This window comes from Dioscorea cayenensis, chromosome 6 (assembly GCF_009730915.1).
Source record: "Dioscorea cayenensis subsp. rotundata cultivar TDr96_F1 chromosome 6, TDr96_F1_v2_PseudoChromosome.rev07_lg8_w22 25.fasta, whole genome shotgun sequence".
NCBI lineage: Eukaryota > Viridiplantae > Streptophyta > Magnoliopsida > Dioscoreales > Dioscoreaceae > Dioscorea > Dioscorea cayenensis.
Genome location: NC_052476.1, coordinates 20,363,253 through 20,497,444, shown reverse-complemented (window position 1 = coordinate 20,497,444; position 134,192 = coordinate 20,363,253). Strand labels below are relative to the sequence as shown.

Below are 134,192 nucleotides of genomic sequence, written 5' to 3'. Positions count from 1 at the left end.
ACTCTCGCACCACTTCCAAAAATTTGTTTCAACAAACCTTACATCCATGTTGATCAGAATTTTCCCAGAATCAGGCACCAGAACTCTATATGCCTTAGCATCAGTACAGTAGCCAATAAAGACCACTTTCATCGCTTCTATCATCTAACTTTTTGCAAATTTCAGAAAGGAGAATGAACAAAAAGCAATACAACCAAAAAAATTCTCAAGTGTGATACCCTTTGGTTTCACCCTCAAACCCATGCCTCATGTGGAGTTCTCCTCGAATCGCATAAGTTGGTGAAATATTAGAAACATAAGTCGCAGTAGTAATTGCATCAGCCTGGAATCTTCTTGGCAAATTCCCGACTTTTCAACATACTCCTTGCCTTCTCCACCAAAGTTCTATTCTTCCTCTCTGCAATGCCATTTTGCTGAGGTGTGTAAGGAGCTGTCAATTCATGCTTTATGCCTTTCTCTTGACAGAAGTCTTGAAATTCTTTTGATATGAATTCACCCCCTCTATCTGTTCTAAGGATCTTCAATTTACATCCCGATTGCCTTTCAACAAGTGACATGAATTTCTGAAAATTACTGAAGACTTCATGCTTAAATTTCAATATATACACCCAAGACATCCTAGAAAAATCATCCACAAACAGCAAGAAATATTTACCCCCTTCAATTGCTTCATTTTGCATTGGCCCACACACATCAGCATGAACCAACTGAAGCATGCTCCTAGCTCTCCATGATTTTCTAGAATTAAAAGGCAATCTAGCCAATTTTCCATACACACACTCTTCACAATGACTAACTTTCTGTATTTCAGGCAGACCCATCACCATTTCCTCTGTGCTAGCTTCTGCATACCTTGAAAATTTAAATGCCCATATCGTTTGATGCCATAACAAGGATACATCCTCTTTTCTACTAACTAGATTAACTTGCTCACAATCTAAAGAGAATTCTAAATGATATAAATTATTTATGTTTCTGTGAAGAATTAACACTGACTCACCTGCTTCATTTAATATCTTGCACCAATTCTTCTTGAATATAACTTCATAATCACAAGTTGTCAACTGCCCAATACTAATCAAATTGTGAGCCAACTGAGGAACATACTTTACATTGTGAATCAGCTTTTTAACTCCTTGCATCATAACCAGAATTGATCCTTTCCCTAACACCTCAACATCTCTATCATTGTCCAATTTCACTGTGTGCTTCACTGATTCATCCAAACTGTGAAATAAATTTTTATCACTTGTCATATGATTTGAGCATCCACTATCCAGCAACCAAAGTGAGGAAATAACTCTATCATCACCTCCACTTCATTAGTACTTGCATCATCTTGAAAATTAGAACTAGAACCCTTTTCAAAATTACTGTTTTGTGACCAACAATGAGCATGTGTGTGCCCATATCTCTTACAGTTAAAGCACTGAATATTCTGTAAACCTCCTCACTGAATCTCTGTCCACCAAACTGCCTTTGACCTCTTGAAAATCTTCCAAATGGACTTGAACTAGTTCTGCCTCTCTGCCATGTATTATTATCAGTAGGAAATTGCTGCCTTTGTTGTTGCACAACCTGCCTTTGAACACCTCCTCCTCTAGAATTATCTTCAAATCTTCCTCTACCTCTAAAAATTCTTCCCCATCCCCTCATTCTACCACCTCTTGAATTATATTGAACTACAAAACCCTCATGTTTCTCAAAAATCTGATTGAATCTTGCCTCATGAGCCTGTAAAGACCCACTCAATTCATCCAAAGTCATTGTCTTCAAATCTCTAGCTTCTTCAATAGAGGTCACATCATGCACAAATCTTGTAGATAGACTCCTCATAACCTTTAAAACTACATCAACTTCCTTTAATTCACTTCCCATACCTCTAATTTGATTCACCACTGCCAAAACACTTGTAATATAATGTTGAATTGATTCATCTTCCCTCATCTAAAGTAAATCAAATTTCTGCCTTAATGTTTGTTGTCTTACTGAAACCATCCGAGAACTCCCTTGATTTTCTTCCTTTAAATGATCCTAAGCTCCTTTTGTTGTCTCAAACCTCACCAACTTGTGAAGAATTGATTCATCAACTGCTTGTTGCAACAAGAAAAAAGCCTTTGCATCATCTTCCATCTCTTTCTCAGTTGGCTTCTTCTCTTCACTAAAACCCTCTTCTACAATTTTCCACATCCTCTAGGACATGAAAAAAGTTTTCATCCTAAAGCTCCAGTGTTCATATCCTTCTCCTTTGAAAATTGGCAGTAAGCATAAGAGATATCTGGTGTTGGTGTAGATGAAGAACTAGATGCCATATCTATTTACCTTGACACCACCTTCACACAATTAACACTTCACACACTTTCGAAACACTCTCACAAATCTTACCAAAATAAAATCACCACAAACCCTCAACAATCACTCCAAAAAACTTCTCAACATCAAACCTCACAACTGAAATACTACCTCTCAACTCACCTGCAAACTAACACCAACAACTCTCACCTCATGGCTCTGATACCACTGATAATCACTATATAGCATCTAGACTTCATGAGGAACAACTTTACTATTCATCACAAACACAAAAAAAGTTTATACAATCCAAGAAAATTCACAGAAAATGGAGAAGCTTAGCAGAAATTCAGAAAAAACTCTTACTTTAACTAACTATACAAAGAGTATTTAAATCACTGAAATTTTAGTACTCAAAACGAAATAAACTAAGTGACTCAGCTAGCCACGTGCAGCATCCTGGTGCATCTAACCGCTTCACAACCTTGCCTCGAACTAATGCACACCGTCTTGATGACCAAATCCTGGCCATTCACGAAATTCTAATCTTACAGCTGCCTCGAACTTAAAACAATCACACTGATGGACCACATCCCAACCATCCATTCCTCTCTTCACAACGGAAATAACGAGAATTCAAACACATGAAAAGACATTCTTACCCCTTAATTATTTTATATTTCCACCAGGACAACCTCTTCTCCTCAACTTTGATCCTTTCTGCAGAATGCTTCAATTAATAACAACACTAAATGCATTGATGTTTAGGAGCTACATGGAAAGGATAAGAGGAGTTTTTATCACATCTTGGTTTATTAGACGGGGATGGTGATTAGTCCAAAAAGGCTGCGATCTACCTCATGCAAGAATGAGGAGATGAAGCTTTTATTACGCAGTGCACATCATTGATGTCGTGGTGTCAAAACAGTGTTGTTGTTCTTGCGGCTGCTTGTGTACGGTGGATTCTGGTGGCCCCTGGTACTCTTATGGTACGTATAAGTCTAAAAATTTTTCTTTCCATCTTTGATGTATTTAGGATTGGGCATCCAGAGTTTGGTAAGTAGAAAACTAAGCTAAGCTAGGGCTGTTCAGATGCATTGATCTTGGAATGACATGCATGGTTTATAACATGGGTATTTCATTATGGACATTCTTGTAGCTTTTTCATAATTGAATTGGAATTTTATTGCTTCTTCGTAAAAAAAAATGAAAAAATGATAGAAAAAATAAAGGATGAGTAAAAAGGAAGAAGAAAAGAAAAAAGAGGAAAAATGAAGGATGAGTAAAAAAAAAAGAGAAAAAAAATGAAAAAAATGAAAGGATGATTGAGAAAAAAAGAAGAGGTAAAAAAAATGAAAAAAATGAAGGGTAAAAAGGAAAAAAATGAAGGAAGATAAAAAAAGAGAAGATATGAGGGATGGGTTAAAAAAAAATGAATGATGATGGATAAATTTATTGGTGCAAGGGCTATTTTGGTAATTTTTCCTTGCATGGCCTTCTTTTGAAAATTTTCTCTCATTCCACCTTGAAATCTTGACTTTCTTGGGGTAACGAGGAATTTTCCATAATTTCTCTCATTCCACCTTGAAGTCTTGGCTTTCTTGGGGTAACGAGAAATTTTCCTGATTTCTCTCATTCCACTTTGAAGTTTTAACTTTCTTGGGGTAACGAGAAATTTTCCTGATTTCTCTCATTCCACCTTGAAGTCTTGGCTTTCTTGGGGTAACGAGAAATTTTCCATAATTTCTCTCATTCCACCTTAAAGTCTTGACTTTCTTGGGGTAACGATTTCTCTCATTCCACTTTGAAGTCTTGACTTTCTTGGGGTAACAAGATATTTTCTATAAATTTCTCTCATTCCACCTTGAGGTCTTGACTTTCTTGGGGTAATTTGAAATTTTTCATAATTTCTCTAATTCCACCATGAAGTATTGACTTTATTGGGGTAATGAGAAATTTTTCATATTTTCTACATTAAAATTCTCTATGAACTCATGTTGAGGTCTTTTGACACTCACTCGGATGAAGAATTAAATTTTTAAAGAAAATCTCTTTCAAGCTCACTATGAGATCTTTGACACTCATTGGAGTAAAAAATGGAGTGAAAAGAAGAAAAAATTTCTTGAAATGAAAGGAAGAAAAAAATGAAAAAAATAAATATAAAAAGTTCACAAAAATCTCCGATCAACACCCATTAAAAAAAAAAGAGAAGAGTTGAAAAAGATTTTCTTGAAACTCACTCTGAGGTCTTTTGATACTCGTTGGAGTAAAAAGAGGTGAAATGAAAAAAAAAAGAATGAAAGAAAAAAAAATCTCTTCTTAAAATGAAAGGAAGAGTTAAAAAAAAAAAATGAAAATTTCACAAAAAAATGATGAAAAAAAAAGAATGAAAGTTTTCACAAAAAGAAGAAAAATGTCTCTCGCCAACACTCATTGAAAAAGTTGAGTTGGCAAAGATTTTCCTAAAGTCCCTATTATGAGGTCTCTTTCGAAAAAAATGAGTTTGAGATCCATTTTAAAAGCAAGTCAAAATTATCAAGTTAATGACCTAACCATGTTGAAGGTCACGACTTAAAAGAATCCAATAGTCAAGTCTCAAAAGCATTGAAGAGTCAAGACCTAAATGCCTCATGTAAGCGACAAATGCAACTCTGAAGTTTCAAGACACCAAAGAAGTCAAAGACTTGAGGAGTTTCACAAGTCAAGGAGCTAGAGATTTTACAAGCATAAAGAGTCAAAGTCTTCAGCGATAAAAGAAGCAAAAGTGACCAAGTAGGCAACTCATAAATGTACAGTGGCCGCAGCTTGAACTAAGCGATGTGTCAAGACACAAACCCACATAAAGAAAAAGAAATCGAGGAGGGCCACATTCACAGAGCCAAAAAGGGTCGTCCGACATACTTTTAGTAAAGAAGCTAAGAACACCAGCCAAGCAAAACAAAAAAAACAAAAAAGTTTGAAGAGCATGATAGAAATAGCTCTTTCTTCTTTTAAAAAAAAAAAATCTCTTGTTAAGCTCTCTTACTTTTGTATTCTTGTCTATGATCATGTGTTCACATGCATCTTTAAAATTAATAAAAAAATTATTATGTTTACTCAGTTACTTCTCATTCACACTTGTTTCTTAATCGGAGGTTCCCATGACATTGTCTGGGGTAATTAATATTAGGGGCTTACCCCTAATAGGAGTCATGAACCCGCAATCATCTGAAATATAAAAAAAAAATAAAATTTGATTTGTGATCCATGCTTTTCAACCGGTCTAATCCCAATCAAAGACCGGGGGGAAAAAAAGGAGCCCACAGTGATAACTCAATTTTTTATATGTATTTATCATTCTTATAATATTATTATTAATTTTCAATTGACATATTGAAAAAATAAGACAAATAATAATTATTATTATTATTATTATTATACTATTATTATTATTATAAAAAAATAAAAATTAGATTTTTAAAAAAATATTATCATAATTTTTTAAATTGATAAAAAGTAATTTCATCTTTTTATAAAAATTTAAACATTAAATTTTTTTTTAATAATCCCACCCTCCAGGGGTGGGATATGAGGGGTTTGAGAGATGAAACACCCCTCCAAACTTCTCTTCCTTCTCACTTTTCCAACCAAACAACCTCCACCACTCCTAACCCCCTCTCACCCTCCAAAAACCTCAAACCAAAAAGGGTTAATGATAATGCGCACACAAGCACATAATACTTCAAGGGAAAAAACAACTGATGATGCTCTTATGGATGACATATTTGCTCGAAACTTTTTGGTCGTTGCAAATCGTTTAAATTGTATAATTCTAACTTTGACAAAATTCTCGACAAACTATTGAGATTATACATTCTAAATTCATCGTCTTGTTTACTGCTGAAATCATGATTTCTTGTCCCAATTATGTATTGAGAGAACTTTTGATGTTTTGTTAATTCTAATTAAATTTTTCATATTTCAGGTTTCGCAGATTCGAACAAAGAAAGGCTTCACAAAAGTGTTCTACAATATCAAACCTTAAAGACTCATTTATAATCATACTACCATTTGAAATGAAGAGTACTAATCAAAATGTATTCTTGCTTATAAACTTGTAATTAATTTTGTATTTTCCCACAAAACCTTAATAGGTATTGTTATGGTTTGAACAATTTGAACCGAAATAACCACATTTAATATAAATATATTATATAAAATTATTATTAATTAAACCATGAACACATTTTTAATTAGTTATATATATATATATATATATATATATATGAAAGTAACTAGTGTTGTTAGTTAACATCCATTCCTTTGCTATGCAAAAGACAAAAAAAAAAAGTGTTTTTCACACATATCTATAAGAGACTTTGCACATTGCGATTTGAGAAACTCGAACTTGAGATTCCTTAAGTTCAATGATAGATGGGTATCACCGAAGAAAAATGACAGAATCAAGATGTGGTTTATCCTTATTCGTTGGATTACCTCAATTTAATAATTTTTAAAACAAAAGATATCAATTTATAAACTCATGGAGCCGCGTCTTGGTTCCGTGATAGTCACTCGTTTCCGTAAAATAGTCACTACGGAAACGAGTTTACTTGCCCCACATTTTCTAATTAGTAATTATTTTGATACTTTATGCAATTTGATTAATTTTTTATTAATAAGAAAATCTTTTTTTTTATTTTTTTATTTTTTTGTATATCTGCATATTAATATGTGATAAGAATGAATATCTTAAATTTATCCAAGCCCCCACAAGAGTGGTACATAGAAATCCACATATTCAATTCTCATTTGTTATGCATTGTTACTTTATATCCACAATCAATTAAATGGTCCAGCATGCTCCTTACTCAAAATCCCCAAATTCAAATGGACCTCTATTTTCACACTGAATCCAAATTCATTGAACTGAATTCATTCTCCCCTCATTGTCCAATGAAAACTGGGCCCATCTTAAAATTCATGTTCTCCTTCTTGTTTTCCCTTTAATTTTTTCTCATAATTATTTCAACATTAATTAATTATTAACCATTTACTTAAATCAATAATCCAAAGCTATTAACACTTGAAAATTTATTTATTTAAAAAAATGATACCAATTAATATTAAGAGTTATTCAAAGCAATTGTTTTACTCTTATGCTGAGCATATGATTATAGCCCACCACTTACAATTTGAACAAACAGTAATTTAATTAACAATTAAAACGATAAAAATAAATTCAATTATGAAGATTTTTTTTAATGAATGGAAATAAACCACAGTTTTATTATAAAAATCATAAATAAAAGTACAGTGAGCAAACAAAATAGTGAACCAAAATTAAGAAAAACAACATTAAAAAAGTGGTCCTATATCTTACCAGCAGTCCAAAGTGAGTTTGGCAGTAATAATAATAATAATATATAGAAACGATGCTGGAAATATTTTTAAGAAATAATCATCAAAATGGGTTAGCACGTTAAAACTATCTTCAAGGAAGCAAATGATAGTTGGCTTCTTAATCGGTGCTAAAAAATTTTTATTTTTATTTTTATTTTTATTTTTTTTATAGATAAATCATATTTATTAAATAGAAAAACGAACAAGTATAATCTAAACAATATCAATAAACACAAAAACAACAAAAGACAAAAAATCACCCGAGGTGAATCACACCAAACCAGAAAAAGACAAAAGAACAACAAAAAAATAAATAAGTAAATAATAAAATATAGATAAAAATCGGAGGCGAAATCCACCCTATGATATTCGAAGCTTTCTGAGACTGAAAATGAATTCAATCACTCATGCATCTGATATCGGTACTAGAGTAAGGTGTCATTATTTGACTAGAAATGATAATGAGTGAACCCGGTAAATCAAGAATTCAAATTTGACACTCAACTAATAAAAACACACACACATATATAATATATAAATATATATAAAAGAAATATTTTTTCTGGTTCCTATTTCCACACTAAATAAATTAATTAATAAATAAATAAGCGAAAATTAATATATTTTGTGTGCCTATAAGAAACCCACTCACCCGCCAAATTCTCTCTCTCTCTCGGCAGGAAAGTTTTGGAGGTGAGTTTTCTAAATTATGATCTTGATTTCAACTGTAATTGTGAAATTCAGGTCTTTTAATCTTCAATTTCAGTATCCATGTCGTTGGATTTCTATGCGTTTATGGTTTAATCTGATATATAATTTGAAACAATTGTGTTTCTTATCGAATCTTGAATCATTTGATTTTATTGTTGTTTAGGAGAAATTACTGAATAGTTTGTTTGGAATTTGATTCTTTCTTGAAATAATTCTTTCCTTTTATTTTAATTTTTCACATAATTTGTTGTGTTTGTTGTATTTTTTTTTTGCTGCAAAAAAGAGAGAATTTGATCCCTTTGGTGGTTTTGGTGACTATGCTTACTAAATGTTTGTGTATATTCCTCTTCCAAAGTTGTTGCCTGATTTTATCTATATATATTTTTTCTTGTTTTGATATGAGCTTCATTTTCAGGTATTTAAAGTGATTTGGATTTCTTAACAATGTTGAACAAACTGCTCTCAGATGCTGATGGGCAATTTAATGTTAGTTTTGGCTACCAATGCACTGTGAATGAAGGACATCCGAATAATGGTTTCGGAGATGCATCATTTGAAGGACTGGGAAAAATGAAGAAGATTACAAGAAAGAGCTCATTTTCTTTGCTAACTTGTGCTGCTGTGAGTGCTAATTGCACTCTAGCAAACACAAATATTTGCCATGGTCTTATAGGAGCAGGATTATTGCCTTGTTTGGATTCGCCGAAGACGTTCAGGAAAGTACCGTCTTCGCCATCACTATCAAGTTCAGATATATTATCATCTTCTTTGCAGTATAATGGATGCCTATCTTCTCAGAGTGATTGTTCAGAATGGAATCTGAATGCTTTAAAAGCCGACAAGTGCTCCTGCAAGAAGTCATGGTTTTCTCAATGCGAGGGAAGTGCAATTGGCTGGTGGAGCAGCTGGTGAAGATAGAGTTCAAGCCTTTTGTTCTGAAGAAAATGGATGGCTTTGTTGCGCAATATATGATGGATTCAATGGAAGAGACGCCGCTGATTTTCTAGCCGGAACTTTATATGAGAATATTGGATTGCATTTGAATGTGTTGAATTCACAGTTGAAGCATGGCATTGAGACAGATGGGTTATTTGAATATGAAGATATTGGTCTTGCTGAAGAGATGCCCTCAATTCATAGCTCTATGAATGACTTGACAATTACAAAGTGTATAAAAAAAGCGCCATTTGATTCTTACAAGGATGGTGTTCTTGATTGTCTCCAACATGCTCTTGCACAGGCTGAAAGTGATTTCCTTTACATGGTCAAGCAAGAAATGGATGATCGTCCTGATTTAGTTTCGATCGGTTCTTGTGTTCTGGTTGCGCTCCTTCATCAACAGGACCTTTTTATTCTCAGCTTAGGTGATAGCAGAGCTGTATTAGCAACAATTGGAGATGCTGAGAACTATAACAATGAAGTATTGGAAGCTATCCAACTCACTGAATGCCACTCTGTTGATAATGAAATTGAACGAATGCGAGTTATATCTGAACACCCTGATGATCCTAAAACAATTGTAAATGGAAAGGTGAAAGGAAAGTTGAAGCTAACTCGGGCATTTGGAGTAGGTTATCTGAAGAAGGTAATACGAATAAAAGATCTTTTATTTCTTCAGATTTTATTCTTTAAAATTCTACACAATCATTGCCTAATGTTTTATCGGCTGCATTTCATGTTATTTGCAGAAGAACATGAATGAAGCTCTTATGGGAATTCTTCGAGTTTCAAACCTCTCAAGCCCTCCTTATATTTCTGTTGAACCGTCACTCAAATTCCATAGAGTTTCAACCGGCGATCGCTTTGTGTTAATGGCTAGTGATGGCCTATTTGACTTTTTCAGCAATGCAGAAGCTGTAGAACTTGTTAGTTCCTTTGTCATAAGTAGTCCATTAGGTAATCCTGCGGAGTTTATAGTGGAGCAACTCGTATTAAGAGCATCTAAAAAAGCAGGTATGTGTATGAAAAGCAAAGCCCAGAGTTATTCATTCCTACTTCTACAAATGAATGCATATTCAATTACTTATTTTCGAAATTCACCATTAATGAAATTCGCTGAGTGTGATCATCATTCCTCGTACATGTAATCAAGTTATTGAGATAATCAGTAGCAAACAATTGTTCATCATTGAAATTAATGTATGACTTTATTGTAATGGCTTCAAATTAAATTATTCAACATTCCGAATGAAAATTTGATTAGCTCAGGTATCACTATTTATCTGCATAAATTCTATAAATCTAAATATCTGATATTAGATATATCAAGTAACAGAGATACATCCTTTGAGTCCCCCTGTAATTGATCAGTAACAATGCCGATACTGAAATCATAATGTGGCATGGATAACTAAAAACTACTCTGTTTCATTCTCCTTTCTTTTCAGGTTTTACTTTGGAAGAACTTATGAGGGTGCCCTCTGGAATGAGAAGAAAGTATCACGATGATGTAACAGTTATGGTGATCCTCCTAGGAGGTCAACAGAGGATGTCAACTGCATCGACATATTAAAATTTAGATGAATACTGTAACTCAGATCGACCAGGTACACTCTTTTCATATTACCAGCTTTCAATGTGAATTACATGCAAAATGTATAGCTTACAAAGATTCGATACTTTGGTATATAATTTCAATTCCTTTATTTCATTCAAAGCAAGACTGAATTACTTATTGTTAATGATATAACACTAAACCTTGATGTGTGTGTGACTGTTACATCCAAACCATGAAAAATACTGATGCATTTGCTTATCAATTAAGATTTCATCAATAGAATAAAAAGTAAAAAAATAGATCCCCTTTTGTATGGTGCTATTTTGCATGTCAGACTTTTTACCTTTCCTAAAAGCAATGTCCACTAATTTTATGCTTCATATGCAAACACATTAATAGATCCATCAACAGAGATATGAACAGTAAGTGCACAATAAGGTTCATCTTTATCTTTTTCTGCTTTTTTTGTCATGCAGAAAGTGCTTTTTTTTCTTTCCCGTCTGTGTAGATGTGCAGGTCTATATGCTCCCAAAAGTTTGAGAATTTCCTCTGAACCATTGTGTTGGGGCATATAATGTTGGGCAATGGCATTGCCTTGCTTCATATGGAAAGGTGCACAAAAAGTTAGGGTTAGTAAGTGGGTGTCTTTATTGTAGGACAGATACTACTTATGATACCAACAAACACAATAGAACTCTATTTCTTCATGTAGGGCATCCTGCAATCAAAATAGAAATACACACACACACACACACTATATTTGTGCCCTAATTCTTTGTAGTTTGTAGTAGTAGTAGTAAATTAGTAATCTCTGTAGGACACTCACCTACAAATAATATAAACCCTACACCAGTCTAGTTCAGGAATATACCCTTAGACCTGTGAACCCATCCAGTCAACTTAGTCAAAGACAAGTCAATCCTGTCAAACCAAAACTTTTCTTTCCATCTTTCTTCATATTTATTATTATTTTTAATAATTATCTTGTTGATTTATTTGCTCTCTATCAGGTTACTCACATGCCCTAGAAACAGAAACAGGAGTCACCTGACATTCAAAGGGACATATAGCTCTACTTTTTATATCATAAGGACACACAAGCTAATACAAGACATGCAGTTAACCCTCCCCTTAATCCAAGAACCCTCTCAAACTCTAACTTTTGTCCTTTTTAGCTCAGGGAATATAACCTTAAACCCATTCACTCATTTCTAGTTTTAGGACATCATTTCATTAGAGCATTCAATTAAGAAACTTAACTTAATTTCAAAACCATAACAGTTCAAAAACTAAACAAGAAAAATATAACCCAAAAAAACCAACATTTCAACCTCACATGATACTGCAAACACTTGCATTGTCTTCATCATAAACTTGGTGATATGTTTCCGGTGTCATCGCCGGAGAAGAGATCATTAGCGGCGGTGGTGGTGGTGGTTGTGCATAGTAACCACCGGAGAAAACATACCCATTGTGTTGCACTGGCATTGGATAATATGCTGCTGCACCATAACTAGCACTTGGATGCATTGTATTATAGCTCATTACATACGCCGGAGGTGGCGGCGCCGCCGCCGCTGGTGGTGGTGGTGGTGGTAAGTATATTGGCAAACTCATTCCTCCATTGCCAACACTAACTTTCTGTGCATTTTCAAGAACTCCTTGTTCTCCGGTGGCAGTGCCGGTATTGACATTGGTCTCGGGCTCTTTCTGATTCTTTTTCTTCGGTTTTGAGTTGCCGGAATCTTCGGTGTTGGTTGGTGTTTCTCCGGTGATCTTGTTGGACTTCTTTGGTGGTTTTGAAGCATCTTCATTTGTGTTTTCATTCAACTCTGTGTCTTCATTCTTGTTCTTGCTCTTGTTCTTCTTCCCACCACCACCACCACCACCACCACCATTACCACCATTCTTGTTGTTATTGTTATTGTTATTGTTGTTGTTGTTGTTGGAGTTTGGAGTAGAGTTTTGGTTGTTGTTGTTGGTGTTGTTGAGCTTGATTTGAGGCCATAACTCTGCATGTTTGCCAGTTTTGAAGAGCTTTTTTATAAGAGTTTCAGCAGAAACATTGCCAGTGACAGTGACTTTGTGTAGTTGAGAGTCTATAGTGGTTTTGTAAACACCTGCAAAACAAGCCAAGAAAACAAAACAAACACAAATGAATCAAAGATTTGAGTGTGTAAAAAAATTGTGTGTGTTTTGTTTACCATCAATGTTTTGAAGAGCTTTCTTGACTTGTTTCTTGCAACCTTCACAGTGTATTGAGACCTTCAAAATCAGAGTCTAGAAAACAAAAACACAAAGATTAAGTTTCCTTTGTTTCTTTGATCTATATATATATATGTGAAGTGAGATTTAAAGAACTAATTGAAAGCTTGAATTTTTTACCTGGTATTTGAGTGGTTCTGTTGCTTCTCCATTTGTTGGTGAAGGTGTGGTTGCCATTAGAGAAAGAGAGAGATGGGGGAAAGAGAAGGTAGAGAGAGGTAAAGAGTGAGTGAAGTTAAGGGAGTGTAGGTGAGAGGACTGTTTTCACTACTACATTTATTTATCAAGTTGGTTGGGACATGGATGGAAGGGCTAATAATTATAAGAGCCATTTCAATATTTATTATTTGGTTATGTTTTTTAGTTCATTGATTCTGTTCCTAAAATGATGGGACTGTTTGAGTTGGTGAGTTTGAGGAGAAAAGATTATGATATATATATATATATATAAATTCTAGATTTTTTTTTTTATTCCTTCTGAATTGTAAAAATGTTTATTTTAATATTTATTTAACAGCTAATATGACAAGCAATATTTTATTTTATTTTTTAACTCAAAAAAATTGAAATTTAGATCATTTAGTTTATTCATATTTATCACATATATATATATTTATTATGGAGCAACATATATCTTATTATTTATATTATTATTTTCAAAACAAAATGCTAATGCTTTGTGATGTTAGTAACTTTTTTTTTCTTAATTATTTTTTTTAAAATATAGTTGTGTGGTAGTTGATATGGCATATCTTGCCATGTCAATTTTTTTTATTTTTAATTATAATTATGTGGGAGATGATGTGGCACACTTTGCCACATGTAATAAGAAATGAATTTTTTTAAAGTTAAAAAAATTATTTAAATAAAAAATTATTATTTTAATTATGATTAAACTCAATAAACATTGATTGAAGATTTAAGTGGCATTAGTGGCTTCAAATTTCAAATTTGTTTTCTTTATGAGTTGGAGATTAATGCAACTTTGGAGATTTTTCAATTCAATTGTATCATAATCAAATGATGGCTTCTTGGTATCTTGTTTTTGGAGCTGAACCTCACAGTAATATGTAGCTTTAATTCTGTTTAAAGAGATAAGGTTGGAAATAATTAAATGAACTCCCAGTCAAACATAATAATAAGCTTCTCTTTTTTAAGAAAAAATAAATAATTTTTTCAAAATTATTAAATGAATTTTTAACTCAATTATTGGTTTTTTTTTTCCAATATGGACAAACTTTCAAAGCACAAATACACCTCATCACAATCATGCACCGGAAAAAACCAAACTTTCAATTTTTTTCCGTAATGTCGATAACTTTATTGTTGAGTTAATCAAAATATATTTTAGATGGATACATTACATACCAAATTTAGAGATTAAATATATATATATATATATAATTAATTCCATCATCATATATCCACCCTTTCACTTTGTACTCTTTTTGGATCTATTGACCAAATTGATGATAGAATTATTACTTTATGGAATCTCTGCCATTGATGATGCAGTTTAATTACAAATAGAAATTGCACATAATAATAATAATAATAATAATAATAATAAAAGACAATTGAAAGAAGTAGTACTTTTGCACAGCACAAAAGCTTGAAAAACAGACCCAAAAAAATTTTTGAAAAGTTAAAAAAATGAGGAGGGAGTTGGAAAATGGAATAGCAGAGGCAGAGAGGTAGGTGAGAGGACATTGTAAGTAATTCCTCTCTTTCTCTCTCTCTCTCTCTCTTTGTCATTTGATACCCCAAAAAGAGTTTCACATGCACCATAATTATCACCAAACTATTCAACATCAAATGTGTACTTTTGTGTTTTTGATGCATCAAGGTGACAAAAGAATAAGGGAATCAATTGGGTGAAGATTTTTATTTTATTTTATTTTATTTTCCTTCTGTTCTTTTTTTCTCTCTCAGATGATGTAAATTTCTATATTTCTTTTTATTTTTTTGAAGGAAAAAAAAAATTAATAAAAAATATACTGCATAAAGCTGTGACACCCTCTTCTACTACTCTTCAGTCCTTCCTTTTCATTAATGAGTGATTTCACCCATTTTGCATCTTCACTCACTGCAATTGGCTACCTTTTCTTTTCTTTCTCTTTCTCTACTTCTCTCTCTCTCTGTGTGTCTGTGAAATTGTAAGGACTGATGCATTAATTGCTCTTATTGGGAGTGTACATGATGAATGGTTTCCATTGCTATTGGGTCAATTTAGTCATTATTCTTGTTTTCTAAGATTATGTGTTAAAAACTCCAATATCATGTTTAATATCATGTTTATATCTTGCATCAGAGATTCAGATACTCCCTCAGCTCTGTTTTTTATCTATCAAAAATTCATTTTTTTTTTAATTTATTATTTTTTAATATTAAAAAAATATTTATTATTATTTTTTAAATTACTCTTAACAATCTATTCAACTTTTTTTGTTAAAATTAAATATGAAGATATAAATTAGAAGTAATTTTTAAAAAATAAATTAATTTTTTATAAAATTTTATGAAATAATTAAATTTTTTTGATACGTGAGATTCGATTAACCATAAAAAAAAATGATTAAATTTTTTTTTGAGAATTAAGATTCCAAAGCCTGGAAAAAGTAATGGAATACTACCTACCTTATTACGGGGTGATTGTTTTAAATATTTATTTAATAATTATAAACAATAAAGCACAAAACAAGCTAATTGCTACCATTTCTAGCACTGAAAGAAACACACAACAAAAGATGTTTGTTTTTTCATAACCAAACTATCATTCCTTTATCTAACACCAAATATCAATGATTGAACAAAAAAATAATAATAATATTATTAATTCTTGGGCATGCAACCTAAGCCTACTTAGATATATTGATTGATAATTATTAAACTTCTAAGATTAGATTGAGTTATTATATATAATTTCCAAGGTGGAGTGGCCTATAATATAGTCATATCATATAGAGTACAACACACCCATGAGATATGTTCATGGTGGAGTAAGAAGTGACTCCACTTAGCCAATGTGTTTTCTAATACACATTTGAATGATGTTGAGTGAAATGATAATAAGGTACTTGGCTTATTGCTCTTGAACCTTATATATCTAGTGGAATATGATTTGTTTTGGCATGCAGGACCCTCCCTCACATTGCAGTCACACTGAAGTGAGGTAACCCCACTCAAGGACTACTATTTGGCTGCTAACTTGTGATACTATCTTACTTTATGGACTCTGTTTTCTGTAAGACTTGTCAATCTAGTACTGCTAATATGTCTCTTCAAAATACAACAAAATAATTTTAAAAAAAAGGATTTTATATATTATACATATACTCTCTACAAAGTTAATGTATACAAACTGAATAAATCAGTTAATTTATGAAATACTAACATAATCTTTGTACATTTTCTAAAAAGACTCATTCTTAACCTTTTAATTTGTGTATCCTATCAGTTGTACTTGTGTTTTCAAAATATAATTTTATTTAGTTTATTGTTTAGTACTAGAACCCTATTTTTTTTTTTTAAAAAAAAAGAATGTGTTAAAAAAATTAAAATGTATAGTCTATGGAAATATATTTGATGTTCCATCTATTATTAAAACAGAATAGGTAATTAGCTTTTCATGAAAATATAATTGTAAATTTAAGATTTTAAAGAAGAATATATGTCACTCTTAATATTATAAATGGTAGATATCATTTGCTTATTACAAATAAAACTTAAGGAAAACACAAAGCATACTATACAAGTTCTCAACTACATAAACATCAATCATTTGTTGCACAAAAACAAACAGTCCATCTGGCTAATTCAAACTATGTCTGTTTTAAAGATGACATAATTGAACACAGAGCAGGGAAAACAATGTACCTTGTGCTGATAAGGTTCTCTGTTGATAGTGAGTTGCACTCATTTTCCATTTGCTAACATCAACCCACTTCAACACTATGAAAGCTTTCTTTTTTTGGTGGATTATTCTGTCATATAAAAGAAAAAAATATTGCAAATTGCATCAATAACATGTTATTTTCACATTCCAACAAAACCAACCACCAAGCTTCTCAAAAGATAAAGGAAGACTGGGACATGCTAGCACTTAAAATTGAATGACAAACATATCAAGATCATTACAATAGATATCTCATCTATTTATGTTTGGGCATGATATAATTGGATGTTGGTGCAAGTAGTATTAATAAGTGTGTCCCCTCAACTCCTTATTGCTAAGTCTCATAAATGTATGGGTTCCATCAAAGTTGCGGCTCCCATGATATGGAAAATTGGAAATGATCAGGCAGAGAAAAAGGATAATTACTGATGTTAATTATGCAACTGAGTTTCACTTTATGAAAGAATAATAATAGTCAAGCTCAAGCTACATCTGTTACTCACTGGAGTAACAAAGCAAACATAGTTATGCATATTCTGTCGTAGTGTGATACTAATACCATGGCCTGAAACCAAATGTTTTCAATTTATAAGCCATCTTTCTTAGCGCTATTCACTAAAAGACATAAAATACAATTGAGAATTTAAGTTACCAGGATCAACTAAGGAGAGATTTATTTGGAGTTCTCTGCAGGTGAACTTTGTGCTTCATTGGCATCATGAGTTCCAGTCCTTTTAGAATGTTCAGACGGATCCTCCATCTGCTAGAAAAAGAGAAACATTAGTTACAGCTAGAAAAAGTTCCTGTTAACATAACCCAAAATAATTAAAAAGCAACACTTAAATCTCTAACACACTTCGGTAATGATATCTTGAGTACTTGGAAGTGTAAATAAAATGAGAACGTAAGGCCAGCATATCATGCCAAATTTACAGCTGGAAAAGATAACCACCACTTCAACGATGCAAAATCAAGTGTCAAACAGTTGATAGTATGGCCATTGAATAATCAGTATTTAAAACAGAATCATAATCCACAAGCATACATCTAGAGCAACCAGAAAAATAACAAGGAACAACATGATTAACAAAACAATAGATCAGTTACCCCCAAGTTTCTTAGACTATCACTGACATCCTCTTGTTGCTTCTGAAGGGTGGTCCTGAGTTCCTTGAATCCCTAAACACAATCACAGGTTAATATATAAACAGGCATATCTCTCAAATAATGAATTAGAGGATAAGATATTACTGATCTTAGTTGATCCAATTCACTATTGAGTGACTCCTTCATTGTTTTAAGCTCCTGCACAGGATACGAAGATAAATTTCATGTACTGAATATATCTCATCACTGAAATTAGATGGATCTGTGCTGCGAAATTGCCATGAAAATTAGAAATCTTGTTTGATATGGCTAAAGAAAAGCAAAGATTGAAGAACAGGAGAAAAATCAAGTATAGCACAGACAAATACTGAAAAAAAAAGTAAAATATCTGGAAGATAATCTTGGAAAAAAATAATCTGCTACCACATATAAAGAATGACTTCTTTATCCATTCAAGAATTGTTATGCTGATCATTTCAGGAGACATTAGCTTGGGTTTTTGCAATTAATTTGAGCGAGAACTCTCAGATGGCTTTCTATTAAGATTTGACCTCTAGAACCAAAATAAAAAATCCACAACATTCATTATGATCAGCAGTAATTGCATTCATCTATAATCAACTTCTATGGGCATGCATCAATTTACACAAACTAAGAATACAAACAGGACATATATTCAACATGGTATTTACCCAATAATTTTAGTAACCAATAATCCTATTGAAATCAAAATGGTTCAATTTAGGCAGATAGATGTAAAAACCAGTAAATCAAAAGGAAATCAAATGTTGGGTTTCAGATCCTGCAACATGTTAGACAAAGAACACTTACATCTTTGTAGGTTGCAACTTGTTTATCAAGTGTTATACTCCAGTTTTTCATATCCTGAAATATTACATACAGATGTTATCAAAAAAGAAAAAAAAAAATCTCTTCTTTACCAAAAGAAGAGTGAAGAGGATCAATATAGGGAGAATGTTACATCTCTAAGCTTTTGAAGTCTGCTTAATAGCTCGGATTGCGATTCATTCAATTCCTAACAAGAAAACAGGATCCATGAATAACAAAAACCACGGCAAATTCTTAAGCAAATACACCAAAGATTAATTCAATTATCTCACTGCAAACTTCGCTCCAATCTCTTGCAGATCCTCCTTCTTCTCATCAGGACTAATCTGTGAGAATTGCACTTCAATCATAAAATCAAGAAGAAAAAAAAATCAAATCTAAAGAACAACTAAATAAAGAGGTAAGAACAATCCAGCACATTTCCACTTTCAAATCGGGGATTGAAGTTGATAAAAATCAAGAGAAACACTCATCGCACCTTGATCTCCAAACCGATCAACTTCGGATCATTCCTTTCCTCAGTGGTAAGGGCCTAAGAAACCAGATTCAGATCAAAACAAGAGCCAAAGAACTCATCAACAAGATCGGAGATGAGACATACCTGATCTGAGGATGGCAAAGCTGGGTTGGAATCCGCCATTGGAGATGGAACTCTTGGATTAGGGCTTCTTCTGCTTCGAACTGGGGAAGAGAAAATGAGGAAGAGTGGGGAGATGTTGATTTGAATTGATAATGGAGAAAATTGGCGGACTAAAAACGAATTTAACGAGAGATTTTGCGAATGAGACCCTTACTATTTCACTTGCAACCCCTTTGAAAAATGTAATAATTAAACATAAAACGCCAATGAAAACTTTAACTCATTTCCCCTAGTTCTGGAACCAAGGAATATCCTGGGTTTCCATTTCTATTAAAAGCCCCGACATGTGTCCCTCCAATCACATGAAAAAAATATAACAACATCAGCGTAGAGATCGGTCGAATATACTTGGTAAAAATTGATATTCCCTGATTTCGAGCAGGAGATGAACAATGAACTTTAGGTCGAATACAAACACAAAAGTCTTTAGTGTGTGGAAGAGAGCGCATTAAGGCATTAACGCCAAGTCAATCGAACATACTAATGTGCTGAGTCCCTTTGACTAAGCTGGTCAGTCACCATACCAGTGTGTCAAGTCTCATGATCCACAAAGACTTATCCACCTCAAAAAATAAAAATAAAAAATTACCCGTTGTTTTTATAACATTACTTGCACTATAGTAACCTAGTTGGTAGTGAAATTAAAACATTAAAAATGGAGTGAATGTGCGTTTCACTACACCCGCAGCTTGATACTGAAAAATAAAGCACTTATTTTTCACACTTGCCAATAAGTTTTCTAATATTATTTGTAGCACCATATGGGGGCCCCTTAGGTGAAGGTAAAACCTTACAGGGACTTCCTCATAATTGTCATACATAAACCAAAGAAGGATTTAAGTAATAAACTATTTAATCAAATATTATTGAAGCTTATAAATCTGCCAGAAAAACTCGCCATGATGCATCATCAACCAAAGATAATAGCCATCCAAGTACATGAAACGATCGTTAACTTGTTAGAACTCCAATATACAGCGGTTTCGTGCAGCCGATGAACCACGGCACGGTACTTTTGCTACCATACAATAATATTACATGATGAACTAAGTCGGAAAATTAAAACGAAATGCACAACAAACGCTATTCACAGTTTCCTCAGCAAACAACACTCCAAATACATTTTTTTTTTTAACTTTTCACTGTGCAATAAGGATAGTTCCTGCGCCCAATACAGCAAAATCGTTATAGTATTATCCAAGAAACAAGCCTTGCTTCAATCCATAGCAGCTCGGCCTTGCCCACGAGGCATTTTCTTCGACCCCGCTGTAACAACAAGAGAAATTTATAATCTTTCCGGAGAAAAAGAAGATGGATACATACTGTCTGTGAGTAAAAAACCAGAGAGAGCACTTACTATCTTCAACATCCTTCAACTTGTAGTAATGAGGTGCGATTTCCACCAACCAGTCTGGTTTCAATTCGATAACCTGCATTGATTTTAAATGATTCGAATATTATAAGCCATTTATGGATCATAGGAAGCACAAGCTTTGATGTTGTCACGGAATTCATTTGTGGCAAGTTACCTGGCGCATGTACTCTTTGGCAGTAAGCACGAGTTCATGATAAATGACCCATCGTGGAAGCACCTAAAAGAGAAAAAAAAAATGATGAAACCCATTAGAATCATTATCGTTTAACAATCCACACAATGTTATGATACATATATGAGTTAAAAATAGGATTAAGACAGGTTGGGTAAAATGGAGAGGAGTTAATGGAGTTATATGTGATCATAAAATAGCTCTTAGATTGAAAAGTAAGCATTATAAAATGGTAGCTAGATCAACTATGATGTGTGAGTCATAATGTTGTTTAAACAACAACACACTCAAAGTATGAGTATGGATAAGAATGTTGAGATGGATGTCAGCCGTTGGACCGATCAAGGAATGAATTTATTCGAAATAGATTGATAGTAGCACATGTAATTGACAACTTAGAGAAAGGATCTACTAAGATGGTAGGCATATGACATGTCGCAGATGCCTCTATAAGAAAATTGGAAACAGTCCAATTGGAAGGTTGTAGAAAAGAGAGATGCGGACCTAAAAACTGTTTAATAGAAACTTTGCGTAATAATTTGTCTGTGTTTGGTTTCTCTAGTTCTTTAGCCTTCAATAGAGCAACATGTAAGAAAAGAGTTCATGTAGCCAATACCAAATAGATGGGACTAACGGCTTCTTGTTGTTATTGTTATATATGAGTGATCATAAGTGTTAACAAAATTGATGCAAAGTTTGATTTACAATAATTTAATTTCTTCAAGCTCGTTCTACATAGAATAACAAGCTTTGAATTTCACATTTAAAACAAGGTATGATACACTTAGTCTTTTCCTTAATTTTACCAACCCATACCATAATATAAATAAATAAATAAAAATCACAGGTCATGCAAATGTATAACAATTTACAAAGCAACGTTAGATAGATTGTTTACCTGTGCTAGACCAGAGCTGGGGTGTATGTATACTGTTTGGGGATTTTTGACAGTTTTATATGCTCCAGTTTTCTGCAGCCTTGCTGAATGATGGAAAAAACCTGAAAGGAACTCAAGAAGGTTGAAGCTCTATAGTAAATAGAAGCAAGATCAGGCCGAAATGCACAAGAAAACATTTTCACCTGAAGTGATAGCCTTCTTTACTGCATCCAAATCATTGGGACTTGCGGTGATTTCAATCTCAACTCTTTCCAAGAGACCCTCCAGCTGGTCTCTGATATCCCTAGCCCGTTTCATACTCCGGACCTGAGATAGCACGCAGCATGAACACATACACAACAAGCGTCATCTCATGGCAGTAGACTGAAAAGAACTGTGACAACTATTAAATTCATTTTAATTTATCAAAATAGTACCTGTATGTAGTTTTCATAGCACCATTGGGTGGAGAAATTAGTTTCTTTCCATGAATTGTAGACCTGAAATGACAACATCAAACAAGTTCAGGAATTATACAGTATAAGAAGCCATCATCACTTGGTCTATAAGCAGATGTAATGTGAAAATATACAAAAATAATGAGAGAATACATTCAGTAGTGCAATATGGTCCCCAACATTTCCTGTGTGGAAATTTAGCCTTGCATTGTCTGCATGAACTTGTTTGTCCTTTGGTCGGTAGAATATTGAATTTCCCACAGACAACATTGCAGCAATTGAAATAATCTCATCAGAACATTTGTATTTGTCTGATGCAACAATCATCTTGGAAAGCATGGGATCCAAAGGAAACTCTGCCATCCTTCTCCCAACCATGGTCAATTCTCCCTTACTATTTAATGCACTAAGAGCAAATAGTAGCTCAAGGGCTTTCAGTATTGCCTCGGAGGGGGGTGGATCCATGAAATCAAAATTCACCAGGTCATGAATCCCCAGGCTCTTCAGAGTGAGTACAACATTAGCAAGGTTGGTCCTCTGTATTTCTGGTACAGTGTTATCTTCAAGGTCATGGTGATAATTATATGCTGTATACAAACGAAAGCATTTTCCAGGTCCAGTACGTCCAGACCTACCGGCTCTTTGCATTGCAGAAGCCTTTGAGATTGGATTGATCTGCAAGGACTCCATACCTGTCCTTGGATTATATGATTTTATCTTGCAGAATCCAGGGTCAACAACATATTTAATACCATCAATTGTCAGTGATGTTTCGGCTATGTTTGTCGCCAAAACAACCTTGCGAGCTCCCTCTGGTGTTGGTTCAAAGATTTTGGCCTGAAGCTCTGTTGGAAGATTAGCATAAATTGGGCATATAATAAGCTCTGCTATCTTTGTACCTAAACCCCTTGTCCGATGCTTCAGTATCTCATCAACTGTTTCTATTTCCTCCTGTCCAGTGAGAAATACAAGAATGTCACCAGGTGGTTGTGTCACGTGAATTTGAAGAACAGTGACTATGGCTGCATCAATGTAATCTGCTTCAGGCGCCTTTGTGAAATGTATATCAACAGGAAACCGCCTTCCTGGTATTTTAAAAATCGGGGCTGAGTCAAAGTAATCACTGAACTTCTCAGCATCAAGCGTTGCACTAGATATAAGCAATTTGAGATCTTTCCGGAAACGAGAAATATCCTATCAAGGGTATACAACAAGAAGTGAGACAATCTTGAATACAAATTTACAGAATACAGCTAAATATGAATCTGCCAAGGCAAACTCATCCAGATCTTTTAATCGAGAATTCAGCTTACCTTCACTAAACCAAATAAAATGTCTGTTGAGAGTGTTCTCTCATGTGCCTCATCCACCATCACAACACTAAGGATGTTAAACAAAAAGTTAAGAGACATAAAAACGAAAAATACAACTGTGATAACCAAGTGTCTCCTAAATTTGAAATCCACCTGTAACTGGCCAAGTCAGGCTCACCAAGGAATTCACGCAACAACATCCCATCTGTCATATATTTCAGAATAGTTTTCTCTGAAGTACAATCTTCAAACCGAATGGAATAGCCAACCTGCATGTCCACAACATACAGGAAGCAGATGATAATGAATGAACCATGTCATAATCAACTAGATGTGAAAAAAGAACATTTGCACAACTGCAGGTGGACAGGAAACCAAGGGGCTAAACAGACACACCTCATGACCTAGTTTCACACCCATCTCCTGTGACACTCGTGCAGCAACACTCATGGCTGCAACACGTCGTGGTTGTGTGCATCCAACCTACAATAGGTTAATAAGGTCAACAACATGCAACTGAACTCTGACTTTAGAAAAATCTGAACTAAAATCTTTTCCTTGTCACAAGTATAAGGGGCAAGAAAAATTCAGAATATAGGGCAGAATCAGGCAATTCACTAGTACTCAGAGAACAGTTTGGGAGACTCTAATCTAAAAACTACAAATATTTTTACAAAAATGTAATGTTTAAATAAATAGATGAGTAATTCATAAAAATACAAAATTCCGGAAACTTTTGGAAACCCAAATAATATATAGAGCAATTACAAAAACTTCATGAAATTCATGCAATGAAAAATAAAAAGAATTCAGGGACTATTTTTATGAACCTATGGTCACTTTTAGAAGCACATATTGCATTCAACACAGGAAAACATAGTATGGGCAGTAAAGGATGATAAGTAAAATTCACAGATTCCCATCACAAGGTTTTAAGAGACACAAAACATAGGTTCCGAAACAAACAAAGAAGTACAAAACCTTGCCAATTGTTCTTCTAGTCAGTAACTTGCGGTTCTAAGAAAAATAAAAGTATGATATCAAATTCTTCATGTAATACCTTCCCATGTTTTGTATATCCAGCTTCATGAAGGTATTGAGGTATCTGAGTAGTCTTTCCAGAGCCAGTCTCCCCAACAATTACAAGGACCTAACACAAAAGAAAAAAAATATGATTTTAACCTGTCAGAACACTAATGTTGGATATTGCCACCTAGTGGCATGTACCACAGACTACCTTATCACCATAGACAAACAAGGGCTCATCTTCCTTTACCAAAGTCCGGCATTTATCCCCTAACGGATACCCCACAACTATCATTTAATATGTCCAACATTATTGTGCACAACTTTTTTTTAATCTTATACTAATGATATGGATCAGTAAAGATCCATTGGTTTTAAACAATTATTAGCCATAGATTTTTTTCACAGCCTCAGTTTGTTGGAACAAGCATGAATAGGGCTGTACAATGCACATAAAAATTAGAACATATGGATAATAGAACCCACTATTGGTATACTCAGCACAAGCACAACTTCGAAACCGAGAGAGAACACAAAAGTCACTATTGGCTAAGTCTTTGACTTCATGTACACTACAAAAAATATAGAACAGTATAAATTGATGTTTGCCATTTTGTTCTTTTTAAAGAATAGAAGGTGAAAGGCAGTCAAAAGGGTTTTGGAGATTCTTCAAAGAACGCATGGATTACAAATCTAGATGAAAATCCAGCACTACTTATGATTGACATCCAAGCCTGTATAACTCAAGTATCAATTGTCTAAGGTTTAGCAATCTACTAGCAGAAAAACAAAATAGTGAGTAAGGGCCGCAATCTCTTCCAATCAATGATAACTCCCATTATTGCAATGCAGAAGTAATGTGAGATTCCACATGCAGCTAATTGTTTGCAATGGCCTTAGACAAGTAAACAAAATTATCCACTGAATGCTGCTCAAACATGGAATATGCAGGAAAAAAATTGAAGAATAACATGAAGGTAATATCTGGGAAATTATGGACAGACAAGAACAATTACTAGTTCCGAAAGAAAATAGAACCAAACCAGTACAAAACTATACTGACCTGATGATCATTAACAGCCTGGAGTAGTTCTTCGCGATAAGGATAGATGGGCAAGGTCTTCCTATCATCCTGAGCAAGCACGAGAGAACATCAAAATGTAACACATTTTTGCAACTCAAACTGACACTGAAACCATGGTTGTTTCTTTAAACAAAAGCAAGTAAAGCCACAAAACCCACATAAGCAATGGAAAAATTTGCAAGCCGAAAGTTGTTAAAGACGTCATACTTGAATCTTTTGAAGTGCAGATTTTGCAGCAACATCTTCAGGAGTCTCGCCATCCAATGCATCTTCATACTGCTTGAATACACATCTAAGATCAGAACAGCATTCAGGAGATAACAACCACAGCAAATGTAAGAATCAAGGGAAAAAAATGTTTTATGTCTTTCCACCTGGACACCATCCATAACAGATTCCTTGATGAAGTCAATCCCATCCTCAAAAACATACCTAAATGAATAGCCCCAAAGAAAAATGCTCCTGTTAGTAACTATCAAGAGATGAAAACGCATATGCTTGAAAAAATTAAAAAGTTTATGCTGATAAACTGTACCAAAACCCAAATCATGTTAAAAGAGACAAAAAATGTGATTACATGGAAAATAAACAGGCAAAAAACACAAAACACATCATGGTGACAGGAAAACAAAGAATAAAATAGTATGTGAAACTCACTGATAATCATCCACTGCTTGTTTTTTGTTCTTAGAGCCAAACTTTAGGGTTGCCTTACCTGCAATAACAGAAATTATTACTTTGGATTGTCCAAAATATAATACTGTTTAACAATGAGGAAAAAGACTAGGCATAGATAATACCAATTTGGTGTTCTTCCCATGCTTCTTGTTCTGCAAACGGATTCATTTTATCACCCACAGCAGAATCCCTGATTGAAGAAAGAAATTATTCAGAAACATTCTAGAAAAAATGTAAATCAATAGCATGTAACTAAATTGAGTTACATATACCATACAGACAAAGACAAAGGATATGAATGGTGCCAAAAAAAAAAAAAAGGAGAAAGAAAAAAATAAAAAAGGGGTATGTTTCTGGCAAGGTGAAGAAGACAATCACTATATCAAGTTCACTCACTTGTATCGCTGCACAGCTGCAGCAAATCTTTTCTCTTGATTTACACCCCCCTCTTGATCATATGCATCAGGCATCCTATACTGCCCTTGTTTTATCATGAGAAACAAAATGTTGTTATGATCATATAAATAAACAAAAAGGCCTTAACATGTAGAAATTCTAAAAAGATAACAATTAACAGAAACAATAATATAAAAAATAAGCGATTTACAATATCAAATCATAAGGTTTGCTTATTTACAACATAAAAAATATAGCTATACTAATCATCCACTGATGTTTAGAATTAAAAAACCCAATTATTAATTGCATAATCATATTACGAAATATTACAATTACCACTTTACTACATAAAAAATTTATTTCTAACTCAACAAAGTCCCCTGTGAATTCTGATAAAATATATATGGAAAAAAAACCTTTGGAATCAGACATGAAGTGCACGTGGCATAGTTCAGGATATACCAAAAAGAAACAATCTGAAGTCCTTTTAACACCCAATTATAGCGAGCAATACACTTTCCTTACGAACTGAGTAACAGGTGATGGAAATGATACAGAAATTAATTCCTCATCAATATAATATCAGACATACTACACAAAAATATTAAAACCATCAGAAGATCATTCCATGCAGCAGCCCCAGCTAGTGGGATGCAACAGGAAAAGAGATTATGGGGAAATTTTGCCAAAATAACAGAGTAGATATTGCTGCAAAACAAATGAACATAAAAGGAGTAATAACTATATGAACAAAGAGGAGATATTCATTACCTCATCAATATCATCAAGATTTTCTACATGCTCTTTGGCAAGCTCAAAAATTTGTTTCTTGTACCTACACACAATAAACCAACCAAACGTAAACAAATTAATCAGATGCACATAATGGAGTGTATCACCAAAATAAAATGAAGAAGAAGAATCTGAAGATATAAGAGAAGGTCGCCAAATAGGTAAAATGAAAATAAAAAAATAAATGCAACTCTCTAATTAAAAGATAAAAGTGAATGCAGTAAATCATTACCTAAACTCGCGCTCTTCTGCTTCTGTCAACTTGACACCCTCAAAGAGATACTCATGGTCTATAATATCATCCCTGGGATGGGCAAGTCATTTTAAAAATTTAGGCATTATTTAAGAAAAATCAACTGGTTAAAGAATTTGTATTGATACAAAACTGCAACATATGATGAAAGAATAATTTACAGAAAGTACACCATACCGCAGCTCCAAAAGCTTCTTCTCTCGCCTTTTCTGCAAATACATTTGTCTCGACACCACTCTGATACATCAATAAAACAAGTTATAGCCATAATTCAGGTTTGTATAAAAAAGGTTTGTACAAATAATAAGCTAAGGTGAGTTATTCACAGGAGCAACAAGTCTATTTATTGAAAAAAAGCTTACTTATTCATTAACACATATAAACCCCTGATGTGATTATTTTGGACAAACCTGAGATGCCAGGAGTATAGGGAACTTACACAAAGCAATTCTACTAGGAAGCTTGGATAAACTCAAATCAAATGTATTTCCTTTGCATGATTGTACTTTAGGTTATTACTCTTTATAAACTAATGCAAGGTGAGGGAGAATTACATTTCAAGTAAGAGAGACTCACATTTTTAGTATCCCCCAATCTAATAGGAATTAAAGAGATAAAAGGTTCAGATGGTAGTAATTTGGTATTCCAACTTGTGAACCAAACATCCAGCCAATAACTTCCATAAACATTAGGGGTGTATTCGGTCGGGACTTAGATGGTAGGTTGACATTGTTTTAAGGAGAAAACTTTTAAATAGAATTGACCCAACTTTGACTTAATTATTAATAATCAAAATAAATATCTTAAAATTAAAATTTTACCTTTTTAAGTAATAGTAGTTGTTTATTAATAGTGACAATTTTGAAAATTAATTATCAAATATATTTATTTGAAGGAAAAAATTTCGTAGAAAAAGCTGGGAGGGGTAACCTGCTGGTATTTGGTTGGAAACTTAGGGTGAACTTGGGACACCTTAAGGTAACCTAACAACCAAATATAGCATAGAGACTTGCAAAACACATCTTTTTCTTTTACATTACAAATTTAAAACAACATGTTGGCATTTGACAATTTAAAATTTTAAGTTGGCGATCTTCCAGAAGCAGAACATCTAACGCAACCATTTCTTTAAGGTGATCTAACCCCATATGGGAAAGAAACTACTAACAAACATTAAAAACTAGGCTTCATGAGCAAGAACCTTAGATCTGAAGTGTCGTCTTGCTCCATAGCTGCAGATCTTCGAATCATCTCCTCTGCAGCAGCAATAACTAACTAGTAAGTATTTATCCGAAAGCCACATAAAAACAGACATCATGAAAACCTCACCTTCCTCCTTCTTCGAAACCTTGGGTTCCATCAACTATTGAAGAAGCACAAAGACAATTAAAGAATAGTCACATCAATCAGGATCAAGATATCAACGACACGTCTTCTTAAAGAAAGGAACAAAAATGAACAAACAAATAAATTGCATGATAAGATAAAGAAAAGTTGATAGCTTCATTTGGCCACTAAACCTCTATATACATTTTTCTACTCTAAAGCGTTCAATTTTGATTAGCATTAGTGATGAACTCAACAATGCCTAATTACTTGGATAATTATGTCTCTGTTTTGAGTTTTTTTTTCGTTTTTAATTGTTTTAAATTAGTTAGTGATAAGTTTATTTGGAATAAATTATCCTTCAAATAGAATTAAAATCTTTCCATCTAGGAGTTTAGCCGCATGAGGAGGTACGTTTAATTTATTCTATTCACAGCTCAATTAGAGAGAACTATTAAATAGATTCTTGTGAGGGAGAGACTGGCATTCCTTGATAGCAAGAGACTATCCATATCTTACCTTAGTTCTGTCAGGGAAAATTCACAAGCTCTAGTCAAGGGTCTGTGAATTGGGCGGCATCAATCAGAAGGTTAAAAATATAGACATGGTAAAAGTACTTCGGTGTATGAGACTAGTTTGAAAAATAAGCAAACATTACAACCTTTAGATCCTCACCCACAAAATAAATAAATAAATAAATAAAAAGAGCATTCAATATCTACCGGAAATAATTGTATGAACCGTGAGGTGACAAACAAAGGATTCAACTTTATTAAAAAATGAAGAAGGTAAGCTGGCTCGTGATAAACTTAAAAATAGGTTATTAGATATATCTTGGTAACAAGCTAAAAAACTCCTTCCAAAATATTACAAACTAAGGAATTTGTGTGCCTAGAAGTTGGACTAATATTTTTATATTTAGACAAGGAATTATTCAAAAGCAGTAACTTGTTTTTGTCATCATTATTCTAATAGAATAGTCAATGATTCCTAAGGTAAAATCCATCTTATTCTTTGAACCATTACAATCCACTTTTGCCATTTAGACCAAGATGGTTGTGGTAATCACTAAATCAACACTGTTGAAGAACAAATTATACTTATTTTTCAACAACTAAAATGTATGTTACTTTTCTTCTAAACAGAGGATTTAGTTATATTGAACTGCCTCTAGTCTTCCACACATGTACTCATATTCTATCTTCGACCAAAGAAAGGATCAACATGATAAGTTAAAAAATAAAAATAAAATTGAACTTCATTTGTCATTGAAGTACCTTCCGAGTTCCAGCTGCATCTCTTTCTCTAATATTCCTTTCCAGTCGCTCTCTTGCTTCTTGATCACGTATTCTAGCTGCTTCTGACTGCAGAAGGCCAAAAAAATATTAATTTAGGTAAAGCAATGGTAATTGCATTTTAAGACCATCAAAATTAAAAATGATCAAGTAACATAGCATAATAATCAGCAAAAAATATCAATTTAAAGGAAAGACAACAGATAAAATATTCCTCAATCAATATAGTAAACCTTTAAAAAGACCAGGTAGTGGGGTCACCCCAGGTTACCCCAAGGCGCTGACCATACACCCCAAACTTATCCTGCTAACATTTTTTGGTAAAGTTTAATTATATAAATAACTTTCTTTATTAATTAATTAAAAAATTTATTAATATTAATTTAAAAAACAATCAATAAATTTTAAATTGCAAAACAAATATTTGTTTTGATTAGTATTAATCAAAACAAAATTTGGTGAATTCTAAAGAAAACACTTTCCTGCAAAACCATTTCAAGCTTCCAAACTTTTTAGCCCTGCCATTCTAACCTATAATGAATCATACAGTGGGTGCAAACAGGATTATCCCAACAAACTACAATCATACTCACAAGACGGTGCCCGTAAGGGCAAATTGCCATCTACATAATATCTTCGCTCGTGATTATACTACATGTGCAATGCTTCATAAGCAGATACTTTAGCTTTCTATAGTGCTTTTGAACTTTTAAACATTGATCAAACAGATAATATGCAAACCCTGTAGCATTGAGGAAAAAGTTTATTTGTCTTTACATATTATGAATTGGCACACAGTCAACTTAACTCTGACCATTCTTCTATAAAACAAGTTTCCAAGTAAAAACAACTAAAATAAATAACTTAAATGAACCACCAAATACATTATCATATAATAGTACACTTTTCAATCACAACAAAATAATTAACACAAAAATAAATAATATAAGGTACCTCACTGTCATCATCGCCATCATCGCCATCATCAACCTCAGAAGTACGGCTTCGAACTTGGCGCCCAACATCTTTGGATGTAGTCACCTAATGCATAGCATAAATCAAAAGAAAATCAAGTATCAGACAACATAGGACTGAATGACAGCTTACCATATGAAAGGGAAAGTGCTATGAAGGAAAACACCATGCCTCATCATCTTCATCATCTTGGGTTTCATTTTTCCTCCTAAAACGCTTTCTATGGGACTCTTTTTTTCCAGGCTGAGAAGCTGCAGAGGTGGCAGTTACTGAGCCAGCTCCTTCATCATCGTCATCATCAGCATCCAACAATTTGTAACTCATTTGCTTCTTTGCAAACAAAGCTGCTTCTTTTTCCTGTTTTTGGTAATCCTGGATCAAGAAGAAAACATATAAACCAAAGGATATACTTAACAATTAAAAAAAGAAAGCATCAAACTATCACAGTTTGTAATCAAAGTACCAAATTACTTTTTCAATTTTAAGAGCCTTTGACATATAACTTGGAACAGATTAATCTACCTTTTCTAAACTGATTGCAAGCATAACCATCATTACAACAGAGATTGAAATGGAGCCAAGTAGGGACTTACACTCATACCAGATTGTCTGTGAGGAACTTTAGCAAATATCTCTTCAGCAAACGACCGTGTGTCTGCTGATGAAGAAAACCCATATTCCAACAACTTGCTTAGAAGATCAGAGGGTGAAGACGATTCCTTAGCTGCAAGAACAAGCAAAATTCATTCACAAACTAACTAAAATAAACAAAGAATGGTTAGAAGAAATTCAAAATCAAACTCTTGATAATTACACAAACGGATAACATATTGCACGACAACGCTCTTGGAGTATCCCATCAGAGTCATCAGCTTATCCGAAACCCAAGTTTTCAAGTAGCTCTCGCTTGCCATTTTTGATCCTAATGCACACAAACATCAACATCTTCAAAGGAATGAACTGAAGATACGAACCCAAAAACATGAACAAAATTTTTTAAAAAAAAACACCACCAATTCTAAATTTTACGCTCTAGTCAAGAACAAATTTAAAAACACATCAACAACCACTGTTTCTAGGGTTTACAATCTCATAAAAAAAACGACTGAAATCACAACCAGAGCCATTATTTCTAGGGTTTACAATCTCATCAAGAAACGATTAAAAACACATGCACAACCACTATTTCTAGGGTTTACAATCTCATCAAACAACAATTGAAAGCACACACGCAGAACCAAACACATCCAGAACCAAAAATTCTAGGGTTTGGCCATTGAGCAAGAGGCTATCAGAGCAATACCTGGATATCAACAGAAGGATGCACGCGTCGAAGATCGAAGGAGAAGAACGGAGAGCTTTGCTTCAAGCTTGCCGGCGAGGAGAATGGGGAAAGATCGCAAGGCTGCGAATTTGGGTTGTTTATATCTAGCACCTTGCCGTGGCCTCCAACCTCGAGATCGGCTTCAAAAACACAAAAATATGAGTTGGATGAGAATTTTAAAAAAATTTTAAAATTTCAATTAATGTGTCAAACCCAAAAGAAAATGGCTTTATTTATTTATTTTGCTTGCATGCCCCTCGAATAAAAGAAAATTATTTACACCCCGCCATAAAAATAGTACCCCTGATAAATGAATCAGTAAAAATTACAAACAAACCAGGTAAAAAATCTGATGTCAATAATTAATAAAATAAGTTTTTTTTACATGTCTTATTATATATATATATATATGCTACATAAAAATAACAATTATTTATATATTAATAAAATTTGTGTATATATTTTTATTACTCATTATTATTTGCTGATCTGAAACCAATAATTAATTAAAAATCTTTTAATAATTAAACTATTTTTTACCATTATTTTTTATATTTTAAAATAAATAAAATAATAATAAACACAAAAAATCAATATACATTTTGTTAAAACTATAATTTAATTTTCGCATATTTTATTTGGATATTTTCTAATATATATATAGGCATAAAATTTTCAAAATTCACATATTTCTTGAAAATTTGAAGTTCTACAATTTATATTTGAAACTTATTGATGTTTAGCAGCAACAATCCGACCAGCGCATCTGGTGTAGTGGTATCATAGTACCCTCCCACGGTACTGACCGGGGTTCGATTCCCCGGATGCGCAAACTAGTTTGATGCTTTTTTTATTATTATTTTGATAAAGATTAAATTATTTTAAAATTGTTAGACATTTTATTTTTATTTATTTATTTTTTTTAGCTAATCAAACATCAATATCACCGGTTTTAAACGTTTCTTCAATTTTAGGAGCTCTCTCATGTTTTCAAAGAAGCGTGCAAAAAGTTTTGATGATGGTTGTAAAGTCTTTTATTTTCAACATTTTAATTTTTTTTTTTTTTAGCTAATCAAACATCAATATCACCGGTTTTAAACGTTTCTTCAATTTTAGGAGTTCTCTCATGTTTTCAAAGAAGCGTGCAAAAAGTTTTGATGATGGTTGTAAAGTCTTTTATTTTCAACAATTTCAAATTTGAGGGATTAATTGTTACTTTTATACTCATAAAAACTATGTTATTAATTGTAGAAAAAATTATATAAAATTTAATCCCTCATACTAGCCCAATTGTTAAAACATTCATTCTTCTGAGTAAGCAAAGTCCTCTGTGAGGATGTGTGGCATACCCAAAACAGATTCATGTAATAGCTTGACAGTAGTTTGTCTATTTTGTAAAAAAAATAAAAAATCAATATATCAAGATATATCATTATCATATATATATATATATATATGATGATAAAATAGATAAAAGAGAAGGGTGATGATAATAGAAAACGTCCGTAAACAAGAAAAAATTAAGAAAAAAAAGACATAGAAGAGATAAAAGACAAGGGTGTACATAAAAGACAAGTAACAGTAAAAAAACAATGATAAGAATTATACTTGCCGTGAAAAACCATATGTTGGTTGATTTAAGAAAAAAAAAATCCAGTAGGATGTTGTAAATCAGATTTGCCAGATGTGATTAAAAAATTACAAAAGATTATAATGTGATTATTATTCATAAAACCCATGATGGTGCAGAACACTAAGAAACGTCTATAAAGAACAGTAATCTATGATATAAATAAACAATCGTTAGATGGTGATCCAACAGTTATAAGAGATACGTTTATAAAGAACAGTAAGTAATCTAGGATATAAATAAACAATCGTTGGATGGTGATCCAACAGTTGTAAGAGACGTCTATAAAGAACAGTAAGTAATCTAGGATATAAATAAACAATTGTTAGATGGTGATCCAACAATTGTAAGAGAGACGTCTATAAAGAGTAAGTAATCGAGGATATAAATAAACAATCGTTAGATGATGATTCAACATTTATAAGAGAGACGTCTATAAAGAACAGTAAATAATCTAGAGACTTTCCCGGATTACCATTTCCCATGTATATGTATATATATATATATATATATATATATACCACAAGTCCCTAAACCTAAAACTCTCTCAATCCATCAATGTCCCAAAGAATCCTACATGCACTATCAAGGCTACAATCCACATCCCAACTCTCACAAATCCAAGCTCAAATCATTCGCCAAAACCTCCTTCTCAACACCACCATCTCCTCCTCCTTCATCACCACCTCCACCACCGTTCTCCGTCTCCTCTCCCCTTCCCTCCTCCTCTTCCGCCACCTCCCTCGCTACCCTCCTCACCCTTTCCTCTCCAACACTCTCCTCCACTCCCTCTCCCTTCTCCACCTCCCTCACCTTCTCCTCCTCACCTTCTCCCTCTCCCATTCCTCCTCCTTCCCTTTCCAACCATAACACTTTCCCTCTCGTCCTCAAACCTCTCGCCCACCTCCGTCTCCTCCGTCATGGCACTACTGTCCACGCCCTCACCGTCAAGACCGCGCATTCCACCGACATTTACGTTCTCAACTCCCTCCTCAATCTCTACTCATCTTGTGGCGATCTCCAGTGTTGCGAGAAGGTGTTCAACGAAATGCCAAGCCGAGAAGTTGTGGCTTGGAGCACCATGATCATGGCGTACAGAACCAACGGCAAGCTCAACCAAGCACTGATCATGTTTGAAAGGATGCAGTTTTGCTGGCGTGGCACCGAACCGGGTCACGATGGTGAACGCGCTCGCCGCTTGTGCGGCGAGCGCCGCGGTTGAAATGGGCGTGTGGATTCATAACTACGTGAGAAGAAGTAGGTGGGTGTTGGACGTAGTGCTGGGGACTTCACTGGTTGATATGTATAGTAAATGTGGGAGGGTTGAGGATGCAGTGAAGGTGTTTGATGAAATGCCTGAGAAGAATGTGTGGACATGGAACTCGGTGATCGGAGGGATGGCGATGGTGAAATGCGGGGATGAAGCTTTGATGTGGTTCTTGAAAATGGAGGAGGAGGGAGTGAGGCCGGATCCGGTGACGCTTGTCGGAGTGCTTTCTGCTTGTAGTCATGCAGGGATGATTATGATGGGCCGGAGATTGTTTCGGTTGATGGTTGAAGGGAAGTATGGTTTCCGGCCGGGGATTAAACACTATGGATGCATGGTTGATATGTTTTGTCGAGCAGGGATGATCGGCGCGGCGGTGGAGGTTGTAGAGAGGATGCCTTGGGAGGTAAATGTGGCTATATGGGGGTGTTTGTTGAAGGGGAGTAGAGCTCATGGAGATTTGGGGTTGAGTGAATTTGCGGCGAGGAGGCTTGTGGAGATCGAGCCGGGGAATGTAGCACATTATGTGGTATTGGGTAGTTTGTACGCGGAGATGGGGAGGTGGACGGAGGCGGAGGAGTTGAGGAGGAGGATGAAGGCAATGGGGTTGAGGAAGGATGCCGGCTGGAGTTTGGCGGAGAATGACGAGGTAATCACCAGTGATATTGAAGAACATGTTGGTGTTCCTGCAAGAATAGAATAGAGTAGGAGGCCTGAGTAAAATGTGGATTATTGTGGTAACAAACAAGGAAGATGATATTCAGCTCATAAAAGTACACAATGTATTTTCAGAACAAAAGAATTTTCTTCCCCGGTGTATGTTATCTATGAAAGCAAAGATATGGTCAGAGAACTATTGAGAGTATTACAAGACATTACACAAAAAAAGACAGCAAAGGATTTTGCTTATTATTGGTCAGCCAAATATATGGAAAATAAATTACAATCAAATTAAAACACAACAACCGCGGAATGAATTTAGTGAAGGACCATAAAGAAACTATCAAGAATCAGTTTTATCTGGAGGACTTCCGGCGAGCCAGCCCCAGACACCACCGGAACTTTGTCTTTGTTTTTCATTCAATGCTGCCTGTTCCGAAGCAGCCTTCTGCCGCCGAAGTAACTCAACTTCCTTCTCTAATGTTTCCATTGTTTGCAGTTTCTGGCGGAGCTCCGCAACATCAACCTGTCGACATGATTACTCGTTAATTTGTTGATGCTAAAATCAATATCAGAATTTGCATCTGTTTAAGTAACAGATTGAAGTAAACTATGGAAAACACAGAATAGACTAAAACTAGAAATGGATGTCCCTCAACCGTAAATAAGCTAAGATAACCATTTTATATTTACTGGCATATCAAATAAGAAGAAAGAAAACAATGCATTCAAACAGATATCAGTTAAATATAATATATATATATATATACACCAATCAAATAACAGCTAATTCAACATCTACTGCCAACAGTAGTAACCGCGTGAGAAGTGCGGTATGGCACTGTACTACATACCTCAAGTTTAAAGCATCTGGACTGTTCAGCAACAAGCTGACCACGGATGGATTGAAGCTCCTGCAAGTTTAAAGCATATGGAGAAGTTTAAGGTACTTTTTGTAAAGAGAAAAGTATTAAGAAGAAGTGTTATCTCTGCACAAAGGCTGAGTTGGCTACATCAGAACATGGTGAGTGCATTTCTCATCATGGAACAGTTTTTATAGTTTTGTGCAACTCAGGATGTAAGAATGTAACAAAGTAGTCACACAAATTGTCCATTAAATTCAACAGACATACCCCAGAGGCTACAAAGGAAGGTTTTACAATTTATTTTTTTTTAAAAAAAGAAAGAGCACTAATAACAAGAACAGAAGAAAAATGGTGTAAATTGAATACCTAATAAGTAATGAACAATGGTTTGCAACAATCAAAAAAAGAAGTCAGGACAGGCAGCTAAAATTCTAACAATCCGGAGCCGGGGATAGCATTCGTGTCAAATATCGTGAAATCTGTTCGTGATGTATAGCATTACTCAAATTCTAAATGTTATCTACAGTTTGAAAATATCAGACCAAAAGCCCAGAACAGCAGCATCAAGTCTGTTCAATGAATGTCTGTGGTGCTTACCTTCGTAAGTTCAATGTTTCTCGAATCTGCTTCTGATAGGTCTTGCTTAAGTTGCAGGTTCTGCATTTGTTCCTTTGCCAGCGCTGCTTCTAGTTCTTCTTTCTCTGTCTTAATAGCTTCTACAAGTTGTCTGTTTGCGTCCTCACTTGCAATGTTCTGAAAAAATTAGTTACATAGTGAGAATCAGAGTAAAAAAACCATGCAACCTTTAATTACAGGCTCTTTAGTGAAAACTGACACTGCAGGTTACTTACTCTTTCGTATGATGTTAAATAGAACAGAATAAGTTAAATTCATGAGGAAAATTAAACCATTTCTGTATCCCATACCTACAAACTAATATGTCAAAGGGGAAGCGGGCAACATGCTAATTTACTGTTCACCATAATTTATGAACACATGCCCAGACATGCAAGAGATAAAATTAACCCAGATTAAGTTGTCCTTAACAACCACCATGCTTTTCTGTTTCCAAACACAACTTGATTTTAACTTTCTTACCAAAGTCGCACGTTCTCCATTGTCCATTACAATCTCTCTCATCTTCACATCTGGAGCAGTTTCAGAATCAGGCTCAACATCCCTGCTAGCATTAGTAGGTAGCAGGGCAGCCATGCTTTCTGATGCAGGGCTCTCCACCACTTTCGGCTGCACTTCTGATTTGTGGCTTGGTTTAAGAACATAGACCTGAACATCAAAATCTTCATAAGAAATTAAGCATCCACAAAACTGGAGAGCTAACAAAATTAATTATTATCCACCTCATTGCTATAACGTCCATTATATCCTCCAAATGCCACAAGAAAATCTTCACCATTATACGAGCCTACCACCAAACTCAGTCCCTGCAAAAAAAGACCACTCGCGAAGATCAGATATCCACCAGAATAAAATTTACACAGCCTGTCTACTGTCATGAAGCCACATGAAAATAGAAACAAAGAGTCTAGATTGTCACTGGAGATATATTACATGGCTGTTCATTGTAAGTAATCATAAGATTATAAAGGGCTACATTTTTATATGACCATAGGATTGAGAGTTTGTAATGCAAAGACATTGCACAAACATGATATTTTGAGTTAAGAGCAAATTTAGTTAGTGATGGATTCTTATGAAACTGATATTGAGAATTAAGTATGTAAGGTTCATCTATCATGCATGTTCGTTCTGTCAGTTGAATTTATGACACATATGATCACTCAATATGACGTAATGCTTATCTTAAGTCTATCAAAGGCAACCTTTCTTAAAGCAAGTCATTTACGTTCTCATTATCGCAACAAAAAAGCCAAAAAAGATTGATATCTAGGCTAATGCGGTGACATGCCAAACTGAAATCAAAGAAGAATGCAAAAAACAAAGCCAAAGAAAGTACTTATACATCCTACACGCTCAGCATCTCACAGGCACAGATGAATGCTATGATAAAATACCATGCATATCATATTGAATATAAGAGATGATCACATTTAAATTTCAATAAAAATCATTCTGCATGTGATGTTGCAATTTTCAGATAGATATCACCAACAATCATTGCATATGATTTTATAAGTACTACAGATTTAGAGTTTTCAACTTTCTATAAGAAAAGGTAGACATTAGCAAAAGGGAGGAGACCGAACCTCACTAGCAACAGGCACACGCCCTTGAACAGTCGTAACAACAGACCATAACAATGTGGTCATGTTAAGAACAAGTGTTTCAGAGACACCTGTAGAAATAAATAAAATTGACCATAAGTAACCAGCAGCCTGCCGAAAATAAATTAAAAACAGTTTTCTGTGAGCAAAAAAATTACACACATACCATTCTTGTTATCACCACCGCCAACAATGAACCAACTTTCCCCTACTGTGACACCAGCATGGCCTGCTCGTGGGGCTGGTGTAACACCCTGTTCCTTTGGCCTTGACCATTCCATCTGCAATAAGACATTATAGAAATAAGAAAAACTAATTTTGTCCAAATTATTTCTATACTCCTGCCGAACTTTCAATTAGTTCTTACAATCTTCAAATCAAGAACATGGAGATCATTGAAGCATGTTGCATGAGATCCACCACCAAAAATCAAAAGGTATCGATCTGCATGGCAAGCAGCTGCATGCCCAGACCTTGGTGAAGGTGATGTGCCTCTGGAACCCAAAAAAATCAAATCATTGTAAAGCCATAGTTTCAAAAGTCATTGTATCATTGTCGCTTCTGTAATAACAAGCTAGTAGTGAACCCTGACAATAATTCAAACTACTTCAGTTGAAGTTGAGTTATCTGACTAAATCTGAAAGATAGCCTATCCTTACAAACTTCAAATTCTTCCAAGGATTAACAGAATATAAGACAAGCAAAGCATACAGAGATCATAATGGTTCATGTGGATATGAATTAATATCCTAGATTGCTTGTGTTAAATAAAAAAATACATATGACAACAAACATTTTAGAAAATAACAAAATACATTTCACTAGAAATGATAACAACTAAATGATACAATTTAACAAAGGTTATATAAACTCTTTAACAGATAAAAGAATTGCCAATGTATGGGGAACCAAAATCAGATACAACAAGAAGCTGTTTGTCACAATGGGGAACCAAAATTATTTAGGAAAGGAAAATGAACTTTGATGATGTGCCTCTTACATGGTATCTATTTCATCCCAGGTCATGGTTTCCAAGTCAAGAATATGCAAATCATTTAAGAGATTTCGCTTAGCATCTTCGCCACCAAAGATCACTAGAGTTGTCCCAACCAGGGTTACTGACTGACCACCACGTGATATCTATGAAAGTTAAAAGAAGGTCAGTCACCATTCTGGGAGTCAATGCAATAGTTAAGCAATAAATGAGTTTATGCAGAATTCTCTGAAATATAATTCTCAAAACAAGATTAGCACAACAAGAAATTTGGGAAAATAACTAAGAGATTGGGATGATTTTCACAAGCATGGAGCAAAGAATGTACCGGTGGTTTCCCATATGTCTTCAAGATTGACCATGTACATGCCTGAGGGTCAAATTCCTTCACTGTTGTATTCCATAAATATACATTACAAAGGGAACAATGGGGAAAATAAATGATATAATAAAAACTATGCCATTCACACCTGTAATTGTCTCTGAAGGATCTTTTGTATGCCCAGCAATAGATAAAGATTTTATTTCCCAATGAAATCTGTAACAAGAAAAAAAAATTGATAAAATATTGTCTAATATCCCTCTGTAACAGACTTTTAAAAGTGTCAGGTCAAGCAACTCGCAATGTCACAAAAAAATAGTCAATTACCAAGGAATGGCCAGCACATGGAGCAACTGGCAATGAAGTTGATTCTGAAGATCCCACTGTATTTTTAGCTTCTACCTTTGACCATGTCAAAGTTTTCAAATCCAAAACCTTAAACCCAAGAAGGAAAAAGTTAATTGCCATATACATTTACAAGAAGGACTGTAATACCTTACAAAAACATATAAATAAAGGACTTGAAAAATTAACTCAGCCTGATCAATAGCAACTTAACTTTGTACAATCTAAGCAAAAAACATCTAAGGCAATTGCAAGTAACTGACCCTTAATAACTGTCATATGTTATTGAGGCAGCATAATGTGAAAGTTGCATACCTGAAGGTCAGACAGGTAACGACCATTGTGGTTTCCACCAAAAATATACATTTTATCCTGTATTAATGCTGCACCATGCTGTAAACATTGAAGATGTTAGAAACTATTTACTTGCTTACTGTGAACGGTTCATACTGAATATCAGATGAACAAAATCTAAAACAAGCCAAAAGGAAGTATGCAGCACCTCATATCGAGGCTTCGGTCGATTTCCAGAGACAGCCGGCGGCACCCATTGATCATAAATACCAACTGAACCCAAACCCTCCATTACAACACCTTTATCCTGAGTCTCCACCATAATCCCATTTTCAGGAGGAATAGTCTTAGGCTCCAAGGTAGAATTACCATTTGTTGAATCTAACGCAGTAGCTGACTCAAGTTCTGGTTTCTGCTAGTAGATCATAATTAGACAAGTTTACAAGTAATCCAATATTAATTTAAATATAATGCATTTAGAACCAATTAAATGTTAGATGCACCATTCATTTAGTGTGTCTTTTACTGGGAAACTAGATCCCCCTACTCATCCAGCATCATATCTGGTAGGCAAAAAGACGATTTCTAGAAGGAAATGTATGCCTATAACTAGACGCTTCAAAAATACCATCCTTCAAACAAAAGATAGAAATCCATATAAGTTCCCTTATATCAAAATTGATTCAAAGGACTGACTATTGAGATTAATAAGCTAAAGAGCATGCACACTGCATTTACTTTATTTCCTACTGGGGAAAAAAAAATCCGAACAACGTCAAGCAACTCCTCCCCTAATGAATTGCGGAGAAAGTAAGGTTTTGATGCATGAAATAACTAGGAGGCTATGTGTGCATTGTTTGTATGTGCCCATCATTTTTCTAATGCCTGCTGAATCAAACCCCTGATGAATTTATGATGATTTATGTCTTACAGCAGCATAGCACTAGTTTGCCATGTTTCATGCATAGAGCAGCCCAGTTTTGTTATGATAATCAAAATGTTCACCAACTTAATGCCATAATGAGCTAATCTTTCTAAACAATTTTTCAGAAAAATGACATTATAATAAAAGATTTTGAAATTTTGGTTCAATAATCACCATCAATCTACTCACATGCATTTCAACATCTATAACTGGCCCAACAACAGAATCAGATACTCGAGAATACCAAGCGGGATCTTCCTCCTGTCAGAGATGCAAGAGTCAGCCATTGACGAGGAGTTCATGAGAAAGAAAGCATGACCTGTCCTCACCTCCAATATTTTCACAAAAAGTCGCATTGCTTCTGTTGAAGCCATGTCCCCTAGCCCATTCCAGCTGCAAACAAAACAATTCCATCATGGACAAGTGTGTGGTGTGTCACAAATTAACAAGTTGCTTGGGCATTATTACTATGTAAATCAAATATTATTAAAAGTCAACATATACTCAAAGTAACAACTAACAGCAAGGGTCAACAAGTATGGGTCATCAGCAGAAGAAACAATAATAGAAAAGGGTCTTCACCATTGCATCACCGAAATCAAACTAGACTAGAGAACAAGGCATGATTATATTCAGTTGCCCACATTTTTAGAAGACATTATTACATTCAGTTTCTCAAATTTCAAATGAAAAAAGCAACCCAGTACTTGATGAACATCCATTCATCTTAGGCATATGATCATCACTTTTGAAGCTGACTTCGGGCCACCAAACTCTACCAGTCACAAGTTTTCTTGACCAACTAATTGCGTGGATTGCATCCAAATGATAATAATAATTCTATTACTTGCAAATAGAGCGATTTGTGCCATACAACTATTAAACACCAATTGTTCCAGGCTTCCAGCTAAGTAGTACTTGATATAAGAAAGGATTTTTATTTCTCTGATTAAATCGGATCTTCAGTCCATTTCAATGCAAACTAAGTTCCAGGATTTATACATGAAAATTAATTTTATATTACTACATCACGGAAAATTATAATAAAAAATAAAACTTAAATCAGAACCTTGTTATATACTTGACATCCCATAAGACTGCAAGAATAGATATACATAACCGACCTGGTCCATTTGCTATGCTCCACAGGGTTCCATGCTCTCGGTTTCGGAACATTGCAAGGTCCCACCGTCGCCTGCAATCAAAATCAACACAATTCAATTCAATCACAAGCTAAAAAACCTCGCATTTCACCTAATTCACCAATTCAAACGCCCAAAACTATCTGATCTAAATCCAAATCCCAACGATCCATCAAAACTCGTCCATCAGACACTAGATCTACACATTTTTAACAAAAACCAAGCTGAAAACCAAGGAACAAGCGACAGATCAATGCGGAAACATTAGAAACCAAGATCCAATTACCTGCTGATAAAGTCCATAGAGGAGAAGTGCAACATCATTCGGGAACCGTGAAAGCGATGAAAGCGAAGAAGCCGGGGAACCACCAAAGCCGACATAGGTCGCAGCAGCGTAGAACCTCTCCGGGTACGCGAGGCCGGAGCTAGCCCTCGCCATGGCTTCCCCCCTTCGCGAGATCTAGAGAGGAAAAAGGTTGGGTTTGATTTGGAGCTGGGTCTTGGTTCGCGGGCAAGAAGTGAATTCATAGGAAGGAGGTGGAAAGAGGCTTATGTAACGCGTGGCACGGTGGTGGAGCAGGATTTGTTATGTTGTTCCGCAGGGACATGTGAAATGGGTTCACCCAACCAAACAGCCTAGATTGATTGGGTTCGGACCATTGTGATCATGTTTATATTGGTAATTTCAAATTATGATTTTTATTTTTATATTATTTTGCATTTTTATTAATTCTCAACTTTCTTGAATTTGGATCCAAACTTTTTTTCAAGAGAAACCGTGAATTAGCCCAATAGTAATTATTCATAGTTGTAATTGAGAAATCTCATATTCAAATCTCTTATATTACAATTTATGTGCATGATTTCATAGAAGTTTTGTGTAAGGATCACCTATTTACCTCTTGTTCTTTCTTCCAGGGTTACATAGCGGTCGTATCTCAAGAGGTAAGTCAAGTCACCGTAACTGATGCACCTCTATACCTACTTTTTTTTGTTTTGTCACTTGTCGATTTTGTCAAAATCTTTTGCAAGAGTGAACTCAGTGCGAATGTTATATATTTGTTTTTTTTTAAAGATAATCCCAGCCAGTAAGATTTATGTCGCCCACAAGGTAGAGGACTTTAGGTTCTAATAGACCAAGGAAATGTTACTGTGTTAGTATTAAAAAAAATTAACAAACATAAAATATAAAAACACTAGTTATTTAAAAAATATGGGAAAAAAATTTCTAATATTCAAACATTTATCTGCGTATATATCAAAATGAAAAAAAATTGAGAGAGAATAAAAGGCATTACTATGAACTTGGTCCAAGCAATTAAAATTTAAAGTCACTTAAAATAACTGGTTTCAAAGGCTCTTAGTTCCTAATTAGAAATTTGGTGTGTTGAAAAATTAAAAAGAAAAAAAAAAGAAAGGCATGTTTAGTTAAAAATAATAATAATTTGCACAAAATCTAATATTTGTATATATACCCCAACATTTTACAATTTTTTTTATATAATATAAAAAGTATATAAAATTTATATAAATAAAAAATATAAGTTATATCCAATAAATTCAGTTTAAAAAATAATAAAAAGAAGATAAGCATAATTATTCCTAATAAGAATCTAAATAAAATAATTAAATAATTTTAAATAAAACATGTATTAATTATCCATATGCCATTAGGATTTTTGATTTTGCTATAAAATTCACCTAAAACCTAATGGTCATGAATTGTCCTGGCATCCCAAACCTTTTGCTTCAGGGTATTTTTTTTTATTTATTCAAATACAAAAAATTATTTCATCATGTAATTTTTTTATTCTTTAATTTATATTAGCAATTGAAAGCATGCGGTTTTTTATATGTATTACTATTATTATTATTATTATTATTATTATTTTTTCACAAATTATAATAAATCTAAGAAATCAATTATTGTTGCATATTTCACAAAAAAAAAACTACTGAAACTCTTTCTATAATATCAAAACTTAATCATCTAATTGATATAATTTCAATAAATTAAATTAATTTATGTGAAAATTAAACATTATTTTTTTTATTCGGTCTCTAAAAAAATTTTTCTGGCTCCGCCCTGACGAGACTATTATAAATTGTTTGTATATATGCATTACTTACTACTATATTTATAATTTAATAATAAAATAAAAGAATAAATAAGTATTTTTTAAGGGATATATACGCAAAACAAGTAATTCCCATTTTATTGGGCCCAAAACTTCAAGCCCAATTCGCAGGGGTTTTTTCGCAAAAAAAAGCAGTTGCTTGGGCCAAACGCAAGCCCGAAGAGCTCCAACTCCAGAGCGCCGCCTTCATCGTCACTATAAAGCCCTAGACCTTCTCCTTCTTCTCCTCCACCGTTGCTGCCGTCGCCGCGCCTCCCAATCGCCGTAGATGGACGAAGAAGCGAGAGTCGAGGTCGCCGTGCCGCCACCTGTGGTCGTTGATGGTGATGTGGCTGATGATTGGAGTAAGGAGGATGATGGCGCTGCGCCGGTGGCCCATCACGCTGCTGAGACCGTAGATCCTCCTCCTGAGCCGCAGCCTTTACCTCAAGGTGCTTCATCTCTTGTGCTGTCTTAATTGAGGAATTCTCTTCTCGCATTTCGTTAATCTTTCTTCGTGTTCTGTTGATTTTGTGATTGAGGAATTACTTGTGTGAAATTGAATTACTATGGTGTTTGTGATCTGAGATTCTATAGATGTTGCTTAAAGCTTGGAAGTGTATCAGAGCTAGAATTCTTTTGGCATCTGAAAATAATTTTTTTTATATGATTTTCTATGTATCCTTATTGCAACAGTAACATAACCTAAAGCAAAATGTGACCTTTCATTGTAAGCTTGATCAAATTTGTGATTTTTATTTTCCAATTAGTTGGTAGGTAGAAGGGTCTTTACCTGAATGTAATAATTCCAGAGGAGATGCATGCTAAATGGAGTGGTGCTTATACAACTTTAGTTTGCTAATTTCAAGCTGAAAACAATATTAGAGTGTGTTTATTGTAAGGTTGATCAAATTTGTGATTTTTGTTTTCCATTTAGTTGGTAGGTAGAAGGGTCTTTACCTGAGTGTGATAATTCCAGAGGAGATGCATACTAAATGGAGTGGTACTTATACAAGTTTAGTTTGTTAATTTCAAGCTGAAAACAATATTAGAGTTTGTTTATTTCCTGGTTTGTCACCTTTTTATTTAAGTCCAGGAATATATTATTTGTAGATCTTTCTAAATTTTATTCCACAGCATTTATGTAGAAATGGTTGTAGCTGTGGCTCTTTCTAAACCAGCCCTGTAATTATTTTCCTCATGTTTAAATTATCTTGTGCACCTTCTTTTTCAGATAGCAATGAGGACATTCAAACAGGCCTCCAGTCACTGCAATTGGAACCAAAGGGTAAGTTTCTCTAATTAATGTTACCGGGCAAGTTTCAAGAATTTTCCATAGTAAATGTTAGGCATTTCATTTCATATTGAATGTCCATATGCTTCACTGAAATCTTAAAAGGTTTGTTAAGCTAAGTAGAGGTCTTCTATGGGCGACTTATGTCGGCTCTGGTTATATAAAAATTCAATTTCATATCATACTCACCTTCATCCAATGTTTAAAGCTTTTCTCTCTGCATCTTCAGTCTATCTTACTGTTTTTCGGTCTATATTGATCATGCCTTACATAACCTATTCATTCTTAATTAAGTGTTTACCTCTTGAATTTATTCTCTTACCCATGCGAATGTTTTGTCGGTTCCTTAACAGCAAAAGACAAAGAGATCGCTAAACCTGAGATTGCTCAAGTTTTAGAAGTGAAGGATGAGGCCAAGAAACGTCACCTAAATGTTGTTTTCATTGGTCATGTTGGTAAGTTTACACCACTGTTTCTTTACATGGACAGGATTTATGTTAAGTTTTTTTTCCTTCTTATCTCATGGTTATTCAATCCTGAGCCATATAGCCCGATTCATGTCTGGTTTGTTTCACTTGCCTAGCTGTTAAAATTGGTATGTACCGTATGCACTTATGTATTTACTGAATTCTGTTGCTTTTATGAATGCAGATGCTGGTAAATCCACAACTGGAGGGCAAATACTTTTCCTCAGCGGTCAGGTGGATGATCGAACTATTCAAAAATATGAAAAAGAAGCAAAAGACAAAAGTCGAGAAAGCTGGTATTTTCTTGTTACATATTTTAATTTTTATCACTTTTATTACAGCAGGTTACCTTTTTTGTTTGGTTTGTAATTAAGGTAAACATACAACAAATTCTAGAAAGAAAAGAAAAAGTCCCATGTAAAGGAATATGCACCTGACTTTTAAAATAAGACAGACTTGAAAATAAGTAAATAACTGAATCAATTGACGGGTATCAGATACACTGCCAATGCTTCTGAAGAATAACACATTTTATATCACATACATGCAAATATTAGCTATTGCCACAGTAATCTAGTGCCAACTGCCCAGCGGAAGTGAGGCTTGTCACTTGGGGTGCAAATGAGCCAAGCCTGTGAGCTGTACTCAAGCTAAATGAGCCAAGTTGAAGCTCAGCTCATTAAGTCTCGTTCTCAGTGCTTGTGAAGAGGGAAGATTGTGGCATGATGGCGGGTGAGATGGCAATGCTAGTGGTGCATGGGTGAGAGAGCAATAGGACGGCACAGTGAGTTGGCGACCACAGGCAACAAAATTAGGAGCACAAAATATGTGGCCTTAAATCAGAGTATCTTTTGTGACATTAAACAAAACCAGCGAGATGGCGACTGTAGGCAACAAAATCAACTGCCTGCATCCCCTGTTAGAGTATCTTTTGAGACATTAAATCAGGAGTTGAAAATATTTTAACATCTTGATTCATAGTATCTGTGGTTCTTGAGTGCCATGCATCTATTTGCATTCTCCTTTAAGACAAGCATTAGCGGCACTATTTTTGCTCAGGGATGCGTGTATACTCCCCCTCAAGTATTGTTCAATTTTTTGACTTATTTTGTTGTAGGTATATGGCCTATATCATGGACACTAACGAGGAAGAGCGTGTAAAGGTATGTTATATTTGCGTTTGTCTACTATTTTTTCAATTCAGTTACAGGATTTCAACTTCCTTAATAAGTTCTCACCGTTTGCGGAGTTTGCTCTGGGTGATTTTTTTTTTCTCTTTTAGATATATTGGTTCTTATGATGGACAAATTGCAGAACTACATATATGCAGAATGGCAATTATTGGCATGACAGTGGTCTATATTCTATAGCAATGATGATGATTGTCTACATATTTCCTTATATTTTTTGTGGTTTGTTTTATTTATGCTCAGGGGAAGACAGTGGAGGTTGGCAGAGCTCATTTTGAGACAGAAAACACGAGGTTCACAATATTGGATGCTCCAGTACGGTCATATTTCTCAGCCTTCATTATCCCTGAATTTTTGGCTGTTGTCTTGGTGATGTGTTTTTTATACCCATGATTGCTTATTTGCTTAATTCCATTTTGGTGTCCTTTGGTTGGTTGGTAACTTTTTGCAATCCATGGCTCTGTTTCTCCCTTTCATCCTCTACTTGTGTGGAGTTTATCCTGGTAAATGAGTTTTTGAGTCAATACATTGGGTTTAATGTGTGAAATTTGAAAGAAGAACAAGGCATGCATTTTGATGGTGTATAGTTCAATGATTAGAGTTACCAATGTTGCCAAGAGAATCTGTCAAAGTTACCGCTTGATGTTCACTTGCTTTGAGATTTTCATTTGTCCAATTTACTGTGTCCTACATTGATAAATGCTTGCCAGCTTTTAGTTTCCTTTTTATCCTAATTGTTAATTTTTGCAGGGCCACAAAAGTTATGTGCCAAACATGATCAGTGGTGCATCTCAAGCCGATGTTGGTGTTCTTGTAAGTTATTTATACTGGCCTGCTCCTTTTTCATAGTTTTCCTGCTTGTATATGCTACATATTTTTTCTAACATTGTTTTAATAGGTTATATCCGCTCGGAAGGGGGAGTTTGAAACTGGTTATGAGAAGGGGGGGCAGACCCGTGAACATGTCCAACTTGCAAAAACATTGGGTGTTTCTAAGTTGGTTGTAGTTGTGAACAAAATGGACGACCATACTGTAGGATGGTCCAAAGAAAGGTGCTTTGCTTATTTTGTGTTCCATTTTCAGCAACTAAATTTTAAATTTTCTAACATGATATCTGGATTTCTCCACAAATCATGTGCCTGTTACTTTCAGGTTTGATGAGATTGAGTCTAAGATGGTCCCTTTCTTAAGATCTTCGGGTTATAATGTGAAGAAAGGTTGGGATTAGATTTTTAATTTAATTATTTATATTGGTTTATGAGAACTATACTCCAGTGACTAATATGAATTGGGCTTTCTCCCTTTCTCTCTTTCTTGAATTATACCAGGTTTGAATTTTTCTTTTCCCCTTTTTATGATATTTATCTGACTCCACCTTCTTGGTACTTTTCATTTTTCTTATGACTGGCATGTTTTATATGTATATCTATTTGAACATTTCCTGGGCCAGTCCACTATCATGAGACAACAATGCCAATTGTGCTTATGCTGCATGATTTATCTGTCTGTTGGAGGTGTTGGAATTGTTCTACAAGATTACAATTGTCTAAACCATATGCCCATAAAAGGATATGCATGTATTGGTACTCAAGACACTCAAGACAAAGATGGATTGGTTTAATTTTAATGATTGTTTGAAGTTATCATATATCAGAATGTTGACATATGCAACAGAAAATTTAGATTAAGGATGAAGGAAGTCTATAGCCTTCAGCACTGGTTTGATGTGGAGTGGGTTTCTGGCCAGAAATTTTTTTACTTCCCACTTGGAAAAGGCTTCTTAGTTGACTTGACTTGAGGGTAAGTTGTGATCCATGACATGATTGGGTATTGTGCTTCTGTTGTGACATTTGATTTGCCTGCTTCTTTAAATTAGAGGCGTCAGTTGGAATTATTAGGTATCTCCAGAACTATTAAACTTTGTGGGTGACCTTGATCCAACTGAACTGGACTCCCTACTTGGTCAGAGTTCACAACTAGACATAGTGAATGAACATAAAAATTTGTCATTGCTTAGATCGAGCCCATGTGTCTAGTGAAATGAGTAACAAACTGGAACTTAAAAATTTCCTTCAAATTTTGAACAATGGAACAGCTGATTTAAGATATAATTTATTGTACAAATTGCAAAATAAACAGGGTAACAACAGGTAGACCAGGGTCCAAATCTTTTCTGGAAATATGAGAAATTTTACTATATCTCTGAACACTGTCATGGTTCATGGTTACGAGCCATCACTTTCCTCTTAATGCTATGTTTGGATTGTTGGAATATGGGATATGCCAACGCATGGAAGATTGGTGGGGTAAAAAGGTTTAGGATAGAGCCCAGTCCAGTTTAGTAATTGAAATTTAGGTCGATAGTGATACTGGTTATTGTGTTTCTCATTAGATGTATTTCAATTGAGTATTTTCAAGATCTGAATTCTAAAGTTCTGGACAGTACAATACTATCCATTGCTATGTATGATCATTTTGTCTCATTTCTAGATATTAATTATGTTTCTGGAATTTCTGCCAACCATTTGTGTCTGACTCTAAATAAAGGCAAATAATTTTTGTTTTTTGGTTGCCATAATGGGGAGACTTAATAACTGTCAAGCTAGAGTTGCTTTAATGTGAAAAGTCAATATTCACAACTGATGCAAGTTCTGCATGCGTATCTGTAGATGTTCAATTTCTTCCTATTTCTGGTTTGGTTGGCACCAATATGAAGACTAGAGTAGAAAAAAAAACCTGTGGATGGTGGGATGGTCCATGTCTTTTTGAAGTCCTGGATTCCATTCAAGTTCCATTGCGTGACCCCAATGGTCCGCTAAGGTATGAAATCAATCTTTTTGCTGTTTACTTCTGTTTCATATCTTAAAATTCTATCAGGCCACTCCATCTTCTGTTAGTTTTGATGGATAAATTTTGGCAAGCAGGATGCCAATCATTGATAAATACAAAGACATGGGAACAGTTGTCATGGGCAAAGTAGAGTCGGGAAGCATCCAGGAAGGCGATAGCTTATTGATCATGCCCAATAAAGTACTAAATCCTTTTCATCAATCTGGTTATTGTATGGTTCCTTCCACATTGTTTTCTCGATGATTTGAACATACTCATTTCTTTTTATTGGTCATTTTCAGGCTCAGGTGAAAGTGGTTGCTGTTTATTGTGATGAAGATAAGGTTACTAGAGCTGGGCCTGGTGAAAATTTAAGGGTTAAACTGTCTGGGGTTGAAGAAGAGGAAATTTTGACTGGGTTTGTGCTCTCAAGCATTGGTATGTTCTGTCATGACTCAGCTGCTTCCATTGGGATTATTATTGTTTTTTCTTAACCATCATCTGGCATTCCATGTCATGAATAATATAATATTGGTTAGTAAATTCATCCTCTTCAAAATTACATGAATCTGAATGAGTACAAACTGGATGAAGTCACATGATGTTCCCCTCATGTGAAAACATCTCTGCATAGTTACTTGCATTGAAACTTCAAAAATTAGCACAGTTGAGATTTTTTATTTGCTACAGAAATTACTAGGTCTAATAAGGGAATGAGTGAGAACCAAAGCCTTGCTGTTTCTTCATTTCTGCTACTGTCTATGATGATTGGTGTCTGTTATTGGATCTACTTGTTTATTACTGAAGATGCTATGTTTCCACTGATATTGTTTCTTATTGTTGTCGCTAATCCATGCAGCAAGTTCAGTCCCTGCTACTTTTGAATTTAAAGCCCAGTTGCAAATTCTGGAATTAGTTGACAATGTAAGTGCTCATTGCTGTTAGTGATAGCTATATTAATGGAAGATATCAGTTTCTATATCATACTCTTTTTACCATGCCAGGCCATTTTTACTGCTGGTTACAAAGCAGTGCTGCACATTCATGCAGTCAGTGAGGAGTGTGAAATTGTTGAGCTTATAGAAGAAATTGATATGAAGAAGAAGAAAGACGATGATCCAAAGAAGAAGAAGGCAAAGAAAAAACCTCTTTTTGTTAAGGCAGGGGCTGCTGTCTTGTGCCGAATCCAGGTCTAGCCTCTGAATCAAATAGGTTGAAACAATAAATTAATGTTCCTCTTGTATTTACCATTTTATTTACTCTATTTCCTAGGTGAGCAATCTAATCTGCGTCGAGAATTTTGCTGATTATCCGCAGTTGGGCAGGTTCACCCTACGAACCGAAGGTAAAAGATTGAATCACCGCATTGGCTTTTTGCTTGTTATCTTTACAAGTCCACGACAAATGATAACTCAACCCTGTGAACGTGTTTTCCAGGGAGAACAATTGCGATAGGAAAAGTCGTCGCGCTTCCACCAGCAGGAAGCTCCTCATTTTCAGCATAAACCAAAATTTTGACAAAGATGGTACCAGATTTCTCTCTCGTTTCCCTTTCGGCAGATGTGTGATATTTACCCTTCTTCTGATCAACCTCGTCCGGTATTCGAACTCTGAAGATGTTGCAGAAAAAAACCAAGTGGAACTTCTAGTAAATTATATGCACATCTTGATCATTTGGATTTGTGATTCATCCCAGACTTCTCTGAATTTCTGCTGTTAGAAAGTTCAAATGATTTTTGAGTTGTATTATGTGGAAAATAAGCCTTTGTTTATCTTAAATTTGTTTTTCATTACTTTTGAGAGCTCATTTATTTCTCTTGTGCCATCCTTTCTCAAGTGACATGTCAATCATATGTAATAGTAATATGTTTACCTTTTTGTTTTTCACATTTAATTCTTTGCTGGAGCAGCAGTGTGTTTCAGACTCAGAAATGAGATACTTTTGAGCATCATTCAATAAATCCAAAATATATAAATATATATAAAAAAAAAAGTTTGATTTGTGGAACATCATCACATTTGTTTTTCCTTGTTTAATTTTCGTAATGTCTTTTTCAATCTCCAGTGTTTCTTTTTATAAGACTAGCACTATATAGACCACTTCATTGTAGTTGTTTTCTTAGTTATAATTTCACATGCTTAATATCTTAAAAAAAAAAAAAAATAAAAAAATTTCAAAATCCTAAATGATTCCAACTTCCTGAAAAAGAACCATTCCATTGAACAACAAAACAAAACCCAATTTTTCTCCTTTGTTTTAGTAGTTTCACTAGAAAGTGAACATTATTATTAGACATAAAAAAACTCTCTTAAAAACATACTCCCTTACATATATATATATATATATATATCTTCACTAATAATTAACATATTTCACTACAAACAAACCCACTACAAAAATCACCTAAACATCCTCCATAGTTTTCTCCAAAATCCCAGTCTGTCCATGTCCATGTCCATGTCCATGTCCATGCATTCCCATAACTGGACATTGAAAAGCATGCCCAAATCCATGCACACTACTACTAGTAGTAGTACTACTCCTCCCTCTATCCACTCCCATATAATCCACAGTCATCATCTCCCACTCCCTTTGTCCCATCTTATAATTAATATTACCACCATAAAACAACTGCCCTATGACCACCTTCACCACCAGCTTTCATATTGGTTTGGTCATGAAACACACCCAAATTTCTCATATCAAGTCCTGCCATTCCTGCCATACCCATTCCTGATGATGATCTATTCTGCAACATATGTGGTGGTGGTGATCTTATAATGTTCTCACTTGCTGCCATTGCTCCCATTTGTGCTGCTTTTTGCAGCAGCACTGTCGCCGACATGTGCGCCGATGAGTGACTTCCGCCGAGCTGTAATGAAGCCGAAGACGGTGGTGATGAGTCTGTATGAGGACTGAAGATCATGGAGCTTGGTCCTGCTGCTGCCATGGTTAGAGGCTTGATCAGTGGCATTGACATTAAGTGGTTCTTCAAGTCTGGAGAGAATTCTGCCATTAATGTTGCATGATGATGCTGCTTCTTATTAGTATTGTTATTAGCATTCTCTGTTGGTATTGGTATTTGTAGTGGTAGTGGTACTAGTAAGCCTTTGTTGTTGTTGTTGTTGTTCTCTTCTGTTAGGGCATCACAGAAAGCTCTGTGAGTGATGAAGCTGTCTCTCCTGTCAATCATTAATTAAGAACAGTTATATTTCAACACTTAAATCTTTGTTTTTTGCATTGTATTGGCAAATTGTTTAGGGTTGTTCATTTTGTTTTCAGAAAAAAAAATTACTCATTATACTCTTTAATATTGATTTTTTTTTTTTTTAAACTCGTCGGTTTCTAAAAGCCATGCTCTCTAAACTTATCTGAGACAAAGATAGTAAAAATACTATAAAGGTAGATTTTTTCAAGTAGATTTTTGTTTTTTTATATAATTCGAACTCAAAACTACTAGTTAAAACTACTTTAAAACTCTACTACTTTTACTCATGTTATAAATTGATCTAAGTTGTTTTCGTCTATTTGAACTCAAAACTACTTGTTAAAGTCACTATAAAGCTATGCCAATATCACTCATATCACATACTAGTCTTCAAAATTGAAGTTGTATGTTGTTTTTGTTTTTTATTTATGATTTTGGTTTACATTACAATTATTTTCTATAAAAGAAATATATATATATATATATATAAAAAATCATAACAGTGAAAATATCACAAGTTCATCATGCCACATGCTTTAAACATATCTTTTAAACTATAAAATGAGAAAACTGCCATATGAATAACTATAACTTAATCTCTAATCTTATCTAGATTATATATAGATATGCATAAATAAAAGTAATTACCTTGAGAAAATGGTGCCACAATCACACTTATACTCTTTAGTGCCACAAGTCTTAGAATGAGCTTTCCAATCAGACTGCACAGCATACTTCTTTGAACACTTATCACACTTCCATTTCTTCTCTCCATGTTTCCTACAAAAGTGTTTCTTGATCCCTGTCAAGTCCCCTAGAGCTCTATTAGGGTTATGGTGCACACATGTCACTTCTGGGCATATATACACTCTTTTCTTTATCTCAGTGCTTGTTCTTTGCCTCAACTTCCATGGCAGGTTGTGACCTCGCCGGTGTAGTTGTAAGTTCTGGTCTCGTTGAAACCCTTTGTTGCATATCTCGCACACAAACCGGTTTGTTGCCATTAGTGTTGTCGGTGATAATGCTATCACCTCCGCCGTTGGATCTACATCGATGTGTAATTAGTTTTTATAAGTAAAAAATAATACCATATTTGCATGCCGTAAAACTTCATCTAGTTTCAAATCCTACTAAAAAATCCATAAGAAATTAAAAAATTTTGAAGGACGAATAAGATATTTATTTTGTTCTCTTGAGATGTTAAAAAAATACAACAAAACAAATGGTTGATATATTCAAGATAATTAAGTATTTACAAAATATTATTGAGATTCATCCTAAAATAAATATGAGCAGGTTAATAAGATTTCATATTTGAAAAAAAAAACATCTCTGTCGTCTCTCGGTGGATTTCATCCTCTCAGCAGTGGTCCTCTTTTCAGTTTTTTTATTTTATTTGTTTTTGTTTTTGTGTGGTGCTTTTTAGGAGTACATTATCTTTAGTGATGGACTCCTATCCTGAAATTATTTGGCATTTTGCTACCTCTTTGTTGTTTTTTTATAATAAATTAGTGATTTATTCACTTAAAAAAATAATAATATAAAAATAAAAATAAAAAATGGCAAAATTTTTATTGTTATTTTTTTCCTACAAAGAAAAATTTAATAGAAAAGATAATATTGTCATTCTAGAATGTTTGAAGCAAACAAAGAAGGATAAAAATCATATTAAGTGAATTTTCTTTTATTACTTTTATTTTGACTATTGGTCAATGTTCACAATATGATCAAATGATAACCTAATATATATATATATATATATGAATATATGAGGCATGAGATGATAATTATCAAGGATAAGAAGGGAGGGAGACAATGAAAGAGAATCTATAATCTAAAAATGGCCAGCATTGTTGACCATGGCCTCACCTAACTAAACTAGAAATTTCTTCTATGTGACTATGCATGGTTAAGTTTGACTCATCAAGTGGATTAATAATCACATTTTTACTGTTAAAAAAACTCAATCATATGCATGAAGTAGTGTATCACCCTAAGTTGCTAACTATATATATATATATATAGTCTAACTATGTATCATTCCAAGAAGCTAAAAATTCTTCAAAATTGCCTCAAAATTCTTCACATAGGTTATCAAGACCAACTTTGTTAGGATGAGCCTACATGGAATAATTTATGCAGATTGAGATTGATTTTAACATTGACAATGAAAGACTTCATTATTTCCTTCCATCCAATCATTGACCACCATATATATATACACAAACCCAACCACCCAAAAAAAAAAAAATTGCACAAATGCATATCTTCATTCACTTTCATTTTATGAATATGTATATAGCCAATAAACTTTTATTCTTTTCGCACCGAAATCCCTAAATAAAGTATTTATGGTTTATTGAGGAGGCATATTTAAAATTTGGTTTATGCACAGAGTTAAGAACACAAATATGTTGGGATATTAATTTTATATTTATATATTTTCAGACACTTAATTTGTCTATATTTTACCATATTCAGATAATCAAAATATGTGTTATTGAGATGATGATGATAGAAGAAGAACAAAAAGGAATGAGAAGGCAAGTGACATACCTGGAGTTCCTGGGAGGTTTCTTTTCTTCTTGACCGCCGGCGATGGTGGCGGTGGAGCCGGAGGAGGAGTCTGTTGACTCTGTTGGGAAGATGAAGTTCCATTATTGATGAGTGTTTTTGGGTGTTGTTGATCATCATCTTGATCTCCATTAATAATGTTCCCTGATGATGAGAAGCTTCCTCCTGTTATGTTTGACATGCTTCCTTGCTATAACAACAACACTAATAATAATAATAATAATAATAATAATAATAATAATAATAATAATAATAATATCAACTTTATTTATTTCTCTTTTTTTCTTGCTTCTTTAAATGGTGGAGTTGAAGTTGGGAATGAAGAAGAAGAAGATGAAGAAGAAGATGAAGAAGGGAAGAGGAGGAAAGGGGAAGGTAGAAGAAGGCTATGTTTTCTTTTATTTATGGTGTGGATGGAGGGCAAATAGGGAATAAAATAATAAATAGGATGTGTTTTTATATCATATTATATTTATGCTATATAATAGTCTATATATGTGTTATGCATATTATTTTATTTTTTTACATATGTACCCCTGAATATTTGTCTAATTACACATGTGCCACCTAATAAAACTACCCTTTGTAGTTATTAGATTTGTATTTACATGTTAAATAATAATAATAATAATAATAATAACTTGTGCATCAATAATACCTATGAAAATTTTCTATTTTTCATTAAATTAATATCTTTTATAAATATATTTTTCTTAAAAAAATTAAACTTATTTCGTTGATTACATCTAAACTCTAAAAATTTCTTAACGATTGAGTGAATATTTTTTATATGTGTGTTCCTATAAAATTAAGCTAGATTTATTCATTACATTTTTAAAAAAATAATTATTACTAGGGGTGGTTTAGGAATTTAAATAATATTTTTTATTTAAATATGAAGTTAATAATTATACAATTTATAATTATTAAGGTGTAAACACACAATTAGGTGAATATATATTTGGATGTATACAAGCTAATCACTCATTAATTATTTATTATATAGGTGACTATATAAGATTAATTAGTGTTGATCATGAAAAAAATAATTATGAGCGTTGTTTGTTAATCATATATAAACTTGAATGATATGTCTTAAAGTTAGTTTTTCTTTAGTTAATAATATCTCTTTTGTACTAATGTGTCAATCTTATTGATATTCAATTTAGTTACACATAATTTTTTATTTTCTTTATATTTTATGTTTATAAAACAAGGGTAGTCTAAGACCAAACCTTTCTTTTCAACATGTTATCATATAGTACCAATCAATGCGTCTCTATTGATAAATATATATATATATACACACACACTTTTTCTAAGCTACTACATTATTATTATTATTATCTATTGATTGATTTATTTATTTAATAGTGTTTATTAACCTAATAATTATTTAATTTGAGCATCAATAATAGACATATAACTAACTCCTCAAAAAATAATAATAATAATATCAAATAAAATAAAAAATAAAAAATCTTGAAAAGATCATATCGATGTAGACACAATTAATATCAAAGAATATTCTTATAAATGTTTTAATTCATACAAAATGCAACATTTGGCACATATTACAAATTATAGAATAAATAAACTTTAAAAAAAAAATTAATGGAAAACTAATTGTGCATGATGATCACCAAACGTTCTGGTGTTCTTTATTGTGCATTATCTAAATAATTTGGTTTGAAGGTTTGGTTTGAGAGCAATGTTCATGAGACAAAAAGATTTGATTGATTGACCAAATTGGGCAAGGTGATTAGGTGGCCTTGTCTTATAGGTAATGGTTGAATATATGGCAGTTTTTGGAATTTTGACCAAAGCCAAGGGTACATATGTCATTTCATTATTATTATTTTTTTAAATAAATGTGAACTAACTACTTGTGAGGGACAAACAAATGGGAATAGCTGGGCTCTATAACACCTTAACTTTTCACTTACGCAAGCTGGGATTCAGACCAGCTTTCTCACCGGAACAAATATTTTATAAAGGTATAATCACCAAAAATAGTCTCATGACTTTTTCTTCTCTATCCTCTTTTGAGTCCCTCTCACTTTCAGAAAATGCTCCCGACTGAGTCTCCTCTATTTTTTTGAAACATGTGCACCCACTTAGGGCTTTAAAAGTGAAACTACTCCGATTTTAGTCACCTCTGACTTTTTATAAATGCTGACATGAAACACTTAGAGACTAATATTTTTTATAATATAATTTTGTTATTATTAAATATAACCAATTTGGACGACAAGGGTCAACCATCGGATAGTCTAATGGTATGACACCAAAATATAAGAGGGAGGTCATGGGTTCAAATCCCCCCATGATAGTACTGTTCAACATAATGTTCATACACTGTTCATCCGGATTCTTATACTATTTTCATACTGTATATATACTGTACATCCGGGTTTCAGTACTGTTCGGTATTATTATATTCATATAAAAAGACCGCTTGTCATCTATTATTAAAAAAATAATTTGGACGACAAGGATTGGAATTTGAAATTTTAGATATATATTGGAGAAAATAAAATAATTGAATGATAACTTTGTTGAAATTTAATAAAGAAGGAAAGCGAGAGGCCTAATATTTTAAACATTAATGCTTAGTTTGGCCTGCAATCAACTTCATTTTAAGTTTTAATGTCCCTTTCCATGCAATTATCGATGATCCCAATGACATATATATATATATATATATATATTATGATTAAGGTCTTATGATTTTATTTATAAATCTAATAACTGGTCATTACATTGTTAATCATCAAGATGATAATTGGTACATATGTTTAATTTATAGAGTTTAAATTAATTATAATGAAAATATATTCATTTAATTGTAAAAATTTGTAAAAAAAACGTGAATTATTTTTTTATTTTTTTAGGAAAAAGAATAACATACTATTTTAATCTTTCCTTGTGCTGATTAAAAAAATGAAATTACTAAAAACTCTTTTCGTAGTTTCATTATGATTATATAAATTTTTCTGACGTTATCATTTATTATTTAAGTCTTTAATTTTTAACTTATTTTTTATGTCATCTTACCAATATAATAATAAAATGTTGAAAATAATTTTGGGGCATGCATAGGTACAATAGGGGTAATTTAACAATTTTAATTTATTTTAAATTTAAAAGTAAAAAATATTTTAAAGATTCAATAAATTTGAATGGAAACCAAAAGAGTTGGGGGGACACGTTTATTATTACTCTCTTCTAAAAGCTTGAGTATATATTTTATATTTGATATAATTTACTAAAAAATAGGCAAAAAAAGAACCATTTTTTTTTAAAAATTTAGTTATAAGCTCAAAATGGAAATTATTTGTCTTGTATTACCATTATTAATGATATAATTTTAATCGAAAAACATATAAAACAAATACAAGTTTATTAAAAGTGATGTTATTGTTATATGCCTCTTGGAACTCACTTGAAACATGATCTAGACTTTTTAATGAAAGTTTGGAGTATTTCATATGTTATCTAATGACGGTCACATTCCTTGTCTTTTGGCCTTTTATTAATTAATTAATTAATTAATTTTATTTAGTATAACAATTAGAATTATTTTTTATGCTAATCTTCTAACGAGAATAATTTTAATGATTATTGGAGTTGATCCCAATGAATTAAAACTAGCCTCTTCTGTTGTTACAGGGGTATGTAAGTAATTTTTATTTGTCATAGGAAATGACACATAAATCCTTGGAAAAGTTACATGTTACCCATAATGGTTTTTGGGAAAAAAAAAAAAAGTCTATCATCATATGGATCAATGTTAATTTAATTTGTTTAAAAAAAAAAATTTATTATGAAATTATATATATATATATATATATTGTCTTTCTACCTCTTCCTTATCCCTTTTTTTACCAACCAACCTCCATTGACCCCTAGACCTAGAGATGCCCGAAGGCTCTCCATTTTCAAACTGGTGCGCGCACTTGGCAAATGAGCTCTCAGTGTCTAGTATTTAATTATTAAGACTCGGGTAGAATTATACTAAATTCTTGCATAAATTTTTATTGGGCGTCAAGCTTGCTTTTCTCCGGCGAGCTATGTAGGGCCATAAGAATTAAGAGATTAAAAAATTATTAAAAAAATTAATATAGTAATTTAAAAAAAAAATGAGGTTGATGACAATGATGAGCCATTTTAAAAAAATAAATAAAAATTTAATGGCCATTTAGAAAATAGTAGGGATTTAAAGGCCTTTTTGAAATTGGTCAGATTTCAAGGTTTTTTAAATTTTAATGGAGAATTATTACACATAGATTTATTTAGAATTTTCTTCCATTTTGGAAGGACTATAAAAATAAGAAGATTAAATTGGATATTTGAACCATGTGATTGATTCTCAAAGTCATAAATGGCCACTCATTCCTAAGAAAAAGGAGCTTCTCAATGCACACTTATTGACATTCTAATTTGATTGAAAAGGATGATCTACGATAAAGCAATTAATGTGATTAAAAACATAGTTTAACTTTTCTAATTTTATATATTTAAATTATCAAAATTTCAGATTAATATTTTGAATTTGAAATAATAGTGAATTTTCTCGCCCAACAGAAGTGGCCTATTGCGTGAGATTTGATTTGTAAGACTTTTATTGTCTGGGTTCGAAATATGCCAAATACAGTAATGCTAAAGGTCATCGATTGTAAAAACGGGTTTGTAACTCAATTTCTGTCACTAAATGAGAGAGTATGTATAGATTATCATTATTTCCTTATATATTCCCTCCATTCCTTTTTACTTGTCACGTTTACCTAATTCACACCGATTAAGAAAAAAGTTGGTTAAAATTTATTAGTCACCTATATTTTATAAAAAAAATTATTATTTTCTAAAACTATCCCTTATTTAAAACTCCGTATATAATTTAATATTTAGTTGATTATGATTTATTGAAAATTGTACAAGTATAAAACATGACAAGTAAAAAAAAACGGAAAAAATATATGCTTGTCAAATTTATTAAAAAAAATAGCGAGATAATCAAATTTGTCTTTAATATTTCACATATTGTGAAAAAAATTCAATATGGAAACAAAAATTTGTGTTTATTAGAATCAATGTCGGATGTTGTCATCGAACAAGAAAAAAACCGATGAAATTTAGAAAGAATAATTCAACGAAAACGATAAAAATAAATTTTAAAAATAAAATAAAGAAACAATGCATGTAGGCATTTGATGTCATTTTATTCCATTTTTTTTAATTTGCATGAAAGATAAGGACTTGAATGAAGAAAGTGACAATCATTTTGTTCAAGAGCTCTTTGTCTTTGCATTTTAAAAATATTTCACTTTCAATATGAACCTTGTTATGATTCAAATTTAATATTTAAAATAAATATAAATTAAAATATTTATAAAGAAGTCAGTTAATATCTCACAATGTTTTAATTTAAAATATTTTTTTAGACATCTTAAAAAAAATATTACTAATTATCTCAATATAACTAATTATTTCAGAATATAATAATTTTAGTGTTGTAGGGTCCAAAAAAATATATATATATTTACAGGGTATATATGTAAACAAAAAAAATGAAATATTATAATACATGATATACGCAAGAGAATTGCTATAAAACCCTTGCAATTATTCAAATTTGTTCATCTATTAAAAACCATTTTTTACAAATTACACCCTAAATAATTATATATATATATTAATATAGTATATAAAGAGGACGTTGACCATTGTGATCTAGTTCTTGAGAATTGGACCTAAGGGCACCCTAATTAGCTAAAATAGACTTAAAATTTTAAGTGAGTCAATGGCCTATATTATCAAGGAGGAAAATATAATATAAGGGAATGATAGGGGCTATTAATTAATAAGCCATTAAAGGACTCCACTTATTATTAGTACTATGATTATTATTATATTTATTTTTCCCCAGAACTGCGCCGAATGGTCTTCGTTATTTCTGGATCTCTGGTTATGGATTTAATATATATATATATATATATATTCGAAGAAAGGACTAAGTTGTGATTTTTGTAAATAGTAAGGACTGTTGATGAAAAAAAGTTAATTCTTAAAAGTATAGGGTGTTTTTTGAAAAGCAGCATGAGGTTTGCAATTTGTTAACTGAGTTAATTAATGGAAGTAAAAGGCCCGGTTCTGACTTAACCCTTAAATGATAATGCTTGCTGTCTAGTGTAAAAAAAAAATTACAGGGGCCTTTAAACAAGAAAGTGTGTTTTATGCAAAAGCATCACATAGTTGTGAAATTTTTGCAAGAAAAAAAAACATAGAGTATGTAAAATAGTTTTTATAAAAATATGAAGTAAAACGCAAAAATGACATGAAGATGGGTAAATTAACAGAAACACCCTCATAATTCTAATTATTTTATCATAGTGGGTGTTTAGTGCAAAAGTGCCACATTTTGTGAATAGATGATAAGCATGCAGAAATAGCCTTCTTTTAAAAGTTAAGTAGCCCAGTGGGCTTTATTAGGATTTTTGGCCATTAAAAAAAATAATTACTTAATTAATTAATTAAAATTAAGATTTTTAAGAGATGCCTTTAATCTGCCTCTTATGAAATAATAAAAAAATACAAATTTCACGATAATATTTATTTTTATAAATATATATATATATATATATAAATGCCCCAAAAACTTTTATAAAATATTATTATTATTATTAATGATTTTTAACCAGAAGGAATTCTATAGATTGAGTAAAACTTTTGCATTTTTTAAAATTTTCTTTTATAAATAAAAATAAATTTGAGGAATTCACTTTAAAAGAAAAAATAATCAGCCCTAGTTCAAAAATCAATAATAAAAATAAAAATAAATAAATAAATAATCAACCCAAGTTTCAGCCACACCCAACAGAGTGCAATTTCACACTTTACAAAGGGGTAAAAAGTGAAACTCCAAAAAAAACAAAAAACAAAAAACAAAAAAAAAGGAGAAAAATCAATTCATTATTTCTTAAAATTCAGCTCAACAAAGATCAGAAGTGAAAAAGAATGAAAGCATAAAAATCCAAAACAATTCCATTGATTCCAAGCCAAAAATAAAACTTGAAAGCTCACAGATCATAGACAAATAAAAGTATAAAACCCATCCATATATATATATATATATATTTTTTACGATGTCGAATCTATATAGTTATTAACTCATATTCTCTACAAAGTTCAAATTGCTAAACATGCAATGAAAAATGTCAATGAGGCCATATATATATGGAATTCTATCGAACAAATTCAGCATGATATCGGTTAATGACTTGCGAATCGAAAAGAATTCGTTCACATGATACCTGTCATGCTTTGTTGGTGGCAATGTACAATGAAAAAGATCGCCATCGGTGCTTGAAATAGCTATGAACTCGAATTTTTCCCAGTTAACATTGTCGGCAATTCTTCTACGGCATACCGAGCAAGTCATGAGCTTCTTTTCCCTTGGCATGGTTGGTGTACATCCCGTATTCGTCACTTATACCGACGTTTGAGACGATTGTGTGAGGATGAATGAAACCAAAATCAACTGGAAAAGGTGCTGATGGTTCTCCGGTAGAGCTCTGTGGCTGACTGGAGGACCGGGATGGCAAGTTCTTTGTGCCTCGCACCTTCCGCTTAGTGCTGAGAAATCCACAAGCAAAAGCCTCGAGTGCTTTTGTCGTCAAAGGCCGGTTTCTGGTGCTCTGTCTACGACCGTTTGTGGTAGATATCGGTTGGGTGAGAATACCATCTGATGTTTCAGATGACTGGGAAGACTTGAGTTGCTGCTCTGGTTCTGATTGGAAGGCGAGTTTCTCTTTGTTCGAGTCTTCATTGCTCTTTAGTTCTGGTGAAAGATAAGGTACATTTAAGTCGATCAAGTTGTTGGGCAGAAGTTTTTCGTCATGCAAACTTGTCTTGTTGTCACTGAAAGCACACTTGGCATTTTGGCCACCATCATCGGCAAAAGAGTGACATAATTTCTTGCTTTCAGATGAGTTGGTCTCTATGCTTGTATCTTTACTTCTCTTCGGCGATTTTAGTGCACAAGCGGACTCCTCTTTCTTCAATTGATCAGCTCTCGGAAAAGAGCAAAAAGAGTTTCCTACAAATGTGTTTTCTTTTGCTTCAAGTGGCTTTGACTTGTAACTAATCTCCTCTTTTGCTACCCGATAGCTCCCGGGAAAAGCACAAGGACGTTTATTTCCAGTGTTCTTGCAAGCATTTAATCTTCTCCTTTTTACCACGGGAGCTAAATAGTTATTTTGCCAGCTCGACTGGTTCCTCGTATCCTTCAAAGGTTGTTTTTCATTCAGCAAATCATGCAACTGATGATTCGAACCATGCTCATTTAAAGGCATTGCTTGCTTGGAACTAGCAGACAGCTGATCAGATACATCATCTCGAAATGTTCCATTAAATGATGTAATCTTCTTATTCACAGATATCTCTGGATTGCATTCTTTTATGTTATTCAATGATATATCAACACGATCTTGCTCATCCGACAAGCTATCACTATCTGTATAAGTTTCTTCTGAGCATTTAGATGGAGCAAGGCCACATCGGGCATCGGCGGGCAGGCTCCTCAGTTCCCTCATCTTCTTGGGTGCATCCCCATGATCCCAACTTGTATCCACAACGGTAAATTTCGTATCTTCTGGATTGCAGTTAGAAACTCTCGGGCGGAGATAGCAATGCCGTTGATTCTCAGAGGACAGATTATTTTGCTCCAATTGTGCATCCGCAACCCAACCATTTTCCTCTTTGGCGCTGGCACTTCCTTCAACCTCGAACTCAAGAAGTTTTGGATCCAATGCTACTTTATTCAATATATCAGTAATTGAATCGAAATAGTGATTGCCCTTGACGAGCTTTCTCCTAGAGAACTTCTTTATACCAGGGATGAGAAATACTAAAGCATTTCTGGAACCAAAAGGACCTAGATCTTTGGGTTGTTCAGAATGCCACCCTCTTGCAAGTAAACGAGGCCAAACAGCTTCCCAAAAGAGATCGTTGGACCTCGCTTTGCTTAATCTGAAATTTCCGGTCAGAAACTTAATAATATCTTCGGAAGCGAGAGAGGAGCACGCCTTTCCAATAGGTATATCTGAACGGACAGAGAGAACCTGATTTGCTCTCACTGGATCCAGTACAATGCCTGTAAGGTCATACTTTCCTTTACCAATTCCAACAGCTCCAACTAGAACTTCTGTACCGATCAAGGCCTTCAATTGAAAGACAAATTCTTCCAAAGAAGTGTTTCCCTCATTGAAGACTTTAACAGCCTGCAACAAGTATTCAATTCATATAGCACAAAGAATTAGCACACAAATAGAAAAGAAAATGTCTAACAAGTGATAAATACACATCCCTATTGAACTTCGACATAACAATATCTAATATGTGGATGATAAAAACGAATGAATCATCAAATGGAGCCTGCATGATCACAAAATTTTCCATAGAAGAAGAGGTTAATGTACACACATCAGGATTTGAACCGTGACATACAAATATATTGTGACACAGATATCTAAAAAGGACTATTCTATCCTCTCTGTGTCACAATGCAGAACTCCAAAACTAAGTCTACAGTTCAAATTCAGTTTTGTTTATCCTGATCAACCAAAGCTAGTAAATTGATGATGCATTTGGAGCAACAAGATTGAAACTATAGCCAATGACTTGTTTTCGTGGAAAGTACAAAACAAAGGTTGAAAAGATATATACATACATTTATAGCAATACAAAAGTACATGAAAATGTAAATACCTCCAACAGAGCATCTTGTAAATCTTTAGATATTCCAGGCAGCAAGCGTGATAACAATTCTTGTTGTCTCCAACCAGTGAATATGCGTGATCCATGTATGCACCTCCTACTTCTCATCTTTCTACATTCTGACCATCTCCGATGCCCATCAGACCTATAAAATTTTCCATAATAAAAGCACAATACATCTCCCATGTCTTTAGTCCCGACAAACCTTCTTATCAGTGCGAGATTTTTCCCAAAAATATAGAGACCAAGGAGAAAAATCTGTGATTCAGCAGCAGTCCAAGGGGTTGCTTGTGTGCCAGGCAAAATTCCAATCCCTTTATCATTATCAGGTGCAGTTAAGATGTCTTTATAATCTGCATTTGCCATTGACAATGGCATACTATGAGTATCAGCACCTGGAATTTTTTTCTGTTCATGTTCAAAGTGGTTGTCCACAGATTCTGACGACAAAATTGGGGTGGCTGACCCTAGTACAACAGAAAAAGTGACACCAAGAAACTTATCCATTTCCGTTGGGGTGTGAATTAACTGAAGCCTTTCTGATTCTGTCATCAAAGGTGGAATCACAACTTGATACATATCTCTGACACGAGGAACTACTGATTCATCTTCATGGATATCATCAACACCAGGCAAATCCGAAGAAAGAATATGATCAGATGAAATGACCACACTACACTCTTGCCCATCCAATACCTCGTCATTGTAATTTATTTCAATTAGATCCATCGGTCAAAGTTTCTGCAAAGTACAGGAGAGTCAAAATTCACCGACCAGAGCTACTATGAAGAGTAAAGAAGTGTAAAGCAAAGCCAGCTCACATAAAAAAAATATAGTACGATATTCAAACACACTGTGCAAATGCAAATGATAAAGCTTCTAAAAACCAAAGCAACACTGCAATGTCTATTACAGGAAACACAAAGTAAAGAATTAATGATTTAAACACAAGGAATTAATAAATGAACTGAAAAGGCATCTGCCTATTAGAGTAACTAATTATCTCACATGAGCTAGCTGTTTATGCAATTGCCAGGTAAAGTTTAGAGGAAAAAAGAAACACATCAACAAAAGATAAGGGCAGTCAACCGGTGTAACAAGAACATAAATAAAACAAGCAAGCAAAGCTCTGTATCAATTCACCCATGCAAATTTCATAAGAAAATAGTGGATGTTTTCATGCATGTTGAACAAACCCACCAAGTGATCAAACAAGAAATTGCAAAAAAAAAAATTTATTCAAAACTAACAATAATAGCAAGGTATAGGTGTCGCGCAGGAGTGCTTGTATGGCTTACATGACAGGTTTGATGATGCTCTGGTAAAATACAATGAATATCATGGTTGTTTATATTAGGTATGAATAACCACTTACTGGAAACCAATTATAAATGAAACCCTTCCCAGTTTGAGTAATTTCCATCCCATGCCTAATAGAATTGACATTGAAAAAAATTTTGGTCTTATTTAAGGAAACGTGTTTGACAGATCAGAAACCAAATCCATTTGTATGAAATATGTTAGCAATTTGATTTCCAGCAGAAATAACAACTTCATTACCGGTGAAATTTTGCTCCGAAGGTTCATGATATGCACACAAACATCTAATAGAAAAAAAAAATGGAATTTTTTTTTAAACCATAGAGTGCGTGTCATTGCTCCTCCAATCATATACACACTAATTCATGAATTGAAATCTAAAGTGTTAAACAGAGAGCAAGGCAAGAGAATCATCAGGTCATGTTTGAAATACAACTAGATACACATAATAGAGAGCATTGGTATTAAAATTCAAGCCTCAAGAAAACTAAAGAAATAGTGTTTCATTAGCTCTTTTGGAGCTAATATGGATTTCATCAAGCCTCCAGCAATCTTAAGATGTAATCAGATTCCATGTCATATTTTTCATGCATTGAGAGGATGACATTAGGTAGCCTAGTTCTACTGATATATAATAGTATAACACTTTTGAAGAAAAAAAGAAAACCTCAATATATCAATCATATAAAGAATTGAACATGCCCAAAAAAGGATTTCCAATTAACTCCATCAAGGAGATAAAAGACAAGATTTTCCACAAGAAGATAGCACCAAAGCATTAGAACTCAGAAAATATTGCAAGATCAAAATATGGGCGGCATATACCTAGTGTTTGGGAAATGAACAGTGACATGTCACAGTGGAGTATTTCCTATCATCACAAACCATCACTGAGCAATTGAACAAGCCCAACCAAATAAAGGCAGAGCCTCAAAAAAATAACACCACAATTCAGTAATGAAAGTTATATTAAATCAAGAGCATGCCCAAGAAACTCGTCAGTCGTTACTGATTGCAAAGATATCATAAAACACACTTCTCGCATCCCAATTCAAGCACATTACAGTAAAATAAAGACTTTCCTTCAATAAATGAAATCAAAGAATTGTGTTAAACCAACCAAAGATGAGCATCCACAACAACTGAAGGCATCCAACAACATTCATTCCCAACACCTCACAAACACATACAAGCAATCAAAAACCATAATCACAAGATCATAACAAATGAGATTCAATCAAAAACCCACTCAACCAAGATATAAAAAACAAATCCAACTAAAAGCGCACACATACACACACAAACAACCACCGGAAACATACACACGAATCAAATCTAACTCAGCAGGACGAGAAAAAATTCAAAAAAAACAAGAACATGGATATTTTCTCATCACGCTAAGATTACCATCGATTGCAGTCTTTTCACCGAAAAAACACAAAACAAACCACTATCGCTTATCGTTTACGAAAATAAACATAAAAAAATACATAAAAAAACATGAAATTTAGCAAAAAATACATCAAGTTCTCACCTTTCCTTCACAGCAGAGATCATTCACCAGTTTTATGACGAAAAGATCGAGAAAAATTGAATAAAAAGGATCCAAAAAGAAGGAAGAGAACAACGAAGCGAAGCCGGTCGAGAGAGAGAGAGAGAGTAAAAGAGAAAAAGGTACTAAAAATAATGAAAGAGTTATTTTGAAGATGAAGCTTGAGGGCATTTTCGGAAATTAAAGAATTGAGTTATTATCACAAGAAGTTGTCAATAGATCAGATACACAGGTTTTGTGTTCAATGTCGTCTAATTTTCTGACACGTGTTTAAGAGAAGTCTTTTCATTACATTTTTATGTCAAGGTTATTAAGTGGATTTTTTATATTTTAATATTTTTTTAATAATTATTCCATATTTAGTAATAAATTTATACCCAAATACCCGTGAGGTTTCTCTCAAGGGTTTACTCTTTCTGGGTTATTTCTCTTTTTTATGTTATATTTTTATTGTCTGATTTTCTGTGTTTTATTGTATTATTGTATTGTCACTCTTATTTAAATGATTGTGATTTTTTTTAATTAAAATTTTATTTTGATTAGTAAATTATATAATATATGAAATATATTAATTTTAAATTTTAATTTAAAAAATTGCTATCAATCCTAGCACATAATATGTGGAATAAATATATTAATTATGTTATAATCATATATTAGAATGCGTCAACTGCGGACGTCCGTAGAACATCCACAATTGAACATAGTACATTAGTACACATTATGGAGCACAGTGAAAGATAATGAGTGTCATGAAACAGTGAACAACTGTTGAATTGCAAACGTTTATAAATGATCAATGCTCATAATATATAAATCATTAAAACATAAATTAAATAATTATTTGAATTTATCCACACACATATCCATGCATAAATACCATTACTAAAAATTTAATATAATCTTTAAAAGTAAGATTTTATAAAACTTCATATATATATATATATATAATAGATCATAAATAACTGAGTCTTATAAATAAAGATATATTAATCATACTAAAAATTTTATGACTGTCATAAAAAATTTAACTATTAAACTATAAAAATTACTATTTTAATTTATACTAAATATATAAAAAAAAAGGTGGGATGATGTAATTTGTAGGATGATTTATCATTAAAATATTTTTGAAATAAATATACAACTAAAATGTTTTTTTAAAAATAAAAAAATATTAAAAAAAACTTTGTACTTGAAATGCTGTTAAGAGGCGAAGAGGGGATGAGTTGGAGCACAGAGGATGCGGCCGTGGGGCTCGTTGGAGTGCGCGGCTATCATACGAAAGAGACACGAACATGAGGGAAACTACGAAAATGCCCTTTTTTAAATTTGTATTAGAAAAACACTAATTAATAATCCTCATCATGTGATGCTGATACACGAATAAAGAGTTTTGTGTGTGTATTATCAGTGTGAAGTGGGACCCACAACACACATTGACTTTGACTTTGTTGACCATCAAGTTAGTCAATCCATTTTTTTGTGATTTATATTAAGATCTCCACCGTCCATTTTCATCATGCCGCCCCTTGTTTTGCCATTATTATTATTATTATTATTTAAAATAACTAAGATTTAACTTTTAAAAAGAGTAATTTATGATTATTTCAAAGGTGGATTTGTCCATACAAATAATTAGATTAATTTTTACAATGATAATAATTGGGTTTGATCTCTCATGATAAACTTACAACTTGTTTTGAGGTTAATGATATTAATAATAATAGTATTATTATTATTATTATTATTATTATTATTATTATTATTATTAGCATAACTGTTTTTGATGTTGTTTTCATTTATATGTATATGTGATTTTTAATAAGAATTATTTCAAATTATTAACTTCCACCACCCATTTTTTCAGTCAATTTATTTAGCATACTAATTAGAAACATAGTCAAAGTTATCTAACTTTGAATCACTTGGGCAAATAGGAATATTTCAACATTTGCAAAAAGAATTTTTTTTTGGCTGAAAATAAACTTTGTATTAATCTTTGTTTCAAAGTCATTCACATGTCATGTAGTTTGAATATATGTTCAATTAGTTTTACCAATATGCTTTTTTTAATATTTTAAAATTCACATTAAAATTCGTTTAGTATGATGTCATAATTAACATATACCATCTTGATTTATTTATTTAATTATTTAATTATTTTTCTTGATCCCCTGTGATCATTAAATTAAAATTTTAAAAATAAGAACCATCTAATGCGAGTTAAACTTGAGATTTAAACTGAAAGAAAATTCTAATTATCCATTAAACTATATATACAAAATATATACATACATATATATAATAATAGTAATTAGGCTTTATGTTTTCTTAACAATCATACCATCCACCACACTCTTGAACCATGTGATCATGTTCTTGCATGCACAAAGAGTCTCTCCTAAACTCTCTCTCAAAGCAATGCATGCAGTGTGTCTTCTAGAATAGTAAAATTCATGCATACATGCATGCATGCATGAATTATATATATATATATAAACATTCAAACTACTTCAAAACTCAGTTGGAATGGAGGTAATAACAGTGGCACTAAAAGAGGAAGACATCATCAAAGAAGAACCAGTCACACTGGTTTCACCCACAAATCCAAATCCAACACAAAGAGTTTATCTCTCAAACATAGACCAAACTGTGGCATTCCCTGTGGAGACAATCTTCTTCTTTGAAAGCTTGGAATCATCCACAAATGATGTAATTGAGAAAGTAAGAAGAACTATATCTGAAAAGTTTCTGATACCTTATTACTTCATGGCTGGGAGACTTGGTTATAATGAAGAGAACAAGAGGTTAGAGCTGGTGTGCAACAATGGAGGGGTGTTGTTTGTTGGTGCAACTTCATGGCTTAAGTTGAGTAACTTGGGTGATGTCTCCTTGCCCAATCCTTCTTTTCACCATCTTATTCTTAGGATTGATGGATCTCTCAGCCTCAATGATACTCCACTGTTCACAATTCAGGTTCATTCATATATATATATATCTCTTTTTGATAATCTTCTTCTTATTATTATTATTGTACATATATAAGTGCATATATATATATATATACATATTATCTATCTAATGACAGTACTATATCCTCTCTTTTCTTTTCTTTTCTTTTCCACCAAATCATATAATAGCAAACAGTACATACATACATACAAATATACATATATATATATATAGTAAATAACCAATTGCATATATATATAACTAAAAGAAGGATATATATATATATATATGCATGTAGGTAACCAGGTTCAGCTGTGGAGGGTACTCCATAGGCTTTGTGACAAACCACAGCATCATGGATGGAAGAGCAGCAGCTGAGATGTTCCTAACTCTTGGCTCCATTTGCAAATCATCAACACAAGCAATACCCTTACATCTCCAAACAAAGCACTCCACCCTAACCCTAAACCTTGACAGGTACTCTTACATCAAACCAAGATCTCCACCTCTCATCACCTTCCACCATGACTCAGAATACACCATCTCCTCTCCCTCTTCCTTCACTAACCTACCCCTTAACCTCTCCCTCTCCCCCACCCACACTTGCAAAGTCTTCTCCTTCACCACTTCTATGATCAACTCCCTCAAGCTTAAAGCCTTGACAACCTGCTCCTCCTTTGAAGCCATGGTTGCTCATCTTTGGAGAACAAGAACTAAGACAGTCTTTGACAACCCTCTTGCCACTTCCTCAGTCTTGTTTGCAGTTGATATTAGAACCAAACTCAATCCTCCACTGCCTCCAAACTTCATTGGTAATGCAGTCATCACTACTGCTGCAACAGCAAAGGTTATGGACATTGAAGACAAACCATTCTCATTTTGTGTGGACAAAGTGAAGGCAGCCATTGAGAGAGTGAATGATGAGTATGTGAGATCAGTGATTGATTGGTTGGAAGTTCATAGAGGAGGAGTGCCTTCAACTATGAATGAAAACTTCTATGTGTCTGCATGGTGGAAGTTGCCATTCCATGAGCTTGATTTTGGTCATGGGAAGCTTGTTCATGGAGGACCAGTGGTGAGTGGAATGGATGAGTTTGTACTGCTTCTTTCTAATGGGAATGGAAAGGAAGGTGGTGTCAATGTGTGGATGTCTTTGGAGAAGATGAAGATGGAGAAGTTCTTGTGCTTTGTCTATGATTTTTAATCAAAGCTATTGTCTCATTATTATTGATGTTAATATATTATAAATTATATATTTGAAAGTTGGTGGCTTGCACGTGCATTTTGCATGGTTTTTCTCTCTCTTTTTTTTTAATATATATAATCCTTTTACAACATTCAAATTATCTATCTATCTATATATATATATAGCTTCATAATTAAAGTTTATCAAAAGTTTACTTTTCATTTATAAATTACAATAAAAGTTTTCTAAGTTTGTCATAGCTACTTTAAAAAACTGGGACATGTTTGATGTTAGATACAGAGGTGATGTACAAGTTACTAGTAATCAGTTTGTTTTCAATACGGTTAGGTATTGTATATAACGCCATTAAATACAGAAGAAAAAAAATTTAACAGCAACTATGGGACATCTCTATATAAAATTTTTACTTTATTTTTTGAGAAGATTGTTTGTAGCTAAATTCCCCTTAATCTAATGATATTAGGTCTTCAACACGTATAAAAAAAATAGTGTCGACTCTTTTGATATGCCTTGACGAATAGGCTATTCATTTTGTTATATAACATGCACACCCTTATAATGCTCAATTTTTAATATATTTTCATTAAAAACCACATTTCCCTATATATATCTTTATACAATACATTTATTTATTTATATAATTAAATTTTTATGTATAAGTTTTATAAAGTTTATCTTTTTTTTTCAGAATAGTTAAGAGGATACGTGAGGAATAGTATTTTATAAAATTCTTCAAGTTGAGTTCTAGTTTGAAGGGTACACAAGGAGATCAAAAGTTATTTATAATGGTGTATAAGTAAATAAAAAAAAAATATAGGACTTTTATCAGTATTTTTTTATTTTTATTTTTGGGTTTGTATGAGCATCCAAAGCAAAAACTCTTTTTTGCAAAGGTTGGAACCACATTTTATTTTCAAAAAAAAAGAAAAAGGTACTTATATTTTAGTTTCATATATTTATATTTATGTGTGCTGATTTTCATATAAATATAAATTATAAAGTACCACACTGAAAAATGGATGATATATATTTATGAAGGTGGGAACATAGACAATAATGGTGCCACTGTTGATAATGTTCCAATACTTCAATATCATCATTTTATTAAGCAAAAAAAAAAAAAAATATCAGTTAGTTTTTATTTGAATCAATCAAATTTAAAAAAATAAAAAAAAATTCAGATCCTATCCAATACCAAATATAAATTAACCCAAACATTTTTCATATGAATTATTTATTAATATAGTTTATAAAAACAAAAAAATATATAAATTTTATAATATGTCTAAAATTGCAAAGTTTAAATCAGATCCATAAAAACATACATATAAAATAAATGCATTTGGGGGAAAATTTGTAAATGAGGATATATTTATAAAGTTTAAGATTATAGCAAAGCAAGCTTTCCAACTCTTTCAATTCTTTTTAAAATCCTTTATGAAATCTCACAATAATCCCAACATTCAAATATTTTATTTTTATAATTAAATTAAATTAAAATTATAAAATTACTCTAATTTCATAACTTTTTCTATCAATCATGTCATGTGCAAGCTTGCCATATTGTGGTTATTCAATTGAGTTTTTGAGCTTTTATCTATTTACATAAAAGACCCAACAAAAAAATATGGGATCCCATTTACACAAGTAAATTATCCCCAATCTGATATTATAGTACTAATATAAAAAAAAAATTCTATCATGATCTAATTCTAAACGACAGTAAATACCGGGATTTTTTATTGTTATGTTATATCTTTTTCCACCCCTCGTATCGGGGGTATTTTCGGTAATCTATTAATTTAGATAAAAAATTTTTAAAAAAAAACAAAATAAAAAAAATAAAAAACTGACATCATATTGAAAAAAAGAAAATATACATGATAAAGTTTTATATATTTTTATTTCTTAAAAATATTTAAATTTAAATTTTGTTTTGAGAAAAACTATATATATATTTTTTTAAATAAAAAATGGAAGTTAAAATGGGAAAAAAAAAAAAAGTTTTATATATTAAAAACTTTTTTTTTTCTTTTATATTTACGGGGGAGACATCTCCCCGTCCTTTCACCAGCGCCCTTCTTTCCTCTCAAAGCGCCGACTCCTCCTCCTCCTTCGATTCCTCCAGATTTTCTAGGGTTAGGGTTTGTGTTTTCCTTCAGGTGAGCTTCCGCATCCTACCTATTGACTGCTTGGATCGTTGTGTATTCTTTGATTTGATGGATCTTTTGATTTTTGCTCGATTTGGTGTAGAATTTGAGGGGTTTGATCTTTTGGTTGTTGGGGAAGAGCTGGGGGACGGGGAAGGATGGCGATGCATGAGAGGAAGACGATAGATCTGGAGCAAGGATGGGAGTTCATGCAGAAGGGGATTACCAAGCTGAAGAATATCCTTGAAGGACTTCCTGAATCGCAGTTCAGCTCTGAGGATTATATGATGCTTTATACGTATTGCGCTTTGTCTTTGATTGTGCATCTTAGTTTTGTGTGAAATTTTGTTGATTTTTGTGTTTTGTTTTTTGGGGATGTTTTGGATTTGAGGGTTTGATTTTGTTTCCATTTCTTGTGTTTTTTTTGGGGTCAGGACGATTTATAATATGTGCACGCAGAAACCGCCGCATGATTACTCGCAGCAGCTGTATGATAAGTATCGGGAATCGTTTGAGGAGTATATTAATGCGACGGTGAGCTGTTTTTCAATCTTTATTTCTAAATTCACAGTGATTGTTGGTTAAGGATTGACGTGCATTTTTCAATTGAATCTCATACTTTCGTCCCAAAAGAAAAATCTTTTGGGGCGTAGATAGATTTGATGAATCAAGTTGTAGATGGATTTGTTTCACTCCTTGTCTGTGTGGGTCCATTGTGATGCAAAGCATTTCTTGTTTTTCAAAGCCAGCCACTGGGCATAATACTAATACATTGTAGGTGGTAATCGATTTGGTGTATTTGTCTTTGTTGAAATTGTTGTTTGGCGTAAACCGTGAAGCATCAATGCAAATACCCAAAGATTTGTTTGAGACCACAAAATCCTTTTGTTTTGGCTTGAAGCAGTGTAATCAGTGCAAGTTGTTCAGTGTGAAACTATTAGTCGTACAAAGGAATGAATAATTGAGAAAATATAATGTCAAGCAGAGGTGATACTAACATATCGGTTTGCTGCTTTGTTTGATGAACTAGCAATGGATTTTGTAGACTTAAATTTTCTGGTAGTGTGAATATTGGATCAATCAGTGGGGAGAGCCATCACAACTATTCTAGAGAAAAGGAAATGTTTTAAGAATCTACTTATTTATTTATTACTCAAGTAATATTAGATGTATTATTTCATTTTTCAATTAATCTGTTGAATATCCATTCTTTATCATCACTTTTTGCTAGCATCTGTAAATATCATCAAATGCTACATGAGCCAGAATGGTTTTTATCACATTTTATCAGCCTTGTTTTAGATTTTTATAAAAAGTATTACTAAAACTTGTTTATTTTCAACTGCAAATCAATTTGTTCTTGTTCTTCTTTTGTAAAGATGCATTTTTTTTAAATAACTCATGCAGGTATTACCATCACTAAGGGAGAAGCATGATGAGTTTATGTTGAGAGAACTAGTGAAGAGATGGTCTAATCATAAAGTTATGGTCAGATGGCTTTCTCGCTTTTTTCATTATCTTGATCGTTATTTTATTGCTCGGAGATCACTTCCTGCACTCAATGAAGTTGGGCTGACTTGCTTTCGTAATTTGGTGAGCTACCATCAGTTACACTCCAATACATGTTCTTTATGTTGGACTATACTATTGCAATGTGGGTCCTCATATGCTTTCTGCTTCTTCTCACATGTTCCACATTTACGTTCCCTTTTGTCGCCATGTTCTGGAAGTATATTTTGTTTCCCTGCATTAATTTTTCATTTTTTTACCATGTAACAGGTATATCAAGAAATCAATGGAAAAGTGAGAGATGCTGTGATTTCTTTGGTACATGGCTGTCTTTTTCTTTGAAATCTTTACATACAATCGTATTTCTTTATGATTTTCTAAGCTTATTATCCCTGCAGATTGATCAAGAACGGGAAGGGGAGCAGATTGATCGGGCATTATTGAAGAACGTCTTGGATATATTTGTGGAAATTGGGCTGGGAAGTATGGATTGTTATGAAAATGATTTTGAAGCAGCCATGCTCAAAGATACTGCAGCCTATTATTCTCGAAAAGCATCAAATTGGATTTTGGAGGACTCGTGCCCAGATTACATGTTAAAGGTAGTTCCTTAGATAAGTAAATTGTGCTGGTGATGGTTGCATTTATCACCATTATTGGGCTGTTGTCTAGGCTGAGGAGTGCTTGAAGAGAGAGAAGGATAGAGTTTCTCATTATCTGCACTCTAGCAGCGAGCAGAAGTTGTTGGAGGTTTGTTTCTGTTATAAATTTAAATTTAACTGAAATGAATTATTAAAATATCTTAAATGAAAATTTCATGTTTCAATTTTTTTTTCTATTTTATGCAGAAAGTGCAACATGAATTGCTATATGTATATGCAAGTCAACTTCTGGAAAAGGAACATTCTGGATGCCATGCCTTGCTTCGAGATGACAAGGTATAATTAGGACATTTCTTTTCTTAGTTTTTGTGAAAGGATGCTTTAAATCTATATTTAATTGGAAGGTCATGTTAATTTTTTTTTCGCATTTCACAGGTCGATGATCTTTCAAGGATGTATAGACTATTTTGTAGGATACCTCGTGGTTTGGATCCTGTTTCCTTGATTTTTAAGCAGGTGGGTTTTCAAATATTCTGAATTTTCTTGGGGGAGGCTTCTATGGTCATTATTACTTTCAAATTTCGAAAATATGGAAACTGGCTCTTCTATCTTATGCAGCATGTCACTGCTGAAGGTACAGCCTTAGTCAAACAAGCAGAAGATGCCGCAAGTAACAAAAAGGTAAACATGTTGGTACTTGGTACATGCATATTTTATCTTAATATGCTGTAAGTGTGACCTGCTTGTAAGATTGCTCAAAGTTGTGTCTGGATTTTTTTTTAAAAAATGTGCTTGAACTTGCAAGTTAACTAACTAATAGGCAGGTGATAGTCAACTAACTAATAGCTTGTCAGTTGTTTGAATAATGTGAAGGTTTTTAAAATATGATTCATGCCATTGTTTGGAGAATATTACACCACTTTTATACAGTTTTAGTCATCCAGAAAGCATTTATTAAGTAAAGGAATATGTCCAAATTTCATCAATAGTAACTTTTGAGATCATATACATGGTTTTGTTCTTTTCCCTCCGCTGCTTTCAACTAAGCGTTTCTGACTGAGCCTGTCTTGATTCCTCTGTAACCAGTGGCATCTGGTCTGTTACAAGCTTTCAGAATTTGAACATGCTTGAGGCTGTCTTTCTCCTTGAATTGATTCATATATAATTCAATATTATTGAGCTATATAGATTATAAATGAGCATTGATTTATTCCATGTGTTAAGAGTTATTTTCATAGACTTAAACATATACAATGGTGTATGACTGTGGTATAATTGGCGTTTTTCGCGTATTTAAATCACATATTTTGACCTCATATTTTGGACAGAAATGGAAGAATATTTACTTTTGGTTTTCTAAGAATTATCATTGTGATGTAGAAATGGATTTTCCAATTACAAGTAGATATTGCAAGACCAAAGATCTTATTTTCCTTGGATGCCTTTTTTTCTTGCCAATACAGAATCTTATATGCCTATTATGTTTAGCATAGTTTTCTATTGGTCTTACAACTTGTAGAATTGCTCTTATTTTGTCATTTCATTAGAAGTACATAAGAAGTACATTACTTCATCACTTGGTTATGCTGCTATACTTTTTCATCAGTTTAGTGAGCTGTCACCTGCAAAATATATAAATTCTGTTACTTTCTAAAAGGCTGTGGGAATAAATGGTAATTACTGTATGATATTGAAATTCGCAAGGGAGTTATTATATCTATGTGACATAGTTGTCAAAGGCGTAAGGCACATATAGACGCAAGGGGTTCGTGGGGCCTAGGCAAAAGGCGCAAGGTGTAGGCGCCCACCCGAGAGACACTAGGTGCACTGATTAAAAAAAATAAAAAAATAGTTTTCATGTTATATGTTTTAAATTTTTAGAATATCCTAATGATTAATATCATAGAAGACATACTAATATACCCAATAACATACAAAATAATTTTCAAATGTTCAATACAAAATGCAATAGCATGATATAATGCATGCATCGAGTCCTAAGTGCTAACTCGAATTATAAAGTCTAGTGACTATCATCAAAATCATCAAATCCATCATCATTATCATCACCACCCACATCATCAATTTTCTCTTCAAATTCATCATTCTCTTCATCGAAATAATCATCTCCAAAATTTTCTTTCTCATCATCCACCATCTCTAAGAATTAAGCGGGTTCTCAAAGTAGCAGAAGATGCCTTATTTTTCCCTTCAATGGCCTGGAACTGTAGTGGAACTGGAGTGCCGATCTTGGTGTTCTGCTTGGCTGTGGTTGCTTTAATTTTAAGTGGATTTTGATTGTATATTTTAGTTTTATGTAGGCTCTCCTTATTTCCAGTCGCCAAGATGTGTGGACATGATTAAAAGTCAATGTAAAAAATAAGAAAACATAACAAACTTGGCAGGATCTATGGTGGTACGCCTAGGCCCTTGCCTGGCGCCCAGCTGTTACTCTGCGCCTTCTTAACACTGCCTGCCTGACAAACATAAAGACGCTGGCCTTTGAGCCTTGTGTGCCTTGCGCCTCAGTGCGCCTCTAACAACTATGCTATGTGATTTACTATAGTTTCATTATTCTTTTGACTTTTTTTCTGCCACGTCGCCACATGTGTTCTTCAAAAGCCTGTATTAATGCATCTTGTCATATGCTGCGTATGTTTTTGTGCTTGTTTTCTAAATGATTCATGTTACACAATTTCGGCTTGTTATTTGCTTTTCCAACAATCCTTATTGCTCTAAATTATACAGGCCGAGAAAAAAGATGTGGTCGGCTTGCAAGAGCAGGTAAATTTCATACTTTTAAATAAATTTCAAGGTGGACAGGGTGATCCAATTGCATGAACCATATACTGTCCAATTTCAGGTTTTTGTTCGCAAGGTCATTGAACTGCATGACAAATACTTGGCCTATGTAAATGATTGCTTTCAGAACCACTCCCTTTTCCATAAGGTATGTGGCTTCTTTTTCTTTTTCCTTTTTGGGCTGTACTTACGTGGTCTGATTTCTATTAATTTAATGCTTCTTCTTTTTCTTTTACCAGGCACTCAAAGAGGCCTTTGAAGTTTTCTGCAATAAAGGTGTTGCTGGTAGTTCAAGTGCCGAGTTGTTGGCTACTTTTTGTGATAACATACTAAAGAAGGGTGGCAGCGAGAAATTAAGTGATGAAGCTATTGAAGAGACACTTGAAAAGGTTACTGAATTTCTTTCTTCAGTTATTGCTGCAGCTTAGCACCGTCTTAACTATACTTCCATTAATTGCAGGTGGTTAAATTGCTTGCATATATCAGTGATAAGGATCTTTTTGCTGAGTTTTACCGGTAAACTGTTTCTCTTCATTCATATTGTTTAAAACTGTTTCTATTGCTTAGAACCATATTTTTTGTTGCCATGTTCCAAGGCTACGGTGCTCTTCACATATTGTCTGTATGCTGACCCAGTCACTGCTAACTTCATTACAGGAAAAAACTTGCACGAAGGTTGCTGTTTGACAAAAGTGCCAATGATGATCATGAGAGGAGTATTTTGACAAAGTTGAAGCAGCAATGTGGAGGGCAGTTCACTTCCAAGATGGAGGGCATGGTTTGATTCTTCAGAACTTAAGTCATTTGTTTGGCAATAGCTATTATTTTTCTTTTTACGTTTCTTTCTTTCCTTCAGGTAACTGATTTAACCCTGGCTAGAGAAAATCAATCGAGCTTTGAGGAATATCTTAACAGTAATGCAAATGCAAATCCTGGAATTGATCTCACAGTTACCGTTCTAACTACTGGATTTTGGCCAAGCTATAAAACCTTCGACCTCAACCTTCCAGCAGAAATGGTTAGTAAAATGTTCTGTTATTGTCACCTTATTTTACTTGATTACTGATGTTATGCCTGGGATGATTCTTTTATTTAGCAGTTGGTTCTTTGTTTTCTAGACGTGCTATTAATTAATTATCATGAATGATTTCTCTTAAAATCCATGTAACTACGTCTTGATTCATGCTACTTGTTGTTCTAGTATGATTTATTTCGAATGATTTAACTTGGATAAATTTACAATAATATGTTGAAATCACTCTACTATGTGGATCAGGCTACTTAATAGTTGTATCATATTATTTATTCGAACTTTTATATGTAAAATGTGATAGCTTAGTTACTAACATTGGTTCTGTGGAATATGCAGGTCAAGTGTGTGGAAGTGTTCAAAGAGTTCTATCAGACAAAAACCAAACACAGAAAACTGACATGGATATATTCATTAGGTACCTGCAACATCAATGGAAAGTTTGAGCCTAAAACCATGGAGCTAATTGTGACTACTTACCAGGTTTTCTTGCAAAACTTTTTACCCTCCAATTGTAGAGGTATTGACTAATTATCGCGATCTCACATATTATATTTGAGGTTGGTTTTTTCTTCAGGCATCTGCGCTACTATTATTTAATGCCTCAGACAGATTAAGTTATTCAGAGATTATGGCTCAACTGAACTTGACGGATGATGATGTAGTTAGATTGCTCCACTCTCTTTCTTGTGCGAAATACAAGATCCTTAATAAAGAGCCAAATACTAAAAACATCTCGCCTACTGACTATTTTGAGTTCAATTCAAAGTTTACGGACAAAATGAGACGTATCAAGGTTTTGATTCTATTCCTACTTGGAATTTTGAAATGCACTAAAACTATCATTGCTTTTCACTATATTTTGAGGATTTAAATCTTTACTTAAACCGCAGATACCGCTTCCACCAGTGGACGAGAAAAAGAAGGTGATAGAAGATGTAGATAAGGACCGAAGGTATGCTATTGATGCGTCAATTGTTCGTATTATGAAGAGCCGTAAAGTGTTAGGCCACCAACAGCTGGTTATGGAGTGTGTGGAGCAGCTTGGACGCATGTTTAAGGTATTACCAAAGTTTCTCTTCAACACTATCTGCTTCATCGTCTTTTCCAACAGAACTGTAAGGATAGCAACCTTAAGGACACCTGTTTTCAACGTCCAATTGAACTTCTGTGACTAATCAAGCAAAATTCCAATTTAGATCCAATGACTGGTCTAATCATTTTATAATGTTACCTTGCGGTGATTCTGAACGAATATGAATATATCTATGGTGCTTCTTTATAGTGTGACTTGAGTTCGTACTCTCTGTTTGCAGCCGGATTTCAAGGCTATCAAGAAGCGAATTGAGGACTTGATAACAAGAGACTATTTGGAGAGGGATAAGGACAACCCCAACACGTACAGGTACTTGGCTTGATTGGTGTTTCTTCGTGTTGAGGCATGTTATCTACCGATCATTCTATCTAAAGAAAGAAGAAATGCCCCCGAGAACAAGACCTCCAATAAAAGCTCACATTACCATGCTTCTGCAAAATCTTGTCATAAATCATATATTCCGATGCTCTGTAGTATATATCTTTCTTGAAGCCCTGCTATGACAAGATAAACATCTGCCGTTGTAAATTGTGTGGTTCTTGTTTTCCGCCTGTTATCGCATTTTGATATTGTTATAGCCTTTCTTCAGGCCAATACTTCCTATCCTTATACACCAAATTATTAAAATGTAGGCTGCAAAATTTAAGTCTTTACAGGCTTTTAACTGTCGTATCTCCTGTTTTATGGAACCTGTTTAGTTTTTATAATGTCAGATGTCTTATGTCGAAGAGGCTGCTATAAGCTCTTCTACCTTCATTTCTTGGTGAGCTCTTTTACTTGTTAAATGTCTTATGTTGAAGTGCCTATCTGCTCTTCTACTGTAATTTCCTGGCGAGCTCTTTTTGTTTTCAAGGGTGTGGAAACATTATTTTCAAAAATAAACAAATAAAATTCCATTTAGCTATATGATTTTATGGTCATAAGTAATTTTTGTTTGGATCACGATGGGTTGAGATTTAGCCTTATTATTCATGCGTAGCTACAGATTTTGTTATTTCAATTTTAAAAATCCCAGTTTTGGCTACTGATGGTCTCCAAGTGCAATCGAGCCAAACCGAGCTTTGTAGTGTTCAAGCTTGGCAATAAATAAGGGGTACAATCGAGGCTTTTTAAGAAGAACCCCAAGGGGGCTAATCAAAGCTTGGCAATAAGGGATGCAATCGAGCCAAACAGATTTTTATAAGTGTTCGAGCTTGGCTTGAGAGAATTAGTTATGAGCTCGATTCGAGTCCAAACTTGTAAAAAGCTTATTTATGATAAAAACGAGTTGAGCTCGAGCTCTGCTAAAAAAAATAAGAAAATTAAAAAAATAATAAATCATAATGATTTTTATTTAGAATTTTTTTTAATATATGAATATATTCATATTTAGTAAAAAATTGCACATTTAGCAAGCTCATTTAGTAGGTCCATGACTAGTAAATTTATTATTAGGTTTATTTGACATATTTGTTCATAGACTCATGAACAATCTCGTTTAGCATACCCATGAACAAGCTCACGAGCTTGTTAGTAGATTCACTAACGAGCTCGTGAACTTGCTAATTTATCAAGCTTCAGAGTAAGTTCGCGATATGACTTGAGCTCAGCTTGTTTAATAATTCGAGCTAAAAAGTTAAGCTCAAGCTTGACTCATTTACTTAATGAACCCTACTCACAAGCTCGTTCATTTATCAAGCCTCTGAATAGGCTTGTGAGTTTTAATGAGCCGAGTAGCATATGGCTCAAGCTTGGCTCATTCATTCGAGCTCAAATAAGTTCGCGACTTTTAACGAGCCGAGTAACATATGACTTGAGCTCGGCTTGTTTAATAATTCGAGCTAAAAAGTTAAGCTCAAGCTTGGCTCATTTACTTAATGAACCCTGCTCACAAGCTCGTTCATTTATCAAGCCTCTGAGTAGGCTCGTGAGTTTTAATGAGCCAAGTAGCATATGGCTCAAGCTCGGCTCATTCATTCGAGCTCAAAAGTTCTGCTCAAGCTTGGCTCATTTAATGAATGAGCTTTATTTGAGATAAGCCCAGCTTCGAGCAACTCACTAGCAATTTGGTTCGTTTACAACCCCAATCTCCATATACTGATTAATTGTATTTTTTTTTAAATAACAAGTTTCAATAATTTCATCATTCCTGAATCCAAACACTAGAACAATGAATACAGCCGGATCTATCAATATTATCAATAAACATTTTTCCCAATTGTAGTTCTACAAACATTTATAAGGAAAAAGTAAAGCAAAGATAATTGATATGTTCAACTATCTTTCATGAATCCACTCTGCTCAAGCAGCTCAACAGTACAGAAGGATTATAACGTTCTAAGACATAGGTGGTCTAGGAATCTGCTGACCCATGTTAGGTGGTGGAGGTGGTGGCCGAACACCCTGCTGGCCTGGAAAACCCTGCATCGGTGGCCTCCCCATCTGGACAGCAGGTGTGAAGTTCGCCATGGCACCACCACCAACCGGTGGTGGTATTGGACCAGTGATTGGTCGGGGTGGACCATTTGATGGTGGTGGTGGCAGTGGTTGTGATCCCCCAATTGGAGGTGGTGGTGGCATCATAGGAGGGGGCCGAGGGGCGTTCATGCCAGGACCTGATGGCGGGAGTGCTTGCAATGGTGGTGGAGGTGGAGGAGGTGCTTGAGGCGGAGGTGGCAATGGCCTTGGTGGTGCACCGGGAACTGTTGTGCCGTTGGTGCCTGGCGCAGGTGCTGGTGGAGGCTTGCTACCTTCTGGTGGTTTGGTTTTGAAATGCAGTTGCAGCTGTAGACAGAGCTCAATTGTTATAATTGGCGAGCACTAAGGATGATGCAAGAAAAGGTCGAGCTTTCAGCATACCGTAAACATTTTAAGATCAGGGTCCCAATGTGAGAACAATGGGGTAGATTTGTCTACTTCTGTGCTAGGAACCTGAATGGGCATAGGTTTAATGTTGCGAGGTCAGTAAAAGCCATTATGTTCATAAATGATATGTATGGGTCAATCAAAAGTTCAAAACCAAACCTTGAAGCCGATGATCTCATAAGGATCAGCAGCAAACAGAAGATACTGGTATCTCTTATCACAGGCTTGAATCCTCTACAAAAAAAACCAAAATACAGATGTTGGAAAACATCCTAGAAAGGAGAAAATAACAACAGAGCAAATAGGCTAAGGAGCACAATATGATAGAAGGAGCCAAGCATACGCAAGCAGTCATATTCGAAGAGTGATCATGAATTACCTGCTCAAAAGATGACATGAAACGGTGCCTGGGCCTAGCATTATCGTCTATCTCAGGATACTCAATCTGAAATCATCACAAGATTAAAAAAGCAACATAAGAACAGAAGTATAGCAAGCAATCAATAAAAACAAACACTATAAATTGACAAAACATTCCTCTGCAACCTGACAGAACTAAACCTAGACAAGCTTTTAAAAATATTGCTACATAATACATTGCTAGGAATCGAAACTTTTCATCATAAATCAAACAGTTCACATAGCTGAAAGGATTTGACCATTTTCTCAAATTGCACTTAATTTTACATTTGTTACTTCAAGCAATATAACAGGGGGAGAGATTTCCAAATAAAAAAAATCATGGCAACTTTCAGATAATGTGGAAATTAGCAGATAACCAGCCGTGAGTAGAGAGAATACTCAGTATAATACAAATAAAAAATAAGAAGTATCGGTTGGAAACCTGAAAAAGAAGAGACCGCTGCTTTGTCTCTGGATCAAATTGCTTTGTTACTCTATATCCAGGTCTGCCAATTTTAACTGCATCACAGAGAACACAAATTTCAGTGGAAATCCAAGCAACTACGTAACAGCTATACTTGTTTACTATCTACCTTCCTTGAGTTTATTCCAAGAATTTCGTTTCAAATGATTCATCCATATACTCTACAAACTTGATAGATCTAATTGGATACCAAGCATGCAAAGATTATTTAACAATATAACACTAAAAAGAAATTCTCTTTTTGCCTGCCTCTGTATTAACAAGTTGATCTCATTGATAAATCATCCAAACATATTCCACTAAACTCTTCAAGAAATCTAATAGGAAATGAGAAGATTGCTCATTGACATGCCACAACTATGCACAACCATTTAAAATCATTCAATAATCTCTCTACCAATGATTTTATCATCTCATTCTATTTCTATTTCAAGAGAAATCAGTATATGCTGCAATTCAAAAACCTAAGTATGAATTCGAGCAATATATCCAGAGAATCCCCAAAATGGACTGAAAATTACCAGTCTTGCGAAGTGAGACCTTGCGTTTGTGAGGCTGGGGCTGGGCGGGGGAGTCCTTGGCCTCGCGCGCGGCGCGCTTAGCGAGGTTCGTCTGATGGCGCTTCCCCTGAGTGTGAGCAAGGTAGTTCCCCTCGTTGTTGTGCAACGTCAGGCATAGCTTGCACTCATAGCTACCATGAAATCAAGATCCAAAATGCTCAACATATAGAAAGAGAAAGAGAAAAGAAAAAGAGAAAGAGAAAGAGAAAGAGAAAGAGAAAGAGAAAGAGAGCTTAGGGTTAGGGTTTTGGTACCTGCCAAGATGATTTCGCATGAAGTAGGGATCCTTGGCGAGGTCGATGGTCTCGAGGGCGAGCCGCCGGAGACGTTCCCGGCGGTCGATGGCCTCATTCTGGGCAGTGGCGGCGCCTCCGCTCCCCGGCTTCGATCCCCAGTCTCGATCCATCCTCTCTCTCTCTCTCTCTCTCTCTCTGTGAGCACGTATATATATATATAGGGCTTATCGGGTCGGATCTAAAAAGCTAATGGGTCACCCGTTATTTAAATTTACTTGATTTAAATATTGACGAGAAGAGCAGCATGAAAGCTGGAGTAGCTCAGTTGGTTAGAGCGTGTGGCTGTTAACCACAAGGTCGAAGGTTCAAGCCCTTCCTCTAGCGAATTTTTATTTTCATTCCTACTCAATTTTTTTTTTATTTTAAAAAATATATAACATTGAGTTACAATTTTATAAGTACAATAAATTCAGTAGTGGTCGGTTGTTGGAGGCCAGTTGGACTAATGGACGATTAAATAAAAGAAAAATAAAATTGAGTTACAATTTTATATTGAAAAGTACAATAAATTCAGTGGTGGTCGGTTGTTGGAGGTCAGTTGGACTAATGGACGATTATTTGAAGTGGAGTGGATCACTGGTGGACTACTGACAAGTCACTGGAGGCCGAATGATTGTTGGACCGCCATATATTTACAATAAAAATATAATTAATTTTTTTTAAGAAGGTGTCAAAATTCATAGAAAAATGAAGAAGTGAAAAGTAATTTTAAATTTTATTGGATTGTAAAGGCAAAAGGTTTATTTAAGACATTTCAAGGGGTAATAAGTAAAAAAGTGGGGGAAAAAATCCCTTTTCATTTCCTTAGTTTTTTTGATTTTTTCTGGGTTTTATCAGGGTTTAGTGAAAGTCCATCTTCGCATCCCTTCAAACCCTAATAAAACCACGAATCTTTCCCCCAAATTCTTCGATTCGAGTCATCGATCCCTCGCCATGGATGCTTCCCCGAGCTACTTCGACCCCGAAAACCTCAGTAGCCGGGAGCAGTATCGCCGCTACAGGTCCCCATTGATCTCCCTCTTTCCATTTTCCTTTTGATTCAGTGATTTGAGTTTCATCGCTGTTGATTTCTGCGCAGGAAGAGGCAGCCAACCTCGAGCATCTCGCCACTTCTCGGGAATTCAGTCTCAAAGTTCTCAGAAGCTCGGCTTTTGTACGAGGGCAACAACATTCAGCGCCGGCAGAATGCTGCGTTGCTTCTTGAAGAAATCAAGCAGGAAGTTGATAACTTTGATGGTGATGGGCCGGAAGGAATTGCCTCCAAAGCTGCGGGTTCTGCTAAGAGGCTAGCAACGGCTGATGGGTATGCAGCCAGTGGAGGTTTAGAGTCCGGTCGGACAATGGCGAATCAGTCACTGAAGTTGTGCAAGCTTGAAGAGGATGTGTTGGCGGATGGTGGGGAATCAACTTTTTCGTTGTTTGCTTCTCTTCTTGATTCCGCGCTCCAAGGTCGGTCTTTTTTTGTTGAAATTTCTTAGGGTTTGTTTGGAATTATTTAATATTGAGGAAAATGGATTAAGGTTTATGAACAATCTGAGGAAAATTGATGTAAGGATTATCAACACATTTCCTTCCATTTTCATATTCATGGTCTTCTTTCCCATTAAAAGTAGTTCTGGTCTGTTACACCCAAAATGTCTTTAATTCCTTCGGAGATACTAATGATGTGACCTGTTATTTAGATCGCCTTGTCATGATTTTCTTTAATTGAAAGGGCAGGTTGTGATGTAGCAATGTCTGTTCCTCTGTTGCAGGATTGATGCCTATCCCTGATTTGATCTTACGTTTTGAGAACACATGCCGAACTGTTTCTGAGTCAATCAGGTTTGATTTCTGTAGCCTCTTGAAAACTCTAATTTGATTGGGGCACTTTCTACTTTTATAATAAAGTTTGATTTAGTTATTCATGGTAAAGAATAATTTTAGATGACTTAGTTCATGTGAAAACCATGCATGAGCGAAGAAATGCAGAGATAACCTCCATTTGTTTCATCTATTTAATTTCTTCAAGTAACTTGATTATCTTGTTGGCTAGAAGGTTTTTAGTTAGAAGTAATTTTTTGACGTGTATTTCTGCACCCCTTTTTCCAGATATGGGACTACAGGCAGACACAGAGTGGTTGAGGACAGGTTTATGCAGCAGACAGCTAGGCTCTTGCTTGATGAGGCAGCTTCTTGGTCACTTCTGTGGTACCTCTTTGGGAAAGGAACTCAATCTAAAACCCTTATTTTTCTCATTTTATAATTTGTGTTTTGAACCTGAATTTTGTTATTCTAGAAGAAGTTGCCAAAAGCTGTGCCTGAGATGTATTAAATTTGTTTGCATGTTGGTTACTAAAGTCAGGTTTATTCTGTCTTTGTGTTACTGAGTTTCTTGAGCTTAGTCACTCTTAATGCCTGTTAACTTTTAAAATGATAGCTAGAGAAAGTTACATTAAAGGCTAGTTAGCTTGTAGGTTCCTCCAATATTGATTATTGGACTGAGAAAGAGTCTTGATGGATATATGATGGGTAGGTACACCTTATTATATTTTGGATTTGAAATGAAGTTTTTTCTTGCATGTGTGGCCCTCAAATCCTTCCCATCCCAAATGTTACACACTCACTGGTCTAGTCATAATTTTTGACCTAAAATTGCTATGAGATTCCTTTAGATTGTGTGATTTTTTTTTAAAATAAAGATGAGAGTTTTGTGCATTTAGCTACTTGTGGTTGACAGTGTTTTCCCTCATCTTGCAGCAAATGAAGAAATTACTGAAGATATGATATTGGTAACATATTCAAATTGAAATCATGCTTTTTTGTTTTCCCTATTTTTTTAACTGTTGGATTTTCATTTGTTTTATAAAGTCCTACCGTCTCTCTACAGTCACCCACTACTTCACACCAGGAAGCTTGCCAATTTGTTTCGACTGATCACACGGCTCAATTATGTCTTCGAGTGGTCCTTTGGTTGGAAGGATTAGCCTCAGAAACTCTTGAGCTGGAGAAGAAGGTGATGATTATCTTATCTGCACTAGGTTTGGCATTTCTAGAAAGTATTTTTGTTTGACTTGATATTTGTTGAAATAGTGGTGCTATGGTGGCATGATGAGTATTTATTTTTGCTAAATTTTCAAAGATGCTTTATAGCAATTAGTCCCTTAGACATCGCTTGAAGACACTAATTTGAAGACATTTGATAAGTTTTTGCTGAAGTTTATCGTGTGGATGATCATATTTAGACCATTCATTTGAGAAGTGAATTACAATCAGTATCTTCTTTTGTCTTGCCAAATTTCTAGTAATCTACATCCGAAGAAGTTGCAGTTCATTATTGTAGCTTGTTAGTACCATAATAAGTATATATGTTTTTTCAATAATTATTAGGGATTTGATTACCATATTCTGGGGCACACCTTTCTAACCTGAGATTTAAAAAAAGAAATGATAACTTACTGCACACCATTCTCATCGTCATGGATTTTCTATTTAAAAATAAGTAGATGGGCAAAGTTACATTTAATGAAATTGTAAAACAGGATTGAAGCACATTTGCCCATGATTGCCATGATTCTATGGAATAGAATGTGACAGAAGCCATGTCATAGGTTTCTAACCTCTGTCATTAGGATCTCTTCTTCCGAGATCCGACACAATGCCGATGTTTATTTGCATTGAGACTCTAATTCTTGTGCATATCTGAACCAATCAAAGTGGTAATGTTAACTGGTAATAAATCATCAGTTTTGTGATAGTTAGTTACAGCTTTTTCCTGATAGTGAGTTGCTGAAATAAATTCTGACAATGTCAATAAACAAAATACTTATAAGTTGTTTTCCTTGTGCCTTGTGCTTTGCACCTTTATTTATTTCCACTAAATATAATTCTTTTTACAGGTGAGAGGTTCTCGTGTTGGTTCCTATCTTCCAAGCTCTGGTGTTTGGCATCATACTCAGAGATTCTTGAAGAAAAAAAATGATGATCCTGCTATTGTAAGGCATGTGGATTTTGATGCTCCAACACGTGAATTTGCTCACCAGCTCTCGGATGATAAAGTACTTATGCTTTCTTTGTTTAAGCTTTGCCTTGACATTATTGATTAGTCTATTTTCTTGATACTTGTAAAAGTTTTATTTGACTGATTTCTTACTTAAAATGTGACAAAGTCTGGGGTTTTGATCATGGTATGAGGGAAATGCTTTGCATTTTAGTGCCAACTGAAATCATGAAAACCCTTGCTTGTGCTATTTGTTCATCCCCTTCGCTTCATATGACATGAATTTTGCTTCATGTAAATCTTGATAGTCCTTTGTCAATATTTGGAATTCTGGACCTTTGCTTTTTTCTGTTGCCTTGTTAATATGATTGTTTCTTTTTTGTTTGTGTGGTGACTGATGGAAGTGCTCTCTCAAAGTTGAGGATTCTTTTTATTTATTTATTTATTTATTTTATTGAAATGTGTAGTTTGCCGCATGTGTTCTTGCCCAATTTGCCCAATATGTTCTTCCTTTCTGTCGCAACTAGTGAAATGATGTTTGTCATTCTTTTTATACACATCTACTTGATATGTGATAATAGTTTACTTGCACAAGAATGTATTTTATTCAGTGGTGATCAAAACTTGTGGGAAAACATGATGCCTGTTTAGTTATTATACAATGGTTTAGATTATAATGAGTGTGACATTAGTTCTTGGCTTAGTTCTCTTGACCCAGGTATTTCATCTATATAAATCTTCATATCAAATTTTTTTTTTAAGTATTATTCCATTATCAGAACTCTTTTCTCTTTTTGGCATGCCACACATACTTGTAATGTTTAACCTTTTTCACAATTTCTTCTTCAGAGGCAAAAGCAAAATACACATTGATAATTAAATATTCAAAACAAATAATATTCACTTGCTATTACCATTTATTCCTAAGTCTAAAACAAAATGGAATATCAAGACAATCTTGGATTCAAATGTGGACTTGTTGGACTAGTGACTTGGTAGTTGTAATTAGTTGGAGTATATGTGTATATCTGCACAATCTTGATAGTAGATGTTCCAAGGGGATGATTTATAACCATAATCATCCTCAGTTGAATCTATTGAATTACTTCTTACGGTAATGTACAAAAAATAGTTATTACAATGTCATTGCTGATACAGATGTTTGTGAGGAAGTTTTTTTTTTTATAATTTTCTTGAGAATTAAAAATTTTATATTTTAGCTGGTTTGACTTGCTTTTTATATTTGTTATATAGTTGTCAATTCATTCTTTTATACTTGGATTACTGATTTATATTCCCAACAGAAACAAGATGAATTACTTCTAGAAGATATTTGGACCTTGCTAAGATCTGGAAGATTGGAAGAAGCTTGTGAGCTCTGCCGTTCTGCAGGGCAGGTGTGTATTATTTTTCCAAAATCATATTAGGGGATTAGCCCCTCCTTGCGGATGTTTTTATTTCTTTTTCTTTACTTTAGCCATGGAGAGCTGCAAGTCTATGCCCATTTGGTGGATTTGACCATTTTCCTACTATTGAAGCAATGCACAAAAATGGAAAATCAAGAACATTACAAGCCATTGAATTGGAAAGTGGCATTGGACGCCAATGGCGTCTTTGGAAGTGGGCATCTTATTGTACCTCAGAGGTAAGAACCATTGACATTTGGTGGATGTTATTTTGATAACGCAGCTTCTGTTAATTGTTCATCATTGACCATCATGGGTCTTTCATGAAAGGGATCTAGCTGGGAGAACTAATGCTTCAATAGTGAAGCCATTTAAACAAAATGTCATGCTATCCTCTAATCTATATGCCCAAACCACTTTGTAACCCATGATAGCTACCATGTTATTATCTCAGCCTTCCTCCTCTTCCTCTAGTGGATTTGCTGTTTCCTCTCTACTAGACAGCTAGACATATGGGTGATGTGTGTTATTTTTGCCGTCTTTTGGAATATCTCATTTTATTTGTTCAGTTCCTTAATGATACTTGCCCTTCATTCCAAGACTTGGGTTAGACTCCTCAGGTTTCAGTAAATAAAGCATGTTCCTCTTCTGGACAATATAACTTAGTATTTTGCAAAGCAAATTTTAGTTTCATAAACCAGTTTGTGCTTACAATTTGATAAGATAACTTATGTAGTACTTCATAAGATAATTTTATAGGTTCTCTCATCTTCTCTTCTTAAATTTTAACTTGTGCTATATTTTGATGATTAGATTATTTTTACAAGAGAATGTAATTTTAAATGCTGTTTTTTTCTCTTATATACTACTTTTTATTAGTTGATGAATAAACCAACTTACACATGATATTGTTTTCCATTGATCTTTTGGTTGAAGAAAATTGCAGAGCAGGATGGTGGAAAATATGAGATGGCTGTGTATGCTGCTCAATGCAGTAACTTAAAGCGGCTGTTACCAATCTGTACTGATTGGGAGGTAATGTATGGTACTTGATGTTTGAACTTTGAACAACCTTGAGGCCTTGATGCTTTGCTGGCCTTGTTTTCTGTTGGTACAAGATTTCTATCTTGCCTAAAAAATTTGTTTTGCTGCTGCACAAAGATTGGCCAAATTGATTTTTTCGTATGATTTTACATTCACTGTTCCAATTCTCTTGCTTATGCTTAGCAAAGTGAATTTTCATGGATTATTTATTTATTTATTTCCATTATTATCTTTCTCAGTCAGCGTGCTGGGCAATGGCCAAATCCTGGCTTGATGTGCAAGTGGACTTGGAGTTGGCTAACTTTCATCCAAGTAGACTGGAAAATAAGCATTATGGAGATGATGTAAACGGGAGTTCTGTGCTTGGAGGTCGGACTTCCTTGCCTTCAGCTGGTCCAGAATGCTGGCCGGCCCATGTCCTTGATCAGCAGCCACGGGATATTTCTGCTCTTCTCCAGAAACTTCATTCAGAGTAAAAGCCTTTTAAGTTGTCCAATGTCAGATCTCATATACTTATTCACTATCTATTTTACTTTATGGTGCAGTGAGATTGTACATGAAACTGTATCTCGTGCATGCAAAGAGCAGCATCGTCAAATTGAGGTATATGTCTTGGTTGTGATGCCAGAGCTATGTGGCCAGCTGTTGCTTACAACAACATTGAGGTGTTCATGATGGAGTTATGAATGATTTATTCAGTTGGTGGTTTAGCCATGCCCTTAAACATTGTGAATTCCAGTTTAGTAGGTGTCATATTGATATTAAGCAAGTCATATAAATGCTAAGAAGCTGGGGGCTTTGAAACATGGTTTAATGAAAGTCTTTTTTTAGTTCTTCTATGCTTAATTGTAGAAAATGGTGGCCGGCTAAAATTGGCACTGGAGTTTTTAAGTCCTATTGATAAATGCAGTATGCCATAAGTACTGAACATTTTAATTTGAGCATCTGAAGATTTAATATGCGGAAATAAGTTTCATTTGTTATAAAACACTCAATTGTCGGCAAGGAATCTTTTATCTGCTGCTGTGTTTCCTGAGTATAGGAATTGTACTTTTTTTCCTTTTTATGTTTTTATCATACTTTCTGAGACTGCTCCCCTAACAGATGAAACTGATGGTAGGAGACATAGCACATCTTTTAGATCTTTTGTGGTCATGGATATCTCCATCAGAAGATGATGAGAACTTTATCAGGTATTAAAGTTATAATGGTTGTAGTTGCAGCACCTATCACAAAGTTATGATTATCAGTATGTTACTATTACTAACTTGATGCTATTGGCTCAGGCCTCATGGTGATCCTCAAATGATTCGTTTTGGAGCACATGTTGTTCTTGTTCTGAGATACCTGCTTGATGATGATGTGAAGGATGCTTTCAGGGAGAAGTTAACAACTGTTGGTGATCTCATTCTTCACATGTAAGTAGCTTCTAACAATAGCTTTCAGCTTGTGTGGATAACCTAACTATTTGCAATGTCTTGCTTTTTCATTTCATCTGTTAATTTGAAACCTAGCTCAAACTTACTGCAAGAAGAAAAGAAATAAATAACAGTGCTAAAGTAATTACCTTTGGTTCCTCTTGTTGAACTAGATACACTGAAACACAGACTCTATAATCCAAAATTTCTATCGACAAATTTCATGTTTAGATGGATTTAAATATAATGGTTTCTTTATGTCAATGGTGATCATGCCTAATGTAGTGTCTGGCTGTTGTTTAATGTAATATTAGGTACTCCATGTTTCTATTTTCCAAGCAGCATGAGGAACTTGTTGGAGTTTATGCCTCCCAGCTTGCTCGTCATCTTTGCATTGATCTCTTTGTTCACATGATGGAACTAAGGTTGAATGACAGGTAATATTTCTTTGGGCATTTTGTCCTTTTTTTTGGAACCATGCTAATTAAAAATTCTGCAATATACCATTGTAAAAAAAAATGCATGAAGCCAGCGTTCCAAAGTCTGCTTTCATATGATGTGGTCAAGTTGAGGGAGGCAGCTTCTGGTGTTTGAATTGTTAGCTTCATGCTGACTAATATATATTTATAATTTTATATATTAATGGAAAAAACTATGAAGCCTACATTCAAATGCTAGCCTCATAGTTTCTTTTTGTAAAAAAGAAAAAAACATGAAGCCGTTTTTTCAAAAGCCAGCTTCATAGCTTTTCTCTGAAAAAATAAAAACACGAAGCTGGTGTTGCAAATGTTAACTTAATGGTTGTTGAGAGGATTACCAGTGTGTAAACAACTTAATGAACTTGGTGTTTGCAACACTGGCTTACTAGTTTATTTGATTTTTTAATTTTGAAAAATAATGACTCAGCTTGAAGCCGATATTTCAAACGCCAGTTTCATGCAAAACTAGGGTAATTTTTCTGAATTTTTATTTTCATTTGTTTTTTACATGCCTATTTCTTTTGTACTGGAAATTGAAGGCAGTGTAATTTGGTCCTTATGTCACCAGTTTATCCCAGTTTATCCCTAACCACCAACCAAATCCCAAAATAAGGTTTCATGCTACAGTTTATTTATTTATTTTTTATACAAGATTTAATTAATTAAAAAAATATGTTTATTGATTTCTAATTGTAAAAATCATTAATATTAACAACAATCACCATTAATCAGGGAAGTATGATGTTATTTTTAATATATATATATATATTTTTAATTAGGATTTATTAAGTTGAAGTTTGATCAGAGTAAAAGTTTTCCCTTAAAACAAATTGAAACAATCAAATCTGCAACTCTCCCAAGCCTAACCAACACCACTTATGGTTATCAGCTGTTAGCATATGTCTGATACGTCTGATGATAGTGCAGATGCTTGTATGTGGCATGGGGATGATTTGTAGTATACCCTAGTCCTTTGTTTTATCTTGGAACTTAGTCAGATGGCACCTCTGTAGGATTTTGTATAAAACATTGACCGTCATGGCTTTGATTTGGCTAGGAACTTAGTCAGATGGTGCACTTTGTAGGATGCTGTGCAAGACGATGTACCACTTGATTCCATAATTAAATGATCCTAAATGTAAAACTTTGATATGTATGCACCTAAACTTGTTCTGTGAACATTCATACTACTATTGTTCATTAACATTCAAATTCTTGCTTCCGTTGACCCTTTTTTATGTTCAACATTTCTCGCTGGAATATCCATATGATCATCTACATTTCTGTGCTGAATTATTTGAATTTGTGCTACTTTTGCATAAATTTTCTTATAAGTAGTGCTCATTTTTGTATGTTATGCATGAGGTTATTTTTGAAGATTTTGTTTATGGTGAAATTTTATTTATTTATTTATTTATTTGAAATTAGTTTACATGTCAAATACAAACTCTTCCTTTCGGCAATGGAGTACTTACCTTTCTCTTCTGGGAATGAATCAAAAGCAAGTTTTGAAGACATTATTGAAAGGTTAGTATACATTGAAGATCCATTAATTAATCACATGGAAAAAGTTCATGCTAAATGCTTATGGACTTGTAGCAAGTGTTTAACCTCCGTAGTATTTCATAAATAGGGTTCTTGCAAGGTCTCGGGAAATCAAAGTAGGTAAATATGAAAAATCAACTGATGTTGCAGAGCAACATAGATTGCAATCTCTTCAAAAGGCTACAGTTGTCCAATGGCTTTGCTTCACACCACCTTCAACTATCAATGATTTTGAGATCATCAATGCGAAGCTCCTCATGAGAGCATTGATGCATAGGTATGTCATCACTTAAAATTGTTCGCTCCCTTGATCATTTTCTTTGAGTCCTTACAAAACTTATTGATGATCTTGTATGAAATAGGTTTTGCATCATCCAGATCAAGTTTTGATAAATGTCATCACTTAAAATTGTTCGCTCTCTTGATCATTTTCTTTGAGTCCTTACAAAACTTATTGATGATCTTGTATGAAATAGGTTTTGCATCGTCCAGATCAAGTTTTGATAAATGATCTATTTTTATATGTTCATAAATACCTGATCGACTTTTCCTTCATGACTAATATTCTTTTTTCCTTTGTTTCTAGCAATACACTCTTCAGGGAGTTTGCGTTGATATCTTTGTGGAGAGTTCCTAAAATGCCTATAGGAGCACACATGCTACTTAGCTTCCTTGCAGAACCTTTAAAGCAACCTAAAGATTCTCTTCTTTCTTTAAATGAACAAGATGTATCTGATAATCTCCTTGAGTTTGAAGACTGGGTGGGCCCTCATCTTTGTTCTTATATCTTTTGTGGGTTTTCTTTGGATGCTTTGACAAGTGTAGTAATCTACTCAGTTCAATTAATGATGTTATATTTAATTTCTTTTGTTTCATCAGCGAGAGTTTTACTCCTGTGATGCAACATATCGGAATTGGCTTAAAATTGAACTGGAGAATGCAACTGTTCCTGCTGGAGAACTATCCTTTGAAGAGAGAGATAGATCTACTGCTGCTGCTAGAGAAACACTGAATTCATCATTTTCACTGTTATCAAGTAAGTTCAAATCAGATTTAATCTAAACATCCTGTCTATGTCGTGGTGCCCTTTCTTCACTTATGCACAAGGTGGCACTATCCCTACTGCGTAAATGCGTGGTAACCTGATGTACTGACTCATGGAAATCTGCACATGTAGTTGCATGGCCAACAAGGGCATGTGATTAACTTCCTTGCATTTTTTTTTTTTGTAAACTGTGATTTTATATACAAGCATTATAGCACATGACAGATTGTCCTACCACATGTTGAAATGGCTGCATCCTATTTTTAACATTTTAACAGCCATGCCATTTTTTGAAGTGGTGTTCATCATTCTTAAAGTTTGGAGTAAAATAGTATTAAACAATAAGTGGGCCAAATTGTTTCTACTAAGTGTAATCTTAGGGAGTCAGGCTGATTTGTTGCAATTGTCTGTGCTCCTGCTGATGTTTTTAATTAATACCAGGGTAATAGTTGAGGTTACTGATACTTCATCTACGCTTTCCATTATTGCCTCTGGTAAAATTTCAAAATCCCGTGAATGTCTTGGTGTTTTTTCTCTGAATAGAAACTTTAAAATACTTGTGCATGCTTTATTTATTCTGTCAGAAGAAGAAGTGGTTGTATGCCTTTTAAGTTCTAATAGCTCTTTTCTTTCAGGAGATGGAAGCCCGTGGTTGAGTGCTGTTCATAGTAGTTTATATGATTCAATTGAGCAATCATATCTTGAACTGCATGCTACTGCAATGCTTTGTCTACCTTCTGGCGAGTGTATGTGCCCAGATGCTACATTATGCACTGCTTTGACAAGTGCCCTCTATTCTTCTGTTAGTGAAGAGGTTGTCCTAAGACGTCAATTGATGGTAGGTGTATTTGTGGATTTCTTTTTTTCTATTTTGTGTTGCATGCATTATTTTTGTAATCAACAATATGTAGGTTCATTAATTGTGACACTCAGGGGTAGGATTGGATGATTTTTACATCATATGTATCCCTAGCTAGCTATTCACAAGATTTTAGGGTACCATGAGTGATGTTATTCACAAGATTGTTCCAGTGGTCTTAATCTGCAATGTTCTAAATCAGCCTTTTCATTTAGTGAAACAGCCTTAAAAGTGTCTCTCAATATTATTATATTTCCTACTCACAATTGAATTATTGTCATTGGTTTTTCAGCAAAGTCTTAGATCTTTTAAATCTGTATGTGCTAGTTGCAGGTATAAGATTTAGTTTGTCAACGGTTGGAACGTTATATTCAATTTATTTGCATGTCGGATGAACAGACATAAATTCAGAGGTTCAAATACTAATATTGAACATAACAAATCCAGTTCTGAGAAATTGGTTATGTAACATACTTCAGAATTTATTCATTATGTATGTATTGATTTACTCCTAGGCATATGCCTTATTTTAGCTCAGTTGTCTTATACCCCTAGATGATCTAGTGAAAAGAGCTTTGTTTGCTTTGAACAAAACCTACAATTAGTGCAGCTGTAAGAAGGCTTACTTCAAATGGTCAAGCATACTCATGATTTATGGGCGGTATTGTTTACTTCAAATGGTCAAGCATACTCATGATTTATGGGCAGTATTGTTTTCTGATCTTCATAATGAATCTTGTTTTCTCTAGATTCTACATTCACGTAATTGTTAATTTATACACAATATTTGATTGATGACTTGCTGAATTGCATTAAAACTTAGAAATCTTGGATTTTTATTTTATCCAGGATAAAAACAACTGCCACCAAATGTTAATCTCCATGTTTCTGCACATTGTGCCTCTTTGCGGAATATACTCGCAAGCTTTTATTTTCACTCTAATGGTTTTCTTGAGTTGATCATGACCAGGTTAATGTTGCCATTTCTTCAAGAGATAACTACTGTATTGAAGTAGCACTTAGGTGCTTAGCCATTGATGGTGATGGACTTGGGCTTCATGAAGCAAATGATGGAGGAGTTCTTGCTTTCATCATGGCAGCTGGCTTCAAAGGTGTATATATTGCTGAACATTATACATATTTTTGAATTCATCAGTAGCAATATACATTCTGTACTCATTAATATCTTTGAAACCATTAACCAGGAGAGCTGAATCGTTTCCAAACTGGAGTCACAATGGAAATATCCAGGCTGGATGCTTGGTATTCAGATGCTGGTGGTTCTCTTGAAATTCCTGCCACCTACATTGTTAGAGGACTCTGTCGCAGATGTTGCTTGCCGGAAATCATTCTTCGATGCATGCAGGTATGCCTAGTAGTCAGAACTTTTACTTTCTATTGGTAGCCGGGTCCCATTAGAATCCTTCAGAAGTGGTGAGACTTCGAATCATGAGTGAGGGTTCGAATCATGGGTGAGGGCATATTTCTGGGAGTGTGAGTAGTGGTTGTGTGTGGGTGGTCCCAGTGCCCATGTGTGCGCGGACCCTGCCCCCACTTGCTCCGCTGAGGCTTGTGCACGCTCGCTCTCTTAGACACGCTCATCATGGCAAAAATCACTTATATTCTGCGTCATCTGCAGCCTCTTGATTCACTATTCGTCTCCTCCATTAGGTCTCCGTATCCCTTGCTGAATCAGGTGATGCATTTGATCGTCGTAATGAACTGATTGAGCTAGTTGCTTCCTCCGACTCTGGATTGCTGCAGTTGTTTAGTCAGCAACAATTGCAGGTTTATGCTCAATCCTAATTTTTTTTAGCATGGATTTGAACCTATGTTTATGCCACCATCAATTCAGTATTTCATCTTAAAAAAAATTTCATGCAATTGGAAAGATTCCCTAAACCATCTTCGTTCTTCAGGAATTTTTATTATTTGAAAGGGAATGCACATTGTTCAAAATGGAGTTACAGGAGGAACTTTTTATGTCTGATGTTTGAAGTGCACTCTAAGTGTATAAAGGTAAATACACAGTATTCTTTTCTTTCCCATCTCATGTTACAACTTTTATATGTTATTCTCAGATAAAATTTAGGTTCATCACAATCCATCAAAACAAGTTGCAACTGTAAAATCACAAGTTTTGACAGTCATCATAGTTTCTCAAAAAAAAGCATATTGAAATTTTGCCATAGTTTTGTAGTCATGGAAAAATCCTTGGAAGTAGGAATTGTAAGAAGACATGTTTTAGGTTTCCAAGTGGTTTTTGTTTATTTTGATGCATGTTTTGCAGGTATCTGACAAAGTAGAAATGGTGATCTTGATTACTAGATTTGTATTATGATTATATGGTTGTGCGAGGCTTCTTCAGCCTTTCGTCGGAAAGTCGATACTTTGTGAAGAGTTGTTGTCTTTCAACCAGAGGCCGGAGAGATGGTAATTCTTTGCCTTTTGTTTTCCAAATTATTCTGATTATTAAGTAAATGACTTTGAAACAAACAGTTTTTGCTTATGCAGGGGATCTATTAAATGTTTTGCATTGGTGACACAATGGGAACTATTGTTTTAAATCTCTTGAAAAATTGGGGATATTAGCGCTGAAAGTTCTGACATTTTCTTTTTTATTTTTTCCTTTATGTATTTGAAGTGGTATACACCAGGCTTTCCTTTATTGTTGGGAAAAAATGGTGATTTTAGTGCTTTTTTTTATTATGTATTTGTAGAATTATAATTAGTGACATTTGATCCAATTTGCTATATATCCTATTTTACTTGTAAAAAATATTTGTGAATTGAAGGTTGTTATTTACTGAATGGTATGATTGTCTGAAAGAACCAAAAAGATTTCTACTTGAAATAGACACGCCTAAATTAGTTTATTAATTAAAAAAAAAAAGTGTTTCCTTCAAATGATATGAATATTTTTAAAATGAAAATTTGTTTATTTGCAAACATTTTAATGAGCATACAACATTGGGAAATGTAAATAATATGTTTAATTTTTGAATACATGTGTGAAAATTTGAAGGCTAAAGGTGTACATGATATAAATTTTTTAATTATATATAAGTAATGTATAGGATGCGTCTTCTAAACGATATATTTAGATTTAAAATCTAAATATATTTTAGTAAAAATTACTGTTTACCTCTCGATAATTTTAAAACTTCCCAAACGTATCTCGTGTAGCTTTTGCATCACTCGACAATTTCTTCCTTTATTGTTTCACTTCCTTTTTACCTCCTGCGACATGAAATTCCATCATTGCTCTTAAACCTTTTTAGTATACATTTTTTTAATTTTTCGCATTCCTTTTTGATGTACTCATTTCTTAAATAGAGAGCTCATTTTTTAAACAGAGAACTCATTTTTTAAACAGAGAGTTCATATCTTAAACAGAGAGCTTATTTCTTTAAATAGAAACCTCATTTCTTAAACAAAAAACTCATTTCTTAAACGAAAACTTCATTTTTAAACATAAAACTCATTTTTTAAACAAAAACATTAATATTTAAACAGAAAAACAAATATTTACGTGATAAATTAATCCTGGATATAAAAACCAATTAATCTTGGCCACTCAGTACATATTTAAATAGAAACAACGATATTTAAGTACTTTTTAAACGTAAACGCAATATATTAAACGAAACATCGATAGTTAAACAAAGACAAAACAAGCATATAAACGAGAACTCATTTCTTAAACAGAGAGCTTATTTTTAAACAGAGACCTCATTTTTAAACGAAACCCTCATTGAGTAGGGACATCGAGTATCTCATCGTCGCGATCTCGCTGCAACGCTGAGTCTTGAGCTCCGCATCTAGCAAGCGATCTCAAAGGTGGCCCTCGCTCGTGCTGGGGTCTTAAAGGAGAAATCTTTGTCGGGCGCTGGCGATCCGGTTGGCGACGCTCCTCGGCGGTCGGAGTGGTGAGGTCTCTCGCTGACGACGCTCGGATAAGACTCAGGTCGAACTTGAACGGAACCATTCTCGATCGCGGAGACCACAACATGGATATCAATAGGGGTTAGGGGTTAAGGGATCATTCGGGGTTTGGATCCACGCGCCTAAGTCGCTGACTGGGAACGGGAGGGAGGAAGCGCGCGCCGATGAGGGTCTCGATCTCGCCGCCTTCGCCTTCATCGCCTTCCCCGCCGCTCTACCTCATCTCTTTTCATCTTCTTCGTCGTCGACCTCGGGAAGACCGCGACGATACTCGCTCGTCGAGCGAAGGCGATCGAAAAGGTTGCACCTTTTTCTCTAGCAAGATCGAGATCTAGATCGAGGTGGAGATCAAAAATTCTAGGGTTCAAAAATCCCATTTTTTTCATGCAACGCTGATCGTGATTGTGAGTCGCATGCTTTGTCTCCACCGCCCAAACTTAATCGAATAAAGAGATTTTGGGGGTGATAAATACAACCCAAAAAACTCATTTCTTAAACAGAGACATCATTTTTTTAAACAAAAACCTCATTTCTTAAACAGAAAACTCATTTCTTAAACAGAGATCTCATGTTTTTTTAAACAGAAACCTTATTTCTTAAACAGAAAACTCATATTTTAAACAGAAAACTCATTTTTTTTAAACAAAAACTCATTTTTAAATAGAAAAACTCATTTTTCAGCTAGCGACGCTCGGATAAGACTCGGGCTGAACTTGAAGCGGAACCATTCTCGACTGCGGAGACCGCAACATGGATAGCAATAGGGTTAGGGTTAGGGATCATTCCGGGGTTTGGATCCATGGTGCCTAAGTCGGTGACGGGAACGGAGGGAGGGAAGCGGCGCCGATAAGGGTTCGATCTCGCCGTCTTCGCTCTTCATCATCTTCCCCGTCTGTCGACCTCATCTCTTTCATCTTCTTCGCTCGTCGACCTCGGGGAAGACCGCACGCTCCTCGCTCGTCGAGCTGAAGACATCGAAAGGTTGCACTTTTTTTCTCCTGGCAAGATCGAGATCTAGATCGAGGGTGAAGATCAAAAATTCTAGGGTTCGAAATCCCATTTTTTTCATGCAATGCGATCTGCGATTGTGAGTCGCATGCTTTGTCTCATCGCTCCACTTTAATCGCAATAAAGAGATTTTGGGGGTGATAAATACAACCCAAAAAACTCATTTCTTAAACAGAGACATCATTTTTTTTAAACAAAAACCTCATTTCTTAAACAAAAACCTCATTTCTTAAACAGAAAACTCATTTTTTAAACAGAGACCTCATTTTTTTAAACAGAAAACTCATCTTTTTAAATAAAAAACTCATTTTTTAAACAGGAAACTCATTTTTTAAACAGAACCTCATACCTCATATTTTAAATAGAAGCCTCATTTTTAAATAGAAACTCATTGCACCCAAGGGCATTATAGTCAAACCCTGTCACACTTGCCACAACTTCCCACGCAAGGGACAATTTCGTCCAAAAAATTCCAAATTAACTCTATCAATCACTGTTAGATGTTTGGGGGGTTTAAAAAATCATTTTATTCAAAAAGAAGGGGTTTTTATGGATAGCCAGATTTAGGGGGAGAATCTGTGCATATTGCAAAATTTGAGAGTGTTTTTAGCAATTTTCACTATATTTTATAGTGTTATTTAATGACTTCATAAGTAATATATATATACATACAGAGGGACACTTTTTTTTTTTAGAATGTGTTTAAATTTTAAATCTAGTTATATTCAGTAAACAACAATCATTTGGGATAATTTCCGTATTAGTAAGAAGTAAGAACCATGAGATGATTATCTAACTGTTATTATTAAATATTTTTTTAAAAAATAATATTTTTAACAATAGACAGAGTTAATGTTATATATATATATATAATTGAGAACCCATCATCTAGGGACGTTCCTAGATTTTAAATATAGGGATATCCATAGTAGCCATCGGATGAAAATCTGACGGCTCTTATTATTATGAACAGTAGAAACCGCGTTCTACAGTGTTGTACAGTGATCATGAACAGTAAAAAATGTACAGTGTTTATATAATCAATCAACCATCGGATGATGATTCAACGGCTTAGATTTAAAACGTCCCTAGATTTCAAATCTAGGGATTTACTTAGATGATGTTTTCTCAGTATAATTATATAAATATATATATATCATCATTTTGGTCCAAAACAATCAAAGCAAATTCAGCGAGCTGACATTAAATGACTGCAACGCCCTTGCATCCCTCATAAAAAACAGCTTCTCCTGCGAGGTAGAGTTGAGGGTACTATCGTCCTTTCACAATCACCGAACCTGTTTTTCCAGAGTAGAAAACCCACGACACGATTTCCATGGTCTCATCGATGGCGACGACGACGACGACGACGACGACGACGGCAGGGCTCGACGGCGTGCTGATTCGCTTTGAGGAAGCCACGCGCGACGCGCATCGTCTCCAGCTCCAGACCCTCCGCACGATCCTCGAATGCAACGCCACCGTCGACTACCTGCAACGCCACCTCCCTGGCTGTTCTCTCGGGGTCGGCGACGAAGCCGTGTCCTCTTTCCGGCGTCTCATCCCTTTGTCCTCCTATGATGACTACGCCGATCTCATCCAACGCATCGCCGATGGCTCCGAGTCCCCTGCCGCTCTCTCTCTTGATCCTCTCCTCTGCTTTTTCTACAGGTGATTTCGATCAATGTCTCTTTCTTCAAATTTGTTTTTATAATTTTTTTTTATATATTATTCATACTTTTCATCAGTTTGAAAAGAGTGTTTTTCGGGTAATTATTTTAAATTTTACAGTCATTCTGAATCCAAAGATGGTAAGTTTCCTTAATTTTTAAGTTTTTTTCATGGTTCTGGTTACCTTGTTTTTTCTTCTTTTTTCAATGGATTTCTTCAATGAATTCATTTTATTTCCTCAATTTCTCAGTACTTTTAATGTTTCTCAGTTCGGGAACCAGCACTATGAACCCAAAGATGATACCTTTCTTTGAATCCATGCCTGCCAAATCTTCATCCAGTCTCGCCCACCAATGCAGTTCTGCACTTCTTCAAAGGTTTGCAATCCCAATCACTCTCTTCTTCTTCTCTCCATGCCATGAAATTCATCATCCTTGATTTAATCCAGGCTATTCCCTCCAAGACAATCTATAAATAAGGTTCTTTGGTTCTTGTATGCCGGAAAGATCATTGAAACCAAGGGAGGATTCAGAGCAATGGCAGCCACTGCATTCCCTTTCCAGAACAAGAGATCAAGCTCAACACCATTGTTATCCATGTGTGTCAGCCCTCCAGCTGTTATTCTTGGTTCTGATAACTATCAACAGATGTACTGCCACCTCCTCTGCGGCCTCCACTGCTCGGCCTCCATTGACGCCATTCGTGCTCCCTATGCCGTTGGCCTGATTCGAGCCATTCATTTACTAGAGTCCAAATGGGAGCAACTCTGCAATGACATTGAGTTTGGCTTCTTGAGTTCAGAGTTCATTACTGATTCTTCAATGCGAGAGGCTGTTCAAGAGTTACTCGGTGGACCGAGGCCGGAGATTGCAAAGGCGATTCGAGGATTTTGCAGCAAGGGGAAATGGGAAGGAGTTCTCAGAGAATTATGGCCGGAGGCCCGGTACATTGCTTGTGTAACAACAGGAAGCATGGAGCAGTATTACCTGAAACTCAGGTACTATGCAGGAGGCATTCCGATCTTGTGTGGTGATTACTTCTCTTCTGAATGCTCTGTAGGAATTAACATCAATAGATTATCGCCACCTGAGTCCACAAGCTTTGTAATCATTCCGACCACTGCTTATTTCGAGTTCCTCCCTTTCCGACCGGAAACTCCTCTTGAGACCAATGAAACAGTAGACATATCTGGGGTGGAAATCGGCGAACTGTATGAAATAGTAGTGACTACTTACAGAGGGCTGTACCGATACCGTCTGGGTGACATTGTGAAGGTCATCGGCTTTTACAATTCGTCCCCTGAAGTGAAGTTCATCACGAAGAGCACCAAAGGACTCATCGGAGATCTTCACGGAAAGTGATCTAATGCTAGCAATGGAGAATTTTCAGTTAATGCTAAATGAAAATGAGATGGGAGAAGTTGTGGAGTATGCTGGGTACTTGGAATTGGATTCAAAACAGCAACATTTGGTTGTGTTTGTTGAGATTATTAATACTTGTATGAATTGGACTAATTGTGATTGTAATTTTGTTAACAAATGTTGTCATTTGATTGAAGGTTGTTTGGGGAGTGTATATCAGGTGAGGAGGGCTGGTGGGAGTTTAGGCTGTTTGGAGATTGCCATTGTTAGAGCTGGGAGCTTTGAAGGTCTGGCAATGGTGGCAATGGAGAATGGTGCACCTGCTAATCAGTATAAACCTCCAAAGATCATCAGAAATTTGAAACTTGTTTCTTTGTTGAGAGATTGTGTTATTGCTAGCTACTGTTATTAGCATTGTGGTGTGGTTTTGTTTTTGCATTTATACCCCTGTAAAAAGTTTTAAATTTTATATGTACTGTTGTATAATTGAACGAGGGAACTTCTAATTATGCCTTTTGTGCATCTTTGTTGAACTTTTATTGGCCATATTTTTGTTTTTATAAACATTTTTATTATGCATCTTTTGTATAGCTTTTATTGTTAAATTTTCATATGCCCGCTCATCAATCATCAAGAATTGATTAGTCCACTTGTGTGTACTCATTCATTGGATACAGAGATTTTGTAGTGAGACCGTTTTTACAGTCAGGAATTTTTTTTTGACACCACTGTATTCAGCATGCTTCATAAGTTATGAAAGTCTCTCATAGGACACTTTTTATATCATTAGATTAAAGTCATTTTGATTTTGGTGTTGATATATATTTGATTTTAAACAATAAAATGAATTTATAATTTAATGATTTTTAATAATTATTACAATTTTTTCTTAAATTATATGTTGGGAAGAAAAGAAATTTAGAGGTAAAAAAACAAAAACAAAAACTAATTTTCTAGAAAGTAAAAAATCTCGTTTATATACACACTTTTGCAATTACACCCTTAGAATCTCCTCAAATCACTCTGGTTTTACAAAAAGCTATGAAATTTTCAATATAGTCCTGATAAGATATGAAAATTATTCTTAAACCCGCCCCAAACTGAAGACGTTGTCATTTGGTTTTGGATTTGGATCTCGTTCACTGTCTTCTTCTCTTCCTTCTCGTCGTTCTTCTTTCTGAGATCCGTCGCGCATCGCCGTCGTGTTCCCTTTTGGTAGATCAGTGATTACACTCTTTGTTTTCTCTTTCACAGCTTCTAAGTGATGAAAATCATAGCATTGCTTCATTTTCTCCGATTTGCTACTGATTGCATGCTGTAATGGGTTTTTTTTTTTTTGGATTTAGTGTCACTTGGTTCAAATTTGGGATTTTTTTTTATATATGTTAACTGTGTTATGGTAGAAGACGATGCCAAATTCTGGTTGTAGAATTTCGGATGTTTTAATTTTTATTGGTAGTTTGGATTTCGGAATTCTAATGTGTGTGTTTGAGATCGTATTAGTTTAAAACTACTAAAACAATATGTTCGTAATGGGTTTTAATTCATGTTGTGACATTAAAAAAAGTTGTTTCTCTAGATTTACACTTTGTGGAGTGGTGCGGAATTTATGAGAAAAAAACTTTTTTTTTTATTATTATTATTTATTTTATTGCAAATGAGTCTGTTCTGATGTTTGGAGTAAGATGAAATGGTTGTTTTAGGATTTGGCCTCTTTAGGGTTACAATTTAATCTCTTTTCTTCTCTGTTTTTAATGGTGCCTACTTTAATGTTTGTCTCATCATGCAGCTCAAAGAAATCCTATGGGGATCCCTGAAGGAAGCTTGACTGCTAAACCCAGTTGGAGGCTGAAGTAATGTCTTTCAAGAATGTTTGTTGCCATTGTTGTATTACGCATGCATTTCTCTAGCTAACTTGGTTGTTTATTGTGCTAAATTTGGCAGGTCAATAGTTACAGTTGCATTGACATTGCTCACTAGTTCACAAGCGATCCTAATTGTATGGTCCAAAAGAGCTGGAAAGTATGAATATAGTGTTACAACTGCAAACTTTTCTGTGAGTTTTGACACTTTGTTGATAATTCATTAACATTGCTAGAAAGAAGTTATTTGGCTGTGACATGGAAACATTATCTACTATAATATAATAACTTTAAGGTGATCATTCTTGCGTTTGTAATAGGTGGAGGCTCTGAAATGTGCTTTATCACTTGCTGCACTTAGCAGGATTTGGAAAAGTCAAGGTGTTACTGAAGATAACAGGTGAGCTGACAAAAATGACCAAAATTCTGCTTAGTATTACAATGTGTGTATATTTATTTATTTGTTTGTGTGTATTTACATGTTTGTGTCTTTTCATTTGCGTGACATTAAAGGTTATATATCTTTCATTTTTCAGGTTAAGTACATCTTTCGATGAAGTTAAGGTTTATCCTATTCCTGCAGTACTTTATCTTGTGAAGAACTTACTGCAGGTATGCAGATGATACCTGCTTCAAATGCTGTAAAATATTTTTTTTTTGGGCACCTTAGCTAAGTAAAAGAATTTTTCCTGGCAGTATTACATTTTCGCCTATGTGGATGCCCCTGCTTACCAGATATTGAAGAATCTAAATATCATTAGCACTGGAGTGCTATACCGTATCATCCTAAATAAGAAGTAAGGTCTCAGTTTGTGACAGAAGTTATTACTTTCTTTTATTCTCTCATGTGTACATTCATCACCTTCTTTTATGCATTATTTGTCCGGATGACTTTAGGTGCTTTATTTCTATGTATGCTTGGATTTGTTTTGTACTTTTGTCTTTTATGCATTAGATACATAGTTGTAGATTTTTTTTGTTCTTTCTAATTTGTTTTGGTGGACACCTTCAAATCATGGTATTGTCCTGAATGTTGATATGAGGGATTGAGTATAACGTAAAATGGTGTTTTTTTTATTATTATAATAAATTAAGTCATTTGAATTGCTTTACTAGTTTATCAAAAGAACTATTAAGGTTTCTTTTGAAGTTCGTGAGTGCTACACTTCTAGTTACCTATAAGTCACCACCATGGTTGTGGATTATGTAGTAGTTATTCAGCTCATGTACTTTTCTTTTCCTTTATTTACAGAGTAGTTCGTCATGCTTATCTTTCTGATTTACATCTTTTTCATGATCCATTTTAATATTATGGCTTGACTTACTAGGTTAAGCGAAATCCAATGGGCTGCATTTGTTCTCCTTTCTGCAGGTTGCACTACAGCACAACTTAACTCTTCGTAAGTACATCTTCCTTTTCATGCATGTGTTTTTCTCTATTAAGATAGTAAACTTATTTTAATCTTCAATGTTGAAGATGGCCAAGAAAGATAGCTGTTTGATGGTTTCGTCGTGAATAACCTATTTGGATATGGCAAAGAATCAATGATAGTTTTTTTTTGTTCTTCTGAGAAAGTTAATTTCTTCTGGGATCACATCTATTCATTTGTTCTTGATGGTACAGCTCTGATCGTGTCCTTCAAACTCCTTTCCAAGGTTGGATAATGGCCATTGTGAGTTTTGATTTTTGGAACATCTACACCTTCTTGGGGCCTTTGCTTATATTAACAGCGATAAAGCAAGTTTGACAATCTATATTTCTTGGCAATAATTCTTGCAGATTATGGCACTTCTAAGTGGGTTTGCAGGGGTATACACTGAGGTACATTCTGTAAAGATCATGACATTTTGGCACTTGCCATAATGTATAGAGCTAAGCTAGCAACAGTCTCAAAAATTGGAAATCACAATTTGTGGAAGATATGAAAAGATGTGCCATACCACTATTATCACAATTGTTTCTAATAATTTATCATTCATATTGCAGGCTATTATCAAGAAACGCCCTTCACGAAATATCAATGTGCAGAACTTTTGGTTATATGTCTTTGGAATGTTATTCAACATAATTGCAATTTTCATTCAAGACTTTGATTCGGTTATGAACAAGTAAGCTCAGCTAGGTATTTCTAGTTATATTCCTCTATGAGCTATACCAAGTATAACTGATATGACTTAAATTTTTGCTAACTCAGGGGTTTCTTTCATGGCTACTCATTTATCACCATTTGTATGATTCTTAACCATGCCCTGAGGTATGATGTTCTACTAAATTTTTCTTCATTCAATCATTCCTGTTTTATGCAACTTGTGACTGCCATTGTTCTTATGTAGTGGGATTGCTGTATCAATGGTTATGAAATATGCTGATAATATTGTCAAGGTATATACTATAAACCAAAGCATTTTATATCACACTAGACTTTGCTTAGTGGCCCCTATTGGCGTGCAAATGTGATAATCCAGAGCAGCATATGATTATTCTGCTAAGCTTTCCAGTATATGAAACTATATACAGTATTCTTAAGTATTCATTCTATTTGCAGGTGTATTCCACTTCTGTAGCAATGCTTCTAACAGCAATTGTGTCGGTGTTTCTATTTGGTTATCACCTCTCACTTGCCTTTTTCCTTGGATCCACGTAAGTTGCCAAAACCCCACCTCAATCCCTAGTTCAATCTTGATTTTCTCATGATTACTATACAACATATGATAATTTGCATCGTACATTCAACATTCTCGTTAGTATGTTTTAAATATAAGAAATAGCTACAGATTGAAATAAACTTTCCTTCTTCTTTCAGTGTTGTTTCTGTTGCAGTTTATCTTCATTCCATCGGAAAGCCGCAAAGATGAGTTTATTCTTTCTCAAGCTGTGAACTTGGGTGTGTTAGGACTCAGTCTGTTTCAAGGGCATGTGCTGTTTTCTGATGCCAACTCTCAAGTGCTGGTGTTGCATTGCCAAGAAAGGATGGAGATGAAAGTGGTTATAGAACTTACTACCAAAGACAATTATCTTCTTGTAAGAGACCATTCTGGAATTAAATGAAGGCTGCTGACAACCAAGTAGGCTGTTACATGTATCAAAAGAGGATACTAAGGAAGTTTAGGCTCTTGTAGATAGATCTATGTTCATCTTTACCAGTTAGCTATTTGTGTCACAGAAGATGATATTTTAAACATTTGTGGTTTGAAAATGGCAGTTTAAATATGCTGAGAACAATACTAGCTTTTAAGAGTGCAAATGGGAATAATTTTTTATTAGTGAATTTGCACTTCTGGACTCACGTGCGATGCATTTCTCATTTACTATTAAAAATTAGTTTGAGGAAAAGCTTAAGGAAATTAGTTTTGTTGAATGCCAATTCAAAATTTACACTGTTTTTTGTATGGTCCACAAAATGCTTGTGATGAAGAGTTTCGACAGAGCCTAAATTGACATCCTCAATGGAAGGACCCTTTGTAAGTTTTTTCATCTCATTATTGCACTAATATTTTCTGAAAGATTACTTGGGTTCATCTATTGTTTGCAGCAGGCGACAAAAGAAATCAGCATTTTGTCGCAAGTATCAATGAAAACCAAATAACATATAGATCTAAACTGGATTGACAAATCTTCAGCTTAACTTATAAAATTTGCGAATGGTCGAACTCTTACTTCTTTTATTTGAACACAATGAATCTGGTTGATAGACAGTCTCATAAGTCATAAATGCTCGTTGACTTTCCATTGAGACTAAACTGCATTGATCAGGGCATTTATAACCCATTAATTGTAGTAAATATTGCCTCCTTGTTTTGCGCTGACATGTAAACTTGGTAAGCAAATGTTGCATTTTTTTAATGACTCCATTGTATTTCTGTTGTAATATCAAAGTTTATTCTGCATTTTGAATTCTCTCTTTCGGTTATATAAGGACCCCTAAGGTACACTAAGCACAAGCATAAGAAATGGCCTCTCTCCTTGAGTTGAAGAAAAGCTTAGCTGATTTGAAATCATCTCTTACTCAGGAGGTGATTTAGTATAGGGATGCAAATGGAGTCTCTTGCATCTTCCTTTTTGTTAGCTCTATGTTTGATGTGAAGTTTTAGCTAGATATGTTGTCTTTGGGCAATGGCAGGGATCTTGGGTGGACAATTTGAGTGCTTGTACATTGCTGGACATGGTGCTGCTAGAGAACTACTTTTTGTTTACTGCTCAGAGACACAGAAATTACTTAATGAACTAACCATGAACCTGTGAGTCAGTTGTGCAAGTTGTTCTGTTTGGTTATCATATAATAAAGTCTGTTTCTTTCTTATTTTTATTTTTATTTTGTTCCAGTGGTTGTTGGTGAAGCAATCTAGAAGCAGTGAAATATCAAAAGCTTGATGCATGTGTTCGTCGGCTGAAGGGTGGCAGCAGCAGGTATGATACTCCACTATATTAGTTCACTTTTTCTTAGATGTTAATGATTGCTAATTTGTATCAATTTGGAGATCTCACGACAGTAATGGAGAACTCTGATTCTTTACAATATCAGTTCTATATTGTTTGTTTTATTATTGATGATTGCTATCTTATTCAGATCTGAAAATCTTGGAACAGAAACGGAGAACTTGATTTTAAATCTTAGATGCCCTACTATTTAGTTTTGTTTTTTGTTTTTTGTTTTTATTACTATAGAAAATCCTATCATTTTGTTTGTTTTTATCCGACACAAAAATCTTCGGACTGCAAGGTGAAGCTCTAATAGGCTGGCATTTTTCATTTTGGTTTGTTCATATAAATGCTATCATCTGTTTACTTATCATTTCTTTGTATGATTATGGATTACTTTCTTTCTAATTTACGCCATCCCGAAAATCTTGCAACTATGACGTCACTTGGATTTTTGTCCTCAGATTTATGTTTCATAAATTTCTTGACATAATTTGCTTTTACTGTGAATTGTAACTTATTTGGAGGTGAACAAATCAAGACTTACATATGCTAAATGAATTTCCTCTCATAATCATATATTCTCTGTTTCTCATTATCCCTCCTTTCTTGTCACATGATGAAAATGATGAATCTATCTCATTTACTAAGTATAGTATCACATTTATCACTGGACAAATTTTTTTTCCTAATATAATAAGCACTAGAGTTAATGCCTATTGATGCACTAAAATAAGGAGAACTTTACGATCAAAACCCATGCTCTTAGCACATATTTGTGAATAATTCTAAAGAAACTTTTCTCTTTATTTCAAACCATTATGTGTAAATTCACTATGAGAAGGAGCCATTGAACTTTAAAAATGATTTGAACATGTTGCTGCCTTGCTGGTTATTTGAGTAGAATTTAATCTTCGAAGTGAGAGGGGGAGAAAACTAGATTTAGAAAACAACATGCATGCATATGCAAGTTTTGGAAAATAATTTAATAGCTATGCATGCGGTAATACTAATTAAATCTTCATTTGCATAGCATTGGAGCTACTCGAATTGTCTATTCCTGCATGGTTTTTTCTGACTACTGCAAGGCTGTCAATAATGAAGGGTAAATTCTATTTTCTTGGTTTCAAGTATGCTATCTCGTTACTTAAATTATGTGGCATCTTAACATGAAACCCACTGTGCTGGTGTGATATGTATCTTCAGTGCCTCAAAGATGAGTATCAAATTTTGAAGACCAAGCTTGAGAACATCCAAAAGGTAGAACTTTTTGTTGCTTGCACAAACCTTCTTGTTCATAAGTTTGAATCTTATAAAATTTTTTATATGCTTAGTGATCTATAGCTTGAAGATGACATCATCAGTACTGGAGGCTCAATTGAGTTATGGTGCCCTCGATGCGGCTTCAAGAAAGTAACAAACTAAATGTTGTGTTTTACTTGGTGGAAACACATGTGTCAGCATGGTTTATTGTTTAATTTTTATCAGCATGATTATTGAACAAAGTAGTTTGTTACCAATCATAAATTGCTTGTTGTGTACTTGGTTCCTAGATTAAATTTATTAACCATGAAATTGCTCAACAGATTGATGCTCATCAAGCATGCCATACATTTGCACAGAGGGGGGAAAGGGTTTTTTTTCCTACTTTTTTTTTTGTTTATGGAAGTTGGGAAAAACTAGATTAAGTACGTACTAGAGGCGTAAGGTGATGTCCTCTGTCCTCTCCATTCTTGTTTGCTCAGCACAGCTTCTGATCACTACTGCAGATTGCTTCTTGTCTTCCCAGTGATTATGCAAAACTATGGTTGTGTGCTTTGGAATCCAAACTTTCTAATATTTCCAGTTCACATGTTCTTCATTGGCGACAATCTACCCATCATGTTGATGTTGCCTGCTAAGACACTCAGGGGCTTCACTCTGATGATTGAATTTACATGATTTCTGTCAACCTTGAAAAAGTCACTGGCTATATCTCCCAAAAACATATCTTATAAAATGAAAACCCAGAACGTACAACAATATGCAGTGGGTTCATTTTCTGAAAGTGAAGCATTCTATTTGTCATTACTCACCATAAAATTGTATGTTTTTGTTGGAAATATAGTACCACATCGGTTGTGTAATAGAAGTGTAATGGGTTTATATATAGGTATAGAGGTTGAGCCACTAAGTCTTGAGGCTTTTTGGTGTAAGACCCCTGGTCATATAAAGTCGTATAAGGCGATCTTAGATCGAAAAATATAAAATCTAACATGGTATCGAGCTGCGGGAAAAATGATCACGATAGTTATAGTGGGATCTAGTAAAAGACCTCTGAGGTTCGAGAAGGAACACAAGTCAAGTTAAAATAGGACTCCATGTGTGTAGGACCTCTGAGACACAAAGTAGTGTACTGAGTCACGAGTAAAGCAGACTACGGTGTACAGAGTGCAGTGCAAGTTCGACCCCATGAGTTGAACTTGAGGAGAGTGTTGGAAATATAGTACCAGCATCGGTTGTGTAATAGAAGTGTAATGGGTTTATATATAGGTATAGAGGGTTGAGCCACTAAGTCTTGAGACTTTTTGGTGTAAGACCCTAAGCTCATATAAAAGCTCTATATAGACTCTCTAGTACCAAAAATATAAAATCTAACAGTTTTATATCTTTTCTTTAAAATAAGCAACTTTAAGAGCTGATGATGCTTGAATAGAAACTGGGCTCTCTTCAGTTGAAGTCATTTTGTGCTGATCATCAAGAGGGATTAGTGTGGTCAGAAGCTTGGATTCTATCACTGCCTTCACTGCTGAAGGATCTGGAAACATATCGAACTCTGAGAGAACTTCATAACTCTTGCGTTTCCTCACGACTGTTGTCTTTCCAATTTAATTTTAATTGAAATTGATATAGTAATTCTGCTTTTGAACTCTACACCCCCAATGCATACATTCTTGCATACTACCATAGGACATGGCTTCTACCCTTGAGTTGAACAGAAGCTTAGCTGACTTCAAGTCACTGCTTGTCTAGGATATGATTGTTTAGTATAAGAACTGAAAATGGAATCTCTTGCACTGTTGCACCTTTTGTTTTTCTTAGTTAGATGTTTGAAATAAAGTGTTGCCTTTATTTGTGGTTTATGCAATGACTGCTCATCCTGAGTGAGCAATCTGTTATCTTGCGTCGCATGGTTTTGCTGGGGTACGGGTAACCCCTTGCCACATATAAGCTGCGAAAACACTGGCTCCATCAACTGTGAAGCTGTGAGCTGGTCATGCTAGTTTTCTGTACTAATGATCATCTGTGTTGATATGTTGCTTAATTTGTTTTTTTTTTCCTCTGATTTTTGGTGAAGTGAGAAAGAGATTGTGAACTATCATGACCTGATAAGCTTGACATGTACTCATCAACTTAAGGACAATAATGCAGGTATAATTCACCATTACACCAGTTCTTTTTTCGGTTGTTGTTGATAATTTTCTAATCTATACCAATGCAGAGGTCTTGTACAGTAATGGAGAATTCTGATACTTTAGGATGTCTTTTTTGTTCGTATATTTAGTTATTCATGATTTGTTAAATTATTCTGATCTGAAATTCTCAGGACTGTAACGGAAAACTTGGGTTATAGATACACATGTCTCTTTCCTTAAGGTTGTCATAATACTACAGACAGTCTCATTATTTGTTCCCATTTATTTAGGCATGGAAACCTTGGTACTATGTGGGAGAATTCTACTTAGCTGTTTCATTAATTTGTTTTGTTTGTACAGACGTGATCACCATTTTGTTTGTCGTTTCTTTCAACGGTCATAGATCACTTGCTCAAATGCACTGGTTTGTACCTCTTGGGCTATGACAGAGCGCTTCAATTAAGCTCTGAGGTTTCTGCTTCACTAATTTTCTTGGCATATTTGTCTATATAGTGATCATTTGATGGTGCTAAATTTTTCTGGGGTGAAAAACTTGGAAATTTTACATGCTAACTGGATCTCCCCTGATAATCTATTCAGTGCTTCTCATTTTCCTTTTTATTCTTGCCACATGATTAAAATATTGAATCAAATTCATTTTAAGGATTTGCTCATCAAATAACAACAATCTGCTCATGGTGTTGATATTACTTGCAAGGACATTCACAGGATTTGTTTTAAAATTTTGGATTTAGATGATTACTCTCAAGCATGAAAACCATGCCTAGGTTTTCTCCCAAAAACATATTCTCCAAAAGGAAACAAAGAACATACAACAAGGTTCAATGGTTGAATTCCATGAATAGAAAGCATTAAATGTGTCCTCGTGATTACATTGCTGTCTTTCCATTTTAATATTAATGATTAATTAATTCTCTATATTGAAGTCCTTTCTTCCAGTTATATAAAGATGAAGGCATACACCTTAAGCACACAACCATAGCTAATGGCTTCTGTCCAGGAGTTGAAGAGGAGCTTTGCGGATCTGAAGTATTCCATTGCTCGGGAGGTGATCCTTTAGTATAGGGATCCAAAATGGAGTTTCTTCCATCATGATTTTTCCTTGTTTTATGTCTGTCACAAAACTTCAACTTGATTTCTTGTTTTGCAATGACAGAAAATCCTGAATGAGGTGTTCGATCAACTGTACGAGGAAGGATATGATTTTGCTTCAGAAACGATAACTCTTTTCCATTCTGAGGCTGAGAAATCACTGACTGAACTGACTGCGAGGCTGTAAGTCAGTTATGCAAATTTCTGTATTCCATAATCATATTCTAGAGCCCATCATTATGTAACTTATTGTGTTTTCATTTTTTATCAATGAAGGGACCAAGAGATTGTGAACTTTCATATGCTCGAGGTGGTTATTAATCGTCTGAAGGGAAGCGGCCTTATGTATAATACACCACCACCTATCAGTTCTTTTTTCATAGTTATTGATGACTTGTTACTTTATATGGACACAGTACCTGGGACAGTTTTTATGATACTGATTCTTTAGAAACCTGATTTATTAAGTTTGTTTGATCTATGAGGACTAAGTAATTTTTTCCAACCTGTAATTCTCAGGACAGTAGTGGGGACCTCAGATGACTGTTTCGTTACATTTTGTTTTATTCTGCTTGTCGTTTCTTTCTCTTGTTATAGATGTTTTCCTAATTTATATCGGCATGAAAATCTTGAGACTATGCCAAAGCACTTCAATTTAAGTTCTTAGAATTTTGCTTCATTAAATTCCTCAACATTTTATTTTGTTGGGATTATTAGATGGCGAAAAATACAATTGTATTAAGTTAATACTTGTAAATTTCTTAAAGAAACTTCATACTAAGAGGAAAAAATAGTAGATTTTGTCCTCATTTGAATCGACTTGAAACTTAATACTGACAGGAAAAAAATCACATTCATTTAAAAAACCCAAATAAAGAACCTGACTTTTGTAATGTGTGAAGATTTTCTAAATATATAGTTGGTTTCTATGTGCTAATCCTGCATTACTTTTCCTGTGCACAGCATTGGAGCTGCCCGTTTGGCCGATGCTTGTTTGACCATGGCCACCTACTGTGATGCTTCTAACAAACAAGGGTACATCCTATGTTTCTTGGTTTTAAACATGTGTCTTTCTCATTTTTTTAGCAGAAATATTAAACTCAAATCATCATTACTTATTATCATGTTTTGCTGGAAGTGCAGGTGTGTGGTCTCTCTCAACCATGTCAAAGAAGAGTACCAGCTTCTAATGAGCAAGATTGAAAGCATCCGTAAGGTATTCAATCTCTTCCTTGCATGAACCTTCTTGTTTATACATTGGAATCTTACCAAGTCTTTGCTATGTTTTGTTTTTATTAGCTGGAGAATGAAATCATTGCTGCTGGAGGCTCTATTTGATGGTGCCCTTAGTGTGGCTTCAGGAAACTAGCAAAATAAAGGTGTTGCTTTGTTGTATGCATACACAAGTGCTATTCCTTTGTATGCATGATCTATTGTTCGGTGTCCATCAACATAATTAATAAGAATAAACTAGTTTCCTTTATCAGAATTGCCTTGCTTTGGTGTGTGCATTCAGTTAACTAACCATGAAACTCCTCCATGGAAATACGTGCGAAAAATAAACCCCCTGATTATTCTTCTGATTGGATCAAAAAACATTTGATATACTTGCAGAAAGGTGAAAGTTTTGTTTATTTTTTCTTTTTTCCTTTTTCCAAATGTTGAGAAAGACTATAATAGGTACCTGTTTGAGAGCTTTCAGGTGGTCTCCTCTACATTGTCTTTTGCTCGCAAAACTGCCAATTACTGCAAACTGTTTCTTTACATTGAGTAATTTCGGGAAACTACTACTGTCAAATCTGAACTTTCCAATACATGGACTACTTCTCATGTCCTTCTTTGGAAACAATCTGTCCATTGGTGTCAATATTTACCTGTGAGGATATTCATGAGCTTTTGCTTTGGTTATTGGATTTAGATTTTTCAGTTGGCCATGAAAACATTCGCGAGGATTACTTCAAAAATCATATCCTGTAAACAAAAACACAGTACTTACGACAATATGCCATGGTTGAATGTTCTGAATCCAAACCTCTCTGTGTCATTGTCTGCCTTATGATTCTATGGTTTATGTCGTATCTTTAATATAAGCAATCTTGAGAGCATGTGATGCTTGAACATTGTCTTGGTTGTCTTAAGTTTCTGCTGCAACTTCTTTAGTTGCATTATGAAATACTTGCTAAAGGCTCAAGAAAAAAAGGTTAGTTCTATGTCATATTTGGGTGACCTCATGCTCGGACTTTGCCCTTGCGTTTGCTGCTAAGAATTAAGAGAAATATTGAACAATGTAAAAACCTCGTAACTGTTGCATTCCCATGCCACACAGTGTTCTTTCCAGATTAATTTCAAAGAATGTGCTTATTATACATTTTGAAATTATTTCCCTCAGTTATATAAGGACCCACGAAGGCATACAATTTAAGCACACAAGCATATAAATGGCTTCTGCTCTTGAAGAGCAGCTCAGAAAGTTTGCATCAATTCCTTGCTCAGATGATCGTCCTTTAGTAGAGGGATGCAAAATTGAGTTGCCACATCTTTCAGTTCAGTGTTGGATGTGACAATTTAACTTGCTTTGTGGTTTTGCAATGAAAGAACATCCTAAGTGGGAATAGCAGGTTTCGTTTATATTTAATATTTACCATAGAGAGGATGAGAAAATTAAATATAAATTGGTGGTTAGTTATGGAAAATTGTGTGCCATGATTTTATGCCAGAGTCTATCGGTTAATTTATTTTTGTTTTTTGTTGATTATTGGTGAACTGATTAAGAGGCCATGAACTATCATAATCTCAACATGCATGTTCGTAAGCTGAAGGGCAAGACAGGTATAATACACCATTCTATCACTTTTTTTTTTATATTTTTTTTATTTTTGGTGGTTGTTGATGACCTGCTAATTGTATCGAAACAGATATATTTGGCAAGTAATGGAGAACTCTGATTCCTTAGGGTAGCTTTTTTGTTTAGTTGAGAAGAACTAAAATTAGCACTTTCTTTTCCTCATTGAAGTTGCCAAATCGTTGCGCATTGCTTCTTGATCACAAGTGAATTTGCAAAATACTGTAATATGCTTCAGAATTCGAACTTTCCAAGGCATTTGCTATCTTCCCATGCCATTCATCGACAACTGTCTGCCTTTTTGTCTCGATATTACGTGCAAGGGCATTCGCAGGATTTGCTTTAATTATTGGATTCAGATGATCAGTCTCAACCATGAACGGAGTGTTAAGAAGTTCTCCTAGAAACATTTCCTCACAGCTATATAGAAACACACACTCTCAATACACAAACAGAAAAAATGGCTTCAGTTGTAGAGTTGAAGAGAAGCTTAGCAGATCTAAAATCATCCCTTGCCCATGAGGTAATCATTTAGTATATTGATGCAACATGGAATCTCTTACATATTTCCATTTTCTTAGTTTTATGTTTTATGTGAAATTTCAGCTTGATTTGTTGCATTTGCAATAACAGCACATCCTGGGTGAGCGGTTTGGTCTCCTGTATGCTGATGGACTTGGTTTTGCTCGGGGGCTAATAACTCTTTACTTAAAGAGGCAGAGAAAAGACTGAATGAAATGTCTGTTTTGCTTTGAGTTAGGTATGCAAGTTTGCACATTTCATGACCATTTGCTAGTGTTGTGTTTCATTGTTTATTGGTGAATTGATAAAGAGATTGTGAACTTTCATATGCTTGATGAGCTTGTTTATCAGCTGGAGGCCAGCACTGTCAGGAATAATGCAGCACGTGTTACTTCTTTTTCTGTAGTCCTTGATTATTTGCGAATTTATACTGATCCAAAATCTTGGGACATTACGGAAAATGCTGCGGTTTTAGATCTTAAATCATTATTATTATTATTTTCTATTTATTCTAGCGTGAAAGCCTCGGTAATGTGTGGGAGAACTTTACTTGGAGGGGCTGTTTTGTTAAATTTTATTTTATTCGTATAAGTGCAATTATCATTTTTCTTGCCGTTTCTTTCTATGGTCATAGATTTAGCTATTCATACCATTGTGTGAATCTTGAGAATATGAAGAATGCTAGAGTTTAGTTCCCATAAGTTTTCTTCATTAAAATTTTCAACTTTTCTTACCTGGATATTTGATGTTGGTAATTTATTCATAGGAGAAAAACCAAAGCCTCTCACATACATAATTTATTCAATGTTTCTCTTTATTTTCTTATGCTTGTCACATGATAAAAATATTGAATCCACTTCATTTACTAAATATGTTTTTGGCATTTGTTACCAGAAAAAATGTGTTTAGAATATCATAAATTCTAGTTGTAATTCTTTTGAATGTAGTGAAATATAAATTAAGTAAAGCTTGACAAGCAAAACAAATGCGTCAGATAAGTACTTGTGAATTCCTTAAGAAGAATCTTCTGTCTCTGCTCATCATAGCTTTAAGTATCATTTTCAGTATGCAGATTAAACTTTAAAAGAATCAAAGATGTTTTTGCTTTTTTGTTTATTTGTGTCTAATTGAAATTTCAGACTGCCAGAAAAGAAATTAGATTCAAATAACAACTCTCATAAAAGAAAACATGATTTTCTTGATCTATAGAGTTCTTATGTTATTGTTGGTTTCCATGGGGTATTCATACATAACCTTTCCTTTGCGCAGCTGTGGGGCCCCCCAAATGGTGAATATGTGTGTTACTTTGCCTGATTACTACTGCAAGGCTGTTGACAAAGACGGGTAAATCCTAATTTTCTAAGTTTTGAACGTAGAGAAATTTAACTCAAAATCATCACTGTCTTAACATAATACTAAATCCGCAGGTGTGTGCTGTATCTTCATAGACTCAAAGTTGAGTGCCTGCGTTTAATGGTCAAGATCAAGGACATGCAGAAGGTGCAATATCTCTTACTTGCACAGAGTTTCATCATTATAAGTTCAAATTTACTAAATTTTAGCTGTGTTGGGTGATCTACATAGCTTGAGGATGACATTGTAGCTGCTGGAGGCTCCATCATTTGATGGTGCTGTCAGCATGGCATGAAGAAAGTAATGAAATAAACGTCTTATTTTGCTGTATGATGACATCTGTGATAAATCCATGTATGCATGTCATTCAATCATCAGCATTATTACTGAAAATAATTGGTTCCTGACCAAAATTGACTTGGCATGGTTTGATACTGAAACTCAATTGACATTAAAACTACTGACATTCAATATTGTCAGAAAATATTCAGTATTTTACCAAGGTGGATGTTTTTAATTTTCGTGAGACTTAAACTGATGAAAGTACATATTAGGAAGCATTAGGTGGCATCCTCCACATTCTCTTTTGTTCAGCAAAGCTACTGATTACGGCAGATTGTTTTTTCTCCCCGAGTAATTTTGCGAAATTATTGTAGTATGCTTCAGAATCCAAACTTTCCAATGCATTAATTATTTTCCCCTGTCCTTCATTGACAACTATTTGTCCATCTGTGTTGATATTACCTGCGAGGACATTCACTGGCTTGGCTTTGATTATTGGATTTAGATGATCACTAGCAACCATGAACACAGCGCCAAGGATTTCTCCCAAAAATATATCCTGTTAAACAGAAAAACCAGAGAGCTCACAACAATGTTTGATTGTTGAATCTTTTGAACTTTGAGTGTTTAATGTCTTATCACTTACCATATGATTGTATGCTTTATGTCTTTTCTGTAAATTATGCAATCTTGAGAGCAGATGATGCACAAACACTGATTCGGATGTCTTCAGTTTCTGCTGCAAGTGTTTTAAGACCAAACCAAAAGAAGTCACTTTGCGCTGAGCATCAAGAGGGATTAATGTGACATCGAGCTCAGATTCTACTACTGTCTTTGCGGCTAAGGGATCAAGAAACATATTGAATTCTGCACACTCATTTGAAGGGTTGGTGAAGACATTTCCCTTCTCCTGATCCTCACTAATATGCCCACCGACTATATATATTCTCTGCATGTGAAATGATTATATAATCTTTGCACATTGTGCAGTGTTTACTCAAATAAGGAACATAACTGACCTGAATAATTGAACTCGCATTCTCATCGGTAAGAATTATGTTCGCTATGTTTGTCAATGGCCCATTTGTGAGTATATTTATGGTATTATTTTGATCAATTGATCTTGAAATCATCTGCCAAACTTCCATGGCAGATGGTTGTCTATCATTTTCAACAGTGTACCTGAATCCAAGTAATGACATTTGGGAAAATTGCATGCTAATGCATGAAATGAAAATTTTGTTGCAGATACAAAATGACGATACCTTCTAGGACTTTGTTGTAAATTGTGAGCAAGACCGAAGAGTGTATCAGAGTCAATGAGTCCTCCTGAGCCATGAGGGATAGCGTTGACATACTTACAATTGAGAAACGGTGTTCCTAGTGCGGTAAAACTTCCAAGACCGACTGGAATATCATCCCGGCCCATCATGTGCAGAACATCATAGACAATGTCTATTGTTGCTGCATTTGCCCATCCATTACCATTGACTAAAATTCCCTACTCAAAAGCAACAGTCAAAATTAATCTTGATTTCTGTGTCTACTGACATGTTGACAAAAGACCACGATCAGTTTGACTTACCTTGATGTTTATTTCTTCTACCGGTACTTTTAGAAGGTAGATAAGAGCAACTAGATCTCCTACACTCATATCCATGTCAAACACAACAGGTTTGCCGAAAACTTTGTGTTTATAACTTGGTTTGCGGAGAATTTCCTGATGGTAAGGAAGTTGGGATGTACGATTAAACTGTGCAGATTGTTGAGGTTGGTTTAAAGCCTGCATTTACCAATGTCAGCAAGAATAACAAACCTGAAATGTTTGTTTTACTGCTGTAATTTAGAGTTTATAGATTGCACATATTTTTAGTGAACTTACATTCAAAAAACTAATGTAGAATTTTCGATCAAGGATGCTTTGTTTGTCAGGATTCAGCTTTGCTTTAGTTGCAACAAGAACTCGCACACCTGCTCCATCCTCTTCTTTAGTATATCCATCCTGACGTTATATTGTTATCGGTAAGATATGAATTTCATGGAAATTTCAAATGCAAACTGAACTTTAAACTTCTTTTACAGGCAAGTTTCTACCTGACAAATTCCTTTCTCTATTCCATCAACACGGCAAAATGGATCATGAAGTTCAGTCTGCACATGACCACTATGCACACCATTTTTCTGCAATCCAAATTTAGGCGTAGCACGACTGTCAAAAAATGGATTTGAACCATCATACAAACCATGAGGTTTGTTCGAAGTAACTACTGTTAAGTTCATATACTCCATTTCAGCAAATTCATTCTCATCTTCACAATGTTGATTTTTCATGCTTGATACAGCGACACCAGCAGCAAATGAGTCCCACATGAAGTAACTCTGCATGAATTTTCCCAAATATGACCCTATCGTGCAACAAAAGAAAAAAAAGAAACAGAACAAAACTGGAAGATCAGAACCTCATAAAAAGAGTCATCAAACCAAGTATCGCGGATAATGTTCAGCATCTGGAAACAGTATTCTGCTTCGTAGGTGCTTCGATGTTGTTGAAATGCTGTGAAGAAGTCCTTATTTATTGGTATTGTGTTTGTTGCATCCAATGGAACAAGAGTCAACGGAATACCAGAATGAAACACCTGCAACAAAACACACAATAGAAAGTTACTGTTGAAATTCAAAAACAGATGGATCAAATATGTGGAAGAAAACCTGATAAGCGGCAAATGGATCAGTGAATATGTTGAATTCGGCATATGGATTACTAGCTTGACCAGTATATAGATTGCCCGTATCACCGCAAAACTGACTAGGCTGACAAGAAGTGGCAGAATGCTCTGGACAGCATCCAAAGGGGCTTTTTGATCGAACACCACCTCCCATCACATATATATGCTCAATGTTTTGCTTCAAATGTGGATGAGTCATGAGAAAAATGGCCAAATTAGTATGTGATCCACTGAGAAACACAGTTATCGGTCCGGCAGATATTGCATTGATCATCACGTTTTGTGCTGTAGGCTGGCGAAGAGGTATGTAATGTCGGTCTCCCTGAATTCACACTTTACATTAACAAACAGAATTTACTGCATTACAACATTTAGTGCTTAGTGTTAGATTTTTTTAACTCTTTACCATTGGAAGGAATTTTCTTCTTAAGCCGTAATTCGTGTCGACACTTAGCAAACCACCTTCACCTCGATATATAGCTTGCCGATATCTACAATTACCTGTTGTTGACATGTCCTGATTTTCACTTAAACGTCAGTAATTTCCGAATTGAATTTTAGAGCTTAGTGACTGATAAAAATGTCAATACCTGTTCTATTAAAGGGAGATAACCTCCGACATTGGCGAGTATAGTACCATTTGGTAATATACCGCCTTCGCCTCCAACTCCAACAGAAATATCGTCACGACCCATCATGTGCAGAACGTCATATATGTGATTAACTGCATGTCCGGCATTACTGAAATGCATTTGCGCTAATACTAATTGCCTAAAATGGAGGAATTTCACTGTATTATGTGAAATCATTATTTATGTTCAAATTATATTTGTTTTTTGTTTTCAAAAACCAAAATTTTAAAGTGCATAAATATCATAAGAATTAATATCGGTGGTATCGATAAGAGTTAACATTGATTTCTGATCAATTTTGCTTCAAGAAATAAATCAATATATAGATATCATCAAAGGTTAATATCAACCAAATTCTTCAAGCTTTCTGATGAAGATCAGAAATTATGGTTTGATGTTTGAACTACATGGTATTTCAACATTTTACAGTAAATAAAAAATTTAAGATGAAAACTGACATTAATTTGGCATAAACTATTGCCTGAGCACATAAATATCTCAGATTAGAACAAGATTATCGAACGATATAATACTTCAAACATGCATTGATTTCATTCTTTTGCCGATTTAAGAATATTAAAACTGACAACATATCTGATACGGTAAGTATAACTGATAAAATTTCATGTTAACATTGATATTGGATTAAACATATGTAATATTGACATTAATGTCAGTATAATAAAGAATGCTTCGACATGTCAAAACTATACAATATTGAATTTGAACCGACTTTTATTTTGAAAATAATGAAGTGCAAATCAGAACCAATTATCATTCCTTCGGCAATCAAAGATCAAAATCAACAAAATATTTAATATAGTAAATGTTAAGGATGAACTATTACAATATTATTAGTAGATATAAGAAGTAAGAGTTCACCTCAATTTCAATTTCTGATCGATTCTGCTTCAGAAAATAAATAAGGGCATAGATATCATCCGAATTAACATCAGTATCGAAAAGAATCCGCCGAGGTTTTGCATCTACCTCCCCGAAAAAGCCGACAAAAGCAACAAACAAGAAAAGCAACAATCTCCATTGCTCCATCTTTTGCCAACCAAAAACCTCCTCTGCTTTGTTCTTGCACTATGAAATGAGTGATCATAACACTGATTTAAATCATAATCTTTTGCAAAAAAAATAGTAAATACATTATTTATGGATAAGTTTGATGCAAATCATTGAATTTGGATTAAATTTTGCCAAGTGCATTGCATCAAATAAAATATTGACAATAAAGGTTTTATATGAATCATTGGTTTTTAATTTTTTTTTTGCTATGTGGCACACATCCAATTTTTTGGTGCAATTAGTAAATTAATTTTTGTCCAATTAATTTGGAGGGAATTTATTTCATATTCATTGTATTCAAGAAGGATAAAATAAGTAAAAAATTTATGGCTTAGTGTATGCCTGAATTTGCTTGAGATAAATATGGATAGTTTTTAATCAATAGTTACACCCCTTCAAATTTTACTAATTTTTATTTATCCCAGACAAAGCACCTATTAACCCATTTTAAGAGAATTGTGAATGTAAATCTCTCTTAAATGCAAGAGATTTGGAAAACAAATACAAAACAAAAGAAAATCTTTTAAATTTTTTTTTCTATTTTTTCTATTTTAATTTATAAAACTTAAAGTCATCTTTTATTCTTGTCATAATTGATTTGCTATGCTCACATCTTATCTTTTATGGAATAAAAAAGTTTTTAGAAACTTTTATTTTGTAATTTAATTTTATTTTAAAGTATTAAAAATGAAAAACAAATTTAACTATGAAACACGTATATTTTCTGATATTTATACATATGCATGTATATATACACCACAAAATATCATAACATGCATATATTTCATATACTCTTAGAAATTCATACAAAACAACCATCTTAGACAATTAGATTGATTTTCATGCGGCAGTATTCAAAATAAAGTTATTCCACATGAAATATGTACAAAATTCAACCGTATTTGATACATTGAACATGTAAATTTGTCGTCAGATAATGCACTTTAATCGGCATATAAACGAGCACGATTCCGCCGGCCTGTTTTCGTCAACAAGATATTGTCAGGATCATTTCCCGAGAACTCCCATCGTGCAATCAAGCAATCCCAAGACGAGGTGATCAGCGTCGGATAATACGGGTGCCAGCTACAATCTCGAACCGTCGAGCTATGACCTGCTAGTTTTGCTACTTGTGCTCCAGTTACCTAAAACATCATCAAACAAACATATTACCTCAGCTCAATTCAACCCAATATTGATAAAAATACGAGAAAACATTATGTTTTGATCGCATACCACATCAAATATATATACGCATTTATCATTCGATCCGGTGTAGATATACTTCTGCCCAGTGCTGAAATAAAGAAAGCTAATTTGTCAGCTAATTTGTCAGTATCAACAGCAAAAATACAGTCAATGAAACATGTAAACATTAAGCTTAACCTGTACTGAGGAGAGAAGTAGCAGCGTATTAAGGTTTGCAAGACTGAATGACCTTGATATGTAGCTAATGACATATCATTCGGGTGTTTCATTCTCCTAGCTTCAAACGGATACTCCATCCATCGATAATCCCAGTGCAACCTTTTTCGTCTGCGCCTGCAATCCCATGAATTTTAGATGACAAGATAAAGCAGTGCTTGGACTTGCATTGCATGAACACAAAATAAAATTCAAGATTAAAAAAAAAAAAACTACAAGACATACCACTTGTCTTTGGAGGTCATTTTCCGGATGTCCCAAAGTTTGATTGTTTGATCTTTACCATTGGAAATAAAATACCATCCATCTTTCCGGCTATCGATGAATGTAATTCCTTCTACATGACCTGCCAAGATCCCCGCCGGTCTTCCTCTTTCCCTAAGGCAGCGTCGGTCCCAAACCTTTGAACAGAAGAAAACATATCCAAGATCCAGCAAGTCAATTCACAATATAAGCAGAAATGATGTAGAACAAATTCAAATTTAAAATCAAATAAAATCATGTATGTGGGACGAGACGATGAAAGCAGGAATATACCTTGCATAGGCTATCATCACTTCCTGAATATATGATGTTACCGGTTTCATCAGCGAAAGTGACTGTGTTCACATCGGACTGTAAAAGAAAAGGAAAATTTGACAAAAAATTTATTGAACATTACTTAGGGAATAGCATTAAGGATTCCCTTATTCAAATAAATTGTAAATCATTTTAACATTTCACAATCCTAAATTCCTTTATGATGTATCATGATTTTTTATTAAAGAATCAAAAAAATGAGGGGAAAAATGCAGTGCCTTAAGCCACAAAAGAAATACTCATTTAAGGATAAGAAGTCATACGGTATGAGCTAATATGCGTGATGTCACTTTATTCGCTTCCAAGTCATACATATATATCGAATCATCACTGCTTCCAGCAACAAGCTCTCTACCATCAGTTGAGAATTTCACAGAAAAAATCCCCACTGAATAGTCCTCATCATCATCAGTAGACAACACTAGACCTTCATGGATTTCCTGCATTACGTAAGTAGGATCTAAAATGATATCACCAGCATTCAATAAAATTTGAATTTGATATACGACAAAAAGGCCAGTTAAACAAGCCAACAGTATTAATCAAACAAGTTACGGCAGAATATTGAGAACCTACATTAATATTAGCATATGATTCTGTTGCAGCAGTTCCCACATTTACAATATGGAGCACCGGTGACATACTGGCGTAAACCTGCAATTGATTCAGTATGAAAGTATCTAAGTTAATAGTAAATCAATAAAAAATGAAATGAAATTGATGAAAAGAGAACCCCCCTGATACTGAACTGGTTTGTTAGGTTGATGCTCAAATTTAATGCTCATTCATCATGCATTTAGTCAACCCTAATGAATTTGAAAGGCAGTATAGGTAGCATTCATGCAATATAAGAAATCCGATGAGAAATTCTAGTTTTGTGAAACTTGAGCATTTCGCCAACTGAGCATGAATTCTATTTAGCAAAGCCACAACTATGACCGTATATTGATAAATATATAGTTTGAATGCATGCTTAAAACAACGCGTCTTAAAATTTTCTATGTCCATAAGAAAGTCGAACTATCTTTTTTTCTTCCCCGCAACAAAATGATCTAATGATTTCTGAAAGTCAAAATTTTAGCAACCCTGAGTCCATATTATTCAAATGTTTACTCCAAGCAGTTTTCAGTGAACCCTGAGATGAAGACTAGGGTTTAAGAAAATATATATGAAAGATGATCATTTATATGAGTAAACAACTAACAAGAAACCGCTGATCCGGTGAAAGAGTTGTATCTGTTATCGTCCATCGCAAACTTTTAGCAACAATGTCTTTGCGTAATGCCCACCCGTTATCAACATCATATATTTTGATGCGGCTTCCCTATTCAGAATTCCATTGTCAGTGAAAACATCAATCACAATCTTTAAAAAGAAAAACTTTCATCATTACAAGAATTGAGCAAAATAATACCTGAAATCCACCAACCAAAAGCGAACCATCAGCAGAGAACTGTGATACATATGCTCTACTATCCATCCTGTCAACAAACCATGGACCGTTGACAGGCAAGTATCGGCCGAGGACATGAGAACAATCAGCTAAAGAGAACCTCCCCCTCCCGGTATAATTAGCTTCCCTTCCATACAACATCTTAATTGTTGGAATAGGCATTTTCCCTGAAGGATGGATAACTTTGCGAGCCTTCACACTTGGTTCTGATCTAACTTTAGTGAGATGAGTGATCTCATGATCAACAGGAAAACATTCTTCATGGGGATTTTTTGTAGAACAATCACCATCACTTCTTAGCTTCCTTTCGCGCATCTTGGAACCAATCACAACACACTCATCACTCTACAAACATCTCACCGTGCATCCAATTGATTCACAGAATTTTATCATTAGTAGTGGCAAAACCATAAAATATATACAGAAATTCTTAAACATAATCCAATTGTTCACAAACAAATCAACAATAATAAAGGGCTTGCAAATCAAAACAATAGAATTGTCATACTCCAAGACCTTCTCAATCACTACAAACTTGAGAATCAATCACTTCAATCTATATCCCCCAAAACTCACAGTAATGATGTCAGTGAAGTTCTCAATCTCAGTTCATTCAAAAGATTCAAAGATCATCATATGAAAATTGCCATCAAACATTAACACAAAAGAATCATTAAAAAGATATCAACTTGGAACAATGTAAAGAACTAATTCATCAAGAAAAACACATCCACTTCCTAATCTCCATTAAAACATACATACATATATACATATATATATATATATATATAATCATGAATCAAGAACAGATATTTTTTCTACTATTGGGGGCTAAATTCAACACCAAAGATGGCACTTTTCTTGGGTAATTCATGAAAAAGATAAAATCTTTATGGATTGGAGAGAGACACTTACTTGGGAAAAAGCGCAATCTGGAAACCAAAACGGAAAGAGGGGAAAAAGATGAAGAAGAAAGCGGAAATCTACCGAAGGTTAGGCGGCCACGAGCGTGTATGATGACCCGAGAGGCATTGACAGGCACACAATGGAGCCTACGTGGACTGTTTTTATTGGTTGGAATATTTTGTACTGGGGATGCATGTGGGCTGATTACAGCCCATGGGCCTGGTCTCTTGGTCTGGGGTTTTATTCTTTGATTGAGTCATTAGAAGTACACTTATTTTTTTCATATATATATATATTACACAAATAAAAAATTTGGTGGTTGTTAGACAACACTAAAAAAGAAAAAAGGTTTTTGTAAAAATCGATATAAATTAAAATTAGCTTTTTAATTTTTCATTAATACATTCAAACATCCAATAAGCTAAAAAAACAATAAAGTTTGAAAAAGATGTAGTTTTGGGTTTATTTTATGTTATACAGATGATAAGAAGTTAGGCATGTTTTAGAATAAACTAGATTAATAAAAAGCAATGAAAATTTTCTTTTTCTATGTGAATTTGGTTTAACGTATAAATCTAATTTCATTGGATGTATATTAGCCCCTAAACTTGTTTTTAGAAAACCAATGGTGCATAAAATGGAAATGAGATGTGTTACATGACTATATTAAATATGCAATGGAGATAAATTAATTAGACAATTATTAAAATGTTTTTCCTAACCTCAGAGTTATTTACCTATCAAAAAAATATGTACTTATATATACATATATATACATAGTCACTGAAAATCCCTCTAATATAAAATCCGGTCTTTTGGTCATCGTATTTGCACTTTTTTTTTTTTTTTATTCCTCCAATTTATCAGATTGAGAGACTAAAAGGATGAATCCGTCAACTGAAGGGATCAAAAATGACGAAAATGTGCAATTACAAAGACCAAAAGGGCAAAGTTTATATCTAGGTTGTCAGGCCCCGCCCGAGCATTGACCCGGTTAAACCAGGGGTCAGTGGTCAATTGGTTCGACCGAGTCGAACTGGGGTTGAACCGGGGTCAATAATAAAATATAAAAAAAATATTATAATAATTAATAATGAACAAATATAATATTAAAATCATAATTATAATATAAAAAACTACTCAAATATGATATTTAAATTGATAAATGACTTTATATACACTAGTGTTTTCTAATTATGTCATTTATTTTAATTTTTTTTAAAATATTTATAAATTTAATATATTAATATATAATTATTGAACTTCTCTTGGTATTTCTTTTTTTATTTGTTTGTTTATTGGCTAATTTTGTTAGAATAGATAAGAAATCTAATTTACTAATTTTTATCTTTTATATGGATGATACATTTTATCAATAAATTATATAAATTACCCGATCTCAATTGAGTTTTTATTTTGTTTTAAATTTTCTTATATTTTTTATTTAGTTAGAATATTTTATTTTTATATTTTATAATAAAACTACACTCATTTATTGTTTTATTTTTTAATAAATTAAATTTTAGAAAGTATTTACATAACATATTAATAAATTTTATTTTTAAATGCCAATTTTTTTTTGTTGGTATGCTTATGATATATATATATATATATATATATATTGTAATTCTATTTATTAATTATAAATTAAAAAATAATATTAATAAATATACATGATTTTATAGTTTATAATGAGAAAATAATAATAAATTATTAAATATTGTAAAAAAAAAAACTATAACATTGTGACCTGACCGGGTCAACCGGTTCCCGGTTGAATCGTCCGAATCACAGGGTTAACATCGGGTTTTTCCATACCCGGTTCAATGGGGTATACTCGGGCCGACCACATGGCCGGTTTCAGGTTTTTCCGGTTGAACCTGTCGGGTCGGTTCGAATCTGACTACC

The 134,192-nt window shown here is 34.2% G+C and overlaps 20 protein-coding genes, 1 long non-coding RNA gene and 2 other non-coding genes across 30 annotated transcripts; 13 read left to right on the top strand and 10 right to left on the bottom strand.

Annotated features, from left to right (window-relative positions):
• Window positions 1-8,267: 8,267 nt before the first annotated feature.
• On the top strand, window positions 8,268-11,104 carry LOC120263523 (probable protein phosphatase 2C 40). Its single transcript, XM_039271464.1, is given in 5 exon segments — window positions 8,268-8,367; window positions 8,801-9,230; window positions 9,232-9,970; window positions 10,074-10,338; window positions 10,773-11,104. Coding segments are annotated over 4 exon segments (1,530 nt in total). The 5' UTR covers window positions 8,268-8,367; window positions 8,801-8,829; the 3' UTR covers window positions 10,898-11,104.
• A 1,011-nt stretch (window positions 11,105-12,115) lies between these two features.
• On the bottom strand, window positions 12,116-13,563 carry LOC120263524 (heavy metal-associated isoprenylated plant protein 36). Its single transcript, XM_039271465.1, has 3 exons — window positions 13,268-13,563; window positions 13,087-13,162; window positions 12,116-13,002 (listed from the first exon to the last, which is right to left on the bottom strand). The coding sequence occupies exons 1-3, from the start codon at window positions 13,322-13,324 to the stop codon at window positions 12,215-12,217; spliced, it is 921 nt and encodes a 306-aa protein (XP_039127399.1). The 5' UTR covers window positions 13,325-13,563; the 3' UTR covers window positions 12,116-12,214.
• A 3,269-nt stretch (window positions 13,564-16,832) lies between these two features.
• On the bottom strand, window positions 16,833-19,725 carry LOC120263395. Of its 2 annotated transcripts, none has more exons than XM_039271281.1 (9): window positions 19,600-19,725; window positions 19,477-19,530; window positions 19,271-19,324; window positions 19,132-19,185; window positions 18,981-19,034; window positions 18,294-18,347; window positions 18,150-18,221; window positions 17,695-17,805; window positions 16,833-17,130 (listed from the first exon to the last, which is right to left on the bottom strand). In XM_039271281.1, the coding sequence occupies exons 1-8, from the start codon at window positions 19,636-19,638 to the stop codon at window positions 17,716-17,718; spliced, it is 471 nt and encodes a 156-aa protein (XP_039127215.1). In that variant the 5' UTR covers window positions 19,639-19,725; the 3' UTR covers window positions 16,833-17,130; window positions 17,695-17,715. The 2 variants fall into 2 exon arrangements, with proteins under 2 accessions (XP_039127215.1, XP_039127216.1); XM_039271282.1 differs by having other exon boundaries at window positions 17,695-17,802.
• Window positions 19,726-20,520: 795 nt separating this feature from the next.
• On the bottom strand, window positions 20,521-33,141 carry LOC120263393 (pre-mRNA-splicing factor ATP-dependent RNA helicase DEAH1). 6 transcript variants are annotated; one of them, XM_039271276.1, is made up of 28 exons: window positions 32,965-33,140; window positions 32,476-32,583; window positions 32,255-32,385; window positions 31,833-32,033; window positions 31,641-31,727; window positions 30,669-30,755; window positions 29,395-29,428; window positions 29,267-29,321; window positions 28,243-28,302; window positions 28,045-28,116; window positions 27,792-27,855; window positions 27,018-27,097; window positions 26,744-26,811; window positions 26,601-26,658; window positions 26,318-26,375; window positions 26,151-26,219; window positions 25,923-25,991; window positions 24,894-24,983; window positions 24,230-24,316; window positions 23,987-24,102; window positions 23,834-23,900; window positions 22,674-23,714; window positions 22,500-22,562; window positions 22,266-22,389; window positions 22,084-22,184; window positions 21,168-21,230; window positions 20,996-21,068; window positions 20,521-20,904 (listed from the first exon to the last, which is right to left on the bottom strand). In XM_039271276.1, the coding sequence occupies exons 2-28, from the start codon at window positions 32,573-32,575 to the stop codon at window positions 20,855-20,857; spliced, it is 3,168 nt and encodes a 1,055-aa protein (XP_039127210.1). In that variant the 5' UTR covers window positions 32,576-32,583; window positions 32,965-33,140; the 3' UTR covers window positions 20,521-20,854. The 6 variants fall into 6 exon arrangements, 5 of the variants coding, with proteins under 5 accessions (XP_039127210.1, XP_039127208.1, XP_039127211.1 ...); XM_039271274.1 differs by having other exon boundaries at window positions 26,102-26,375; window positions 32,965-33,141; XM_039271277.1 differs by lacking the exon at window positions 32,965-33,140 and having other exon boundaries at window positions 26,102-26,375; window positions 32,263-32,385; window positions 32,476-32,581.
• A 604-nt stretch (window positions 33,142-33,745) lies between these two features.
• TRNAG-CCC lies at window positions 33,746-33,816 on the top strand. Its single transcript has one exon. It is a non-coding gene; the product is annotated as a tRNA-Gly (tRNA).
• Window positions 33,817-35,838: 2,022 nt separating this feature from the next.
• Window positions 35,839-36,585, top strand: LOC120263251 (pentatricopeptide repeat-containing protein At3g28660-like). Its single transcript, XM_039271119.1, has one exon. It carries the CDS (start codon window positions 35,839-35,841, stop codon window positions 36,583-36,585), a length of 747 nt encoding a protein of 248 aa, XP_039127053.1.
• A 185-nt stretch (window positions 36,586-36,770) lies between these two features.
• Window positions 36,771-44,187, bottom strand: LOC120263394 (acyl-CoA-binding domain-containing protein 6-like). Its single transcript, XM_039271280.1, is given in 19 exon segments — window positions 36,771-37,068; window positions 37,397-37,456; window positions 38,006-38,161; window positions 38,507-38,692; window positions 38,767-38,850; window positions 39,634-39,722; window positions 39,818-39,932; window positions 40,019-40,145; window positions 40,652-40,791; window positions 40,974-41,035; window positions 41,116-41,161; window positions 41,163-41,183; window positions 41,295-41,402; window positions 41,628-41,705; window positions 41,815-42,018; window positions 42,721-42,792; window positions 42,861-42,924; window positions 43,656-43,726; window positions 43,960-44,187. Coding segments are annotated over 19 exon segments (2,019 nt in total). The 5' UTR covers window positions 44,113-44,187; the 3' UTR covers window positions 36,771-36,885.
• Window positions 44,188-45,964: 1,777 nt separating this feature from the next.
• Window positions 45,965-53,389, top strand: LOC120263437 (eukaryotic peptide chain release factor GTP-binding subunit ERF3A). The gene is made up of 16 exons (XM_039271341.1): window positions 45,965-46,242; window positions 47,025-47,078; window positions 47,438-47,539; window positions 47,736-47,847; window positions 48,669-48,714; window positions 48,985-49,056; window positions 49,492-49,554; window positions 49,640-49,794; window positions 49,895-49,959; window positions 51,412-51,562; window positions 51,667-51,772; window positions 51,874-52,009; window positions 52,431-52,495; window positions 52,576-52,761; window positions 52,844-52,916; window positions 53,009-53,389. Exons 1-16 carry the CDS (start codon window positions 46,080-46,082, stop codon window positions 53,074-53,076), a joined length of 1,617 nt encoding a protein of 538 aa, XP_039127275.1. The 5' UTR covers window positions 45,965-46,079; the 3' UTR covers window positions 53,077-53,389.
• A 485-nt stretch (window positions 53,390-53,874) lies between these two features.
• LOC120263044 (zinc finger protein GAI-ASSOCIATED FACTOR 1-like) lies at window positions 53,875-57,702 on the bottom strand. The gene is made up of 3 exons (XM_039270967.1): window positions 57,337-57,702; window positions 55,429-55,825; window positions 53,875-54,754 (listed from the first exon to the last, which is right to left on the bottom strand). Exons 1-3 carry the CDS (start codon window positions 57,533-57,535, stop codon window positions 54,187-54,189), a joined length of 1,164 nt encoding a protein of 387 aa, XP_039126901.1. The 5' UTR covers window positions 57,536-57,702; the 3' UTR covers window positions 53,875-54,186.
• A 6,798-nt stretch (window positions 57,703-64,500) lies between these two features.
• Window positions 64,501-70,100, bottom strand: LOC120263683. Its single transcript, XM_039271647.1, has 3 exons — window positions 69,986-70,100; window positions 67,123-67,872; window positions 64,501-66,635 (listed from the first exon to the last, which is right to left on the bottom strand). The coding sequence occupies exons 2-3, from the start codon at window positions 67,858-67,860 to the stop codon at window positions 64,773-64,775; spliced, it is 2,601 nt and encodes an 866-aa protein (XP_039127581.1). The 5' UTR covers window positions 67,861-67,872; window positions 69,986-70,100; the 3' UTR covers window positions 64,501-64,772.
• A 2,435-nt stretch (window positions 70,101-72,535) lies between these two features.
• Window positions 72,536-74,240, top strand: LOC120263355 (omega-hydroxypalmitate O-feruloyl transferase-like). The gene is made up of 2 exons (XM_039271218.1): window positions 72,536-72,982; window positions 73,257-74,240. Exons 1-2 carry the CDS (start codon window positions 72,536-72,538, stop codon window positions 74,160-74,162), a joined length of 1,353 nt encoding a protein of 450 aa, XP_039127152.1. The 3' UTR covers window positions 74,163-74,240.
• A 1,971-nt stretch (window positions 74,241-76,211) lies between these two features.
• LOC120263373 (cullin-1) lies at window positions 76,212-84,206 on the top strand. Its single transcript, XM_039271242.1, has 20 exons — window positions 76,212-76,327; window positions 76,419-76,613; window positions 76,750-76,849; window positions 77,723-77,908; window positions 78,095-78,142; window positions 78,223-78,426; window positions 78,497-78,574; window positions 78,673-78,762; window positions 78,862-78,942; window positions 79,045-79,107; window positions 81,175-81,210; window positions 81,290-81,376; window positions 81,468-81,617; window positions 81,689-81,744; window positions 81,886-82,006; window positions 82,085-82,246; window positions 82,598-82,741; window positions 82,836-83,054; window positions 83,152-83,319; window positions 83,575-84,206. Exons 2-20 carry the CDS (start codon window positions 76,474-76,476, stop codon window positions 83,674-83,676), a joined length of 2,235 nt encoding a protein of 744 aa, XP_039127176.1. The 5' UTR covers window positions 76,212-76,327; window positions 76,419-76,473; the 3' UTR covers window positions 83,677-84,206.
• A 1,290-nt stretch (window positions 84,207-85,496) lies between these two features.
• LOC120262874 (splicing factor 3A subunit 2) lies at window positions 85,497-88,071 on the bottom strand. The gene is made up of 7 exons (XM_039270781.1): window positions 87,899-88,071; window positions 87,606-87,775; window positions 87,043-87,119; window positions 86,578-86,643; window positions 86,358-86,432; window positions 86,193-86,264; window positions 85,497-86,117 (listed from the first exon to the last, which is right to left on the bottom strand). The coding sequence occupies exons 1-7, from the start codon at window positions 88,048-88,050 to the stop codon at window positions 85,671-85,673; spliced, it is 1,059 nt and encodes a 352-aa protein (XP_039126715.1). The 5' UTR covers window positions 88,051-88,071; the 3' UTR covers window positions 85,497-85,670.
• Window positions 88,072-88,190: 119 nt separating this feature from the next.
• TRNAN-GUU lies at window positions 88,191-88,264 on the top strand. The gene has a single exon. It is a non-coding gene; the product is annotated as a tRNA-Asn (tRNA).
• Window positions 88,265-88,758: 494 nt separating this feature from the next.
• Window positions 88,759-102,501, top strand: LOC120263403 (nuclear pore complex protein NUP107). Its single transcript, XM_039271289.1, has 26 exons — window positions 88,759-88,941; window positions 89,019-89,389; window positions 89,695-89,764; window positions 90,032-90,147; window positions 90,680-90,711; window positions 90,810-90,935; window positions 91,819-91,977; window positions 93,224-93,316; window positions 93,397-93,564; window positions 94,262-94,360; window positions 94,609-94,841; window positions 94,915-94,972; window positions 95,474-95,562; window positions 95,656-95,787; window positions 96,102-96,224; window positions 97,695-97,793; window positions 97,900-98,088; window positions 98,398-98,572; window positions 98,691-98,847; window positions 99,492-99,694; window positions 100,686-100,827; window positions 100,921-101,081; window positions 101,387-101,503; window positions 101,635-101,734; window positions 102,006-102,148; window positions 102,230-102,501. The coding sequence occupies exons 1-24, from the start codon at window positions 88,874-88,876 to the stop codon at window positions 101,710-101,712; spliced, it is 3,258 nt and encodes a 1,085-aa protein (XP_039127223.1). The 5' UTR covers window positions 88,759-88,873; the 3' UTR covers window positions 101,713-101,734; window positions 102,006-102,148; window positions 102,230-102,501.
• A 3,493-nt stretch (window positions 102,502-105,994) lies between these two features.
• Window positions 105,995-108,233, top strand: LOC120262926 (probable indole-3-acetic acid-amido synthetase GH3.6). The gene is made up of 3 exons (XM_039270836.1): window positions 105,995-106,339; window positions 106,609-106,716; window positions 106,788-108,233. The coding sequence occupies exons 1-3, from the start codon at window positions 106,005-106,007 to the stop codon at window positions 107,698-107,700; spliced, it is 1,356 nt and encodes a 451-aa protein (XP_039126770.1). The 5' UTR covers window positions 105,995-106,004; the 3' UTR covers window positions 107,701-108,233.
• LOC120263250 (probable indole-3-acetic acid-amido synthetase GH3.6) lies at window positions 107,714-108,112 on the top strand. Its single transcript, XM_039271117.1, has 2 exons — window positions 107,714-107,837; window positions 107,898-108,112. Exons 1-2 carry the CDS (start codon window positions 107,714-107,716, stop codon window positions 108,110-108,112), a joined length of 339 nt encoding a protein of 112 aa, XP_039127051.1.
• Window positions 108,234-108,801: 568 nt separating the features above from the next.
• On the top strand, window positions 108,802-112,831 carry LOC120262976 (CMP-sialic acid transporter 2). Its single transcript, XM_039270901.1, has 14 exons — window positions 108,802-108,915; window positions 109,490-109,553; window positions 109,645-109,756; window positions 109,883-109,962; window positions 110,099-110,174; window positions 110,259-110,359; window positions 110,891-110,962; window positions 111,187-111,235; window positions 111,343-111,384; window positions 111,550-111,671; window positions 111,758-111,817; window positions 111,897-111,945; window positions 112,109-112,203; window positions 112,367-112,831. Exons 2-14 carry the CDS (start codon window positions 109,504-109,506, stop codon window positions 112,416-112,418), a joined length of 960 nt encoding a protein of 319 aa, XP_039126835.1. The 5' UTR covers window positions 108,802-108,915; window positions 109,490-109,503; the 3' UTR covers window positions 112,419-112,831.
• A 669-nt stretch (window positions 112,832-113,500) lies between these two features.
• On the top strand, window positions 113,501-116,105 carry LOC120263350. Its single transcript, XR_005537078.1, has 5 exons — window positions 113,501-113,801; window positions 113,887-113,970; window positions 115,016-115,087; window positions 115,189-115,242; window positions 115,317-116,105. It is a non-coding gene; the product is annotated as an uncharacterized LOC120263350 (long non-coding RNA).
• A 523-nt stretch (window positions 116,106-116,628) lies between these two features.
• On the top strand, window positions 116,629-119,951 carry LOC120263349 (histidine-containing phosphotransfer protein 1-like). Of its 2 annotated transcripts, XM_039271206.1 has the most exons (7): window positions 116,629-117,393; window positions 118,399-118,446; window positions 118,555-118,673; window positions 118,767-118,835; window positions 119,454-119,525; window positions 119,634-119,706; window positions 119,790-119,951. In XM_039271206.1, exons 1-7 carry the CDS (start codon window positions 117,388-117,390, stop codon window positions 119,826-119,828), a joined length of 426 nt encoding a protein of 141 aa, XP_039127140.1. In that variant the 5' UTR covers window positions 116,629-117,387; the 3' UTR covers window positions 119,829-119,951. The 2 variants fall into 2 exon arrangements, with proteins under 2 accessions (XP_039127140.1, XP_039127139.1); XM_039271205.1 differs by having other exon boundaries at window positions 116,629-118,446.
• Window positions 119,952-123,705: 3,754 nt separating this feature from the next.
• LOC120263248 lies at window positions 123,706-127,897 on the bottom strand. The gene is given in 10 exon segments (XM_039271115.1): window positions 123,706-124,990; window positions 125,075-125,272; window positions 125,372-125,491; window positions 125,584-125,868; window positions 125,949-126,125; window positions 126,199-126,537; window positions 126,622-126,732; window positions 126,806-126,961; window positions 126,963-126,986; window positions 127,730-127,897. Coding segments are annotated over 10 exon segments (1,950 nt in total). The 3' UTR covers window positions 123,706-124,618.
• On the bottom strand, window positions 123,758-124,444 carry LOC120263249. Its single transcript, XM_039271116.1, has 2 exons — window positions 124,136-124,444; window positions 123,758-124,048 (listed from the first exon to the last, which is right to left on the bottom strand). The coding sequence occupies exons 1-2, from the start codon at window positions 124,442-124,444 to the stop codon at window positions 123,758-123,760; spliced, it is 600 nt and encodes a 199-aa protein (XP_039127050.1).
• A 776-nt stretch (window positions 127,898-128,673) lies between the features above and the next one.
• On the bottom strand, window positions 128,674-132,399 carry LOC120263850 (LEC14B homolog). Its single transcript, XM_039271825.1, has 10 exons — window positions 132,294-132,399; window positions 131,340-131,723; window positions 131,130-131,249; window positions 130,502-130,579; window positions 130,189-130,365; window positions 129,884-129,961; window positions 129,572-129,747; window positions 129,308-129,463; window positions 129,158-129,218; window positions 128,674-129,066 (listed from the first exon to the last, which is right to left on the bottom strand). The coding sequence occupies exons 2-10, from the start codon at window positions 131,691-131,693 to the stop codon at window positions 128,866-128,868; spliced, it is 1,401 nt and encodes a 466-aa protein (XP_039127759.1). The 5' UTR covers window positions 131,694-131,723; window positions 132,294-132,399; the 3' UTR covers window positions 128,674-128,865.
• Between the last annotated feature and the right edge of the window lie 1,793 nt (window positions 132,400-134,192).

Bases quoted from the DNA above. Each gene is read 5' to 3' on its own strand.
- LOC120263850 (XM_039271825.1), bottom strand. From the start codon at position 131,693: ATGCGCGAAAGGAAGCTAAGAAGTGATGGTGATTGTTCTACAAAAAAT. The intron at 131,250-131,339 runs GTATTATTTTGC...AATTCTGAATAG, and splicing joins TTTTGGTTGGTGGATTTCAG to GGAAGCCGCATCAAAATATA. The intron at 129,464-129,571 runs GTATGTCTTGTA...ATGGGATTGCAG, and splicing joins ATGACCTCCAAAGACAAGTG to GCGCAGACGAAAAAGGTTGC.
- LOC120262976 (XM_039270901.1), top strand. From the start codon at position 109,504: ATGGGGATCCCTGAAGGAAGCTTGACTGCTAAACCCAGTTGGAGGCTG. The intron at 110,175-110,258 runs GTATGCAGATGA...TTTTCCTGGCAG, and splicing joins TTGTGAAGAACTTACTGCAG to TATTACATTTTCGCCTATGT. The intron at 111,818-111,896 runs GTATGATGTTCT...GTTCTTATGTAG, and splicing joins ATTCTTAACCATGCCCTGAG to TGGGATTGCTGTATCAATGG.
- LOC120263044 (XM_039270967.1), bottom strand. From the start codon at position 57,535: ATGTCAAACATAACAGGAGGAAGCTTCTCATCATCAGGGAACATTATT. The intron at 55,826-57,336 runs GTATGTCACTTG...ACATCGATGTAG, and splicing joins AAACCTCCCAGGAACTCCAG to ATCCAACGGCGGAGGTGATA. The intron at 54,755-55,428 runs GTAATTACTTTT...AATGATTGACAG, and splicing joins TGTGGCACCATTTTCTCAAG to GAGAGACAGCTTCATCACTC.
- LOC120263251 (XM_039271119.1), top strand. From the start codon at position 35,839: ATGGGCGTGTGGATTCATAACTACGTGAGAAGAAGTAGGTGGGTGTTG.
- LOC120263683 (XM_039271647.1), bottom strand. From the start codon at position 67,860: ATGGATCTAATTGAAATAAATTACAATGACGAGGTATTGGATGGGCAA. The intron at 66,636-67,122 runs GTATTTACATTT...TACTTGTTGCAG, and splicing joins TACAAGATGCTCTGTTGGAG to GCTGTTAAAGTCTTCAATGA.
- LOC120262926 (XM_039270836.1), top strand. From the start codon at position 106,005: ATGGTCTCATCGATGGCGACGACGACGACGACGACGACGACGACGGCA. The intron at 106,340-106,608 runs GTGATTTCGATC...AATGTTTCTCAG, and splicing joins CTCCTCTGCTTTTTCTACAG to TTCGGGAACCAGCACTATGA. The intron at 106,717-106,787 runs GTTTGCAATCCC...GATTTAATCCAG, and splicing joins AGTTCTGCACTTCTTCAAAG to GCTATTCCCTCCAAGACAAT.
- LOC120263403 (XM_039271289.1), top strand. From the start codon at position 88,874: ATGGATGCTTCCCCGAGCTACTTCGACCCCGAAAACCTCAGTAGCCGG. The intron at 91,978-93,223 runs GTACTTATGCTT...TATTCCCAACAG, and splicing joins ACCAGCTCTCGGATGATAAA to AAACAAGATGAATTACTTCT. The intron at 93,565-94,261 runs GTAAGAACCATT...TTTTGGTTGAAG, and splicing joins CATCTTATTGTACCTCAGAG to AAAATTGCAGAGCAGGATGG.
- LOC120263349 (XM_039271205.1), top strand. From the start codon at position 118,384: ATGGCTTCTGTCCAGGAGTTGAAGAGGAGCTTTGCGGATCTGAAGTAT. The intron at 118,447-118,554 runs GTGATCCTTTAG...TTGCAATGACAG, and splicing joins AGTATTCCATTGCTCGGGAG to AAAATCCTGAATGAGGTGTT. The intron at 118,836-119,453 runs GTATAATACACC...TCCTGTGCACAG, and splicing joins CTGAAGGGAAGCGGCCTTAT to CATTGGAGCTGCCCGTTTGG.
- LOC120263393 (XM_039271274.1), bottom strand. From the start codon at position 32,575: ATGGCAAGCGAGAGCTACTTGAAAACTTGGGTTTCGGATAAGCTGATG. The intron at 29,322-29,394 runs GTGAGGTTTTCA...TTGCTGCTGCAG, and splicing joins GGTTTCGAAGAAGGAGGAAG to AGGAGATGATTCGAAGATCT. The intron at 21,069-21,167 runs GTAACTTGCCAC...AAATCAATGCAG, and splicing joins CCAAAGAGTACATGCGCCAG to GTTATCGAATTGAAACCAGA.
- LOC120263355 (XM_039271218.1), top strand. From the start codon at position 72,536: ATGGAGGTAATAACAGTGGCACTAAAAGAGGAAGACATCATCAAAGAA. The intron at 72,983-73,256 runs GTTCATTCATAT...ATATGCATGTAG, and splicing joins CTCCACTGTTCACAATTCAG to GTAACCAGGTTCAGCTGTGG.
- LOC120263373 (XM_039271242.1), top strand. From the start codon at position 76,474: ATGGCGATGCATGAGAGGAAGACGATAGATCTGGAGCAAGGATGGGAG. The intron at 78,575-78,672 runs GTTTGTTTCTGT...TATTTTATGCAG, and splicing joins GCGAGCAGAAGTTGTTGGAG to AAAGTGCAACATGAATTGCT. The intron at 79,108-81,174 runs GTAAACATGTTG...TAAATTATACAG, and splicing joins ATGCCGCAAGTAACAAAAAG to GCCGAGAAAAAAGATGTGGT.
- LOC120263250 (XM_039271117.1), top strand. From the start codon at position 107,714: ATGGAGAATTTTCAGTTAATGCTAAATGAAAATGAGATGGGAGAAGTT. The intron at 107,838-107,897 runs GTATGAATTGGA...ATTTGATTGAAG, and splicing joins TGTTGAGATTATTAATACTT to GTTGTTTGGGGAGTGTATAT.
- LOC120263524 (XM_039271465.1), bottom strand. From the start codon at position 13,324: ATGGCAACCACACCTTCACCAACAAATGGAGAAGCAACAGAACCACTC. The intron at 13,163-13,267 runs GTAAAAAATTCA...TTTGTTTTCTAG, and splicing joins CAGAACCACTCAAATACCAG to ACTCTGATTTTGAAGGTCTC. The intron at 13,003-13,086 runs GTAAACAAAACA...CTTGTTTTGCAG, and splicing joins AGCTCTTCAAAACATTGATG to GTGTTTACAAAACCACTATA.
- LOC120263395 (XM_039271281.1), bottom strand. From the start codon at position 19,638: ATGGCGGATTCCAACCCAGCTTTGCCATCCTCAGATCAG. The intron at 19,531-19,599 runs GTATGTCTCATC...CTGGTTTCTTAG, and splicing joins CTTTGCCATCCTCAGATCAG to GCCCTTACCACTGAGGAAAG. The intron at 19,035-19,131 runs GTAACATTCTCC...GTAATATTTCAG, and splicing joins GACTTCAAAAGCTTAGAGAT to GATATGAAAAACTGGAGTAT.
- LOC120263437 (XM_039271341.1), top strand. From the start codon at position 46,080: ATGGACGAAGAAGCGAGAGTCGAGGTCGCCGTGCCGCCACCTGTGGTC. The intron at 46,243-47,024 runs GTGCTTCATCTC...CTTCTTTTTCAG, and splicing joins GCCGCAGCCTTTACCTCAAG to ATAGCAATGAGGACATTCAA. The intron at 49,795-49,894 runs GTGCTTTGCTTA...TGTTACTTTCAG, and splicing joins GTAGGATGGTCCAAAGAAAG to GTTTGATGAGATTGAGTCTA.
- LOC120262874 (XM_039270781.1), bottom strand. From the start codon at position 88,050: ATGGATCGAGACTGGGGATCGAAGCCGGGGAGCGGAGGCGCCGCCACT. The intron at 87,776-87,898 runs GTACCAAAACCC...ATTTCATGGTAG, and splicing joins ATGCGAAATCATCTTGGCAG to CTATGAGTGCAAGCTATGCC. The intron at 86,118-86,192 runs GTATGCTGAAAG...CTCTGTCTACAG, and splicing joins CTGATCTTAAAATGTTTACG to CTGCAACTGCATTTCAAAAC.
- LOC120263249 (XM_039271116.1), bottom strand. From the start codon at position 124,444: ATGCAGAGAATATATATAGTCGGTGGGCATATTAGTGAGGATCAGGAG. The intron at 124,049-124,135 runs GTAAGTGATAAG...TCTGTTTAACAG, and splicing joins ATAAAGCATACAATCATATG to GATATATTTTTGGGAGAAAT.